At 38.3% G+C, this 144,179-nt stretch overlaps 1 protein-coding gene and 1 long non-coding RNA gene across 10 annotated transcripts; both read left to right on the top strand.

Moving 5' to 3' along the window:
- The first annotated feature begins 45,998 nt into the window (after nt 1–45,998).
- On the top strand, nt 45,999–47,864 carry LOC131536797 (uncharacterized). The gene is made up of 3 exons (XR_009270089.1): nt 45,999–47,006; nt 47,103–47,215; nt 47,421–47,864. It is a non-coding gene; the product is annotated as an uncharacterized LOC131536797 (long non-coding RNA).
- Nucleotides 47,865–50,029: 2,165 nt separating this feature from the next.
- LOC131536770 (stonustoxin subunit alpha-like) lies at nt 50,030–136,209 on the top strand. 9 transcript variants are annotated; one of them, XM_058769884.1, is made up of 9 exons: nt 50,031–50,242; nt 51,487–51,654; nt 77,225–77,278; nt 92,573–94,297; nt 125,891–126,084; nt 126,956–127,110; nt 127,823–127,926; nt 128,020–128,225; nt 132,975–136,209. In XM_058769884.1, exons 2-9 carry the CDS (start codon nt 51,621–51,623, stop codon nt 133,170–133,172), a joined length of 2,670 nt encoding a protein of 889 aa, XP_058625867.1. In that variant the 5' UTR covers nt 50,031–50,242; nt 51,487–51,620; the 3' UTR covers nt 133,173–136,209. The 9 variants fall into 9 exon arrangements, with proteins under 9 accessions (XP_058625866.1, XP_058625867.1, XP_058625862.1 ...); XM_058769879.1 differs by having other exon boundaries at nt 77,225–77,317; XM_058769883.1 differs by lacking the exon at nt 51,487–51,654 and having other exon boundaries at nt 50,030–50,133; nt 77,225–77,317.
- The last annotated feature ends 7,970 nt before the right edge of the window (nt 136,210–144,179 follow it).

Raw genomic sequence — 144,179 nt, 5'->3', positions numbered from 1 at the left:
AGTTGCAGAGACAAAAAAAAATTTAAGTGACTCTAAAAGTTCGGGCGCCAGACAGGAATAAGCCTGTCAAAAAGGAATTTAACCCAGATAGCCTTGAAAAAGCCACCGGTTACATACAATAGATACAACAGCAAGAAATAATGCAGATGAAACGATTTACAGTTCAGTGTCACTTGTATTTTTCACAAGAGAGGGGAAAAAAACAATAATAAAAAACAAACGATTTGTCACATGAATGTGTTTACACATTGCACATCCAAAAAAAAAAACTATAAATAATTGCTAGTACTGCAGCGACCGAGAGCCTCCAGTCTAAGTCCGTATTCGCAGCGGCAGTTGCGATAGTCCAGTTCTCAATTTATAATTCCAAACCGATAAGAAGAAAAAAAAAGTAAAAAATACAAACAAGATTATTTTTAGTCACTCACTTCATTATACAACTTCATAAAAGACGACAAAAAGAAAATACTCACATTAAGGGGAGTTGTACATTACAGTATGCTTGAGCGAATGTGGTGTGAGTGAACTTTGGGTGTGTGTGTGTGTGGTACGCAAGCCATGAGCCATATGACCGGCCGCTCGTTTTCGTGGGGAAACAGTTTTACAAACAGTGAAAGAAGGTGGATTTTCTCCAAGAGGAAAAACGGTATCCAGGCAGGAACACTTCCCTTCGCTCCCGAACCACACACGCGTCTGCGCTGGTCCCGCAGCTCGGACAACGATTTCCTTGAAACCCTCCGGCCAAACTCCAGCATACACAGTGCGTGTGAGTGCGCTCAGCCGAAACCAGTGCGACTTTCACCCTAATTCCTCGCAACTTCTTTGTTCAGAAAACCACACCCTTCTTTGATTCTGTTCCACTATATATAGATACCTCACTTCCTTCCCAAATTAGACTCTCGTTCCTATTCGCTGGCGGTCACTTCACGACAATTGTTTTGGTTTCACTTTCTCAGTTCCGCCTTTTACGTGCCGCCACACTCTCCCCCCCTGGAGAGAACAACCCGTGGTTGTTAAGAGAAGTGAGCTTAAAATCCTAGAAACTCTTCATCTTCACTGAGGGATTCCTGGAAGATTTCACACAATTTCTGTTTTTCTTGGGTGTCTATTTCTTCTGCAGTGGGAAAACAAGGTTTTACATTGCACACGTGGACAGTGCGGACATCTTCCCCAGTGGCCTCCACCGCTACCCTGTAGTTCAATGGGCCCAACTTTGTGATCACCCGGTAAGGACCTTTCCATTTTGGGGCTAGTTTGGCACTAAAGTGGTGGAGTGCACTTGACTGGGGAAAATTTCTTACCCATACACGGTCTCTCTCTTTAACCCCCTGGGGTCGACAAACGCATATATGCGTTTTGAGGCAGATTTTCCTGATAAGGCCAAAATAAACTTGAATTACTCTGCCATTTTTGATCGTACAGATAAGAGCAATACACCATTCGAATCTGTAAGGGGTCTACTTTTATCTGTATACACTCATAATAAAAACTAAACTTTGTGCTTTTGAAGAATAAAGAAAACAAACAGGGTGCGCTCTCTGTCTTCTCCGTCTCCGCGAACTGCTTTTTGAAACACGTCACTAAAATGAACTGTAACTCAGCAAATACTTCACACAGAGACATGAGAAATATATCTATAGAAAGCTTGACATGTCTACTGTTAAATGAAGCACGTCTTACCGAAAACAAATATTCTGTGATAAAGTAATCCGTATGAAACCAAGGACATGTCCAGTTTTTCCGTCTGCTCTCATTATCTCTAATTAGGTCACGCCCACGCGCCGCTCGCGCTATTGTTATTACAAACCTCCGCGCGAGCCACGCGGCATGTAAACGCCCACACCACCGTAAACAAAGCAGCAACGCGTTCATCTCGGATACTTTTCGGTTTTGGAAGAACACGCTGTGAGGAATAAGCCTTGTATTTACCTCAGAAACGCGCTGAGAGGAAAAAGAGTTGTATTTACCGCCAGAAGACGCGCTGAGAGGAAAAAGCTTTTGTTTACTTCACAAACAGAGCGCGAGCGCAGCTGGAGCCGCGGAGGAGGAGATACTTTATATCGAGTAAGTAATGTTTCTTATTGGCATTCCATAATGTGTTGTTGTGACAACGTTTAACGCATTTACTGGTGAACTTGTCCCAAACTATAACTCCAGAATAAAATGTGTAAAATCGAGTGCAACATTTTGAAATATGATAGGCAACCTTTCATTGCATTTAAATGTTGCAGGACGTGAGGATAGTTATATGTTCTATGCTTTATTTATTTTGAATAGTACAAATATGTAGGCCTATATATTATAATAAATATAATGTACTGTTTTTGCTGTATTTGGATCAAATAAATGCAGGCTTGGTGAGCTGAAGACACTTCTTACTGTTCTACACAAACCTTACTGTTTAAATAATTTGACTGGTAGTGTATGTATTGTCACCATGTTTGCTTTGTCTTTGTCTGTTCGTTGTGTTGCTCACATCTGTTTTGTTTTCTCATGCAGTTTCTGCTGTCTCCTGTTTTCCTGGATTCCAGTTTCCTGCCACTGTTTTAGATATTTTGGATATTGCACCCACGATGTCTTGACTCTTCTGTTGTTTATTTGTTTGTTTGTTTGTTCCTAATAAACTGTTTAACTGCACTCACAAGTGAATCTCAAGTTATTTTATGTGATAGTTATACGTATACACATTTCTTTTTTCCTCACATTCTTTCTTGTAACTCTTCTCTCTCAGTCACACACCTGACTCAATGGCTCATTATGGAGCTCATTATGCGGGCCTTTGTCTTCTCAGGTGTGAGTCACGCCCTCTCGCATAGAGCCTTTCCACTCAAAAAGTGACTTAGAAAATTTAAATCAATATATTGTTTTCTCTGAATGAGTGAGTTAGATTATTTTCAGATCATTTTGAAGCAAATATTCTAGGCTACAAGATCCAGTTCTCAAAAGTCTTGTGAACAAATGTTCTGAATGTGTTTTATGGCCTTATTTCAGTGACTTCAAAATTTTAGTTTTTCACTAGCCACGCATAAACGTTTCTTTCTCAAAAACAAAATAATGTACATAAATGCTGCTAACATATTATTGTAGCCCGGTTTGTGCTGTTTACAGTGATATAAGACTTTAGCCATTTATATGTTTATAAGCAACTGAAAAAAGCACAAATGTCAGGGCATGTCAAAACTTCTCCAGGCCCCCAAAACACCCTTAGACCCCAGAGGGTTAAATGAACTCTCTCTTCTCTTTTTGTTGTAGCTTCTAAGTTGTCTTACTTGGCTTTTTCTGCAGCACTCTTTTGCTCTTGATTGCAACTGAGCTAAATGTGCAACAGTGTCATAAGAGGGTGCGTCAGGTGAGAGATTCTGGCCGTGCAGTATTTTGTCCATTGGTCCTTGTAATTTCCTTCCCAGGTGGAGTTCTGCTGGGGACATTCCAATGGTTTCCTGTACAGCTGAATTGATGGCAAACCTTAGCTCTGGAAGATACTGGTCCCATTTTTTGTGGTTATCCTCAACATATGCTGCAATCATTTGTTTTAAGGTACGGTTTACTCGTTCTGTCATGTTGGTTTGGGGATGATATGCTGTTGTAGTTTTCTGAGTTAATTTCCATTCTGTACATATCTCCTTGAACACAGCTGAAACAAACTGGGTACCTTGGTCAGACAAAATGAAATCAGGAACCCCCCACCGGGTGAGAATTTCCTTCCTGAGAAGAGAGGCGACCGTCGGTGCAGTGGCTTTCCGTATGGGAAACAATTCAACCCATCGTGAAAAGTAGTCGACGAAAACGAGAAGATATTCCTGTTGGTGAGTGCTGCGGGGCAGAGGTCCCATGATGTCTACCCCTAGCATTTCATTTGGTCGTGAGGTGGTGACTTGTTGAAGTTTTCCAGCAGGCTTTTGATTTTCACCTTTCACTGTCTGGCACTTCACACATCTTTTGACATGCCGCTTCACATCTGTCCACATTCCTGGCCAGAAAGCGACATCGTGCAGTCTCTTGTAGGTTTTGTAGATTCCTACGTGACCACTCAAGGGATGTGAATGATAATGCTGTAGGATGGTGGGGATCAAGCTTCTGGGGAGGTACACTCGGAAATGTACTTGGCCGCTTGGCAGGTGAGTCTGGTGATATAATTTATCTTCAATTACAACAAATTGGGCTTGCAAAATGTTACCATCTCTGGCCAATTCTTGGAATATTTGTGCAATCTCAGTATCTTGGTGTTGTTCCTCCCAGATAACAGCTGCATTAACTGGAAGCTCTGGATCTTCCTTCTGGGTGGAGTAAAACTGCATTCAGGTCTGGAATGCATCCGTGAAAGAGCATCAGGTGCCAGGTTGAGTTTTCCCTTGCGGTATTCAACCACAAAATCAAATTTCTGCAGGCGAAGAGCCCATCGAACCAGTCGGCTGGTAGTCTTGGTGGAACTCATCACCCACTGTAACGCTGAATGGTCAGTAACAACGGTAAATAATCTGGGTTCAAGATAATGTTGCCATTTTTCCAATGCCCAAACTACTGCTAGACATTCCTTTTCGGTCACAGAATAATTGATTTCTGCTTTGTTTAAGGTCCTACTCCCATATGCAATTACCTCCTCTAGGCCGCTGTCTTTCCTTTGGGCCAAGATTGCACCCAGACCGGTGTCGCTGGCATCAGTATAGACCACAAACAATCGTCGCATGTCAGGATGGCCCAGGATGGGAGGAGAGATTAGACAGGCTTTCAGCTGGTCAAATGCTTTCTGACATTGCGGTGACCACTGAAAGGAGCGTCCCTTTTTCTTCAGGGCATTGATGGGCTCAGCTATTTGAGAGAAGTTGGGCACAAATCTGTGATACCATCCTGCAAGTCCCAGAAAACGCTGAACTTCTTTCAGGTTGCTGGGCACGGGGTACGATCGTATGGCTTCCACTTTACTTGGGTCTGCTGAAATTCCTTTAATGTTCACCACATGACCAAGAAATGTCAGTTCCTCAAGACAGAACTTGCTTTTTTTCAGATTGATGGTTAATCCGGTGGTTTGTAGTCTGGAGAGGACAGTTTGGAGATCCTGTAAATGCTGGTTCAGAGATGGTGAGTATATAATAATATCATCAATATATACAAAGCATATCTTTCCTCTCAATTCTCCAAGGACAGTTTCCATCAGCCTTTGAAATGTTGCAGGAGCATTTTTCAGTCCAAACGGCATTACGTTAAACTGGTACAACCCAGAGGAAGTGATGAAGGCGGTCTTAGACTTACTCTCAGGGTCCATTGTCACTTGCCAGTAACCACTGTTCAAATCAATAGTGGAAAAGATGACTGCTCCTGAGAGAGACTCTAAAATCTCTGTGATGTTGGGCAAGGGATATGCATCTCTCTCAGTGATGGCATTTACCTTACGGTAATCAACACAGAATCTTAAGCTCCCATCCTTTTTTGGGACTAAAACCACAGGTGAGGCCCAAGCAGAGTAAGATGGTTCTACTATACCATTTTCCATCATTTCCTTTAATTGTTCTCTTACAGCATCTTGTTTCTCAGGAGTCAATCGATATGGACGTTGCTTTATGGGTACTGGGTGAGTGGTGTAAATACAATGTTGGAGAACAGTTGTCCTTCCGAGCTGAAGTGTGCAGACGTTTGGGTTGGATTGTAACAGGTGCAGTAATTGTTGCTTCCCTTCCAGTGGTAAGTGAGCTTCTGTGACAGCCTTCTCTATCAAAGTTTGGTCATCCCCACAGGTTAATGGTTGCGAGACTGATGGCGAACATTGTAATGGCGGAATAGAGCTAAGTAGTGAAAGTGTCTGTTTTGAGCTTTGAGTTTGTGGTTTCCTTTTCAAATATTGGGGTCTTCCAATGGGTACGCTGGCATGTCCGGGTTGAAAAGGATACTCGTCACTGAGGTTTGACTTGAATGCATATTTTTGGTCAGACACATTTATCTGCAGACCACTGGAAAAGATGAAGTCTAGGCCCAAAACTACGGAGTAAGCCAGGGCTTTGGAGGTGAGAATGGCAGCCTGAGTGGGAAAGACTTTGTTGTGAAGGGTGATCTGAACATCTGTCCATCCTAAAGGCACTTCGGCTTCTCCATTGGCCAGATAGAGTGGACCAAGGGTCCAAGGCTGGAGGTTGGTAAGGGGATCAATTTCCTTCCACAAACTCTCATGGAGAAGGGTATAACTTGCCCCAGTATCCAAGATGGCTTTTCCTCTCCAAGCTCCAATATTAATGGGCACAATTAATTGTTGAGGTATGGAAACAAGCTTAGATGCTGACTTGTTAGATGATTTTGAAGGGTGGGTAATAGACAGAGTATTGTTGGACAGGGGTACTCCTTGCTTCTGAGGTTGGAAGTAACGTTTATTTCCCGCAGGAGGATGCTGACCAGAGGACTGGGTCAACTGCAGGGAAGAATAGCGTGGACAGTTGCCTGGGGGGTGCTGACCTTTGCATCTCCAACACTGGACTGGAGGTTTTTCAGCAGGGCGATTAGAGGTGAGTCTTTGTGGTGGTTGGGGTGGAGTTATACGTCTTTCATAGTGAAATTGTTGTACATGGTCTTTTTCCAACTGAAAACCTAGTTTCACTAACTCATCCACAGTGTTCACACGGCTGCGAAGTTGGCTGGCGAGGTAAGGTTTGATGTTCTTGAGAATCATTTTTACTAACTCGCTCTCAGTTAGAGTGGGCTTCCACCGTTTGCATAAAGCTCTGTATGTGAAGGCAAAGTCTCTAATTGATTCTTTTTCCCCCTGGGTTCTAGTTCGGACTCGCTCAGCCAGCTCATCTTCATAGTCCTCTGAGAGGAAAGCTGAGAGGAAAACAGTTTCAAAGTCGTTCCAAGTGGTAACAGAAGTTCGAGCAACTTCCCACCAATCACGTGCCGTGCCGTATAGAACAGTGCGGAAGGTAGCCAAGATGTCAGTGTCAGCCAGGGGATGTAAGGCCAAAAAATCTTGACAGCGAGTTAAATATAACAGTGGATCAGCATCGTCTGATGGTCTACCAAATGTGGGGAAAGTTAACTTCAAATGATCACTTTTAACAGCTGGTCTAGGTTGCTGGATGGATGCAGCCTCTGATGGTGGAGATGAAGATGGGTCTGTGTGGTGAACTGGTAATGGAGCTGGTAATGATTGGTCTACCCCTGCTCTTTCAAGTGATTTGCAATAATTACTAATTTCCAATTGTAAATCTTTAAAGTCGTTTCCTAGGGCATACAGTTGAGTGGTACAATGACTGATCTCTTTGGAAAGCTGTTCACCGTCCTTTTGTGAGTTTTCCTGTGTGGCCTGCATGTCTCTCTGCAATTCCCGCTGGACTTGCTCCACCATAAAGCGAACCTCTGATATTAAGGTACTCTCACTTTTTTGGAGTTCTCCCGTCACCATCACCTTCATTGCTTTAATCAGTTGATCTGTGCTTCCCTCCTCATCTCGTTTATGAGCAGCTATCGTGTCCAAGATTTGCTGATGGTTAATTTCAATTTTTGCGGCCATTGCTGCAAGCTTTGCATCATGCAGGGAAATGGATTTTGCAGATTCTTGGGTGAGTTCTCTCACAGCTTTCTCTTGCTGTTTCAGACGGTCAAATAACTGGTCCCAGTTTCCTTGTACATGTGTAGTAAGCTGATGAATTTCCTTACCAGGTGTAGGAAGGTGGCCTGGCAGGCGATGCTGTGACACTGAGGAAGGTGATGAAGTTTCAGTGGAGGTGCAAAGTTGCATAGGGTCCGGTTGGAATGAGACAACGCCCCCTGGAGGTGCGGAGGCAAAGTGCACCTGAGTCCTGGGATGGGGACTACTGAACTGAGTGGGCGTGAAGTGGAACGTGGGAACATGAGGGGGAGGAACTGGTCCTGGATGCACAAGTGGCCAGACCGGAGTTGCTATGTCTGGGGGTGCAGGTGGCCAAGAGGGAGTTGCTACGTCTAGGGGTTCAATTTCCACAGACGTTGAAGGTGAAGGAGGAGCAGTGGCCATGCTTGCAGTGTATGTAAATCTCTGTGGGCAATATAAACTGTTTGGGCAAATAAAATTAAAAAAGAAAATTCTGGAATGTATGTGTATGTTTTTGAGACAATCAGGGGCACTAGGAAAATAACAAACGAAAAAAACTACAATGTGTCCAAAAGTTACAAGAGGGTTAAACTTTTCCCAGTACAAAAATTTCAATCACCACAAAGTTTAACCCAGCAGACACTTAAATTACATCTTTTTCCTGATTAACCCTCAATTACACAACAAACAGAATTTACAACAATTTCACAAGCTCTTCAGAAAGAAAACAGTTCAGAATTCAAATAAAGATAAATTCAGGTTTTTTTTTTTCTTTTTCTTTTTTTTTCAGTTCAAGTCAAGGGTTTTTTTTTTTTTCAGTTCAAGTCAAGGGTTTTTTTTTTTCAGTTCAAGTCAAGGGTTTTTTTTTTTTTTTCAGTTCAAGTCCCTGTTCGGGCGCCACTTCTGTAACGGTGGCGGCCCCAAGTAAATAGTTGCAGAGACAAAAAAAATTTTAAGTGACTCTAAAAGTTCGGGCGCCAGACAGGAATAAGCCTGTCAAAAAGGAATTTAACCCAGATAGCCTTGAAAAAGCCACCGGTTACATACAATAGATACAACAGCAAGAAATAATGCAGATGAAACGATTTACAGTTCAGTGTCACTTGTATTTTTCACAAGAGAGGGGAAAAAAACAATAATAAAAAACAAACGATTTGTCACATGAATGTGTTTACACATTGCACATCCAAAAAAAAAACTATAAATAATCGTTAGTACTGCAGCGACCGAGAGCCTCCAGTCTAAGTCCGTATTCGCAGCGGCAGTTGCGATAGTCCAGTTCTCAATTTATAATTCCAAACCAATAAGAAGAAAAAAAAAGTTAAAAATACAAACAAGATTAATTTTAGTCACTCACTTCATTATACAACTTCATAAAAGACGACAAAAAGAAAATACTCACATTAAGGGGAGTTGTACATTACAGTATGCTTGAGCGAATGTGGTGTGAGTGAACTTTGGGTGTGTGTGTGTGTGCCATGAGCCATATGACCGGCCGCTCGTTTTCGTGGGGAAACAGTTTTACAAACAGTGAAAGAAGGTGGATTTTCTCCAAGAGGAAAAACGGTATCCAGGCAGGAACACTTCCCTTCGCTCCCGAACCACACACGCGTCTGCGCTGGTCCCGCAGCTCGGACAACGATTTCCTTGAAACCCTCCGGCCAAACTCCAGCATACACAGTGCGTGTGAGTGCGCTCAGCCGAAACCAGTGCGACTTTCACCCTAATTCCTTGCAACTTCTTTGTTCAGAAAACCACACCCTTCTTTGATTCTGTTCCACTATATATAGATACCTCACTTCCTTCCCAAATTAGACTCTCGTTCCTATTCGCTGGCGGTCACGTCACGACAATTGTTTTGGTTTCACTTTCCCAGTTCCGCCTTTTACGTGCCGCCACAGGCACTGGTGATATTTTACCAGACGCTGTAATCTAGAATATGCAGTTTTGTGCTTAACACAATATAAAGGCAGTTGATGCCTTCATTAAGGATGTGAATTTTGTCAATTTTGTTTTTGTCAAGAGAACGTCATTATTTATATTCAAGAAAACTCTTCCCCAGCCTGCTGTCACTATACTGAACTGACACAAACTAGAGTTCATAATTGTTAACCAATTCAATCACTTCCTAATTATTAACATTTTTAAATGAATTATTTGTATTATTATTTTATGTTTTTGTTTGAAATAAACAGAGAACATCCATCCTTTGGTAAAAGTAGTAGTCACAATTTAAAAATGTAGCCGACTTATTTGAGGGATATTATATTCATAAATTAGTTTCCACAAATAACCCAATTGTTCACCTTTAAGACGTTACTGTTGTGATTAGTAATTAATTGGTTGTTCTTTATTAATTGGTCATAGTTCGCAAGTAATTCTCAAAGAGGATATATTTATTTAATAATTATCACATATCTAATAAGGAACTACCTTTCTCCTAAATTTGCTACTTACTGCTTAGTTAATCTTGCTTCTCTATTAGTTAATAGTATTAAGTTAAGTGTTAATGTAGTACTACCCATTACTTCCTGCATAGTTACTTGCTAACAACGGACCATTATTCTAAAGTGTTACCAAAATGTGTTTGCCTGACCTACGCCTTTGAGTTGTTGCAATTGTTTAGATTAAAGTAGAGGTAGACTCGCTTGCTTCTTTGAGAGATGTAGAAATTTTTCCATTTGAGCCTCTGTAACCCGGGTTAAAAGTCATATCTTGGACACGGGTAGCCATAGCAACCAAGCCTCTGCTTACATAGAGTTATATGTGTTCACTATGTTTGACAAATATGGAAGTTATAAAGGAGGAGACGTGTTGCATTTATGCAAATTTTACGCAGAACTATATAATGTCATGTTTGAGGCATTTCCATGCTGCACCTCGGGTGAAGACTTTCTCGCTGTTATTTTTGATTTATTGCTTATGAGTTTATGTTTTAATAAAGCAAAACCATTTTAATGGTGATGCGTTTAAACCTCTCTTAAAACAAGACTCAGAGTAATTTAATCATTAATAACTTATAATCTGAACCTGAAGAAAACTTCTGTCGAGCCCTAAGAAGTCCGGACCTGGCTGAGCGGGTCAGGATATTGCGAAGGAATCCTGAAATCACAGACGACATCTCTTAACCTAGGAGGTAAGCATAAATCTTCTGATTTGGAATTGGATTTTTGAATAGTTGAGATTTAAGTTAGAAGATTTCTAGTTCTAAACGATATAAAACATAACAGAGTGCTTGTACTTTACTTGCGTCTTTATATTTCTGTCAACTTTCACTTTTACTCCACTACATTTCCTAATAAAAATGTATACTTTTACTCCGATACATTTCCCCTAAGCATATTCGTTACATACTACAAAATAAAGTCATAAGAACACAGAGCGCAAGCAAGCAGGTTTGACGAATCAGTGTTCTGGCGTTTGAAAGTTAGACTCCTAAAAACACCTTTGCTCATGTGCAAACAAGTGCTCACACAACTGCAGATGAATTCATTTTACACTCAGTTCGAGGCTGGGGTGCGCTGTGCGTTAAACAGAATATCGTCTGCTTTAATATGGTAAGTGTTGTTTTAATGATGTGCGATCTTACATAATCGAGTGTATCACCAAATCATACACAGAGTGTGCATGCACGTGATTTATTAGTCTTGTAGCATATTTGCTTTATGAGATGAACATAATTAATCATAACGGGTTATCAATTGTATATCCATCTTCAGGAATTAGCTGTAGTATTAATTGTGCACTAAAATGATTAGTTCGTCCGCAGTACGGACCCTTCTATTGATTCTAAGGAAAATTATTCCTCTGGCCACGACAAATAATTTCCTTACTGAAACATTGCTCCGAGCATGTAGCAAGACCGGACGTTAAAGTGACTTTGTTCTGAGAGCAGCAGACACAGACAACCAAGTGTGAATACATATGGATGTTTATTAAACTACACTACAGGGGAACATGCAACATCGAACTAGACACAGACATACACACATTAAACATGGATGCCAACGTAAGGAAGGCACGGAGAGAGAAAGAGAGAGAGAGAGAGAGGGTGAGAGAGAGAGAGAGAGAGAGGGAGCGCTCGCGCGCAAGAGAGAGTATGGCAAGATTTTAACATCAGCTAAGTACAACCTGTTAAGAACCATCAGATAATCACATCACCTTAATTAAAAGGGGTCGAAGCCTAGAAGCGCATCTAGATAGTTAACAAGCAGTTACTTGCATGGGTTTTGTGGGTGCTGAGTAAAGCATCCTGGTGCATGTATAATGCGTAGATTCCTGGTGGATTCCTTCAGGAGTGAAAGCTTCGTCATTCCTGCCATGAGTTGATTAGTCCGAAGTGAGTTGACAAAGTTACTGAACTTAAAACTGCCAGAAGATCGGACTCCCCGGAAGGGGAGCCGTGAGGTTTCCAAGGTGATAAGTGTGTCTCCAGAGCACCGAAAGTAAAGAGAAACGTAACCTTTTGGTGTGGGAGAAGTTTTATCTGTTTTCCCCATTTTGGTTAGTTTGACCAATAACAAGGCTCATAGTTTCAGCGGGAAAGTGTTTCTTTGTCCCACTTGACACCTCATTTGCATGTTTTACGACTGATCTGGAGACTGGTGTAATTTTCCCCACAGTACAGTAAAAATAGTGTGATGCATTTCACGATCACATAGCGTACATCATTGTGTGAGGAATAAAGAGCAGATCATTTTGATATCAAGAAAGATACATCTAAAAGGTATTAAACCAGAGATACATTCATACGCCTGGATATGAGTGTTTAGAGCTTACTAATACGAATAACGAGTGGTAACTAGGCTAATATAATAAGGAAACATACAAACAACACATGCATATACCAGATGCATTTATAACTGATTAATTCTGGTCTAAATAAAGAAAATGCCTCTATGTGTGTGTTATGTATCTTGTAATCGTGGGGGTAGTCCACAGGCATGGTACCGAGGGTCATTTAGTTCTCTTGGAATGTGTTTGAAGTCCGATGGAGACACAAGATAGTCGATCTGTTTAGCGTCTTTTTGACAGTGGGGGGGGACAACCCTTGGCAATTAGCACCCATATAACGGTAGAATGTGGGGCCAGGCTGTGAATTATATGCAAATGTCAAAAGGCTAAAAGGGTCTCTTAAGACATAAAGTCCCAACGACCATCAAGGATCATAAGCAGATGTTACAGTCTATTAAAATTATAGATGGCAAAAAAGTTTCTGTATGTTTTTATGTTTATATAAATTATTATAGCTACTCTATATCACACATAGAGTGCTGTTTTTAATCCAGATATCAGCATTATAACAAATGTAATAATCATTTTATACAAGTTTAATAAAGTTAGCAGACTTACATTTTAGACACAAAATTGCCTGTTTTTGCTCAATTTTGCCAAAAAAAAACAGTTCCAAACAAAGATCACAGCACTGTTTTGCGTCTCTTAGCAATGGACAGTGTTTACTTATTGAATGATTCAGCTTTTTGAACGAATCATTTAAATAAATGACTCAGTGATTCACTCAAACACAGTCAACAGTCAAATGCTTTATTCCTGAATGAATCAGCCGTTTGAATGAATTGGTTAAATCTCAGTGACTCACTCATTATTACTTGCTGCCACCTACTGGCGGTTTTAATTTACATTTAGACTTTTTTTTATATTTTAAATAATTTCAAATATCAGTATTCAACATTTTAAGTTTAAAACAAAGCATTATTTATGCAGTTGTAACTGCAGTTTAAATGCATCCATGTCCCCTCTGAGATACAGTAAACTGTGTAAATACATAAGTTTCATACTTAAGTACAATTTATATCACATACTTTTACTACCAAAGTCATTTTCTGGTAAGATATCTGTACTTTTACTTAAGTATGGCATTCAGGTACTTTATACACCACTGCTCAAGACGTACCGATATAAAAATAATAATAAAATTTAACTTTATTTGGAGTACTATTTGTGCACAATGCACATTTCTTAATATTAAACCTATAATTTGTATTAATTTATGATTATATTAATATTTATATATTAATATTTAATACTTATATTGTATTAATTAATAAATTGGTAAAGTGTGTAGAAGTGTTTATAGATGTTTGGGGGATAAATGAGGTTCTATGTACAGTTAATGAAGATGGTGATTTGTTGATTGCTTTAAAAAAAGAAATATATATTTTTAATGTTTAATTATTTGGTTTGTGTTTTTGAAAGGTTATTTCCGTGATTGAAAATATTGTGTTTTAATACTGTTTTGAGGTGCCTTTCAAATTCAATTCTCTCTCTCTCTCACACACACACACACACACACACACACACACACAGTTTGACATGCATGCTCAGGACAAGTTCTGTAATCCTGCTGTATGTGTACAGTATGTACATTGAGCACTGCTGTTCAGTTGGCATGTTTGGGGCCAAATTTTGTATTTTTGATACTTTTTAAATGTATAAAACTATTATTTTATTTGGATGAACTTGTCTGTCTTTTATTAGATTTACCAACTGTTATAACATCTCTAGTACTTTCCTTAGTTTCAGGAAGCCAAAGCTTCTTGTTACTTTCTCCACTTCTCAACTCCCGGCGGCAGCGTAACAGCTCGTCAATTCATGTTCGTGCAAAGGGATGAGACGGACAAAGTTACCGATGCATGCCATTTCTTTACTCGGTCTGGTACTGTCATGTTTACAGTGCAAAATAGCTCCCGGGTGGACTTACAACTCTCTTCCTCCATTTTAACTGCACGGCTCACAGTGAGAGCACGTCAGTCCAGCACATATTTACCGGACTACACTCACATAATGCATCTCACTCTGGACTACAACTCCTGTACATAGCTGCCTTAAGGCGGCAACTCCTCTTCAGCGCAAATTAATTTTGGGCAGTTTGTTCCTGGTGCTGTTGACTTACACACTTCTCATTCTCCCTTTTGTGATTATGGCATTGATTGTATATTTTGATCGCTATTACAGTTTTGTTGTTCTGGAATTTTACTCCTATACACATTTGCAATTTGCACTCAATCCTCAGACAGATCTCGTCGTAAACAGTTGTGTCTGCCCAAGAAGTTCCATGAAGTAGTTTTAAAATCAATTCATGATGACTCTGGTCACTTGGGGTTTGACAAAACCTATGGGTTTGTGAAAGAGAGATTTTACTGGCCCCGAATGAAGGTTGATGTGGCAAAATATTGCCAGACATGTGCCAGATGTGTCAAAAGGAAGACCCTGCCAAAGAGAGCTGCGCCTTCGTCACATTTGTCTAGTAGTGGACCGATGGATCTTGTGTGTATGGATTTTCTATCCATAGAGCCAGACTCCAAGAACATCTGTAATGTCCTTTTCATCACGGACCACTACACCAGGTATGCACAAGCGTTTCCGACTAAGGACCAGAAGGCGTCCACAGTGGCAAAAGTCCTGTGGGAGAAATACATCGTTCACTATGGACTGCCTAGACGGATGCACTCGGACCAGGGTCGGGATTTTGAGAGCAGGCTCATCCATGAGTTGTTTGACCTGTTAGGATTGGAGAAATCCCGGACAACGCCTTACCATCCCCAGGGTGATCCGCAGCCCGAACGGTTCAACCGGACACTCTTGGACATGTTGGGGACCCTGGATCCAAGGCAGAAACAGCAGTGGAGCCGTCACATTTTGACATCTTGTACATGCGTACAACCGCAGTCTAAACGAAGCAACAGGGTATTCGCCTTACTTTTTTATGTTTGGAAGGGAGGCAAGACTGCCCATCAACCTGAGTTTCGGTGTGTCAAGTGATGGTACTTCCACAAAGTCTTATCAGCGCTTCGTAAAGACTATGCAGCAAGAACTGAAGTCTGCTTATGAGCTGGCAGAAGAGAATGCTGGGAAGAAAAATGCAGGAAATAAGAGGAGAAATGATCAGAGACTGCATTACTCTCACCTGGTTCCTGGAGATAGGGTCCTGATTAGAAATCTTGGACTGCAAGGAAAGCATAAGTTGGCAGACAGATGGAGCACTCAGACACAGGAGTTGAGATGCCTCAAGAAATTGAGACCGTTGTATCTATAGAGTCTGGTTCAAGACTTCTATCAGAGAATGACTGACAATTTACAAGATGTGAGTCAAGTTTCAGATCTCTGTGATACTGTTACAAGTTCGGTGCGAGATCTAGTGAATGTAGATCAAAGTGATGCAAATCAAAATGTCTCTGATGATGTACCTGAAACTGGTAGAAGGTCCCAGAGAACAAGAACTGTGCCTAAGAGGTTTACATATGATACACTTGGGATGCCGAAAGTTGAGCCTGTCCTTGCTCAAGCAAAAGTTGTAAACCCTGTTAGATACTGTTCTACTGCATATTTGTGTTTGAATATGCCCTCAAGAAAGCTGAGTACCTGTGCAGTTACTTTAAGCCCAAGGCCGTAGTTTCGATTGAGTCTGAAGTATTCGTAGGTCGACTCATATATGCTTTTATTTTGCTCACATACCTAGAGAGATATGTATTGTGCATATGTGACTGAGTAAGACATTCGGTTATAACTGTAAAAAAAAAAAAAAAAGGGGGTTGCTGTGTTAATACACATTTCATCATTGTGACAATTGGTATGTTTTTTATTTCTGCCTCGTTATGAAGGCATAATGATTCTTGGTGGGGGGAGAATGTAGATCCCTATTAAAAGAGGGTGTTTTAAATTAATTTTGTTTTTTTAGTTTGTTATTGTTCGATTTAAAATTCATATTTGGTGTTCTATATTAAAAGAAAAAGGGTTTAAAATTTATGTGAACTTTGATGTGGATCGGGCCTGTTTGCATCACAGACGGAGGATTCGCGAGGATATTTGTGAGTGCTCATTCGCGAGAGGACGTCAGTGACGATCGGATTTGCTAATCATTTGATTGCGTTTCCTGAACTGGTACTGTGTTTGAACTTCTCTATGTCCTTGGATTTCATGAGTACTCATAATTGTTGCACATTCACGTGAGCTCCAACATTGCGCGCCAATGAGAGACTTAAATCCCAGCTGGGTAAAACTTTATTTTGGGTATTTTGATTATACTATTCTGTTGTGAATCTTTGTTTACTTTGATTATCCGTTTGAACTAAGTTTGGTTGTGTTACCAATGTGGGAATTGGGTCATAGAGGCCCTAAAGTGATTTATCTACAGAGAAAAAAAGGTAACAAAAGACAAAAGAGTCCACGTTTAATAAATGTAAAGGTTTACTGACAATCTCTTTGTCCTGTGATCTTCCTGTGAAGAAAAACTGAATAGTTAATTGTTTAATGTACAGTTGAGTTATTTCAGTGAGATTGGAATTTACATTAAGAAATAGAAACAGTACACAGCCACTTATATACGCTTTGCATATATAATTTTAAACACTTCATACTAGGGGTGGGCGATATGAGCTAAAATTCATATCACTGTATTTTCCACTGTCCAGACGATATCCATATTATATCGCGATATGAGTAAAAAAAATAAAATAAATTGGAATCACATTTTAGTATAGACCTTAGTTAAATTAGAGGCAAAATATGTATTTTAACCTTATATAACTAGGGGGAAAAAAACACGATTTCAAGATCTAAGACAAAAATAGAATGGTCTGACTTTAGATGTGTGAAATTATGCTACATAAAGGCTGGGGTATACTTCACATCAGTACCGTTTCTAGGCCAGCTGGAGGGGGCGCCAATGAGCGCACGTACTGCCGCTACATTTTAACAGGGTTGGGATCAAGAGTGGCACGGACGCCCTGAAATATGATTGCCGCCCCTACTGGATCCCCCAACATCATTGGACTAGAGTACTGTCATTCTGACGATGCCTGTATGCCATTGGATCAGAGTGCTGTTAATTGCTGCCTCTTATTGTTGCATGCAAAGTTTGCATTTGGATTTGGAGCGCTCAGAAATGCTATTAGATCAGTGGGTTATGTCCGTGTTTTGGCAAGGTAAGGCTTTTTTTTTTGCCATGCAAGTTCAAAGGCCAATTTAAAATATTGGTACATAAAAAGTGCACAAAATCAGTATTTTGTTTAGGCAGTATTTGTGGCAGTTGAGAAATCATGTTTCATGTGAAACTGGTCTAAAAGGTGTGTGTTTTTGCGCCAATGCATAGTTAAAGGTTCAGCATGTTGTGTAATATTCCCATATAAAACTTTTACAGCCAATTAAAATCAATACAATTAAGATCAATACATACTTTGTAAACCGCTTTGTCAAATTGAATGCGTCCTTACGGAAGTGTCGAAATGCTGAATCAATTAATTAGCTTCCAAAAAAAAAGAAAAAAAAAAGAATTTGTTTCCAACAGCTCTTAAAGGGAGTAGCGTCATACATATAGAGGGCAGAGCGTCACGTTATTTAAAGGGGAAGTTCATGTTACACCCTGATAAAGGAGGAAAACAGACATTAATAAATGAAGACACGAACTCGTGCTGTTGTCTCTGAGTCATTCTGTATTAGCTGTGTGATGTCTTTCTTTCATCAACAGATATTACATGAATAACAGAACTGTGAATAAATGAATACATCAGTACATTAAATCACATCAATGAGTTTGAAGCCAATAATACAAATACATCACTTCTATAACATTCATAATTTAACACCTTTCTGTCTGTCATCTTTCAACTGCAAAATGAGTTATTCCCTTGTGATGATAACAATACAGTTCTTTTGTGTTCAATATCAACTGATTCTTCAGTAACGATTCAGAATGAGAAAACGATTCAGAGTTCCCTCTCGATAAACACTATTTCAACAATCTATTATAAAACACTGAACTCATTATGAAATACACAAAAAAAACGAACTTCATTACGCATAACAATCACTTTCAATTAACATTGTACAAATAGACCCTTCTGTTCCATTTAAACTCCTGTGAGATACGTCTCTAATGTTTAGCATGTTAAGCATGCCGATTAGCATAGGTAACATTACAGTCTTTGTTTGCATCAAACACCATGCTTTCGCATATATTCATGGAAATAACCAGTCTCATGACTACTATATCGCTTTAACTCATTATGAAAATACACTTATATATTTCATACCTGATAAAGGGGGAAAATAGACATTAATAAATGAAGACACAAACTCGTGCTGTTGTCTCTGCGTCAGTCTGTATTAGCTGTGACGCACAGCACAGCTCGCGTCAGCCACAACCTGCAACCTTCGATCTAGTGAACACTCCAAAAAGTACACTCATATTGATTTTAGCTCTTTTTTTCTTTTTCTATTGTAGTTGAATCACATTGATTCCATCATTTATATGATCTTTTTAACCTCTACATTCACGCGTCAATGAGTAATAAGAGAACAAGTAGCTGCATTCTGATTACTTTTATGTCACTGATCAGGCTTTTATAGGCCTGTGTAGTTTGGGGTAACAAAGGGTTTTATAGGTTTGACTGAAATAATGTTGCAATAACTGACACAACAACAACAAAACAATTGAACAAAAACCAAATAAAGTCAAAAAGTAGCCATTGATAATATCTAAATGTATCATGTATCCAAATCCAAATGTAATAAAATTATTTTGTGTGATGACAATTTCTTAGCAACTAGGGATTGTTACATAGAGCTATATACAGGCATCCAGTGGCTATAATGGTGTAACAGATAATAAACTGTGCAAAATGTTTTATCTTAACAGTCAATTTACAAATAGGCCTAATGTGTTCTGATTTGTGGAACTCAATGTGCTGAATTTCCACAAATTGGTGTCGTTACTATGACAACCAATTTAAACGTGACAAGAAACTGATGTCTGAAAAATAAATTTTATATATATATATATATATATATATATATATATATATATATATAAAATAGATGTGGGGGTGGGGGGGCACTCATTTCGCCTAGGGCGTCAAAATGGCTAGAAACGGCCCTGCTTCACATTCCGCATTCCATTCCGTTCCGTCTTGCGCACAGCCACGTCCACACAGCTTTCAAAGTATCCTCAACCGCGGATGAGTGCGGATGGACAAGCTCGACACATGCGCAGAAGCACCGACTTGACTTGTCTCAGCATTCACCACGCACATGCGCTGATGTACACGGACCGTCCGCATGGTCTCAAAAAATTGCCTGATTCGCGGCCAGTCGCAAATGATTTTTTGTCCAAAAATCCTCTATTGTGTGGTGTCATTACGATTATTTATCTGCTCCCGATCGAGACAGAGCGTCACCGAACTCAAATCGTAAATATCAAACATGTTTGATATTTACGACTCTTGATCGGGCTGCCTCTGACGTGATACCCGCGATAGCCAATGAGAGCGAGCAAGCGTCACTCACCGGATGTTGCGTGCTTCTACAGCTGAAACCTGGCAGCCACAAACATGCCATGAAAGCAGAGAACATCACCCATATTCTTTTGTTTACTTTGTTTTTCACTGTGAAACAGAACGCATGCCAGGAGAGCCAGCTGACAACATCATTGTCCTCTATTTGTTTTTCTTCTCTAGTCACGTTTGATCTTGCAAGTCTCTGTGAGATCACGTGTGCAAAGAGTGAATTTATTTCCTTATAAAAATTAATTCTGAGGCCAAAACTCAGGAACTCTCGCAAAGACAGATGCCATGCAATAAAGCCATAAAACGTATCTGGAGAAGAGATCTTCAGAGAGAGCAAACAACACCATTCCCTTGTTCAGTCAGAAAACCCCATGCAGTGTGTGTGAGGGTCTCTGGAGCTCTGCTCCAGAACTCTCGCTGCTGTGTGTCTCTCTGTTGTCAGGTATGATTCAAAAATGTAATTGTGTTAAACACATTGTTCCTATAGAGCACACTATATAGTTGTTTGTACTACTACATGTGCACATAGGCTAGTTAATTTTATTCTCTAAAACATCTGAGTGATTTGCTATGCATTTTTGACCGTGTGTCTTGTGTTAAATTAGCATAACTATGTTAAATTTGTTCGTCTCCTGCGTAGGTGTCACAAGCCAGGCCTCTGTGGCACCCTCATCCGAGTACTAACACTCTCATGGACTCCATTACCCACACACCCCGTACCTAGGACTAATCACCAAAAGGTGTTTCCCATCAACCCCACTATATAAGCCACACTCTCACTCTCCTTCAACGTGAAGTCTTGTTTAGCCTCATCTGACAATTCCGAGCGGTTACTTTGACTGTTATTCTGTGTTTGATCCTGGACTGGCTTGACCCTTGGGATTCTCTGCCGCCTGCCCCTTTGATTGTTTGTTCTGATTCTGACCTGATCCTAGCTTACCGCCTGCCCTGACCCAAGCCTGGTACTATGTTTATGATTCTGGTTCTCTGTGATATCCTAGACGTTGTTGATCGACCCCTGCCTGCTTTTGATACTGATCTTAATAAAATACTGCAAATGGATCCAACCACCTCTGACTCATTACAGTAGGTCACTTGGCTATTTCCCATATAGCCACAGTATCTATGTACAGGAGCAGGGTTGCCACGTGGTTATCACAATTGCATTATCCTTTCTAAACTGGCTTCTAATTGTTTCATTATGTAATTGGCATGATATAACTTTACCTGACTAATAATAAATTGTTATATTTGATTTATTCTGATCTCTTCTGAAATCATTTTTTCAAGTAGATTGATGTGTAGCGGTATTTCCACAAATCTGTGTTCAGGACAGATCACACCAAAGCACTAATGGATGAACCATGGGGAGCACCATGAAGGAGACTTTGGATTTGTGACTGTCGCTGGCTTAACACGGTGTAGCTCTCGTGGTTATAGGAAAAATACACTTTTTGTTATGAGTATGCAGGCGCAGCTCACGTAAAGGTATTACAACCACTCTGCACCCTCTGATTAAGTTCAGAACTGATGAGTTTGTGTCTGTGGATTCACTAAAAAAAAACAAAAAAAAAACAGCCAAAGTTTAATTCCTATGCGATACCTGGTTCCTAATGAACGAATAATTGAAAGAATGGGATTTTCAGAATAATCAAATATCTAAATTGATATACAGTTTATATCTGTGATCAGTGTTTAATTAAGAATATTGCCTAAATTTAACGATCACTTGAAGTCAGATCAAGCATGGAGCGCAAGGTGCAAGTAAAAGACCGAACATGCATTAAACCTTCGACCAGGCCGCTGGATTCCGTTGTTTGGACTAGCGGGTGGATCCTTACACGTGTCACTGTGAAATCGTTCATACAATCTTCAAGTGTGCGGTCTCGCGGTCTGCTCGAATCATCTAGTGTGCGTGTTCAGAGGATTATAAGGCTAAAAATCAGTTGAACTGTCTTCATGTCTGTGGTCTCCCATGGTTTTAAAATCGGTTAAGATTTGACAATCGTCTAGTGTGCAGCCAGCTTTAAACGCAGCTTCAGTCAGCTTGCTTTGCTGCTTCCTCTGCATGCTGCTTTGCAATGAGATTACTCTTGTGTATGCCATTACTCACCCTATTGCCGAGCATGTCTTCCGCCACTAATGACAAAGATTCGTGGCAAGTTGAATCCATTGAAGAATCCCAGCAACATCCAAGCCAAGCAGAGGAAGCCATCCAAGACAAGAGCAACGTTTCTGTCTGTCAGAGCTCTCGCTTAGCAAGTAAATCTGTTAGTCCTCCCAGCATCTGTGATTGGCCACTGCCTAAGATACTGGAAACCTTGTTCAGAACCATATCCTGGCTCCGACTGGAGCTACTCACGAGGAACTGTTTACATTGCTCTGTGAAAACATTGACTTCTCTGCAGCAGACTTTGCCCCTCCACCTCCGTTCTCCAGCAAGAAGCATGTGAAGAACATCGATCCAGCCGCTGCGGCACCCAAAAGAGCAGGTGGTCCTGCCGGCTCAGCCCGAGCAGGCAACTCTACGGTCCAAAGCAACGATTCCGTGTTGTCAGAATTGTCCTTCATCCAGTCTTTGCTCTTCGACATGAACTCCAGAATCCAGGCTTTGGAGTTTGCTCAGCACCCAAGTCCTCTGCAAATCTCCTTTTCTCCGGCCTGCCTTCCTCCAACCCTGCAGAGGACGATGGGAAGTCCACTGGCTCTCCATTCTTTCCACCAGCGGAAACCTTGTTCAGGAACCATATCCTGGCTCCGACTGGAGCTACTCATGAGGAACTGTTTACATGACTCTGTGAAATGTAATCATAAATCATAAATCCTTCTCTGCAAAAGCTGCCATGTTCATTCAGCGATTTAATCAGAGACTAGACTGCTCTGAAGTCAATTTAACGCTCATCAGCAGACACTTTACTGGTCACCAAGCTCTCTCCTGCTCCATCTGTGGCTCTCAGGCTCACACTCGCAATCTGTGTCTCTCCAAACTAAGCATGGCCCCAGCTTTCAAGCTGGTGACTCTAAGGTGATGCCTATTGCCACTCCAATGTGTTACAGTTTCAATAAATGTTTGTAAGTTCTATAATTGTAAATATGTTCACGCTTGTAGTAACTGCGGGGAACGGTCATCCAAAGTCGGTGTATCCGAGATTAACCCGTTTTTTTAAAAAAGGAGAAAAAGAAATAAAACCATCAACCCCAGTCAATGTTTCCAACTGCTGCTTTGTCAGTTATTTAATAACAGGCCCAGGTTTTCTTGCAGGGTTGTCCTGGTTGCCTAATTGTTCTTTTGTTTGTAAAAATTTGCTTTGTGCCTCAAAGGAGCCTGAAATCGTCAATTCTTTGTTAGAAAAGGAAGTTAAAGAAGGATTCATGATTGGGCCATTTGATGAATCTCCCTTTACAAATTATCGAATTAATTCTATAGGAATCGCTACTCATAAATATTCGAGGGAAAAGCGTTTAAATATTGACACATCTGCCCCTCACAATGATACAGCTCAAAGTATCAACAGTCTCATTCCTTTAGCTCCTTTTTCTCTGTTTTATGCCACCGTCAACGACGCAATTAAATTTATTAAACAAGCAGGAAGGGGCGCATGGCTCGCAAAGGCAGACATCTCAGACGCCTTTAAAATTATGTATTTTTCAGTTAGGCTCACCTTTGGCTGTCAGAGTAGCCCAAAAATATTCGATACGCTCTCAGAGGCACTGTGTTGGATTCTTCTTTATAACTGCAAATTTCCGCACGTGCTTCATCTTCTCAACGGTTTTCTGCTAGTGGATCATACAAATGCAAAGCCGGACCGCTGCATCTCGGCACTGAAGCACACCTTCGACGATTTGGGAGTTCCTCTTTCTGAGGAGAAAACTTTAGGCCCGTTAAAGTCCTTGAATTCTTAGGCATCACCCTAGATTCGAACCTTATGCAAGCCTCATTGCCCTTTGAGAAATTAAAACGCATTAGAGACGTCATGAGAAATGCTCAGAAGTCAGCCAAAAGTCTTTCCAAAAGAGATTTGCTCTCTTTGCTAGGCCATCTTAATTTTGTGATACCTATAATTCCCAGAGCAGGTCTTTTATTTCCAGGCTGCTTGACCTCTCCAAGTCAGTTGAAAACCTTTCAATATATATGTAGTGAGGTTCGTGCCGTGTCTGAAACGTCATTGTCACTTAAACATATGGCCAATGAGGTATCGCTCTGATATGGTATATAAACCGGTTGCCTATGCCTCCTGGAGTGCGTCACGGTCAAAAGCCCGCCCCCTTTCTTTCATTGCGGTGGAAATACTGCTTAATGAATACATTATTGTAGGAGGGCAGCAGTGGAATCACTCAAAACAGGATGAGATGAAGTTGTTTTTAATTATGAATGCATCATTGTGCGTTGGATGAGTTAGGTTAAACGTAAATATTGCAAGAAATCCACTGTCATTCACTGATGTTTGTGACATAGCTGCAGGTGGAAAATTTATAAACAATTTTGCAGTGTGCCATTTTCATGAATCTTTCTTCTAGAGCATGTTTGATTTAGTTTACCCCAAAGTGTTAATTAATACATTAACTAACATGCAGGAACTAACATGTAATTAAGGTGGTGTTATTCATGCGGTAATTCATATGACTCATGTCGTAGTTAAGTTAGTTCTTCATTAGTTCTTGATTAATACATGTCTTAAAGGAACACTCCACTTTTTTTGGAAATAGGCTCATTCCCCAACTCCCCCAGAGTTAATAAATTGAGTTTTACCGTTTTTGAATCCATTCAGCCGATCTCCGGGTCTGGCGATAGCACTTTTAGCATAGCTTAGCATAGATCATTGAATCCGATTAGACCAGTAGCATCGCGTTCAAAAATGACCAAAGAGTTTCGATAGTTTTCCTATTTAAAACTTGACTCTTCTGTAGTTATATCGTGTACTAAGACCGGCGGAAAATGAAAAGTTGCGATTTTCTAGGCCGATTTGGCTAGGAACTATACTCTCATTCCGGCGTAATAATCAAGGAACTTTGCTGCCGTACCATGGCGCAGTGATATTACGCAGCGCCTGAAAGTAGTCCCCAGCTATATTATAACTAGGTACCTGGCTGGGGACTACTTTCAGGCGCTGCGCATCACTGCGCCTGCTGCGCCATGGTACGGCAGCAAAGTTCCTTGATTATTACGCCGAATGAGAGTAGTTCAATCATATCGGCCTGAAAATTGCAACTTTTCATTTTCTGCGGTCTTAGTACACGATATAACCACAGAAGAGTCAAGTTTTAAATAGGACAAATATCGAAACTCTTTGGTCATTTTGAACGCGATGCTACTGGTCTAATCGATTCAATGATCTATGCTGCTGCTAAAAGTGCTATCGCCAGATCGAGATCGACTGAATGGATTTAAAAACGGTAAAACTCAACTTATTAACTCTGGGGAAGTTGGAGAATGAGCCTATTTCCAAAAAAAGTGGAGTGTTCCTTTAACTCAACCTGATCTCACAGAATTCCGTGTAATGTTCACGGACTTAATTAACCCCCGAATCTGTGGTGGCATCACGGAATCGCCGAAAATTCCGTGATGGGCTCACAGAATGCATCAGCCGTGGTCCATGCACGGATTCACTGGTTCAACACCAGCGCTGCATCGGACCACGTAAAAAGAGTGACTTCGATGCAGTTATACTTTCACTGGAGTACCTGACCCACCCCTACCCTAAACCTACCCAGTTCTGAACAATAATGATGACGATACATTTCCCAGTATCGCGTCGGCATATTGATGCTAAGGGTTTCCGTGCGTGGAGCACGGCTGATGCCTGTCACTGACTTACATTGGTATCACTTCTGTGAGCAAATCACGGAATTTTCGGCGATTCCGTGATGCCACCACAGATTCGGAGGTTAATTAAGTCCGTGAACATTACACGGAATTCTGTGAGATCATGTTGCTTAACTCTTCATTAGTTCATAGTCAAGTAATTATTAATTAAGGTATTAGTACATGATAATTCATGTACTGTTATTGTAAAGTGTTACCGTTACAACTGTTGCTCAGTAAACACCATTCACTGCAGCTTCCCCAGTCGTCTCGGTCCTTACATCACAGTAAGATCTCACTATTCAAGTTAGAAATGTTACAGTTAAACTTGCTACTAAATGGACTAAAAGTTTACTCACTTTTGTTTGTATCTGAACGATGTTCTCCATCAGATCAACAGCGTTTGGATGTGTTTTTACGGTGTGGAGTTGGAGTTGACGTTCTCCTTTGACTTCTCTGAGGAACAAGAAACACAAACCAACTGGACAAGTTCTGTCATAAATGTAAGTTGTTCAGTATTTATTGCTTGTTTATTGAACTATTTTATTAAAGCACTATCACACTAGCAGTTGTGCTGATACTGAATATTCAGAACAACATTCTTATGATATTGTTAAAATAAAAGATTTTATGGGCAGAGATTTCAGTGTTTATTTTTAAAGTTAACCCTGAACACAACTGAAGAAATATTTAATGAAATCTGAGAGATTTCTGTCCCTCCGCTGACAGTCAACACAGAGTTCATAAAGAAACCCAGATGAATTGAGCGGTTCAGTCTGCATCTTCTGAAGAGACTCGATCGATTTATATGATGAACAGATTTAATTCAGGCTTTTATTCACAGATAAACATGAATCATCACACAGTAGTCACGGCAAACAGAAGCTCAAGCGCACTTGTGTCAGAATCAATGAGGTTCATTCTTGTGTTTCGCAGCACGTTTGAGATCCAGAAGAACCAATGAGCTTCTGTTTATGTTCGCTGATCAGTGTAAATATGAGAATAAAAGCCTAAATTAAATCTGTTCATATAAAGTGATCAAATCTCTTCAGATAATTTGGACTAAACCTCTCCATTCATATGAATTAGTTTAATTAAGTTTTTTTGAAGCATCATACTGGCTGTTAGAGGAACAGAAATCTCTCAGTATTCATTAAAATATCTTCATCTGTGTTCAGAAGACGAGTAAATGATGACACAGTGTTCATTTCTGGGTGAACTATCCCTGTAACATCACACATGCCCCATTTGAATGGCAACATTTAGACAGAAGAAACATGTCAGACCATTTCTTGCATATTAAAACTAATAACTGGTTTGTTATTCAGTGTTTCCTCAGGAATTTGTGAAACAATGGCACAACATAACATCAGCATCAATGACTCAACTGCATCAGATGATGTTTTTTTTAAATATGAAGTTCATCCAGAACTTGTATTTGTCTGTGTTCTTTCAGCCGTTGAGATTCCAGTCATGATCTTAACTCTGATCGGCTTGTGTTTCATCATCAAATCCCGGCCTGCTGCTTCAGTTTTTGTTAGTAATTTGATACTTTCAGATCTCATACAGGTCATTTTTATATTAATGGCAGCAGCAGAAACCTCATCGCTGTATTATCGGAGTGTTCCATATCTCTATTCTTTGATTGCGAGTCTGTATTTTATGGCATGTGTTGCTTTTGAACGATATCTTCTGGTTTCTCATCCTATCTGGTACAGATCTCACCAGTCACTCAAACTCTCCTGTTTTATTTCTGTGATTGTCTGGTTTGTGCCTCTGATCTTTGTATTGCTCCTTTATTTTTATTTGAGTATTATACCCCTGTGTATAGCGTTTTTAATTCCCTACCCCATCATCATTCTCTGTTTTGCTGGCACTTGTCGAGGTCTTTCTCGCTCAATATCACTGACTGCTCTTCAGCGCAAATTAATTTTGGGCAGTTTGTTCCTGGTGCTGTTGACTTACACACTTCTCATTCTGCCTTTTGTGATTATGCTATTGATTGTAGATTCTGATCCCTATTACGGTATTGTTGTGGAATTGCTCGTGTGTGTGAATCCACTTGCTGACTGTGTGCTGTATCTGTTCATGAGGCCTGATGTTCGTAATATGATGAAGTCTGTTTGTTGCTGTTGTAGACGTCAGAGTTCAAATCACAACCAGGACGAACACTCTGTAGTGAATCCACAGAACAGCTGCTGTACTGTAGTGTGCTGTATTTCAGCTCAAGAGCCTGCATCTCATTCACTGAACACCTGCAGCTCAGTTTAACCTGCTGCTAAATATAGAGCTGAAAAACACTGAGCTATATTTAATTGAAGTGAGTGTCAGTTTTTACATCGCAAGCACAATTAATAGTAACAGTTTATAATAACTTTAATTAATAAATCATTAACAAACATTATATAATGTTTAACTAATCATTGCTTAATATATATTCACATATCTAGAAATATGAGATAATGTGTTTGTTAACGTTAACTAATGAACTTATTAAACATTACCAAATGATTAACAGATCATTATTTCATGTAATTTTAAATGCTTACGAATGTCATTAAACTTTCAATTCATATGATCATGCTTTTGTTTATTTTTTTTAATCTTCAAAAGATTTTGACAGGTGGTTTACAATGATTAAAAGCTTCATATATAAATCATTAACAAACATTATATAATGATTAATGGATAATTAGTTAATGTTTACAAATGTCATTAAACTTTAAATGCTTTTAAAAACCTACAAATGATTTTAACAGAAATTACACAATGATTACAAGTTTATTTATTAATGTACTTTTGAATGCTTACAAATGTCTTTAAACTTCAGTTCACATATCAGCTAAGGCTCATTTTTACATTTACAAATGTTGTGAAAGTATATCTTAATTAGTCATTTTAAGAACAAATTATTCATGTTAATATATTAATTAACTCATAATCACAGTCTGTAAAGGTCATATATTTGGTCTTTGTTTGTTGTGTAGATTTCTACTATTTAAAGACATTTATTAATTATTTGTTAATGTTTTAGCAGTATCCAGTCTAAAGTGATAACTATTCATCAATTGTAAATGTTCATAAATTCATGAAGTCATTTTGATGGCAAAGTGTCCCAAATGATGGGAATTCACCCTATTTTCACATCTTTACAAATCATTTATGAATCATTGTTCATGTTTTTGCGTTACCCAATCTAGTTGAGACTATTCATTATTGTAATTTGGGTGCAAAACATGTTTTTATTGCCTCAACACTTATATTACTATACTATTGTGTATCATTAAACAGAATATTCCTGGAGTCATTCATCAACAGGAGGGAAACAACAACAATTCTTTAAGAAAATACTTCATTTATCATTTATCAAAACAATGCAATATAAACAGATTGAATCGTGTTCTCTTATAGTAATCAATGACCCCTTAACTAACCTTAAACCAACCCACAGCACCAAACCTGTCTGTAACCTTACACCCGTATCACACCTCAACAGCAGCTGAAGTGTTGTGCTTTAACAAAAGCTTTTAATCATTGTATAACATTTGTTAAAATCATTTGAAGATTTTCAAGATGTGCATGATCATATGAACTAGAAGTTAAATGACATTTGTAACCGTTTTAATTTACATGAAATGTTACTTATTAGGTCACGTTTAATACATTTATTAGTAAACATTAACAAGCACATTATTTCACATTTCTAGATATGTGAATATATATGAACTAATGATCTGTTAAGCATTAAATAATGTTTGTTAATGATTTATTAATGAAAGTTATTATAAAGTGTTACTCAATTAAATTCTTATTTAATGTTATATTTATGCTTGTTAGCTGATTTTCCCTATGCATGTACATTTCCCGTGTTCATTTTAGAGAAATAATTGCAATATTAAAGTTATAGTTCACTCAAAATGAAAATGTCATTTATGTCAATGATCAAAACATTTTTGGGGTGTAAATTATCCCTAAAAACCCCCGTCTCAGGTCTCTAATATCAGCTCTCCTGATGTTAAGTGCATGATTAAAGTAGAGTATATTAGAGGTCTACTAAGTGAACTTTATAAAAGTATAAATATTAAGCAGCGCTAGAAAATGACACGGCAGTCTGAAGAGTTTGATAAGCAGGTAGCTGTAATACTGTTGTATGTTTTTGTAGAAGTGTGTCGTATAGATGACTGTATTGTTTTTGTATATTAAAGAGCTTACTGTTCTCCGGCGTCTGTTTCTGCCTCGACTTATTTGACTAATAACTGTTGATGGTGAACTGAATGTGAAATAGCATTTTTAAGTTCAAGTTTATTTATAAAGCACATAATAATACAACAGTGTTACAACAATAAAACAGTTAAAAACATAACATAACAAAACAAAATCAAATAACTACAATTAAAAGATACACAAGACATCTTCTCTCAGACACTTTAGTCTTTCACCGCCAGCATTTTTGAGGATTTTCACTAAAATTTCATGGCCCTCAGAATATTTTGTTGTATGAATATCTGAATATGCAATACATCAAAATAAAGAACAGATCCTCTACTTTTTCAACAAACAAACAAAAATCTGTTTTATTCTAGCTTCAAGCATTCTTTTTTTCATAAACACTTGAATGTAGGTAGGTTTAATAAAAAAAGCAACATTTTGAGCAAAAAGCGGAGAAAATCTCATTTTTATCAAAGACTACATCTGGATGATATTTAGTATGATGATCAAAGCAAAGATGCAGTAGAGGTCTTCCATCAGTATCCCAAAGCTTGCACAGGCCTTTAACACTTTCTGGATCCACATTTCACTCTGTAACATTAGACGGTTTTCATTTATATGCTGTTTATTGTTGATGATTGCATTATTTTTCATTTGCTTACATATAAGATCGCTCATTTCTGCGTCTTCCTCGTCTAAAAGAAAGAGTTAAAGGGATAGTCCACCCAAAAATGGAAATTCTGTCATTAATTACTCGTCAAGAGTATATTTTCCCAGTAATTTTAAAAAGCTTATGTGTATGTAGCGCCCCCTGTGTGTTATTATAATTTTAGGATAGCGCACCAGGATCAATAAACTAAATGTCTACAGCAATGTTGTAGTTAGGCCCTCTGACGTCACAAAATGAAGTATTTCTCTTTAGAAAGTTACTTAAAATTTAGATCTATACTCAAACATATTTAAATTGTCAAAACAAACTTCTTTTGAAATAATAAATATCAAGATGACAGAGTTACTGAATCGATCGCAGTATCAAAAACACTCAGATTGAATTGAACAAATTAACTCAATTGGAACGAAATTAATAAAATTACTGACTTTGGGTATCGGAATATCCCTTTGAATATTCACAGTGTTTTAAGCGCACTGAATAACACAATATGAACCAATGTTAAACACTTGTGGGCCCCACACACACACACAAACCAGTCATTAACACCCACCGCGTTGCAGGCCTGGATCGTAGCTCGTGTTCGTGGTGGCCAGAGAAACTGAAAATGAGCTCCTTCACTCTCCTGAGCACAAATAAATCAACAATAATACCTCAATTTCGTGTGCGATGAAAAACCATGATCGGGGATCCTGTGTCAGGCCTCTCTCTCTCTCTCTCTCTCTCTCTGTCCTCAGCTGACGAAACGCACCTCCCACGTAGCCAGAGGAACCCCAAATAGTGCGGATACTTGGGGTGTAATGGATATTAAGGTTGTATTTTATGTCATTTATAAGCTTGCTGTGTATTGGAACCGATGGTATTTTCTTAACCTGTGACGTATAACTTTTCCCTGTAAACAGATCACTAGTGTTCAGTATCATATGCTTGTTGTGATTATTCAGAATTTAGGATATCTCAATCTATGCCTTAAACCCATTTAGGTAGATAAAATTAGTGTATGTATTCAGTATGCCAAATACGGTGTGTTTGATGTTGAATCAACGCTTGTTTTGACAGAAATAATGTGGTGAGGATGAATGTTGACTTTTAGCATCATGAGGCATGATTATAACACTTTATAGAAATCTGCTAGGATATTTCCTCCATGTGACATATTTACTAGCAGATAATATATGCACGGAAAGAGGCCGTGCGGGGCGGGGCTCCGCTCTACAGAGACAATGTGATTGGATCAAACAGTGAATGGGATGGACTGACATCAGTCCGATAAAACAGACTCCAGCTTTGCTCGCTGCTTGAAAACTTTGGCATTGCTTCCACTGATCGCGCTGCGAAGCACTCGCAGACTTAACATCAAGCTGATCATCTAAAAGAACTAAAACACTTTGTCAACTTCTCACTGAAGAAACTGTTAGAACCTGAAGCTACGCAAACAAACTCTGAGCAGAACTTCTAGTGAGCGCGTCACTTTCAACATCACAAAGAAACAGCCAACCACCAAAGGGGTTCCCCAGAACGCGTCACGAAAGGACCGCACCAGCAGCCAATCAACAGCGAGATTCCCTCAAGCCATGGATCGCTGAACGTACCAAAAGAAGGGGGACCTTTGCACACTGGCACGGTGGATTAGAAGTGGCATTATAATGCATTATAAATGTACCAAATCCTTGTTATTGTACTAAATAAAGTGTGTAAGATTGTACCTTTTACATCCTAGTCTACATTTTAATATTAGAAACAGTTAGTATTAGATGCCAGATTGAGTTTGGTCTTTTAAAAACATGCATTAAGCCATGTTAAGCATTTTCAAATGTCCCGGCATCTGGAGATGCCGCCGGAAGTGCCGCTGCTTCCTTTTACACTGAAATGCCTTCTGTTTGCACTGAAAAGTTCACGCACATCCACATATAAAATCACTTGCATATACGTATATACACAACTAAAGCATGCGTCTTTCTTATCGGAATTGTATACGTTTGTGAATTTTATTTTGTATGTTTGCGCAAGTGTTTTATGGGTGTGTGCGCGTATCGAGTTTATATGTATGTGCGAGTGTTTATAGGTGTATATGCATGGATCAAGTTTATATGTATATGCGAGTATGTATAGGTGTGTGTGCATGCAGCGAGTTTATATGTATAAGCGAGTGTCTATAGGTGTATGCATGCGTCAAGTTTATATGTATACGCAAGTTATTCACAAGTATATATGCATTCATTACTAATATAATATGTATTGGTATGGATTTCATATTAGTGTGCACGTGTATTTCATATATATATTTTGAACATCCAATAGTATACATGTATATGCGAGTAATTTATAGGTGTATATGCACGTGTTTTATGTATGTATTGATAAGCGAAGTTTGATTTAAATCCTACGTGGCGCCTCATACATTTTAACAGTCACTGTTCGCTACCTTCTGGCATAACGTAACATTTATAATCGGGGCGGCGCCAGAGAATTTTAAACACAGGTGCTCAGGGGATGCTAGATCAATGATCGCCCGCGCAATCATTTATTTATTTATTTTTTTCCTGAGGAAAGAACTTAAAATACTTATTCATTTTTGGATGTGCTTTCTGTCGTCGCATGCAGTCTCTGTGGATGGAGCGCGTCGCAACAATGAACCGGCTCACAGACATAAACTGAACTGAAACAAATCTATAGAAAGCTTGAAATGTCTACTACGAACTAATTCAAATAAAAAACAAATCTTCTCTAATTATGTAGTCCATATGAAAATGTGCATGTCCATTAGCCTACTGTGGAGATGGAGAGTCAGCGCCGGCGTTTGCACTCGACACTAACTGAGAAAGCACTAGTTTAGTAATAAATAATTAAAATGTCTTTTTTTTCCCGGTGCTTTGCAGCAAGCTTTATGCGCACGCTTGAGCGTGGAATGTAGGCTATAATACACCTAAATGCTTATTAAAAGATGGTTTAGTAGGTTATTATATTAATCTATTTAATATAAACGTTCGACTAGTTTACTAGAAAAATCCATAGTCGGGGGCTGGCCTAGCCATACTTGGCACAAGGAACCGATCCATTTTTTAAATAAAATGCTGTGACATTATGAAATGTGCGACTGCAAATCACGTCACTTAGTATTCCATTGCACGAGTTATGCATGTGTAAGTAGACAAATGTTTTTGTATTATTTAATCTTTCTTAAACTATGGTCTTTTTAGGGGTGCTGGAGCACCTGCTAGCCCCTCCCTAGCGCCGCCCATTACAATCATTTGAAGCGTAACATCAGTTCCAAAAGTCAGTTTCTCATTTTGAACGCGGCTGCCGCAACATCAGAGTCTATATCCGGACTATAAATGTTTATCCCAATACTTTCATTATAATTTAATGTTTGCAACACAGAAATGTAGCCTACTGTGTAGACTGTTTGTAAAGCTGTTTCAAACATAAAGTTTATGATGAGCGCTGCTCTCTCTGGATCAGCGGCTGCGCGAAAGCAGGTTTAAATATTCCAATGTGACTGTGATTTTTTAATGGTTTAATAGACATAGCAATAAGATTGAGTGTGTTTGAATCGAGATCGAGATCTTTTAATGAGTAATCCATATGAGCCATTTATTTTTGTGTGTCATAATTTGTACCAGACCTCAAAAGTTACCCGGGCCCAGGCCCGGGCGGCCCCCCCACTTCCGCGATCCATGCCTCAAGCGACCATCCAGAGAACGAGCCAGCCTTCAACTCAACTTAAAGCAAGTAAACAAACCAACAATCTCCATGTCTTGCTGAGCTGGTTTGAATTAATCTTTAAAAGGTAAAGATAGCAAAGTTCTCTATTTGTGACGTCCTCTTTTTACAGGACTCTTGGAAAAGAGCATTAGAACCTTAAACTTTCTTCAAATCGCAATCCTCTCGCCAGAACGTGTGTATGTGTGTATATCAGAATAGCAAATAAACTCTTGTTTCATCTATAAAGAGTGGGCTGGTGCTGTGTTTTTCAAGTTTGAAACTATTTGCCAAAGATCGTGTTACCTGTTGCTCAAAATTTACCAACCAATTCTGTATTATTATCGTGGCCACGAAATAAACAGAATTGCTAAGATATACTGGTTTAATGCTCGCTGGACGAGTCGTTAATAAAGTATAAATTATACGTTTTGATTAATATCAATTAATCAGATCAATGTCGAATCTCTACGATTCGATTTCCTAAAGCTAAAATTCAAAATAAAAGCTTAAATGATTACTGTCTTCTCACTACATCTAAAACTGTGTCCACAGAGAGGGGTTCAATAATTCATATGCTATAACGTGGATAAAAATGTTTTTTTAATGATAAAAGAGAGCTTGTTTTATCAAAAGCAACACTTAATAATATCTCATATCAAAGCAAGGTTGTTTTTCAGTGACACATGCATGTTTCATAAGGTTTCAAGTTTGTGTCCCCACTTTTTGTCAACATCGTCAGACATTCATTAAAATGTAATAAAATCAGGGAATATCAGGGGCAGCTGTCGCTCTAAAGGACCCCTCGCCACATTCATCTCTGCAGAGTACATCACTGTCAGACAGGCTCTGGTCAGTTTTACAGTTTTATAATATTTTAAATCCTAATGTTAATATTTCCTGTGTCACAACCATGATATGTCAACACCATCCTCCAGTTTCTGAGGAAATTATTTGAAATATTTAGATCATTTTATTCTCCTGAAGCAGGGTCCATTAGCATCTAGCATCAACAGAGGAAACAAAATGGCTACTACATGACCTCCATTTGTTTTGTGAAAGAAATGCCAAATTTGTCACCACCGTCAGATTTTGTGTTCACCACCATAAGTATTTTGATATATCAAAATACTTAAATGTGACTCTTGAATAAAAGCTTTAAAAACAGTAACATACTCACTGTTTGTTGTGTTTGTTTTAATACAGTAATTGATTGATTCAATTTATTTGATAGTTAAAAAGACTACAAATTCAGGTTTTTGTCACCACCATCAGATGTGTCACCTCTGTCAGAGGAATATTTTGATATTTCATTATGATATTTTATATTTGTTGAGGAATTGTTGGTCACATCCCTTACAAAAAATAACTGCAGTACATTGAAGTGCAACTGTAGATTTGCAGTATAATGAAGTACAGATACAATATAACTACAGTTCAGTGATACACTGAAATGCAGGTGAAGATTTCAGATCAAGTCTGTCTGATTAAATTTATTTTTATGAGCTTTTTTTTTTTTAAAACACTCCTACGATTAGGTTCAATAATTAAACTTTAATGTCAATGAGGTTATTTTCATTGCCATTAAAGTCTTCATGTATAGGGCCTGTACTGCAGTTATACTGTATTAATTTGTGCAACATGTAGCAAGTGCTGTGGTTACAGTAGACTTGGCAAGTGTCTTTTTTTTATTTGTATTATTTTTTTTTTTTGTAATGTAGACTTCCTATTAAATATTCGTACAAAAATATTTTTTGTACAAAAAAATAAAAAAATGTCTATGGAATATTTCACCTTCCTTCGCGCCAAAGGTCGTTGTCCTGACAACGAGTCTCGCGAGCAGCGGATTACTTGTAACGGCGTCTTTTCCGTAGTGTCTACTGCAGGATGGATATGGAAATATGTTTTAGTTTGACAACATCGTTCATATGTGAACTATCACAATTAAAGCACAAAGATATAACATTACACCCCGAGACCATTCACAAGTGCGACAAAAGAGAAGAAACGCTTTCCGGAAGAAGTTCATCAGGCGAGTTGGGGACTAGTCGACTCATCCAGTTTAGCGGTGAGTATAATGTCTAATGTCCTCATATATCTTTAGTTATAATTTTAGAGAGATGTAAAATGACTCGCGGGTCTCTGCACAGAACACACAGAACTGAAGTCTGAGAGGAAGACAACACAACTGCTTTAATGCTGTTTTACTACACTTTTACTATAATAAAACACATTATAATTACATTATAAAATGTCAAAATCTAATCTAATAAAACATCAACATCTCAATCCATCTATAATGACAAATGTGTATAGATGTATTTAAATTTGTTATAAGCAGATCTGTAGAAATGAGTCATGTCATTGTCCAGCTCAGTTCAGTTCTCAATAACATCAGTACATCATTTACAATAATGAATGAACAAAATTGCATTTAATATTCAGTGTATTTGTTTGTTTGTTTCTAGGAGAGCATCAACCCCTAATCGACACGAGGAAAAAAATCATTGAAAAGTGTTCAGCGTTTGCAACAGAGAAAGCATTAGGAAAGAGGAGAAGAGAGGAAGTGAAAAGACACTCAAAAGATGTTGGTGAGACTTTATTTCTGGAAATGCTTTAAAGGTCACTCACATTCTAGTTAGCCACAAATGTAAACCTGATTTTAGATTTTAGTCTTTAAATGAGATCCGTAACTCCAGCTACTTGTAGACCTGCAGTCCTGTATATTTCACACTAAATAGTGATGCAGCCTGAATCATAATCACACCATGTTCATTTGTTGGCCAGAGGAGAACTGATCCATAAACTAAACATACTCTCTCCCAAGGGTTTTTTTCTCCATTCTGTCACCTGACAGAGTTTGGGTTCCTTGCTGCTGTCGACTTCTGGCGTGCTTATTTGGGGACTAATAGTATTCAGCAATATTGTTGAACTGACTCCACGGACACTATTGATGAGGACTGAACTGAGCTAGATGATGACACCACTGCATCTAGATGCACTGAAATTATTTTATATTTGATGATTTTTAACACCGATCAGTCAACACTGATTTCAACTGAACAATGATACTTTTTACTGTTTAGAGCTGCTTCACAGCAGAAGTGAATTTTGTTTGCATCATTATTTTTCTTTTAATCACTGTAAAATAATTAACATATATCTGACGATATTTAGTGCTGGATATACACAAAAATAGAATAAATCAGGATTTATTTTTTCACAGCACCGTACACCAGCATTTATGTGCAGTAGTGTGACATTAATGTGTGGAAATGGACATTTTATCAGTGTGTGATTGCTATTTTCAGGAAAATGCACTGGTAACAACTAAAATAAAGAAGACCAAAACTATAATTCAACAGAGGATGATGGCTGTGGTGAAGCAAGCACTCAAATAATGGTGAGCAGTAATCTACTTTATGTAATTGATCTTTTATTAACTATTATCTTTATAGTTTATAATACATAATAGCTGCTATTGTATTTCAGGAACTAAGACCAGTGGGAGTGCTGGAGAAATCAAGTGTATAAGTCCTGTCGTCTCGGCCATGGAAGAGATCTTCAGACCAGGGGCGTAAATTTCATCTGACAGTAGGGGGGGACAATAAACGTAAAATTTCTCAAGAGCATTTTTTGAAGGGGACACAAATAATACAGCCAAAATTGTACTTGTAAGGATAGATATGTGTACACAGCATGCACATAGCATGGAGACCATGTTTAAATATGAGTTCATGGTTCACCACGCGGTCATATCGGGCCGAACGGTTTTGGTCAGGTACGGTTCCAGTTGTTTTTCCACGTGAGCCTGGTACGGCGCGGCACGATTGCAAACAGTTCTCGGCCCGGAATTCTCGACAACCGTGCTGAACCGTGCTAGTAGAGTGCATGTGCATGACGTCGCCACTCAGGATCTGTCACTTGTCTGTTGCCTGGCTGCTAGTTTTTCCGTAGCTTGCTAAGCGCGCTATTTTGAGCAATGTAAACACAAATTAGTAATCTTTCGCATTAATTCAACCGCATTAAACCCACTGATCTGCCACTTAACATCATATTGAAGGAAACCCAACACGTAGGTCTACAATATTAGCCTAATATCAGTTCACACACAGGCTTATCGCCGTGTTAGTTGTAGTGAGTGACAAGCTACGGTATTAAGCTTGTTAACCTTATAATGGCTCATAGAAAAAACATCGGATGTCATAATTTTTTTGTCATGACTAATTTATTAATGATCCAGTATCATCTGTATTAAAGAGAAAGAATCATTTCACCCGATGTTTAAAGAGAATAAAATAGCCTTGACAGCCTACTTACACATAACTAACTTGCTCTCTCTCACCGGACTCGTGTGTGTGTATCGGTAAAGAAGGAAAGCAGGCAGTGGACCAAACCACTGTGAGGAAAGGGAGGGGGGGGGGATTAAAACATTTCTGAACTTAAAACGTTCTTTTGCATTTATTTTGTTTTACTAATCACACAATTATTTTAAGTATATGTCCATTATATTATTTTCAATACACAGAGTCGCTTGTAATAATATTTTTAGGGGGGACAAGCCTCAGATAGGGGGGGTCCTGTCCCCCCTGTCCCCCCCGGGATTTACGCCTATGCTTCAGACATGAAGAGATCGAGGAGTTAAATGAAGTCAAAGAGCTAAAAGAAGATCTACAATATTAGTGCCATTTCAGCATGAAAACAGAGAGAGAGCTGAGGCAGTGGAAAGGTAAAGAAATGTAGTCATATCATCAATGTAGTCATATTATTCTCAATGCTTAACATCAGCTCTCAACAGTTTGCTTGAGGACTCTTTGATTCTCTCTGATTGACTGGAAGGTGTGCATTAAAACAATGAATGCAGATAATTTCAATCAGTTCCATCGCTATTTTAAATCAATGCGCTGCTTGTACTGTAGCACACACATACAGTCAGAAAGCTAGATCTAACGACCTGTGACCAAACAAACTCATGAAAATTTACTTAGTTTTACGCTTCCAGTCAAATTGTCTACTCCACAAACATTAAAGGGATAGTTCACCCAAAAATGAAAATTCTGTCATTAATTACTCGCCCTCATGTCATTCCAAACCCGCAAGACCTTTGTCCATCTTCAAAACACAAATTAAGATATTTTTGATGAAATCTGAGATCTTTCTGACCCCTCTCTATAGGCAGCAACGCACCTTACACATTTAAGATCCAGAACAATAGGAAAGACATTGTGAAAGTAATCCATGTGACTCCAGCAGTTTAACCTCAGTTTCGTCTTCTGTCGCATGAACACACTCTCATGCGTTGTGATGCTCTCATGAATTTTTGTAAATAAGTGGTAAATTAGTTTTTTTTTTGGACACAAACACTCGCGTCGCTTCATAAAATTGAGTTAAAACAACTGAGTTGATGAATTACTTTAACGATGTCTTTCCTACCATTCTGGAACTTGATTGTGTAAGTTGCATTGCTGTCTGTGCAGGGTTAGAAAGCTCTCTGTTTCTCTAAAAATATCTTTGTTTGTGTTCCAAAGAGGAATGAAGGTCTTACGGGTGTGAAACCACACAAGGGTGACTAATTAATGACAGAATTTTCATTTTTGGGTTAGCTATCTCTTTAAGGGCAGCTTTAACTTAACTTTTTAAACTAGCTTTAACAGGTGTGTATTACACAATTTTAATGGATTTCAGTGGAGGCAACCCGTTTCATGTCGGGTGGTTCTTTGCCTCGACCTCATACATTAAAATCATGTAATGCACACCTAGCCATGGATTACCCCGTATGTGTAGAGAGTTATAGGTTACACACAGTATTAAATGAAGGGGGCACAATAACTGTGGAACACATATATTTTATATACTGTATTCTAATATATATATATATATATATTTGTAAATTATATATATATATATATTTTCAATTATTATATATTTTTTTTAAATCTAAGGTTAGAATTTTGACCGAAAAACCAAAATGATAAAGAGAGCAAATAATTGTGGAGGACTCTGTACAGTATTTAAACATGATTGTGTCTATGCTTTTTCCCAGAAATGCATGTTATTGTGCAAGGGGTAGTTGCATGGACTATCAATGGAGGAACAGAAAGCTCTGAGATTTCATTATAAAGATCTTCATTTGTGTTCTGAAGATGAATGAAAGACTTGCGGGTTTGGAACGATATGAGGGTGAGTAATTGATGACAGAATTTTCATTTTTGGGTGAACCAACCTTTTAACTACAACACAACTACAACCTTTCATGATTCTGTCACCACTTCCTGCTAAATTCTTATTTCATCAGCCAGCATCCAGCTTCTTGTTCCTGATCTCATAATTCCTCTTTAATTATCCTCACTGGTTTCACCTGTCTCACTGACTATATAAGCCAGTCTCACTCTTACCTCTCTGCCAGATTGTCTCATCAGCTCATTGGTGAACATTCCAGTCAGTTCCTGAATCTGATCCTTGAAGCCTGTGTGAACTCGACCCTGCCTGGAACCTGGTGTTTCTCTCTCTCTGCCTGAACCCCCATCAAGTGTCAGTAAGTTTGACTCTCTTTATCTGCTGCTCTGGAAGCTGGATTGTCAGTTCCTTGTGGATCGGGATTTGGATTGTGGAATTATTGTTTTGGATTTGGGACTGGAAAAGGATAAAGGAGATTGGATTGTGTTGTCTTCAGAACTGTTTGTTCTCTATTCTGCTATTACTCCTCAGAACTGGGAGTAGTATGAATACTTTTCACAAACACCTGGTGACATCACAATTCAGGATTTATTTTAAGCATACTAAATATGCCTGTAGTGAAAAGTGTAACTGAAACTTGAGAATTTCTGAGTGTTTGTTTGTTTGTTTGTTTGTTTTTCCAGACTACATCCAAAATCGTGTTTCCACATCTGAGATGAAGGCAGTCATAAGAACCAAGCGGAACGATGAGGATAAGCTCTTCAAAACATGAAACCTGTCTGAATAATGAGGGAAGAAATGTGCATGATTGCATGATTTTGTAAATAAACACTAAATACTTTTAGTGTAACTCTCAGCCTGTTATTTTAAGTTTAAAGAGAAGTGAAATCATTTATTGTTGCATTGCTGTTTGAGACATTCACTGTTGTTTTGTACTTTAATTTATTATATTGCAGATGTGTGTAAAATAAAACTTGTTATTCTGAATATTCTGGTTGCATTTCAGTGTTACTGTACAGCATTTTATTAGTATTGCACTTGTTAGTACTGACTTGTACTTCAGTTGTATTATATATTGCAGTACTACTGCAGATTTATTGCAGTATAACTGTAGTAATACTACAGCGCTACTGCAGTTGTTTGTTAGTAATACTGCAGTTCTATTGCAGTTGTTTGTTAGTAATACTACAGCGCTACTGCAGTTGTTTGTTAGTAATACTGCAGTTCTATTGCAGTTGTTTGTTAGTAATACTACAGCGCTACTGCAGTTGTTTGTTAGTAATACTGCAGTTCTATTGCAGTTGTTTGTTAGTAATACTACAGCGCTACTGCAGTTGTTTGTTAGTAATACTGCAGTTCTATTGCAGTTGTTTGTTAGTAATACTACAGCGCTACTGCAGTTGTTTGTTAGTAATACTGCAGTTCTATTGCAGTTGTTTGTTAGTAATACTACAGCGCTACTGCAGTTGTTTGTTAGTAATACTGCAGTTCTATTGCAGTTATTTGTTAGTAATACTGCAGTTCTATTGCAGTTGTTTGTTAGTAATACTACAGCGCTACTGCAGTTGTTTGTTAGTAATACTGCAGTTCTATTGCAGTTGTTTGTTAGTAATACTACAGCGCTACTGCAGTTGTTTGTTAGTAATACTGCAGTTCTACTGCAGTTGTTTGTTAGTAATACTACAGCGCTTACTGCAGTTGTTTGTTAGTAATACTGTAGTTCTATTGCAGTTGTTTGTTAGTAATACTGCAGTTCTATTGCAGTTGTTTGTTAGTAATACTGCAGTTCTATTGCAGTTGTTTGTTAGTAATACTACAGCGCTTACTGCAGTTGTTTGTTAGTAGTACTGCAGTTCTATTGCAGTTGTTTGTTAGTAATACTGCAGCTCTATTGCAGTTGTTTGTTAGTAATACTACAGCGCTACTGCAGTTGTTTGTTAGTAATACTGCAGTTCTATTGCAGTTGTTTGTTAGTAATACTACAGCGCTACTGCAGTTGTTTGTTAGTAATACTGCAGTTCTATTGCAGTTGTTTGTTAGTAATACTACAGCGCTACTGCAGTTGTTTGTTAGTAATACTGTAGTTCTATTGCAGTTGTTTGTTAGTAATACTGCAGTTCTATTGCAGTTGTTTGTTAGTAATACTGCAGTTCTATTGCAGTTGTTTGTTAGTAATACTACAGCGCTACTGCAGTTGTTTGTTAGTAATACTGCAGTTCTATTGCAGTTGTTTGTTAGTAATACTACAGCGCTACTGCAGTTGTTTGTTAGTAATACTGCAGTTCTATTGCAGCTGTTAGTAATACTACAGCGCTACTGCAGTTGTTTGTTAGTAATACTGCAGTTCTATTGCAGTTGTTTGTTAGTAATACTACAGCGCTACTGCAGTTGTTTGTTAGTAGTACTGCAGTTCTATTGCAGTTGTTTGTTAGTAATACTGCAGCTCTATTGCAGTTGTTTGTTAGTAATACTACAGCGCTACTGCAGTTGTTTGTTAGTAATACTGCAGTTCTATTGCAGTTGTTTGTTAGTAATACTACAGCGCTACTGCAGTTGTTTGTTAGTAATACTACAGCGCTACTGCAGTTGTTTGTTAGTAATACTGCAGTTCTATTGCAGTTGTTTGTTAGTAATACTACAGCGCTACTGCAGTTGTTTGTTAGTAATACTGCAGTTCTATTGCAGTTGTTTGTTAGTAATACTACAGCGCTACTGCAGTTGTTTGTTAGTAATACTACAGCGCTACTGCAGTTGTTTGTTAGTAATACTGCAGTTCTATTGCAGTTGTTTGTTAGTAATACTACAGCTCTACTGCAGTTGTATTTCAATAGTACTTCAGATGTATTGCAGTAAAACGGCAATAATGCAGGTTTTTTTGTGTCCAAAAAACTGAGTTTTTCTACATGTAACAAACTGCAGTATTACTTTTTTAAAAACTGCAGTAATTTTTTGTAAGGGATGTGAAAGTGTAATCTGTCTGCTAACATGAGAATGTGTTTTGAAATGTTAAAAACATCTTGAATGCTGTTAAAGATAAAGTTGAAATTATATTACGCAGTCCAAGGTAAAAAGCACATTTTGTTAAGTTGGGGGGTTGTATCAAAGCATAGCTCTGTAGCTTAGTACATATATGATACATAAATGTAGTGTCATTTGTCTGAGTACAAGGTTTTATTTTTTCAATTTTGCACCCTGTTTTGTCCCACTTCTCAATGACTGCTTTGTTCATGTAAATGATCTTTGATCTCTTTCTGTACAATGAAAGTGTTATGATAAGTTGCCTAACTTGCAATGTTTTTATTCACGTTAACTCTCAATGTTAAATTTACATTAAATATAAAGGCAGTCGTATTAAAAAATATGTTATGGCATGACACCCGTATTTGTTACTTGTAATGCCATAACATATTTTTATATGAACAGACAGGTTTTTGCATAGTTAATAGACTACATTATTAGGCTACTTTGACCATCGCCCACCACAGAACAACTAACATAATCTATAAAGGTGAGAATCGAGATATTTCGTGATATAGTTAATGTGTTTGGGAATGTTTTGAATAAAAAGGAAAAAATAAATAAAACATTCGTGCCCCCTCAAAAATAATAAGTGCATGACGCCCAGACCCGGCGCCAGACACAAATTCACGGACGGGCATTTCATTTTTTCAGGGGGGCACAAATGAGATCAACCTCATTGCAATGCATAATATCATTAATTATGAATTAAATGGACAAAAAACGAGGAAGAAACCACTCCACTGACGCAATACAACAGACAGAGGAGTCGTAAAGATTGGACCTAGCCTACTGAAGCAGTCTAAACACACATCGCTGCATCGCAGGGCTCGACATCAACGCTTGTCCGCTTATCCGGGACAAGTGGATTTTTTAAAAGGCCAACTGAAAGAGAATTTTACTTGCCCAACCGGACAAGTAGCCTGATTAAAATGCCAATAACAATCACCAAAACGCGATAATGATTCTTCATAATTTAGTCTAAATGGCGATCGATAGTGCATAATGTAATGACGCTAACAAGGCTGCGCTGCCTCTCTCGAGGAGAAATAGAAACAAATGAGGTCATATCTGTAATGGTAAAGTGATTATATTTCGTTTCGTTTTTTATAAAGCTAATACAAAAATGTTTGGAGCACTTTTTGTTCGTTAAATGTAAGGTTTTTTTTTTTTTTTTTAAGTAACGACCAGGCGGCCAGCGGCAGACAGAGCTGATCATACCCAGATAGCAAGCACACTCGGGCCGATTCTGGCTGAAATGCGGCACTGTCGGCTCAGTCACGACGTCGGTGAGAAGATAATGGGCCAGAGCCGCGCCGACTCCACAAAACACTTCTGGCTGACAGACGCTTTTTCTCTCTGGGCCGGTCTCGGCTGAAAGTTGTTGTACGTGCGGCAGGTCCACACTCGGTGTAGTTGTGTGTATCTACCTCTGGCCCGAGTTGGTTTTGTCTCCGGCGGCCGCTGATAGACTGAAGATCAGCCGCTGAGAGAGAGATTTGGCGGTTAATCCTGAGGAGATTTCGGCGGACACAGTTCTCAAGAGGAATTATCTTCAGCTGCAAACTGGTAAATTGAGTTATTTAATTTATTTAATGCTCAATCTAGTGTTGTTTGATGTTTAAATGCCACGAAGAGTATAGGTTTTAGATGGTTTCTGTTAGGTTTGCGATAATAATAGCGTCAGAAAAACCGTTCTGTCCGGAGTGTTGATGAGTAACGTTAGGCCTAACTGTCAGGCGCGGTCTCTTTAGGAAAACAGTATGTATTTTTTTAATATGAAAAACCGATGAGCTGTGTCCAGTGCACGATAATGTTAGGTAATTACATTTTAATGAGTTAAATTCTGTTTTGTTTGCTAGAATTCATTCGATTAATCTTTTTCAACGAGTGATTGTTATTGAATCATAGGAGTCGGACCGCGCTGCTGGCGCCATAAACATCAATAGACCCTTTTTGCGCCGACGTCACGATTACGTCACTGCGCTAGCTGGAGGCAAAACAAAAGGAAAACTGCAGGCGGCTCATTCAAACCAGCGCAGATTCAGCTACATGAGGAGCTTAAAATATCATCTTGTTGTGATGTTGGATGCAAGAATCTATGTAGTACAGGCTCCAATTTGAAATTTCAACGCATACCTGCTGCCACTCCCAGATAAAAAACCGACGACAGCTGTGTTTAAACGAGATAAAACGAGCGGACTGGACAGAAACTATGGTCAGATATGCTCGCGTTTGCAGCGCACACTTCTTATCAGAAAAGGTTAAATAAAGTATTGTCTTTTGTTGTTATGGATTATGGTTTGTGTTACGTGTCTAAAGATTTCTTATGCATCTCACAATGAAATAATGTCTGTGTGCATGTGTGTAAAACAACAAACTGACGATTTAATCATTGTGATTGTTGTGATTGATAGTGGCTGGACTTTCTAAGAACTTAGTAAGAAATAATAATCAAATACAGAAAGTTCAAAATTAATTTCTGGAATTTTTATTTCTAGAAACTATTCACATCTTCCTTTAAATGTACTGAATGTAAAGTATTGTAAACTTAACTTACATAATTTACAGGATGTGTATACTTTAAAATAACTATTTGGCCATGATACATACATCTTCAAATAATAATATATCATCACATTGAATGTTTAACTTTTTGTATTTTGGCCCAGTTCACTCTCACGTAACGTTAGCTGTAAAAATAGCCTGCTGAAGTTGAAATGTACATCTTCATGACTAGATAGACACAGGTGAGTTTCTCTTTACTACTCGTTAGGTTTCTCTAAAGAGTCACTCAATCGGAGGTAACATTAATCCTGTCAGATCGTCCATCCATGAGCATAGGGTCGGCCAATCTGACTTTGTCCGTTAAAGTTAACTTATTTAAATAACAATCGCGGTCCTGCACAGTGAGTGACCTTACATATGCAGGTAAAATCGGATTTTCTCCAGCCATTGTTAAAAAAACAAGGTAAACAATCTTCATAGCTAGCGTTAGTGAAGCGGTCAGGGGAATCTTTCTGCCTCCAGCTAAGCCCCGCCCACAGAAAAACGTCACATTGTTTACTAACAGAAAAAGGGTCTATACGAGTGACTCTGTCTGATTCGATTCACTTAACCATTCAAATGAGTCATTTGTTTGTGAATCAAACTGAGCACGCTGTTGTAGCATTATATCTGCTAAGACAATTCAATATGTGCAATCTGAATTTAATAATAATATTTATTTTGTGGTAACACTGCCGTGTAGGAAGCTCTGACAGAGAAAAACACTATAGATACGTAAGAGGGAGCCGTAAAATGTAAGTGCATCATCTTTTGTTCTTGAATGGAGGCCTAATCTGTCTGCTGCACTTGAGCAGGTTCAGTTTTTAGAGTGAATGAAAACTTTTGAAGCGTATATATGCCGTGTGATGTGATTAAAATCATACTTATTTTACTGTGGAGGGGATTATTATGAGCAAACAAACTTGAAAGTTTAATCTGAACACTATGTAATCTGACATAATTTTTTTTTTTTTTTTTACAGAAATTCTGAGCTGCTGCATGAACATTCATCAAACTTATAAGGTGCGAAATCTGGGTCTGGTTCTAATGATTGTAAAAAAACTGTAATGCTTAAGATTTAATAATTACCTTACAATATATATTTATACTTATTTCAAGGCTGCAATTTGGAAAAAACTTTCAAGCTAATGCTGCTGAAATGGAGGTCAAGGGGACTGAAGAGGTGGCTCCAGCTGATCAAAAGAGAGGACTTCAGGAGGCAGACACACTCTGTGAGTTTAAATCTCTTTAACCTTCCACACACATGACACACTATCACATCTCTATAATTCAAATCTCTTAAAGGATCTTTATGCTGCACCAGTTCGGGTAAGCAGCAACACTTCCTATAATATCTAATGTACATGTTCATTTGTAAGAAGCATGACATCAATGCTTATATTAGTTGCTTATATACTGTCTCACCCTTATCCCTAGGTTACAGTAATCAGCTGATCCAGCCGTATCCAGACCAGATGGTGGACCAGCACCCAGAAACGACCACAACACATCCCTGACTGTCAGCGGAGACCATGTCAGCTAGATGACAGATCCCTGTGAAGACCTCATTGATGGCCCCAGCACAGATCCTCAGCAAAGACTACGAGAACAAGACAAGCCCTCTGCACAGACCCTTTTTACCAGCTTTACCTGCTAGCGTGATATTACTTCATGCAGAAGAAGTTGGATGAAATATTCTGAATGATATCAATCCACAATCTGACAGAGCCTGGAATAATCACACCACGTTCATTCATTTGGCCAGACGAGACTGTTTCTGACTGAGCCGGGTCTTGTTTGGGTTCCTTGTCACTGTTGCTTGGTTGAAGACGCCTAATATTCAGCAATATTATTGACTGCACTGACACCATTTGATAAGAACTGAACTGAATTATGACACATAATGTTTTATATATATGAAGAGTTTATTTGCAAAAACAGATAACTCAGTTTTTAAATATTTTTAAAAATCATGTTTTTTGTTATCGTGTTTTTGTTTTGTGTTAGTTAGCTAGTATTTATTAGTTATTCTTTGCCTAATCAAAATAACCTGAATGCAGTTTGATTGAGATTAATTGGAATGCACAATGAAAAAACATGATTTTTAAAAATTGTTAAAAACGAAGTTATCTGTTTCTGCAAATGAACTCTTCATTTATAAAATATACAGCAAATATAATTTAGTTGTTACTTTGTGGTTTAAAAAGTGTGAATGTTTATACTGTAGTGCATTTGTTCATATATATTTATATTAAAGCATTTGGTAATTTTATAATTAAATCCTTTTTAATGTTTTTAAATGGTTGTATTTGTGTTTCACTGCTGAATTACATTTAGCAGTTTCTGGGCCACATTCGGCCCGGGGACCAAGCCGAGTCTCAGCCAGATCTGGCTTAAAGTGTCTGGGCCAGACCTGGGCCACATAAAATAATAGAAGTAACTCTACAGTATGCGGGCCAGATCTGGGCCACGTCAATAAATAAGAGTCATTTTACAGGATGTGGGCCACATCTGGGCCAGAGGAAATTGTTTGAGTCGGTTTTCAGTGTGTGTGCCAGTTTCGGGCCGGGGACCCAGCCAGAACTGGGCCAGAAGTGAAGCAAGGTTGTGGCCCAGAGATGGGCCAGACAAATTTTGCTATCTGGGTAGCCTATGTTTGATCAATTTAGCCTTCTCTAAGCACCACAACATGTCTAAAATAAAATATATAGAAACAGTTCAAGCATCACAATGTTAGTTTAAATGTTTGAACTATATAAATGTGCGCTAGGTGCATATCTAATAGTTCGTGTGAAGAGTGGAAGCTGAAGCGCACTTTGCAGGACATGGAGGCGCCAGAGCGGCCACTTGCATTTTTTCTTGATAGTGGAAACAACTTAAAATATGCTGTAATTTTTGCTTATAAAGGTAAGAGTAATACATCATTTGGAACTGTAAAGGGTCTACTTTTATTTGTGTGCATTCACAATATCAACAAAACCTTGTGCTTTTATTAAAATAAATAGGAAAACAGATGCGCTTGCCGTCTGGTCTTGAATAGGAGCGCTTCACAATGATGAACCGAAACTGAACTTATTGAGTCACAAATATGATAAATATATCTATAGAAAGCTTTAAATTACTACTTTAAAACGAAATAATTCAAATCGAAAACAAAAACTCTTTCATTATGTAATCCGTAAAGATGCATTTCTCTCTAAAGGCATGTCCAATGAGGAGATGGCAAGTAATTTTTCATCACCATCTAAAATATAAAAATAAGGAAAAGCCTAAAACAGGCCCGATTATATTTTTTCTGATTTTTATGTTGCTCTGCTCTGAATTCCTTAAGATTTAAAGGATTTTCTGGAATGCAATTTTGTCTGATGTGTGAATTAGGCTATTTATTAGCCTATTTTTAATCCATGCAGCAAAACAGCTTTTAAAATTACTTTATTGCATTCCAGATGATTTTAAAGAACTTTTCACTATAAATTTTACAGGTAGCTTGAATGTAAAACATTGTCATGAATTCGTTGTATTCCCATTTGTAAAATAGGCTACAAATTATTTGTTGTAATCTACCCCTATCTCATGAAAGCGCGTGTAGCACGATTTTCTCTTTCTATTTGACGCAATGTTTATAAGCAGAAATTGACTTTGGCATGCAAAAGACTGATACATTCATTATTAATGGCATGGTTCAGTCGACAGAAATACGGGACACGGGCTTATAATTTACTGCTGAAATGTTTGCGGCGCAAATCTCAGGTCAGTCTGAGCGCAGGCGCCACAGTTAATCAATGCAATGCAATGCAAGGGTAAATAAATAATAACTGATGTTTGAATAGTAGCCTACAGCGTTTTCTTTACTCAGCAGGGCTGCGTTTCCCAAAAGCATCCTAAGCTTAAGTACATCGTCGACCCATTGAAACCAATGGAGCTACGATCATCTTAAGCTTACGATGCTTTTGGGAAACGCAGCCCAGGCTCGTCCAGGGCGGGCACTAGTGACTCACAGGGCGGGCCAGGCCCCCCAATGCCCGCCCATGGCGCCGGGACTGATGACGCCCCTGATACGGATCACGGACTTTACAAGGCACCTAGGTTGGGAAAGACTGGATTTATGCTGCATGCAATTTTTCTCATCGGAGGATATTCAGAGTTCCAGGTGGGTTTTTCAAACGGAGCGCAAACGCAGGTCGGGTTTCTTCTCTCAACTTTAGCTCTTCGCTTAACACGAAGTTGAGAATTCAAGATGGTTGCTCCCAACGTCAAACGTAAGAAAAAGCTATACATACTATCATTTTTTTATTATAAAGCTTCTGTTATATTCCCATGTCATTGAGTCATACACTCATTCTTGCTCAACCTCTGTCTGCAAACATGTTGCTATGGTGTATGTGTCTGCAGTTACAAGATGCAGCGCAGTGCTATGTTTACTGTCGTATATTTAAATAAATAGCCAGATCGTGAACAGATTCAATCACCCACGCAATCTTGTTCATAATTGACAGGATTCATATGTCTATTAAAGCATTAATCACACTGTGACATTCAAATCTGCGCTCGTGCTGCCGCTGATCCAGAGAGAGCAGTTTACGTACTGTATATGAAACATCTTTATCTTTAAGTATTTTGTATCATTATTTCTGTGTTAAAGACATTCAAATAATCACAGAAGTACTGGAATAAAAGTTTATAGTTTGGATAAAAACAGCTGTCTACAGAAGCGATCAAAATAGAATACGCAAGGCAAGTTTATTTATAGCACATTTAATACACAATAATTCAAAGTGCTTTACATGAAAGTAAAATAGTCATAAAAAAATCACAATAAAAATAAGGAAATTAAAAAAAAAATGTAATAATAATAAAAACAAGAAATTTTAAAACAAATATTCTCAAGCTTTGTTCAAACTCTTCCGCACTTTAGTGAAAGACAAAACCTTTTTGAAAGTGACGGTGCTTCAAATGAAGATTGTATCAGTTACACCGTAACACCAGCAGCTGGAGACCAGTGACTTAAACTGAGATTCTGAGAAAAACATTGAGTGAAGTGAAGTCTTTATGAGCAAGTCGTGAAGTTATGAGTTATGAATTCAGTTGTTTTAACTTTTTTTTTAATCAATTCGTTGAATATTGTATTTTATAAATAGACTGCAGCATTTTTTTTATAGAAACTCTAGTAAATTACATGTTATTTTGTTGTCTGTTTTTTCTGAATCATGGTGGGAGAACAGTGATATCTATTTTAAAAATAAAATATTGATACAATAAAGTTAATATAAATATGGAAAATAATACTTCTTTCTAAAGAATTTGTGAACTATATTTGCTCGGTGTTTTGAGTTTTAGCATTTTGAGTTTATGTATGAAAGTATTTTTTGCATCAATATAGCAAAACAAACTTTTTACTCTTAATTTTATTTATTTTTTTTTAAATCAGTAAATCTGTAAATATTGTCTTAAATAAAGTCTGATGATGCAAATTGTAATTTGTGGCCCTTCACATTTGATGTAGTTTAAATGCGGCCCGCTTGGCCTCTGAACTTGAGCACCTCTACAAACACCGATCGGTCTGCACGGCGCTGCTTCAAGTCGAACACACACCTGTTTTTCTGACTTCTCTAGTGGAACGAGACCCACTTGTATGTGATGTTATTCCCAGCCTCCACATCTGACTTCCGAGGTAAATCGACCGCTTGTTATTTTTGGCCTGTCTGTTAGCTTTAATACTTTAACTCCTAATGCTTCAGGTTTCTTCAGCATTAAGGGTTTATCTATAAATGTATGTGTGGTGGGGAGGTATGAAATGATCAGACTAAGTAATTGTGCAATTAGGAATTTATCATTCAGAACTAGGAATTACACAAATAAACCATCTACAATCAAGCTAATTATTAAAGTGTTACTAAGAAGAACAAATAAGAAATTAAACATTATTTAAACTTTAAACAAAATTATTGATTACACAACATTAGTTTGAACATTACTTACAGAAATATAAGAAGGTTGAATTTATTTAGTTATTTAGTGAATTTATTCAAGTTAAGTTTAGATTAAATTACAGAAAAGTAAAAAAAAATCATGAGAAAACAGTAAAAAACAACAAACTTAACAAATGACTTTTTTCCAAAGTGTAATCAGCATTAATCGATTGGATCGAGTGACTCCATGTCCATCTAGCGCTTCCCCACTCTGAGCGGGGTCTAGGGACGCCCCGTCCTGATGTAGATTCAGCGATTCCTCACTTTTAGGTGAATCCAGGCATCTTATGTTAAGGACATGTCTTTGTATATGCCAAACTCTCAGTTTCAGTGGTAGTTGGTTTACGAAGTCGTCAGGGTCGCCTGCGTAGAAATGGGTTGAGACGACATAGTCGTGCAGCCTGCTGTCGAGAAGGATGAGCTTGTCGTGTCTTTCTGACACCCCAATTATCTCCAGCTCTTCCTCCTGGATCTGCCGGTCAATAATCTGGAAAAGAATAAAAACAATTCACATGTAGGTAAAGGTTAGTGTTTTGGTAACAATGTAGTCTTAGGACACTAGTATTATCACCAGATAAAAATGGTTTAAAATCAGTTATTATTTCTGTCTTTTGCTGTAGTGTGTCAGTAGGAAATGTCACTTTACATTTCTAAATCTGTCTGGAGTGACATGAAGAAACAGAACAAACTGAGACAGACTAAAACCAGAAGAACTGTGGCAACATCTCCAAGACGCTTCAAGAAACCTACCTGCAAAGCTACAGTACTGTTAAAAGTTTTAGGCACTTGTGTAAAAATGCTGTAAAATGAGGATGCTGTCATAAATAGATTTTCTTTATCAATTATTTTCTATTAACTAAATGAAATCAACATTTGTTGTGAGCATCCTTTGTGTTTAAAGCAGCTTTTGTCCTCGGTGCACTTGAGCAGTTTCTCAGGAGCTTTGCAGGAGGTTTCTTGAAGCGTCTTGGAGACACAGTTGACGCACGTTGTTATAGAAGAATAAAACTTCATCAGCATGTGCTAGTGGTAAACAAGAAGAGCATGATAAATCACACTTTAGTAATAAGAGTAATTATTTTTTTTATCTTTCTGGTTTTTATCTTACTGATTTAACGCTTCTTTTAGACCTGATGAAATACCTGAAGAGTCACATGAGAGTTCACACTGGAAGGAAGCCGCTCAGCTTTCGATCTGAAAAAGCAACAGATAAGTCGCACTGAGGAAAAAAAGAACTTGTCAAGTGTTCACACTGCAACATGAGATAAAATCTGTAAAATCATGATTCCGCTTCCGGCTTCGCTACTGTTCTGACGCTCCTGCTTATCGCTCTGCGCTTTGCTCCCTATTTATGTACTTTTCTCAGATTTCTATAAGATTTTAACTAGCAGATCAGCACAGTGCTCAAACAACACAGTTTTATGGGGGAAAAAAAGCCTCTTTGCCTCCCACTGCCAGCAGCTTACATTCCGGAGACAGGAAAACACAGCTGTCTACATTCAAACAGACGAGAGAAAATGCCTCTTGTGGAATCTACTTGCTGCATAAACTGCCACAGACTTCTACAAAGGATTGTGGTTCTTGAAACAAAGTTATTTGCTGGACTTCCAAAACAGGCGGAACACACAGCAGACGGTCATCATGGACCCCCTCAGCATACAGCCGGTGAGTCCTGTGAATCTAGTGAATCTCAGCAGTTTATACCAAGTGTAGAGGAACAAGCTGAAACTGATTGACAGACTAATCAATGGCATAAACAGGGAGCGAGACCCAAAGGCACTCGAGACATCAGATTGTCATGAGTATCTCATATTGCTGCCGTAGCTTCCTCTACCCCAGATACGGCTATGACAAGACTTGTAAACACTGGCATCTACAACCCCCTATACACCTTGAGAACAGATTTGAAGCATTAATGAATGTGGGTGAGGAATCCCCAAATGTGACAAAACATGGATCGAATCAGCCAGCAGCTAACATCGCTACTAACAGGCGCTCGAGGTCGAGCAGCCAGCGGCACTCAGCTCAGAGCGCAGCCGAGCCCAGGACTCTGATAGTGGGTGACTCTATTATCAGAAACATCAGTAGCAGGACTACAACTACATGCTGCTTTCCTCAAGCAACCGTCTCTGATGTGAACAAGGAACTTCGGAACATTCTGATGAAGCACAAGACTGCAAATCGAATCATCATCCATGTGGGGAAGAACGATATTCGGAAAGAGCAGTCAGAACTCTTTAAGAAGGATTTCAGTGAACTCTCTGAAACATTTCAAAGACTTGAAGTTCAGTCGTTCATCAGTGGACCACTCCCAGCAAGAGGAACTAACATGTTTTCACGGCTGCTTGGGCTGAATACATGGCTACAAAGAACCTGTGGTATAAAAGGAGTCAACTTTCGGATGAGACGTTAAACCGAGGTCCTGACTCTCTGTGGTCATTAAAAATCCCATGACACTCATCGTAAAGAGTAGGGGTGTAACCCCGGTGTCCTGGCCAAATTCCCTTCACTGGCCCTTGTCAATCATGGCTTCCCAATAATCCCCATCCACTTGACTGGCTCTATGACTCTCCCTCCTCTCCACCTGTAGCTGGTGTGTGGTGAGCGCACTGGCGCCGTTGTCCTGTGGCTGCCGTCGCATCATCCAAGTGGATGCTGCACACTGGTGGTGGTTGAGGAGAGACCCCCCCCCCCCCACACACACACACATATGATTGTAAAGCGCTTTGGGTGTATTGCAATACAGATTAAAAGCGCTATATAAATGCCTCATTCATTCATTCATTCATTCAACTTCATGGACAACTTCAATATTTTCTGGGGCCATAGATAACTGTTTAAACTGGATGGCCTCCACCCAAACAAACTTGGTGCAAGAGTGCTAAAGGACAATATCTATTTTTCCCTCTGTCATCCTTCAGTAGTGTGTGCCAATCCACTCGGCCTCAATGGCACACACACACCTGGACAGAATATGAGTGACGACAGGACTTCATATCAGCTTCAGAGTCATCATGTGGTTGACACATCCAACAAGGACACTGATAACACCACGCAGCCACAACAAGCTTTCCTCACAGAAACTATCCCGGCTGAGGCCTGCCCACAGAGCTCATCACAAATAGATTGTGACGTACTGCAACAGCTCCATGACTCAGCACCCAAGGACGACTTTCTGGAAAACAGCCAGGGAAGCCAGGACAACACATCACAGCCACCGGAAACACCAGAGCCAGACACATTATCCCTCTCTCCAGCATCTCCACTTCTAAGTTTCTCACAGAAAATGGAGGAACTGGTGTATGCTGGGACCAAACTCTCCCACTCTTTCGCTGCAAGCCCCCAGATATCAACTAAAAAACGGCGGACTCCCCAACCACCAAAGACTGCAGGCCCAGCTCTCCCTCCTCCTCCTGTGAGAGCTCTCCGACCGCTGCCACAACGCCAGGGCCCAAACACTCCTCCATCGGCTGTAGGTGAACCAAAAACAACTGATAACAGTTCTCAGTGATATGTGTCGGGTCCAAGCTATATTAGCAGCAACATTCACAAATATTCACAGAACAAGCGGGAACCCAGTGTGCCTGTAGCTTTCTCTATCTCTGTTTTATCACATGATAGAAAGTCTAACTGTGCGTTCACACCAGACGCGACTTGCGCGAATAAATCGCGCTATTCGCGCGTAGTTGGACGCTTGAACATTTTGAGTTTACTCGCTTCATTCACGCGTGACATTCACTTCACAACAGACGCGAATTCGCGTCATGGGAGGGGCTTCTGCCAGGCGAACGGCTCCAGTCTCGTTGCGAAATGGCTGACATGGATAAAATACGGCGAATAAGCTCAATTTAGCTAGCTTGTAGTCTCAATATGTATATATATATATATATATATATATATATATAGCTCAAATTGTATAAAGAGCGTTTTTTACAACTTACCAGATTGTCCGACCTCCTCACTCACTTGCTTCCAAGCAAAATCCTTTTTATTCCTGTTTCTGTAAAAGTACGAAAATGTAGGCTGTCATACAGCTCTGGGTGTCCACAAACAGCGATGATTATTTTGTCCTCCATTGTTGTTTGGGATTCCCTCCGCTCGCTACGTCGTAATCACGTCACTACTAGAGCAAGCTCCTGATTGGTTAACGCGGTGCGAATTTTCGCCAAAGTTCAGATTTTTCAACTCGCGCGAATCACGCATTACGAGCGTCAAACGCCCGAAACGCTCAATTCGCACGAATCGCGCCGCAGAATGTCTATTCGCGTCTTTGCATTGACTGAACATGTAAATCACTCGCGCTTAACGCTTCATTCGCGTGTGGTGTGAACGCACCTTAAGGCCTTCTCAAGCCGTACAGCTGACCCATCTAATCTGCGGCCTATAATGCGTCAATCTAAGATTGCTGTAGAGACAAAATGTAATTTCATCAAGTTAGCATTTTTAAACATTCGCTCACTAAAAAATAAATAATTTCTGATCAATGATTTAATAACCACAAACAACCTGGATTTTATGTTTCTAAATGAAACATGGCTTGAAGACAGCTGCAGTGCAACAGTTTTGAATGAAACAGCCTTTCCTAACTTTCATTTTATAAGTGTCTGCAGGACTGTTAGGAGAGGTGGAGGTGTAGCTGCTCTATTTAAAGATGTTTATCAATGCAAGTAAATGTCATTTGGTCAGTATTTGTCTTTTGAATACCTAGGTATTGTGCTGAAAGGTGCTCCACGCATTCTGTTTATCATTATTTACAGGCCTCCAAAATACTCTCCAGCCTTTGTTGAAGAGTTCACAGAACTGTTATCAATGATTTCCTCAGAGTTTGACTGTTTTACTATTGCAGGGGATTTTAATATTCATGTAGATAATGCAGAAATCAAAACTGCAAAAGAAATTATAACTGTTTTAAACACTTTTGACCTGATTTAGCATGTGCATGGACCCACACACAATCGTGGACACACTCTAGATTTACTCATCAGTCTAAACATTTCATCCATTGTTATTAAGGATGTAGCACTATCTGATCACTTCTGTATTTTCTTTGATATATTGATCTCTGTTACCACTGAATCTAGAGCTATTTATGAAGGCTATATCTTTAACACCAAGCATTTCTGCAGACTCTGTTGATCTTCTCCTGGTTTCATTTAACTCAAAAGTTAAGAATGTTATTGATGATATTGCTCCGGCAAGGGTCTGCAAGAAGAATGGCAGACAAAAATCACCATGGAGAAAATCAACAGCAGTTCAGAGTATGAAAAGACAATGCAGAAAAGCTGAGTGGATGTGGCGGAAGACAAAACTTGAAATTCACTATAGCATCTATAAAGACAGCCTTCATGCTTTCAATGTGGAACTAGCCACAGCTAGACAGACCTTCTTCTCAAACCTCATAAACAGTAACTTAAACAACACTCGCATTATTTTTGCTACTGTGGAGAGACTGACAACCCCCCCAAGTCAAATTCCCAGTGAAATGCTCTCCAACAGCAAATGCAATGAGTTTGTTTCCTTCTTTTCTGAGAAGATCAATAATATCAGAAAGGAGATTGGCACAACTTCTAGTTTTGTAGAGGTCACACAGAATCGACCGCAATTAAAAAAAAAGGTGACTATGTCTGTTTTTGAAGCAATTGAAAGCAAATTTTTGAAAGAAATAGTACAGCACCTTACATCGTCAACATGCTATCTTGACACATTTCCCACATCCTTTTTCAAAAGTGTGCTTAACTGTTTAGAAGCAGATCTCTTAGAAGTGGGCCTCACTACTTTCTGGGACTTTTCCAAACTCCCTTAAAACTGCAGTTGTTAAGCCCCTTCTGAAAAAGCGCAATCTTGATAACACAATGTTGAGCAACTATAGACCAATATCAAATTCTGATTCTGGCAAAATATCAGTGCTGGTACTACTAGATCTTAGTGCTGCGTTTGACACTGTTGATCATAACATACTTCTAGAGAGACTGGAAAACTGGGTCGGGCTTTCTGGGATGGTACTCAAATGGTTCAGGTCATACTTAGAAGTGAGAAGTTATTATGTGAGTATAGGAGAGCATAAGTCTAAGTGGACGTCCATGACATGCGGAGTCCCACAAGGCTCAATTCTTGCACCACTCCTGTTTTGCCTGTATATGCTCCCAAGTTAAATAATGAGAGAGAACGAAATTGCCTATCACAGCTATGCTGACAATACCCAGATTTACCTAGCCTTATCTCCAAATGACTATAGCCCCATTGACTCCCTCTGCCAATGCATTGATGAAATTAACAGTTGGATGTGCCAGAACTTTCTTCAGTTAAACAAGGAGAAAACTGAAGTCATTGCATTTGGAAACAAAGATGAAGTTCTCAAGGTGAATGCATACCTTGACTCTAGGGGTCAATCAACTAAAAATCAAGTCAGAAATCTTGGGGTGATTCTGGAGACAGACCTTAGTTTTAGTAGTCATGTCAAAGCAGTAACTAAATCAGCATACTATCATCTCAAAAAAATTGCAAGAATTGGATGTTTTGTTTCCAGTCATCACCAGCAGGGTGGACTATTGTAATGGTCTCCTCACCGGCCTTCCAAAGAAGACCATTAGACAGCTGCAGCTCATCCAGAACGCTGCTGCCAGGATTCTGACTAGAACCAGAAAATTTGAGCATATCACACCAGTCCTCAGGTCCTTACACTGGCTTCCAGTTACATTTAGGATTGATTTTAAAGTACTTTTACTCATTTATAAATCTCTCAATGGCCTAGGACCTAAATACATTGCAGATATGCTCACTGAATATAAACCTAACAGACCACTCAGATCATTAGGATCGAGTCAGTTAGAAATACCAAGGGTTTACACAAAACAAGGGGAGTCCGCTTTTAGCTATTATGCCGCCCGCAGTTGAAACCAGCTTCCAGAAGAGATCAGATGTGCTAAAACATTAGCCACATTTAAATCCAGACTCAAAACTCGTCTGTTTAGCTGTGCATTTGTTAAATGAGCACTGTGCTACGTCCGAACTGATTGCACTATGTATAAGCATTTTCTATTCTTAACTGTTTTAAATTCTTTTTAAATCAATTTTATATCATTTTGTTTTTTATTGTTGTGATTATTATTATTTTTAATGACTGTTTCACTTCCTTTTATGTAAAGCACTTTTAATTACCATTGTGTATGAAATGTGCTATATAAATAAACTTGCCTTGCCTTGTATGAATGTCTGGAAACACAAGAAAGGATTCACACTAACCACATCAGAGTCTGATCAATTATCTAGTCTACGGTCACAATCACGGTAACTAGATCCTCTTCAGATCCAGCAGTGTGAGAGCAGCAGTGTGAAAGCATTTCTTCCGTAGAGATTTTGTCCTAATAGACATGACGAAGAAACATCATCCAAAGTGGTCAATCTCTCTCTGAGGCAAAAGCGTTTCAGCACAGCGGTCCAGAGACAGAAAAATTACTGTTTTTACTTGTAATTTCTTAAGTTTGTCCAAAAATTATCATTAGATCTTTTTCCAACTTAAAAGACATCCAATATTTCCATATCATAGTGTTAGCATATCTTTACAAAACTCAGTATGGGTCATTGGCCCAATGATCCTAAATATACCTTTAATATGAATTATGAGCGTTGTGGAATTTCAAATTTAAGAATCAATTTAAGATCTGTTTATCCTATGTATGGAAGAATATTCAGGACTTTTCAATGTGAGTGGGCGGGACTATACTAGTGTTTGTATTGGGAGGTGACGTCACTCACAGACGACCGTGCCGAATGCTTTGATCAATGGAGGTAATCGTTAAAGACTCCGCTAAAGGCAGCTGCCAATCAGTTCGTGCCTGTGTGAACAAACAGAAAACCTTCCTGGAACAATTAATTTTTTTATAATAATAATTATAATAATAATCTTTTTTTACCCCAAATGCAGCGGTTATACCCTGCTAACAGTGGGAGCAACAACAGTACGCACAATAGGTCAATATTCACTATTACCCAAACACTTTTTTACTGTAAGGACGTGCCTGTTTGTACCCACTTGTCCGTAAGTACTACATATTTACTGTGTATACACATTAGTAAGTACAGTAAAGTATCTAATTAGTTACCATGTACGGGCACTACCTGTAAGTGACCGTTATTACCCACATTTGTCTGTATGTACAAACTAATTACCATGCATGTACGACTGTTACGTACAGCCATGTTTCTTATTTATTACCATGTACATACACTTCAGGTAAGTACTCTGTGTTACCACTCATTTGCCTGTAGGTACAAGATATTTACCATGTATGTACCAGGGAAGTACATGTACTGTAAAATAAAGTGCTACCGGTATTTCTATCTGATACTACATACAACTCTAGTTTTGTTGTTGTAACCTAGTTCAACCAGGATTATGTAACACAAACCAAGAGAATGTTATTTCAACTTAAATCCATTACGTTAACCCAACATACAACTTCCAATAAAATAACAACTTCTGAAAAAACCCATTCAAAACATGCACACCTGCTCCATGCTGATTAGTGAATTTTGGTTCAATGAGAAATTATGATTTGAAGTTATTATATATTTTAAGTTGCAGCAAAGTGAAAATTACAATTGACAGCGCTACTCTTCAGCACAATGGTAACCACTGTAAAAAAACAAAAAAAAACTTAAAAATATAAATAAAATGTCACATGACTGGCAGCAAGAAAACATTAAACACTAACAGATCTCCCCCTCACTTATTACAATCCAGTCTGACATTATATTGAGAATTAGCTGAGGTTTAGATGTTGATGTTTTATTAAAAATAATCACGTTTGACGTCACCGTTGTGGGGATAAGTGTTAGCGTTAACTGAGCTCTTGATCCTTGAATATGTAACATGAGTTTTTCTCTTACTGCTGCAACGGTGTGTTTTTAAAGCACATTTGTTATAGCAACAGTTGTGAGAAAAACTCTGATCAGATGATCTTGATTGATCACTGATGATAACTCAGTCATGATGTAGTGGTTAGATACACAGATCATATGAGGAGTCTGATGTCTGAGAATGTTAACTGTTAATCTAGTGATGTTATGACAGTCAAAAATGATCGTTTTCTCTTTCATTATATAGGAAGTATTTTGAGCTGTGTCTTTTTGACTCACACAAAGATCAAGAATCAGCACATGAATCTCAACAATGGTGACAATCAATGCAAACCTTTTTTGTGACTTTAGTAGCTTGTTTTGTGATGTTCAGAGTTGACTGTCACCATTATTGAGGTTCATACGCAGATTCATGATGTCTGTGAGTCTGTGTAATCCAGTCCCAATTTCTGCGTAATGATTTAAAAACTTTCAAAATTTCAAGGCAAGACGTTTCAAAATGTGAAACTAGTAAATCTAAACAATACACTCCTGATGTGATTTGTGATCCCTAGTTGACAATAGAATCATTATCTCACTAGATTTTCTCAAGCACTTTCAGCTACATCAAACATACTTTAGAAACACACAGTTACAGCAACAAGAGAAAAACTAATGTTAAAAAGTCAAGGATCAAGAGCCCAACTAAAGCAAACACTAAACCTCTGTTAATTCTTAATAAGAAGTTTTGTATGAAAGAAACTCAGACTGGTTTGTAATAAGTGAAGATGCTGAGATCTAGAGAGATCTGTTAGTGTTTAATGTTCTGTTGGGATTTAAAGGGTTTCTGTTGTCTGTGTTTTGAGGGTTACCATTGTGTTGAACAGTAGAGTGTGTGCTTCAGTTCAGGAGAACACCAAGAAACATTGACGTTATGCTGCATGTTGCTTTATTTAAAGGCAGTAGCTGTACTGTTGCTGATGCAGTGATAGTTACATTAGTTCAAGCATGTGTGCTGTTGCTAGCTAATGGTTAACTGCAAGAGATTTATATTTTACAGAGAATGTTTCACAGTGATAATGCAGGAATGTTGTTTCCAGTAACAGTAAATGTTTAGCACTCTGTGCTGCCATGTGTTTTGCCTTTTTTTCCCCATCATTTAAAATAAAAATATTATATGAAACTCAAGCTTTTTCCATTTACGTCGCCTTGCAAGAGTTAAAACTTTTCTTTCCCTTAAGAAATTTGAAATAGTGATTCATGCATTTATCACCACACGTCTTGACTACTGTAATTCACTTTATTAAGGAGTTACTAGTTCATCTATTGGGCGTTTACAACTTGTTCAAAGTGCTGCTGCGTGGCTGTTGACCGGTAACAAAAAATTTGATTGCATCACTCCCATCTTGATATCTCTGCGCTGGCTACCAGTTAAATTTAGAATAGAGTTTAAAATCTTAGTCTTTGTTTATAAATCTTTACATGGCTTAGCTCCAGGCTACCTTTCAGTCTTGGTACTCCCTCATAATCCAACTCGGTCACTTAGGTCTGGGGATCTTGGACTACTCTCTGTGTGCAGGACTAAGCTAAAACATAGAGGGGACAGAGCCTTTGCAAGGGTTGGCCCTAAACTATGGAACAGCTTACCACTGTCAATTCGAACGGTATCTTCACTTTCTATGTTTAAATCTAAGCTTAAATCTTATGTTCTATCTATGGCATTTAACAACATATGAATTTTTACAGTATGTATTTTACTTTGTTGATTGTAATTCTTTATTTTATGGATTGTTTCTAATGTTCTGTACAGCACTTTGGTCAACCTTTAGGTTGTTTTTAAATGTGCTTTATAACTTATTAACTTATTAAGTAATAAGTAACTGGAGAAATCAAGTTACGTCTTCTAACAGTTATGCTTCAGTAACCTTAAATCATTTGTTTCATTTAAACAAAACCAGTTATTTTAGATGTTACCAGTTGACGTACAATTTCTAATTTTTTATCAGTGTAAGGCTTTAGCCTATAGATTTATGACATTCTTAGTGAATTACAGTCGGCCATACCTCCAACAAAATAGCCTTGAGGATTGAAACAGCAGTTTTGTTTCCGTTTCTCTAACCAGACACTCCAGCTTTGCAAAAAATACAAATTACATTTGAACACAATAGAAAAACATATATATGCTATATGTGACCCTGGATCACAAAACCAGTCATAAGGGTCCATTTTCTAAAATTGAGATTTATACATCATCTGAAAGCTGAATAAATAAGCTTTCCATTGAAGTATGGTTTGTTAGCATAGGACAATATTTGAAAATCTTCAATCAAAAAAAATCTAAATATTGAGAAAATTGCCTGTAAAGTTGTCCAAATGAAGTCCTAAGCAATGCATATTACTAATCAAAAATGAAGTTTCTATATATTTACAGTAGGAAATTTACAATATATCTTCATGGAACATGATCTTTACTTAATATCCTAATGATTTTGGATGGGATAATGGATAATGGATCACTTTTACCCATACAGTGTATATTTTGGCTATTGCAACAAATATACCTGTGCTACTTATGACTGCTTTTGTGCTCCAGGGTCACATATACAGTACTGTCATCACAGATCACAGATCTGCATGTGCTGGTCACGCGGTGCATCTCTTTGGCCATTAATCTTGATTACTTGCCCCAAACTTGACGATCTCCTTCCTGCGTTGGACTTATCAATAAGTATACTTTTGTCTTAATGTTGCAAGCTGTCCTGTGAAAAAGGCTTGTTAGTTAGGCTTTCTTCAGACTAGTTGGAGCTAGGAATCTGATTTATGACATCCTGTTTTCTTGGGGCCTCTCAGGAATTTCAGCTCCTCATGTTTCGATGTTCTGATTGAATCTTAAATTGTCTGATTCGTTCTGATCCTACAAAAGAATTCTTTATAAATGAAACAGTTTATTTGCTAATCTACGATAAAATACTAAACAAAAACACACACACACACCTACAAACGTTCAGGAAATGAGTTATTGCGATTTGAAGAAAGTTTAAGTCTAGCACCCTTTTGCTATTTCGTAAATTCAACTGGAGATCACAAGCAGAGACTTATCTTGACTGCATACAGATCAATTCACCAGTTTCCAACAAAATTATGGAGATAGTTTGTTTACTTGCACTGAGTTGAGTTGACAGCTGATCGCCGGTTGCGTTTCCCTTTCCTGCTTGGGAAACCTCTGAGGCTGCTGATTGGCTGCTGAAGTCGTCGTCGCGTGACGCGTTTCTACGAAAGCCCTTCCTTGATAGGTTGGTTTCTTTGTGACATGATGAGTAATGATGCCTTTAAGTTGTTTAGAGTTTCTTGCGGCTTCAGGTTCTAATAGCTTCTTCAGTAAGAAGTTTTTACGAAGTGTTTGAGTTTGGATGATCAGCCGGGTGTTAAGTCAGTGAGCGCTTCGCAGCGCGATCAGTGAGATGAAGCCAAAGTTTTGCAAGCAGCGAGCAAAGCCTTTGTGTCACAGAGTTTTACCAGGCTGAATTCTGTCGACCCACGACGAGTGATCCAATCAAATAGTCCCTGCAGGCGGAGCCCCGCCCATACTTTTGGACACAAAAGTTAACTTAAAGGGCATATTCCAGGTTAGAGACTCCAGTGAGTCTATGTATAGAAAAATAATGTAGGAACTAGATTTTCTTTAAAATAAACTTTAAAATACGCTATTAAGGCTTCTGGAGTCGTTTTTGTGAGAGAATTTTACTTCCGCATCTGAAAACCGCCAGAACCGGAAGTGATGCATCAAAAGGGAGAGCGGTCCATTTAAACCATAGGAAAGCAATGGATGTCAATGACAGTTCGGACGCTGAGGAAATTGTAAATGTTTATTTACACTCCTATGATGGACCACAGCCATACAATTATGAGCCTGCTATGCAGCCAAGAGAGCAGGGACAGGCCAGGATTAGACAGAACAACGGTCAGAGGAGACAGATTGAGTTGTGGTGCGAGGAGAACCAGTGGAGAACAGGGCAGGTGTCTTGGTGAGACACATATCGTTACACCTTAGCTAACGATATGTAATCAGGCAATAGCAAAGCTAGTATTGGTCATCTATAAGTATGGATACTTACCAGTAACAGAAACTAATAAGCGTTGATCAGGCGTGTCATGCTCGTTAATATCCGGCACTAACGTTACGTGACTCTGCACCCAGGCTTTGAGGCTTGCTGTCTGAACCCATATGTGCTACAGATAGCCTATATGCACTTCAGACAGGAGCATGGACCTCTCCAGGCCAGCAGACACGAGTATGTTTAGGGCAGATTATTTATTACTCTGAGCTAAATACTTGCATGTATAAATAAATCGTAAATTAAAGATTTGAATATTAAAACAAACTGAATGATTTTGTTTCTCAATTACAAGTTGCCTATATTTAGGTCATGACTACCTATAAGTCGCACTTTCTGATGCCATTAGTATAAGAATCATTATTGATATTTTGTCCCTATCTCCAGACAATACCGCTACACAGCATACAGGCAAGTTGTCCGCTGGGCCTATGGCATTCTGGGCAGGCACATCAGGAAGCCCTTACCTGCATGTGTTGTGTCAGCCATTAGAAGACAGTTTCCAGAGGAAGGAGGACTTTATAAAGGTTTTGAATGGCCCCATTTTGGTGCCAATCAATAAAAAAAACTAAATAAATAAATCACAATCACAAATTGTCTTACTGTGTAAGAACTTATTTATGAAGTTTAGATCAGATATATAAAGCAGTTCTGCATTTATGGTTAATTCAATTCAATGTTATTTATACTCTTAAATATACACTATATACACTAAATTACAACAAAAGTTTTCATAGCACTGTTAATACCTCACTCAAAATACAACATTGCAACTGTTAAAATATACACGTGGATGTACCAAACATATACGACCAAAAGAAAAATATACAATCTGACCCAATTAAAAACCTTTCAGAAACTAATGTGTTTTTAACGTGTGTTAAATCGTGAATGCTGTGCTAGATATATGCCAACAGCTTCATCCGTGTTGATCCTCTGGAGGGATCTGGAGAGAGGAGCAGGTGTAGAGGAAGACAAGACAGTGCTGCGTTCTCGTAGAGCCTGTGGTGTCCTGCAGTATTCCTCTCTCAGAGACTCCATGAGGCCTGATGCATATGCTGGGAGAAGGAAGCTTAGATCACATTCACTGCCGACTCATAGTCTGACTGACTTAATGATATTTAGGAACCGACTGAAACTGCTAACCGTATGATGGCTTTTCCTTAACAGGACGGACTACCCAGCCACCTTTGCGGAACCTTGGGTAGCGAACCGCATAACACACCTCACCATCACTGGTTCGAGCAACCTCTCTGCTGCCATTGTGGTTGAAATGCAGGGCTGCCAAGAGAAGTCTGTAGAAAAAGTATAATTGTTACCCATTACAAGTTGTGCATATGTGAATAAACCCAGAAGTAAAAACAACATATAGAAAATAAAAAAAAAATTAAAAAAAACTATTTTCTCTTGTATAGTGAGTGAAGGCGACATTGCCCCTCTGTGACTAAAAAGTGCCATTACTCATCGACAGTACAGAATATTCTTTTACCATCACATACTTACCTGCTGTACATCCCAAGGTAGGAGAACCCAGTGTGTTTTGGTGCAAAGTGCAGTTTAACTGCTACAGTTGATCCTGCGTAAACACACATTCTTTTCTTAAGATGAGGCATGATTGTACAATCACAGTGAGGTGGGATTTGTATCACATCTTGTTCATTTTCAACCACATAATGAACACAGTATGTTGTACCTGGTTCCAGCCACTCCTTGTTCCTTGCTGCCCCCTCCAGAGGTGGATGTGCACAGCAGGGAAACGTAGGAGTGCCATGTTCGTGAATGTCTTGAACATGGTTGACCATGCTTGTCCACTTGGCCTCCATCACATCTGCATCTCCATTAGGAGTGGAAGCTGCAGTCCAGTAGAGGTGGTTAATAACAGCTGGCCTCCACAACTTCAGATCTTCACACTCCCTCTCCTTTGCAGCAGCATCCAAAGCTTTTCCTAGACCTGTTTCAGAGCAGAAACACAAAACGTTAAAAAGGAAAATGTAATTATAGGCAACCTAAACAAAACTACCTTCATCAAGATACATACTTTTGCCAATATGCCAGATGTCAAAGAAATGGCTTGTTCCTTTTGGACACAACTCCTCCCGCACCCACTTGGCAACCTAAAACGTGGGACACAACACATTGATAAGAACATTTGATTGTAGTTGTAAATATAGTCAGCAGCTAGATTTATTTTTGTGTACATGTGCGTGTCTTTACCTGCCGGTTTCTGTCTGTGATAAGGGCTGACACTTGCATATGTTGCTCAGTCAGAAACCTTATGCTGCGCTTTAGACCCTCTAGCTCACACCAGGAGCTACTTGGGACCTCTGAGCTCTGTAAAAAAAAAAACATTCGGTCATGTCACTGTGTAACATTACACAGGTGATAGGTGTTTGAGATAACATTAACTTACCTGGACAAGTTGAATATCTAAAACCTTGTTGATTCTGTCCTCAATCAAAGAGTATGTGCCATATTTTGCACAATGGCCAGGAGAATCTGACCTATGAAAGTCAAAAATGGTTTAATTGAGACGTTTAAGCACAAAAACTAATACATTAAACTATATAATATCATACAGTTTTGACTTTTATATTTTAATGATACACGCTGAAGTGTGCTACCTGCAGTCACCAGACAAGATCAGTCCACCCCTCATCTCATTCAGATCTCTAATGACCCCTGCCTGCTCGTTCTGCCATGCCTGCACGATGGTAGGAATCGTGTACAAGCGCTGATGACGGAAGAAGGTGCCGACACTGATGCTCTGAAGCCCAAACAGCTTCAACATCCTGATAGTCTGGGTAGCCATGCAACCTGAAAAGTGGATGGCCCCACTCAGTAAAAGGTTGCAGGCTGGCATATTCCGATGCAGAATTGGCTGGTTCTGCCAAAAACGCTGATACCCACATGCTGCACAGACCTGAGAGATGTATGTGAAATGCATACCATAAAAACAACAAAGTATATAAATAAAACAAAAAATAGTTATGGTACAACTTCATTTTTCTACCAGAAATCACAAATAGCCTCTTACTTGCTTTATTTTTACAAAAGTTCCCTCCTGCTTCTCAACCTTTCCTTGGGTTTCCTCACAACAGGCTGGGCAAATTGTAAAGAGAGACATCAGCTGGCTTCGGCACACAATGAACTTGTCAGCAGCACTGAAAATAAGATAAACATTACTTTTGACTTGACACAATTTGGTCATACACAATCTAAAACTAAAAGAATGTCTTACTTGAGGTCATGGTGAGATTCCTGCAGTGGTTCCTCATCAGATAAATCGCTTCCCATTTCCTCCTCTGGGGTCCATGACACATCACCAGGTTTGTCCATGAAAACGGAGGATGATTCATCATCGCTGTGCACAGGACTGGACAGTGGAGTTGATGTTTGTTTCTCAAACCTTTCTGTCTGAGTCCCCACACTGACCATCTTGGGCTGTGCCTGAACAGCTAGAATAAAAATAGGTCCACCTTTGTATAATTGTGCTTAGGTACCCCGTCCAACCTACTGCAATACTAAACAAATACTGTCACAAAATCTAAATGTGTAAATTCAATTGTGTGTTAAAAATGGAGGTCAAAGATAGTGTTGGAGTTGTACAGAAAGATTTTACTAATTATTTGCCCTCGTACATTATGTAAACAGATGTTAATCTACCTGATGAACGTTGTGAAGGTCTGAGGTTACACTGTGAGCCAAAGTGAAGCACAGATGATTGAGGGGGCCAGTGGAAAGAAAGCCTCCTGCTCTGGGTCAGTAAGCACTGCAGCACTGGCTGTAGTAGATTCATCCCCCCCTTCATTCCTTGCACTGTCTCCCAAAGCCTTACAAGCACACCACATGACAATAAATTACCAATTAGTTGTGCCCAGACAGCAAGCAGTGTCGGCCCAGATCCGGCCCACATCTGGCCCGCATGGATTTCACACGGGCCAGATGTGGGCGAATCTGGGCCAAAACTATGTTGCTGTTATACCTTCTCATATGGTAACATTTTTTCACAGTTTTATTAAATATATAGCTAATGCTTACAAACTAGCTGCGGTTCTTCACAAAAACAACCAACAACAAAAAAAACTTATAACAGTTAACTTTACACATCAAGTTGCTTCTCATTATTTAAATCATTATGTTCACTGATTTGGTATTTATCAGATGTTAAAAAACAAGACTTACGGTGCACAGTTCACGTTTTCGTCGAGCTGCATCTCTGACTGATCCGTGAGCATCAAGTTTCCCGCCGGCGGCCGAACCACAGGTTGATGGCGGACCCGATAAAACTGCTGTGTGCACCGAAGGAACCGCACCAGCTCTCAGTCTCACTCACTTCTTGCTTCGGCAGCCCATGTTGAACTGCATCATATCGCCGGGATGATAATCATCCGGTGTAAAGTGAACGTTACACACCACCGCGTTTTTCGAAGCAGATGCAGAAGTGAAGTCCCATCTCTGCAGCTGCACAAAACGCACCCAGGCCCGGAAGATAGCACCATCCTTTTTCTTGTTAGGAAACCCGTGGACTCGATGTCCTGACAGGCTGGAGTTTGTGCAACCTCCACAAACACAATAATTTACCATGATGATAAATTGAAATACAAAAACTTCCGAAAACACACTGACACACGACCGCTCTTACTGAATACCAACCTACTCTGCACTGAGCCAAAGCAGAACGCGCCAAACGACTCCCTTTTGTGACGTAATATGACGCGATGTTAAAAAAAAGCGGTTTTCGAGAACAATCAAGGAAACTGTCACTTTTTCTTCAAAATTTGTGCCCTCATGTCTTGTAAAAACATGTTAAATCCTGCATTAACGTTTCATATGGTATTTGCCTACAAGGTTATATATTCATTCTGAAATTTTTTTTAACCTGCAATAAGCACTTTAATCTGTGATCTTCCATGCGGGGAATGTCTTTGGAGTTTTAATAACTTCTCAAAAAAGTATTATCATCATTCGTATAATGCTGAAAATTGACATATAATTCACAGAGAATTGTTGCATTCATCATGACCATTCATATGAAACCAAACTCAACATATTTCACACACGTTAATAGCTTTTCCTGCTAAAACGAAAAGGTTTACAAATTAAAGATTAAAAATAAAACATCACGCATAAAAGGGCATAGAACACAATTATTAGTAAGCATATGGCTCCAATACTTTAAATGATTGTACTTTTGAGAAATCTTCATGCAAGTTTGAATTTTTTTGTTCATTAAAAGAAAAGTTGAAGACCGAGATGAACACGCAGGAGTCATGAGCCGGTCATGTTACAGATCTCATGTTTTTGCGGGCCTGAGGGCAGTCAGTTAATTTAATCGTCCTTTTCCTGTTGGACAGACTATAGGTTCCATACATTGGGATCACGGAACACGAGGCTTCCACGGGTTGCGAGAAAGACTCTTGCAGTCCTGGATACAAAAGATCTTTGTGGTTTTCTTGATTAAGTTAGTCATTATCACCATTCTGAGTAGAGAAGCTAAGGCGCTGGCAGGAAACTACTCAGAATATTGACGTCAGTGGTAGTGGTAATTAACTTAGCACTCGTGATGGTTCAGAGAAGGGGAAGATTTTAGATTCTTCTTAGAATGAGTTTATTTGATAGCTCATTGTGGGATAGTCTTGATATATGAAATTCCTACATCTATGACATTAGCGATATAATTTACACTACTTACTTTTATGAGTTTTAATGAGAAGCCATGAGAAACAGGTGAATAAAGACTGGCAATCGATGTTTAATGCACAGAAATTATTATTTCAAGAAATGTAAAGCATTTTTGACTCGTTTGTGCGCTGGTGTTCATTGAGAGCTGTGTGTGGAGGGAGGGGAGTGTATGTCTGTGTTTTTCTGAATGTGTTTCTTCATATATTTGCCCACATTGTTTTGAACAAGCATGTTTGCAATGCGTTCGTTGTCAAACTCCAAAATTAGATTATTTTTAATTCTTAAAAAAAAACACCATTATTTTATTTGAAAATGTTAATTAATTTATTTTATTGACATAATATTTTAGTTTGACGTGTATATTTTTTTCATTAGATCAGATTTATCAGACATTTTAAGCTGTGATATATGGTCATGTTACGACGTTACAATGTACCCCACTTACGGTGTTACGGAAGTACACCCGGACACAAGAGGAAGGTTGAGGGTAATTTATTCAAACACTTCAAATATTCAGGCGATTGCAGGTGAGTACTTGAGTCAATGAATCCTTGGAGGTATATCTAAAGAGAGTGGTACTTGGGATTTGCTTTGCAGGAGATGGAGGAGAATCAGCATCGGAGATCCAGGACTTGGAGGACCAGGAGACGGGGGAGGACGCAGACGAGGAGAACACTTCTAGGGAGGAACACAGGAGGTAAGTAAAAGGGTCGATGATATTCAGCAGATCACAAAGTACAGGTAGGAGTCCTATATGCATTAACGAGACCGGACACTGAAGTGAGGTGCTGAGGGTGCTTAAGTAGTGCGTGTGGTGATTGAGTAAATGGATTGCAGGTGTGTGCTCAGTAATCAGGTGATGAAGTGCGCTGGTATTGGCTGGGATGTGATTCCGGTTGTTCTGTGTCAGTACCCCCTTCACGGCCCGTTCCTGAGGGCCGAGGACCCCGATGTCGTGGTGGTCGGCCTCGTCCTTGGGGTGCGGGGCGTCCAGGATGTAATGCATGGAAGGTATCTAATAGGCTGGGATCAAGGATATCATTTCTGGGTACCCAGGAATGTTCTTCAGGGCCATATCCCTCCCAGTCCACCAAGTATTCTAGGATACCACCACGGCGTCGGGAGTCCAATATGTCCTTGACCTTGTAGGGCGTTCCGTCTTCCAGGATCAGTGGAAGGGGGGGTTCCTCAGCCTGGTCTGGATCTGTGGATACAGGGATGGAAGGATAGTGAGGTTTGAGGAGTGACACATGAAAGTTGGGGTGAATCCTATAGTGAGGAGGTAGTTCCAGTTGGTAAGTGACCGGGTTGATCTGCTTCGTGATGGTAAAGGGGCCAATGTATCTGGGACTAAGGTTTTTACAGGGCGTGCACATTCGGATGTCCCTTGTTGACAGCCAGACCTTTTGACCAGGTTGGTAGGGAGGAGCGGTGGATCTTCCACGGTCAGCTGTCAACTTGCGTTGCCGCAACGCTCTCTGTAGCTGATGGTGGGCTGCGTCCCAGACCCTCTTGCTCTTCCGGAACCAGTAGTTGACTGATGGTACGTCGGATGGTTCGCCAGACCATGGGAAGAGAGGGGGCTGGTAGCCGAGTACGCACTGAAAAGGGGTGAGTCCAGTAGATGGTTGACGAAGGGAATTTTGGGCGTACTCGGCCCAGCCCAGGAACTGGTTCCAGGATTTCTGGTGGCCATGACAGAAGGTTCTCAAGAAGCGACCAATTTCCTGGATCTTTCTCTCCGTCTGCCCGTTTGACTGTGGGTGGTATCCTGAGGGGAGACTGACTGACACACCTAGGAGGGTGAAGAATGCTTTCCACACTCGGAAGATAAATTGAGGTCCTCGGTCCGAGACAATGTCCTCTGGGATACCGTAATGTCTGAATACTTGGTTGAATAAGAGTTCTGCTGTTTCCATAGCTGTGGGAAGTCCTTTGAGGGGAATGAGACGACAGAGACGCTTTTGAAAATCGGTCCACTATGACCAGAATGCATGTGTTATTGTCAGAGGGTGGAAGATCAGTGATGAAGTCCACTCCTAGGTGTGACCGGGGGCGATTAGGAACTGGCAGCGGGAAGAGCTTGCCAGATGGTGGATGGCATGGGCTCTTGGAAATGGCGCAATCTGTACATCCCTGGACAAACCTTCGTACGTCTCGGGCCATGTTGGGCCACCAGAAGCGGTCTTTTAATAGCGAGAGAGTTGCATTGGCCCCTGGGTGGCCAGTGCCCAATGATGTGTGGACTGAAAGAATGAGGGGAGTACGTTGTGTTCTGGTGACGAACTGCAGACCTGGGGGACAGCCCGGCGGATTGTTGTTGGAGACATTGGAGGAGGTTACAGAGTCAGGTGACCATTGGATGGGACTTACAATCATCGTCTGAGGTAGAATCGTTTCTGGTTGATCATTATTTTTTTCTGGGGCGTGAATACGTGATAGGGAATCTGCTTTGACATTCTTGGATCCTGGACGGTATGTGATGGAGAAGTGGAAGCGGGTGAAGAACAGAGCCCACCTGGCTTGGTGTGGGTTAAACACCCGTAACAGAGTTTGTTATCTTTGACATAGGCCTTTCTGTCCTTCAAAGACCTTTCCATGAATTTCGGGCACTTCTGAAGTTGATGATTGTCATCTTGACACAACATGCACTGTGCTTTTAACTGTTCTTTAACTGCTGTTTGTTTGTCATTGTTTACACTTGTTTGAGTCTTAAATACAGTTGCTTTGTTTCTTTTGATTTCCTTTGAGATTCCTTTATCTTGAGGTGACTCACGAGAATGAAGAGCATATAAAGAAGTGATGGGATTACACATGATTTCTGTCTCTGTTGACATGAAATTGACAAAGTCATGAAAACTTGGAAACTCCTTTCCATCCATGAGGGCTGTTGTGACCTGACGGTTCCATCTGGAAGCTGCCCAGTCAGGAAGTTTCTGTACCAGCTTTTGGTTCTCTTCACAGTCGTTTAATATTTCCAGACATTTAACATGAGGTATAGCTTGCAAGCAGGCATTTAAAAAGTCTGAAAATGTTCTCAGTCCTTCTGCATCTTGTATTGTATCTTAGGCCACTTAGACAGCTTTTCACGAAACGCTCTTTGAATGACAAAGGGCTGGCCGTATCTTTGGTTAAGCTTGTCCCAAGCGTCTTTGTAGGCTTCTTCATCATTTCGATAAAAGGTGCCCTCAAGATATTTGTGCGCTGAGCCACTCACATACGTTTTTAAATAATAGAGTTTATCAGCTACTGGGATGCCCTTTCTATCTATTAATGACATAAATGATGCTTTCCAGTCTACAAACTGAATAGGGTCTCCGTTGAACACTGTAGGCTCAGGTACAGGTAACCTGTTAATGGCTATACTGTCCTGAACTGCTTGAGCAAGACGAGACACTTCACTGAGAGGTGTTGACTGGACAACACTGCATTGCTGACGTGACATTTCGTATCTCTGCTCTTCATGTTCATTCTGTGTCGACTGACTTCTTGTCTCTTGTTTTATTTCTTCATCATAGGATTTTACTCTGGCACGAGCAACCTCTATATAATTTTCTACCTGCAGCCGTTCTAGTTCAAACTTTTCATTTTCTAGCTCTCTTCTGAGTTGCTCTTCTAAGGTTCTTAGTTTTTCCTTTTGTTGCCTTTCCGTTTGCATCATTTTGTATTCAGCCTCTTTCGCAGCCAGCTCTGCCACAGCATCTGCACGTTTGCTTGCTGAACAAGAAGATCCAGAATGGCTGCTGACGCTCATTTTTGAAGCACTGGAACCATATATAGAGTGAGCATAACTGTGTGCTAAACGTTCACGTAGACGGCCCCTTTCTCTTTCTGTATCAAACTCGCCATCTACTGTTGTCATTCTGTCATACACAATTTTGACGATATCATTGGTCACAGCTTCACATGCATCTATTTTACGTCTTAAATCAGCAGCAGGTGTAACATGTTCCCTTATGTTACTGAAGAGTTTCAGAATACAGTTATTTTTGTCCTCAAGAGAGTGAGCAATTTCAGCCAGCTGCTTATCAGTTATGTCTGTTTTTAAGTTCTGTCTTGCTTTACGAGCATCTAACTTCCATTGCTTATACAAAGTTGTTAACCTTTTTTCTTTCTTACAGCATTCATCTTTCTGATAAGCAAGCATTTTCTCCGTAGGCATATGTGGACGTTCTGAACATCGAGGGAGTTCTGTACTGTCCTGTACATGACACTGAAGTTCTGGAGTGTTTTTATCTTTATGTTTAACTGCTCCGTTTATATCCTTTTCCCCTTCTGTTTCTGTCTGGAGCAGGCTTTCAGATTCGTGTCCGTCCGTATCCTTTTCCATAATGAACTCGCTGACTACAGCGTCTCAGCTCCGTAGACCATCACACCGATTCTGACGTACTGCAATCCATTTCCCTTCATCACGTTGAAGCTGTCAGTCATCACGTGCAGCGAGGATCGGAACCAGCAAAGGTGAAGCTCTTACTTTAGCAGACCCCGTCCGAATGATGGCCAACACTTTACTGATGTATCTTGAAGTTTTATTAGCGTTCCTTTTTACTCCAGAAATCACCGTAAGAGCTGAATGAAGCGATATAAAAATATACATTAACATTACTAGACATGTTCAGCGATTTTTATGAAACACTTGCTTTTAACTAACAGTATACAAATACACAAACCTTATGCCTTTTCGTTCGCTCTTCATACCATTTCTACTGTTCTCTTAGCCGTCTCTAAGCAGTTTCCGTTTCAAAATAAAAGTCCCCCGTAACTAACGGAAATAATATGATCCTTAAACAATGTTTAACATACAAAATAGTTCAAAGGCAACACAAAACAAGTAGAGAAATTAAAGATAACTCTTATTAAAGTCTGTTACAAGCTGTATGAAAAGAAGAGTTCATTAAAAACGAATGGTCAATCCAGTGGCGACAGTGGACAGAGGAAGTATTTTGGAGTATTTTCTGGTTTTTCAAGCCCTGTTTACACCTGGTCAATCAGATCACAATCGGACGACGCTAAACACAGGGTGTAAAACGTTTTGAGCTTGTCCACTTTCAACCACTTGTTCATGGTGTAGACCAGGCATCCTCAAATCTGGCCCACTCCTGCAGAGTTTAGCTCTAACCCTAATCAAACACACCTGAGCATGCTAATCAGAGCCTGCAAGATCATTAGAAAATCACAGGTAGGTGAGTTTGATCAGGGTTGGAGCTAAACTCTGCAGCAGATTGGCCCTCCAGGGAAAGATCTGAGGAACACTGGTGTAGATGCTCATGTGGTTGAATGTGTTCAAACAGCCACAAAAGTCCGCCTATAGATATAACGCGTAAACATTATGGAAAGGGCGCAAGCCAGACAGGATTTCAACATTTTCAGCTAAGAGATAAAAATTTGTTTGGAAAGTATAAACCAGGGGTGTCCAAACTCGGTCCTCAGGACCGAGTTTGGACAGCCCTGGGATAAACTTACCAAGCGCCACGTTCTCTCACCATTCTGGGTTTCTAACACACATTGCAGAAATGAAAACCGCTGCTGTCAGTATGTTTTTCTGCCGTCTCCGGTCACATTTATATGTCAATTGTATGCGCCCATTCATTTGCTCACCCATAAATCCTCTCCTCCAAGAAATCAGGACAGAAGTGGTTGAAAGTGGACAAAAGAGACAGCAGGTGTTAAAGTTAAGTTAAAGTTAAGTCGTGACGTATTGTCAAGTATGGTGACCCATACTCGAAATGGTGCTCTGCATTTAACCCATCCAAGTGCACACACACAGCAGTGATTAGTGAACAAGTGCACACACACACACACAGTGAACACACACCCGGAGCAGTGGGCAGCCTTGCTCCAGCGCCCGGGGAGCAATTAGGGGTTCGGTGCCTTGCTCAAGGGCACCTAAGTCATGGTATCGAAGGTGGTATCGAAGTGCTGTTTATTCACAATCCCCACCGGCGCGAGAATCGAACCAGCAACCAGCAACCTTCAGGTTACAAGTTCCCTAACCATTAGGCCACGACTTCCCCTTAAAGGCAGGGTAAGCGATTTCTGGAAGCCAATGTTGATATTTGAAATCACCAAAATAAAACCCGCCCCTACCCCAAAAGGGTCTCGCCCCTATTTTGATAGATCCGCCCCACACATACGTAGCCTACGCAACCCAGGCAACGATTAGTTCTGTGATACATAAGCCGCTTTTCCACTAAAATTACCTGGAACATTATGTCCCAGGAGCTTTTTTCCCCCAGACCTGTTGCTGTCTGCGTTTCCATCATGGTCTAAAGTACTGAGAACAGGGGCAGATTCAAAATTTATTAGGTAAAAGAAATATCTGAAGACTAATCAGATGCAAATGTCACGTAGAAATCTTTAAATGGATGGAGTTACTGCATTCAGTGAAAGAAAGAGTTATGACTTTATTTGTTTTTATTGGATTTGTAAACAGAATTAGATTACATTGGACACCATTTTGTGAACTTTGTGAAACAGTGTGTGAACTAATAATCATATTTTTTGTATACTTGTTAGACTTTTAACTACCTTTTTAGAAAACTTGACTAACAAGTTTTTAACAAGAATTTTAGAATGATAAAATTATTATATAATTATTATTATATCATTGTTCTTGCTGTTTTTATGTTCACTACAGACATGGCATCAGAACCCATTGAACTGGCAGCCCTAGGAAGACCTCTGTTTCCTGGTATGCTGTATGACTGCCGCAGTGATTCCTTCATTCCAGGTGTTTTACCTACTTAAAAAATAAGCTTTTTGTTTCCCTTTTTCAACTAATTATGAATCCACAAAAAAGTATGGAAATGTTATAATACTTTTCATTAATAGTTATATTAATTCAAGATAATGCTTAACAGCTCATTAGTTAATATATATTCAAATACTTACAGGTATGAGATAATGTGCTACATAATGATGAACAAATCATTAGTTCATGTAAATTAAAATGCTTAAAAATATTATTATACTTTTAATTCATTTATGATTATGCACTTCACAAAAAAAAAAAAATTGTCAGCCAAACCCCTTTGGCCTAAATTATTTTCTTGAAGTACCCCCTGAGATTTTAAGTAAATATTTCAATGATTTAATGACACATTGGGAATGGACAGCGAGTCAGGACTCGAACTTTGGTCGCCCAAAGCGCAACTGTGCTATATGTAGGCGTACTGCCCACAAGTCTATTGGCACAGACATATCACAGTACTGTTAAAATGTGCTGGAAATGTTCAGAAAGTAGTCATACACACAATAAAATATTTTTACCAAGTTTTATATAAAAAAACAACAGATTTTAAACAAAACAAAAAATGGCTGGGTGACAACAACAGAACATTTTCAAATGTTCAAGTTTTGACAAAAAATAAATAAATAAATTGGTTGAGATTTTTATAATGCACATTTGCTTATTTTCCATTTACCAGTTAAGATTACAACAAAAATTTGGTCCAATTTGTAGCATATCAGAAAGAATTAGACAAGATTCTATCAGAACAGTGTTGAAACAACAAAAACAGCCAAATTCCACAAAGAGGCCAAGGATAACAAGACAACGTCATAAACCTATCCAGGATTCTGGCACAATGAGTCTGAAGCAAGTCTAGCTACAGTAGGTATTCAACCAAAATGCCTATTACCGCTGCGTGTACCGCTACCGGGAGACCACGGCGTTAAACAAAACCCAGTCACATGTGAAACTCGTTCGCAAAATCACCACCAGGTGGCGCAAAGGGATAGTTGACACCATTGCTCAATAACGCAGGAATTGTGACTCTTTTTTTTCCGACTGCATCTTGGAGGGGTGAGGTGTCCAAATTGCAACATCTAGCTTTTGGCGTGCCTCAGGGCTCAGTTCTTGGACCACCTCTCTTCTCTGTCTACATGGCATCACTAGCTTCTGTCATTCAGAAACATGGCTTTTCATATAAATTCTAAGCTGATGACACTCAACTCTACCTCTCATTCCATCCTGATGATCCGACGATAACTGCTCACATCTCAGCATGTCTAACAGACATTTCTTGCTGGATGAAGGACCATCACCTTCAACTCAACCTTGCCAAGACAGAACTGCTTATGGTTTCAACAAACCCATCACTTCACTTCACCATCCAGTTAGGCACATCAACCATAACTCCTTCAAAAACAGCCAGAAACCTTGGAGTTGTGATTAATGATCAGCTGAATTTCTCTGACCACATTGCTAAAACTGCCCGGTCCTGCAGATTTGACTTATACAACATTAGGAAGATCAGGCCCTTTCTTTTGGAACATGCAACACAACTCCTTGTTCAAGCTCTTGCTCTGTCCAGACTGGACTATCGCAATGCTCTCTTGGCAGGTTTTCCAGCCAGTTCTATCAAACCTCTACAATTAATCCAAAATGTGGCTGCAAGATTAATCTTTAATGATCCGAAAAGAATGCACATCACACCACTGTTCATCAATTTGCACTGGCTACCAATAGCTGCTCACATAAAATTCAAGGCATTGATGTTTGCGTACAAAACACTTACCTAAATTCACTACTTCAGACTTACTGTATGTGCCCTCTAGAAGCTTGCGTTCTGCAAGTGAATGGCGCATTATTGTGCCATCCCAAAAAGGCACATAATCCTTTTCACAGACTTTTACATTAACTGTTCCCTCCTGGCAGAATGACCTTCCCAACTCAATTCGAGCAACAGTTCTTAGCCATCTTCAAGATGGCTTTTTTTTTAATAAAAAAAAAAAAAACTTGACCCTCTAACACTTGCACTCTCCATTCATTTTCTAACGGCTTGTTTTCTTTTCTTTTTTTTAAAGGCCTCTAACATTAGCTTTCTCTATTGTTTTCCTATTCTATCTTCTTGTTTTCTTTTTATTGTATGTATATGAAGAATGCATATATATTAGGGGTGGAATGGTACACAGATGTCATGGTTCGGTACGTACCTCGGTTCGGGGGTCACGGTTCGATACGATTTCAGTACAACAGGAAAAAAAAAAAAATCTACTATGCTTGGTTTCTTTTTAATTTATTTTGAACAGAAAGTAGTGCAAATTACAATTTTTTCCACCTAGATGTGAAGATACTAAATATTATTACATTATGTTATATATATAAAATCTGTTTTGTTTTCATTGCGAGTGTACACAAATAAAAGCAGACTTTTATATAGTGATGCGTTATTAATAAGACGATAAGTGTTTAAAGTTGATTCTGCTGGTATAAGGAAACAGTTGAAGTGATCGTGCCGGAGCGCACAAACACACACACACGCACACATGCACGCACACGCACACACACACAAAACATATCAGTTCCAGCATTGCTAACTTGACAGCGCAGTTGGTACTTTATCAAAATAAAAAAACAGTGAACCAAACATCAGCGCGCCCGCCTCTGTGTCACCGTTGGAACACGACTGAAGTACAAAGCCTATAGTTTACATAATAAATAATGGTTTATCATTCAGATGCGGTACATCGCAAATATGGAAATATTATGGAATATTTGGATTTGTGCCGAATGAGAGAAGTAGGATACACGAGCACAAAGCCCCATTTCGCAAACAGTTGAGCGTGCAAGCCTTTAATGTATACTCCTTTGTCAGTCTATGTGAGAGACGCGTTCAGAATCAGCACATGGTCACTGTCTGGTGGGCTTTGTTTTCAAGTGCGCAACTCATGGCATTCGCTGTTCTTCTGCTGGCGGTTATCAAACAGCATTGGATTACTGTGGGCGCCCCCATCTGGATTTGGGGTGAATTGCCTGTATTCGTTGTAAGGCTTCTTGCATCGAACCGAGATGTCCGTACTGTGACGGTTCGGTACGAATACATGTATCGTTCCACCCCTAATATATATATATTAGGGCTGTCAGTCGATTAAAATTTTTCATCTAATTAATTACATGATGTTTCGATTAATTCATCTAATTAATCACAATTAATCGCAAAATAAATTTGACTGTGAAAATACCCACAAAAGATTATTTAAACAGCTAATTTTGTGTTAAATGAGAAAGTCAAGTAGACATTACAAATTGTAGCTTTAGAAATATTTTATTTGATTCAACATAACATTTATTACACACAAACATTTAGGCTACAGCGGCCTAGACTATAGAACATAAAAGAAGATAATTTGAGAAACATCTCAGTATTTTTTGTTCATACAATGAAAGTCATTGGTAACCAAAACAGCTTTGTTATCAACAGTCTTCAAAATACCTTCTTCTATGTTCCACAGAAGAAAGTAGGTCATTGAGGTTTGAGTAAATGATGACAGAATTAAATTTTTTGGGGTGAACTATCCCTTTAATGTTTTATTATTAGTATTATTTAATTAAATGATTACATTTAATTAAATTATACTCTAAATAAGAAACTAAATATGCCAGCAGGTGGCGGTAAATGTCTTTATGAATCATTCATTCGAACGGGTGATTCATTCAGGAATTAAGTAAACGGCTCTTTTTATGAAAGGTTTTTGAATCATCGGTTCACACGATTCGTTCAAAACGTGGATTCATTCAGAAACTAAACACCACTGTGTTGCTTGGAGACACACAACAGTTCTGCTGTGGCTTTAAAGGTAGTTATGTTCTCTGCAAAATTGAGCAAAAACACATAATATCCTGTTTAAAATATAACACTTTAATTTGAACTTCTTATTTACTGAACTGTAGCAAATTGGCTTAAAAGGGAATTGTATATAAATAATTACAATTATTTATATCGGCTGACAGTGATAACTGTAGCAGAATTAAATTGCCATCAACTGATCTGGTCATCCAGCGACCATTCAGTGCAAGTTCAAATCATCTCTAAGAAAGGATATTTTCGTGGCCACAGAAAATACTTTCTTAAGTATTAATGCATTAGAGCATGTAGCAAGGGTCAGAATCGTAAAGGGACATTAATTTGCAAGGCAGAACCAGAAACTCATGTAATTTGTGCACACAACTTTTATTAACTAAACGCTAACACACATAACTAATCTAAACAAACAAACATACATACACTCACGCGTATATACAAAAGGGAAGCTAAAGTGGATGAATGAAGCCATTAGAGAAAACAGAATGCAGTTATGGAAAGAGTCGGTTAACCACCCGAGTAAAACCATCAGCGCCGTTCATAACGGAGTCTATAACTTATACTAAATCTCTGTTTAGTTTAGTTAGATGTACCATACTTGCACTTCCACGTGTGTCTGGAATGCAGTCTCGGAGGAAAAGTCTTGGTTTCAAGTCTTGGACTCGCGATCACGTTCTTCCGGGTTGAAGAGTGATGAATTCCAAAGAGGTTATTCTTGTTCTGAGGTCCGTGTAGCTTTGGTTGAATGGTAGGTCAAGGCCGCAAAGCCTGGCGCAAAACTTAAGTGTCCCGAAGAGTTCTAGCTCACATCCTTTTAGAATCTAACAGAACCGCAAAACTGGGATATGTTGGAGCCCACTGGGCACGCCGGCACCGGCTCAGGCTCTCCACACGGGCAGTAGTCCGGGATTCTTAGCAGAAGAGAGTGCGCAGAAGAAGCCCGGACGGAACTGTGCGTGAGCCCTTTAAGGTGAGAAAGGTCACGCCTCTCAGGATGGGCTTGACTAATGAGAAAGGCTGAATTTCCAATACTGGGGACTTTATGACTCTTTGTCTGAGAGCATGTTAATTTGCAAAGGGGTTGGATTAATAGTTGTTATACAAACCATTAAAGATTCTTAGGACATTAATATGTTGCATAGGTATCAACATGTAATATTCACTCTCACATAGATCATCCGAAGACGAATTGATAGAGACCAAACATGTTACAGTTAGAGTGATATTAACTAGTGATCTATTATAAGCATGCATAAAACAGTATACAATACACAAAAACATATACAAAAACAGTAATAATATACACAATGTCCTAATGATATGTGTGCTCATTCAAAGAAAGGTTTTTCTATGAATTAATTAGAGAAGAGTCCATTTTATGGCATAATGTCTTTTTCCTATATGAAGTGAGTGTTGCTCGGCCATTTGCATTCCTTTGAGCAATAAAACTAGTGTTATCTGATGGGTTGCCATGGCACCGGGGGGGGGCCTGGAGGCGTCCACAGACATAGGGGCACCTAAGGATGTGTATTGGGTGAGGGGTCTGTGATTGTTTGTTAATCTAATAACTAATTTCATTTGTTAAATCAAATGAAAATTGTGTGTCTGATTGGTCCAAATGCTACAGAACTGTTGTATAAAATCACATTTGCACTCGTGCAAATCAGGACAAAAGCGCCACTCATGTGATATTATGGCAAGCCGTTTTGACTTTTATTCCTTCTCAGGATATGAATTCTTGATATCAACAATTTAATTTTTACTAGTTAAAATGTTAATTCTTGAAATCAGGAATTAGATTTCTACTAGTAACAATGTCTATTTTTGATATCAGCAATTGCATTTCCACTAGTAAAAATGTTAATTTTTGATATCAACAATTCAGTTTTCACTAGTTAAAATGATAATTCTTGATATCAAGAATTAAATTGTTGATATCTGTAATTGTATTTTCACTAGTTAAATGTCACCATAGGCTGCCATTCAAAATCAATTGTTGATATCAAGAATTAATTTCTTATTAGTTGAAATTCCAATTTCACATATCAGAAAAATAATTCTTACAATTTAATTCTTGATATCAATAATTATTTTGTTGATATCAGAAAAACATTTTCAGATATCAGAAATGAACATTGTCACTAGTGACAATTAAATTGTTGATATCAAGAATTAAATTGTTGCTATCAAAAATACACATTTTTACTAGTAAAAATAACATTTTTACTAGTAATAAATTACATTTTACTAGTAAAAATGTAATTATTGATATCAACTTATATTTCTACTAGTAAGAATTGTATTTCTGATATGTGAAATTATAATTTCAACTAGTAAGAAATTAATTCTTGATATCAACAGTTAAATTTGAATGGCAGCCTATGGTGACATTTAACTAGTGAAAATACAATTACAGATATCAAAAATTGCCATTGATACTAGTAGAAATCTAATTCCTGATATCAAGAATTATCATTTTAACTAGTGAAAATTGAATTGTTGATATCAAGAATTAACATTGTTACTAGTGGAAATGTAATTGCTGATATCAAAAATAGCCATTGTTACTAGTAGAAATCCAATTCCTGATATCAAGAATTAGTATTTTAACTAGTGAAAATTGAATTGTTGATATCAAGAATTCATATCCTGAGAAGGAATAAAGGTCAAAATGGCTTGCCATAGTGATATTGCTCTCGCTGCTCGTGATATCGCTGATATGATATAAATTTGAGACAAAAAGTTATGAGAGATATGAGACATACAGGGGCATTTTTTGCCTCAATATCTTGAATTTTAGGGCATAACTGCACTTATGTAGTTGTTGTTGCCCTGCATCATATGTGTCAACAGTCAACTGTCTGAAATGTAAGATGATGTACAGGTCTGGGGGCGGGGCCAGTGCGTTAACTGCGTAAAAATATTTTAATTGCGCTATTTTTTTCATAATTAATTAATCAAGTTAACGCGTTAACTTGATTAATTTGTGTCAAAATTAGTGTGTTAACGCAGGGATGGGGCCTAGGGTTGGCCACCCCACTCATAACTGCTGTTTCTGTCTGTTTTTTCTTGACAAGAAGTGCATTTAATCAGTTGCAGAACGTCTTTACGAGCACATAAAACAGGAGATGTTTCAGACACGTGCTTCAACTTCACTTCAGCGTCAGGCATGAGCAGGGCCGGAGTGGGACTCATTTTCAGCCCTGGAGTTTCATGCCTTAGACCAGCCCACTTTGTTTTTTGTTTGTTTGTTTGTTTTCTGTACTGGCCTTTTCAGTGCCACCTTTGCGCTTTCTATTATACTTTTTTTTTTTATATATATATATATAATTTTTTTACTCGCATATCTCCAACAATGAATTTTTTTTTTTTTTTTTTTTGAGTAAGGTGCCGCTGTCAGGGGAGTCAAAAGATAATTATGTCATTATTAGGGTTGCCAATTAACTTCAGAAATGGAAAAAGGGACAATTTTGATTCTTTATCGTATTCTTTAAGGAAATACTGTTTATTCTTATATTCTTGTAGAAAATAAGTGTTTATTCTTTAAGAAAATAAGGGACAGAATAAGGGATTCCAAATATTTGTAAAGTACCATAATGTAGGCCAGGTCTATTCAATTAACTTCATTTGAGGGCCGGATTATCAAATTGAACATTTGAAGGGGGCCAAGGGGGTGGGGGGCCCTCCTGATCTTTTTCTGGGGGGCCTATAAAATTGGAAATTAAATTTAAATGCATATTCAGCAGTAACATTAACTAATCTTAGCCACAGTAACATCTATAAAAGGTTAACATTAGTGCTGTCTGCCATTCAATTAAATAATCACACATTTTCTTTCTGTAATTAATTTTAAAAAATGTGACTAAATGCATATTAATATATTTGTGTTGTCATATGTTCACACTGAACTTCCAAAGTAGTATAGAAACAACATAAAGATGGTATATTTTATATATGTGTTTAATGGCATCTTTTTACTAGCCTATTATTAATGAAGAATCATTGATACAAACAATGTTTCTGTTGTTTCTATTAAATCCATTTTTTCCTTTAATTTTAGCCATTATAGCCATTTAATATTACAGGATAATTTAAATGTTATGATATTATTGTTAACATTTAATAGACTTTGAAAAATATAACAACTTTTTATAAGTGAACTTAAAACAATCTTCACAAACTATAAATTGTATGCATAAGCTATATTGACTATTCGTTATTCAAGCTACAAAAGTTAATCAGCGAGCAGAGCAGTAAGTGATTTCTCTTTTTCTTTAGTTCTTTGATTTACATCAGTCACAGACTGCAGCAGGTTTCACTTTAAAAGCAACGCTGGATGTGACACATATCCAATTTTCTCCCAACTCTTTACAGTTATGTAGGATTTTATAACTGATTTAAGACTGTGTTTATGAGGTAACTCGCCAATACCACGTATTTTTACATCATTGTGTGTGGTTTTGTCCATTGAAGCGCTGGCTCGCTTGTCTGAAGCGGCTCAGCTTACGAGTAACGTTACAGCCAAACACGCAGATTTTCAAACTATACTTCCTGCTTTGATAAAAATCTTTGTCCAGTGTCAGCTCTATTTCTTGCCAGAAGTTATGACCGATAACACTGTCTTTAAACTTGTTTAAACTAACGTTAGAATTGTGGATCTCTCATAACTCCCTCACATAAGCGCTTGTCAATGCTGCCATCTATTCATGTTGCGGTGTCCGGTAGATTGTTGTTATTGCGTCTCTCCCTTTTCTTTTTGGCTGGCCCGGGCCGTGTTGCCACCTTGTGGACAAACTAACTAAGAATTCAAAACTAACAATTCAAGGCGAATATGCAACCTGCGTACTCTTCCTCGGGCCAGATGAAGATGATTGGCGGGCCACCAATTGAATAGCCCTGATATAAACGATGAAGTGCTATGCACAGGATATTTAAAATGCACAAAAGTATATTGGCTACAACCAGGGTTTAAATTGGGCCGGGGCCGTCCGGGGCTGAGCCCTGGCACATAGACTCCAGGGCTCGACATTAACGCTTCATTAATGCCAGACAAGTAACATGATTAAAACATCACTAACCAAAAATAACTATGTAAACACCAAAACGCAAGTATTATTCTGATTGTATTATATTTAGAGTAAGTGGCGAATAGTTGATATAGCTACTGTATATAATGCATCTATTGACAGTAGAAGGTTGCGCTGCTGAGGCGAGGTTCACGCAGCCTCTCCAGGAGAAATAAAAACGTGCAACACTAAGAAACTCAGCATACTGAGGTAACAATTCAAAATGGAAAGTTTTTATATTTAAAATAGCCTACAGTTAGTTAGGCAACATCACTCAACGTTTTCACCATTACGACTGTTTAATAGTTCTATAAACAGTTCAGTGAGCAAATACAATGATATAAGGTCACTTAGCTACATTTTTGGTGGAATCACAGCGCATCTCACAGCAACCATCCGATTTATTGCTGAATGATTCAGTGTTTTGAACGAATAGGTTGAGTCAAAGTTTCATTAGCTCATGCATAAACATCTGATGAATCTGCCGTTTGAACGAATCGTTTGAATGAACGACTCAATGACTCACACATTAAACACTCACTGCTGGCGTTTTAATTTCGTTGAAAAGTATAATTTCCACCATCATTTCTTGTTTGTATATTCAATTTTTTTTTAAAGAATCTCATAATTTAATGTAGTTGTATTTTTCAGTGTAAAAAATTTAATTTGATAACGTATAGATAATAACAATCACATTATTATAATTGAATTTATAGATCAAATGTCAGAATTTGAAACGAGATTAGTGGGAAAATGCCCTCTATAAAGGTAAAAAAAAAAATGCCCTTGGATAAAATATAAAAAAACATGCAGATTTATAGCCTATGTCACAGCTGATAGAAAAGCGATGAGAATATTGCATTAGAATATCATATTTGCAAACGTTTAATGAGAGTACCATGGTGCATGTGTGTGGTGCTGCTGACGTAGAACACGCATATGTTGCGCCTTGTTAGCGAGCAAAAGGAAAGCACACGCATGCGTTGTAATACTTAGAAGAGTTATTTTAGTTTACTTTGCAAAAAATATCCTTGTAGCTTCGTAAAATTACGGTTGAACCACTGATGTCACATGGACTATTTTAACGATGTCCTTACTACCTTACTGGTCTGTAAGGATCCACCCGCTAGTCCAAACAACAGAATCCAGCGGCCTGGTCGAAGGTTTAATGCATGTTCGGTCTTTTACTTGCGCCTCTGAGTTTATCTAGATTTAGTTTAAATTTTAGTCTAGCTCCGTGCTTGATCTGACTCCAGTTTCAAGTGATCATTAAATTTAGACAATATTCATAATTAAACACTGATCACAGACATAGATTGTGTTAATTTACATATTTGATTATTCTGAAAATCCCATACTTTCAGTTCTTCGTTCATTAGGGACCAGGTATCGCTTAGCAATTCACTCGGCCAACAGTGAACGCACGACACAAACTCGTCAGTTCTGAACTTACTCAGAGTGCAGAGTGTTATAATACCTTTAAGTGAGCTGCGCCTGCATACTCATAACAAAAAGTGTATTTTTTCCTATAACCACGAGAGCTACACCGTGTTAAGCCAGTGACAGTCAGAAATCCAAAGTCTCCCTCATGGTGTTCCCCATGGTTCATCCATTAGTGCTTGGTATGATCTGTCCTGAGCGCAGATTTGCAGAAATACCGCTACACATTAATCTACTTGAAAAATTATTTCAGAAGAGATCAGAATAAATCGAATATAACAATTTATTATTAGTCAGGTAAAGTTGTATCATGCCAATTACATAATGAAACAATAAGAAGCCAATTCAAAAATAAGAAAATACATAATATCAGTCGTTCAAAGATGAATCTAAGAATAAAATGTTTACCTGAATTCAAGAAGAAGATACATAGTATGGAACATATTAAATACCCTCCACACTACGGGCTGATCTGACTGCAGAATCGCCCCGACTGATTTGCAACTTACCCTTAAATACTACCAGAACAAAAGGCCCATAAACAATTATTATCTGCCCCAAAACAGATTACATCTGTGTATAAGGGATGAGAAACCTCAGTAGGAGCTGTTCTCGTGCCCCAAATGGTCACACCTGTAGAGCAATGTTTATCAGGTTTTGAAAGGAGACCGCCCACAACAGAAGCACAGAGTTAACTTAAGTTTCCAATATTTCCCATAATATAAGTGACTACTGTGAAATTGAGACCATTTTACCAATCACACAGAGACCTTTAAAATGATACCAAACATGAAGGGGGAAAACAACGGCTTCACAAGATATATGATAGGTATATAGCTATTCTCAATGAACTTTGAGTGAAGCTTTTTTGGGGGAAAAGAGAGAGAGGTAGAGAGGGCAGGGGAGAATGGGGTCGTAAATGATCAACGAGATAAGTTTGGTCAGGGTGGTGTTTGTTCTCTTTGAAGATCTTTTGTTCTCTTTGGAGATCTTTCATTGTCTTTGGAGATATCTTCTCCAGGTTAGTTTCATGGCTTTATTGCATGGCATCTGTCTTTGGGAGAGTTCCTGAGTTTAGCCTCAGAATTAATTTTATAAGGAAATAAATTTGCTCCCTACAGGGCCTTGACCGTGTTAGTACCCTTGCTGTCTATGGAGGGTCAGAGAGCTCTCGGGTTTCATCAAAAATATCTTAATTTTTGTGCCGAAGATTAACAAAGGTCTTACAGGTTTGGAACGACATGAGAGTGAGTAATTAATGACAGAATTTTCATTTTTGATGAACTATCCCTTTAAGCATATTTTGCCCAAGCTGTCAAACTGACGTCATCAGAGAAGGAATGCAATTCCAGAGCGGAAGCAAATTATCAGATTTTGATTAAAGATTTCTTAGACAATTATTTTTCAGTGGATTAACTTGCACAGAATAATTGTTCACTTTAGGACTAGCAGTTTGTGCTAATAAAATGAATATTTTACATTCTGATTTCATGCAGACTTTAAGCAATAAGGTTTACGTGAGAGACAGCCATGCTGTTCCTTAACCAAACAGGTGTATCTTACTCTACTACCTACCTACCAGTGGCGGCTGCTGGTCTTTCAAAGAGGGTAAGCTCATTTTTGGCCTACATCATAAAAATTGTCCATTTATTTAGACGTAAATCCTGCCTTACGTTCCTTTTCAAGAAAATGCTCTGTGACCCTGGCGTACCAACTAGGCGTCTTTTCCAGTGATGCTAGTCTAGCCTACTGTATGAATGAATGAATGAATGAACAAACAATCTAAAAAAAAAAAGATATTAAACTCGACGGAGGAAATGTGGGAATTAGGTTAAACTGAAACAAGCAATGTGGTGTATAATAGGGTTGTCATGATACCATAAAAATGTCTTACGATACTATACCAGCTTAATTTATAATTCAATTCTACAAAATGAATCAAAATTTAATAAATAAATAGATGTAAGTGAAAACAGACAATATTATTCTCTGAATACTTAATTAATGTGAATGAATGACTGGCTATTGTTATCCATGAAATGATCTAAACAAAACTCATCTTAGCACTGCACAGAAGCTGCATGAAGTGACATTTAGATGTGGCATTTATTCATTTAGACCGTATTTATAATTTCATAAATAATGTTATGAGATTAATGTTTTAAATACTAAATTCTGAATATAGAAATATGTTGGAAAATAATGTAATATGCCTCTTTTAGACGGGAAACTTAAAAACGGCCAGCAGGTGGCAGAAGTTCGTGATTGAATCACTGAGTCATTCAAACGATTCTTTCAAAACGGCTGAATCCTTCAGGAGCGAATCAAATCACTGTTTTTATGAACGGCTCAGTGAATCAGTGATTCGCCCAAGACAACGCGGATTTGGATCGAACACAAATGAAACAAAAACAGCACTCTTGCTCGTGTCGTATTGCCTAAGTGTCAGGAGCATTTTTTGTAATTATAAATGAACAAAAAAAAAATATAATGATTGATAAGAACCAAGTGCAAAGCCGCGATGGGACTGAGCTCGAATAGCTTCAGCGTCAGCGACTTTTTTTAGTACAAAATCGCTGTCAATCAAAAGGAGATGCAGTCTTTCGACAGACCCTCCAATCATCACGCAGAAGCCCGGAGTCCAGGCCAGCCCACTCCTCCATTCACCCCCAGAGACGCTGAGCGCAGGGCCGTCGCCAGAAAATCTTCAATGGGGGGCATTTCGTTTTCATAGGGGGGCACACTTTTTTATGATCTTAGAAACAGACATTCACCAAAACAATAACAACCTGTATTATTACTTAAATTGATCAAGTTCTATATTAAAACATATTTAAAAAGATAGTCTGTCGACTTTTGTGTTATATGTTATATTATGACTTGTATGTAGGCTATGTTAGAATCACCGCTCAAATCGCCAGAGTTTAGTTCTGCACGCTCGCGAATCTTCTCTTTATAACACTATGTAAATAGAGATTTACTGCACAGTGTAGAGAGAGATTTGTTGATTATAACTTTGTGAAATCGTGATGAACTAGATGGGTGACAGCTTTTTAATTGCTATAAAGGGAGCTTTCTGTCATATATTATCCATTCAGAATTTGAATATAAGTTTTGTTTATCATGCTACTAAGAGAACCAAATGCCATGTACACTCTTCCTATTCGGAGTAACATCCACAAATGAAAGATTTAGCTATAGGCTACTCTCGAAACTGCAATAGCCTATGTAATAACCATATCAATGGATCGGACAAAACGTGTCAAAAATATAGTCTGTGCATTAAGGACATGACTCGCAATTAAAGCTTTTTTATTTTTAAATTTCCAACAACACAATAATAATAAAACAATAACAATATAAAATTTGATTCACAATCGCATGTGCAGCTGAGCAAAGGGAGATTTTTGTAAGGGATTTAAGGGTTTTAGGCTATGTTTTAAAGTTAAGACACTATCTTATATGATTTATCTATACATCATGCTACACTATATGTTACGCTAAAACAATTTTTTTTTTTTTTTTTTGCTGTCTGTAGGCTTATAACAGTGAATTTGTATTTTAAAATGGGAATACAACGAATTTATGACAATGTTTTATACATTTTACATTGTTTAAACAAGTTAATAGTGAAAAGTTCTTTAAAAGCACCTGTAATGCAAAAAAAGTATTTTTGCTTTTTTTATTTTTTTTTATTTATTTATTTTTTTTTTTTTCGAGCCATTTTTAAAACTTTTGCTGCATGGATTAACAAATAAAAATAAAAATCTGCTATAGCCTAGACTCGTATCAGACAAAATTACATGGAGAGAAAAAACAGAAGTTGTCAACAAATCATTTAAATGTTATAGTATTCAGAACAAAGGCACATAAAAATCTGAAAAATTTTGAATGAGGTGACGGTGTGAATCCTTATGTGCTGCTGTTTGCGCGCCCCACACTGTGTGCCCGTCCGCTACGCCACTGTGTTCCCGTCCGCTACGCCACTGTGTTATTAGCTTCCTAATAATTTACCGTTGTAGAGATTAGTGGTTCTTTGAACTAAATGCTGTTGAATACATGATTTCCCCCCCGCAATATTCATAGACTAGATCAGTAAAATAAACGTTTTTCGTTCTCAATATTAAGTTCACTCGTGATCATGTAAGCAGGGGGGCACGTTGAGTCATTTGGGGGGGGCACTGCCCCCTAATGCCCCCCCTTGGCAACGGGCCTGGCTGAGCGTCCGTGGGCGGGACATAATCGCAGCATTTATCCAATGACCGTCTAGTTTCGAAGCACTGAAAAAAAACTGTTCAAAGCAGCCCCATTGAAGTCAATGGACGCTAGGCTTCAACAGAGAAATACACTGACGCTACGGGAATGTATGAGAAGGAAATCGAGTCAGCGACCTGCTATATGTAGCTGATTCTGAACGAACTCGACTTCGAGATAAACGTGTTCTAACGCATTTTTAGTCAATAAAATGTTAACACAATAGTACATATTTGACCATTCATTTTTTGACATTATAGGGGAAGCCGAGCTTCCCTTGCAGTCTTAAAGAAATCCCCACTGCTACCTACGTATTATCCCCAAACGGAAAACAGCCTATAGGGCCCCCTAGAGCACAAAAACACACAAAAAAACATAGTAACCGTACTGTGGTCGGTTACAAGCTATATGACTATACATTAACTAATGATCTGTTAAGCATTATATAATGTTTGTTAATAACTTATTAATGAAAGTTATAAAGTATTACTAAAAATATTTATATAACCAATTTGAGACACAATAAAATGAAGCACACAAATATTAGTTTAAAATTGTCTTACAGATACAGGATGCATTTTTACTTCAGTTGTACATTGTTTCCTCATATGTAACTGTTAAAACCATTTCTCATTTCAGGTGTTACTCTGTGGGATAAGAAATCGCTGAGGGAAGATTTGGACAGTCGTCCGCAGCCCATGACAGATGTGAAGTTCAGTAGCTCTGACTCTCTCTCTAGTAAGTCCAGTCTTCTAGATGTAAGCGCTTCCCTGAAGGCCAGCTTTTTGGGGGGGCTGGTGGTGGTGAGAGGATCTGCCAGGTACCTGCGTAACACCAAATCCTCCAACCAACAGTCCAGAGTAACAATGGATTACAGCGAAAACTCAAGATTCGATCAACTCACTATGACTCAGCTGGGCAAGATCACCTACCCTGAGGTGTTTGAGAAGAAAACTGCAACTCATGTGGTCACGGCTGTGCTGTACGGAGCGCAAGCCTTCATGGTATTTGAACGCTCATTTGCAGAAGATGAAAACAAGCAGGACATTGAGGGAGAACTGAATGTCATGGTCAAGAAGATCCCTGGATTTTCCATTGAGGGAGAAGGAGCTGTAAAAATGACAGATGAAGATAATAAAAAGGCTGAGAATATCACCTGCACATTTCACGGTGACTTCCATCTTGAGCAGAATCCCACCACGTACCTGGAGGCACTAGAGGTGTACAAGAACCTCCCCAAACAGCTGAAGGCCAATCCACAGAATGCAGTGCCAATAAAAGTCTGGCTCTATCCTCTATCTTTACTGGATACAAACGCAGCTCGGTTGGTGAGAGAAATCAGCACACGTTTGATTTCCAACACTGAAGATATGATGGAGGACCTGGCGGAGGTAGAGAGGACATGCAATGACCTGTCCAGTAGAACAGAGGAAAATGTTTTCAGTGACATTAAAGCAAGGTTGCACTCATTTCAGGATTCATTTATCAATTACAAGATGGTGCTCCAGAAAGCATTGGCCAGGGTCTTGCCTGCCATTCGAGGAGGAGGTATGGAGGAACAATCCCTGGAAAACATCCTGAAGATACACAGCAGCTCCCCTTTTAAAGCTGACTTGCTTAACCAATGGTTAGATGATGCAAAGTCTGAGCTTTACTTATTGAATAATCACAGCAAGACGCTGAATGAGATCAACACTGAAGATTCAGACAGGCTCAACGGCATCCTTCTTGATCCAGATATTCATGTCATAGTGTGCTTGACCTTCACATCTCTAAAATATAATGACCCATATCTTTCAACCCTGAAAGAGTTTCAAAAATCTGACAAGTTTAAAGAGCTAGATGAAAAAATAAACTTGCCTTCTGTGACATCAAACATCAGAAAGTGGTTCAAAGATCCTGAAGTCATTGCAAAGATGAGAGAGAACTTATTGGTCTTCAAGAAATTTTCAGAGGCCAATAAAAATGAGAAGAATATCCGATTCATTATTTCTGCCATCTCCAATCCCTCCATTCCAGGCTCCTCCATCTATCTGTATGAAAATGGGAAACTGACAGACACAAAGTTCCAGCCCATGTCCAAGCCGCCCACACCAACAGTAAAGAATGTCCTGGAACATACTGTGTCCCTGAAACTGCAGAAGTCCCCAACTGGACAAACAGTGAAGTACAGAGTGGAGTACCAGCAGGTGAATGCAGATTCTGGAGCTGAGGAACGGTGGCTTGTCATAGACGCAGCTTATGAAGACTTCAAGCTGACTGGATTGGAGCCTGGAAAGCAGTACCTGATCCGCTACAGGATAGTGGGTAAAGTGGGAGTCAGTGAAGCCAGTGATACTGTCAGCCCAGAGACACTCTCTTCATGTAAGTGTCATTTGCACATTTTTATGGATACTGTCTTTCCTCTAAACAACAATCAGCATTTAGAATTATGTTTGTGACTGTATTGCATGTTTTAATTTCTTATGCTGTGGAGTATCTTCTCTGAATCTGTATGGACATTGACTTTTGAATTGAATTTTTGTTCCACTGTTCTCACCACCAGCACTTTACAATCTAACAGAGGCTCAACTGCCTGACACTAGTATAAATGAGTTCCCTCTCTCTGGTTCTTTCCTAGCTGACACGTTTATCAACAGGGTTCCATATAATAACACAGACGTTAAGCAGCTTTGTTGTTTTACCTCAGTTTACCTCAGTTTTATTTTTACCCAAGTAGGGTGCAGCTAAACTGATGGGAGATGCTCATATCTCTGTTTCTGTGATTTACTGAACCGCTACATGAAAATATGTGACACAACGAGATGAACGTGAGCAGTTTGGCTCTCCTATTGTTTTAAATGACAGGCAACTTAGTCGTCCAGAGGGGTATTCCATGCATTGCAAAATAATATTGTATTAGTATTTGTCTTGTTCTATAAATATCTAAATCTAAATTCTTGAATCAAGATGCATTTACTTGAGAAGCAAAATGACTAAAGATAGCGTCTTGTTTTCTGAAAATGTTATTGACATTTAGTTAGGTTTTTAAAAAAAGAACAATTATCTGTCAAAAGGATAAAAAATAAAAATAAAAATTCAAAGGCAAAACAAGTCTTTTCTTAAATAAGAGTTAAAACGTATCAGATGAAAAAACACATATACACACACACCTATATATCATAAAATAACATGTTATTATAGACCGATTTGGAGTAGACATCACAGTTACGTCACTTGCAGCTGCACGTGCATTGTGGTGGCAGAAAAACCCTGGTAACAAGTGGAGGGAAACAGTAAAATTCCATGGAATAAAAGAAAAACATGTATTGTTGTGCCTTTGGATGTCAGAATTGAAATGCAAATCATTTTTATAGAATACTAAACGTAGAATAAGCTTTTATAGAAGCTACACGCAGACATTTAAATGGACAGACTAATGGATGAAACCTGCTACGATTCCTCTACTTTGAAAGCATTAATTTGATTTAAACAATAGGTCTACATAATATTCACATATGCAGATAATAATAATAATAATAATTCTTAATTACATTTATATAGTTACAGCATGAAATACTATTTAAACTTAGAACATTTTACATTTACCTATTTTATGTCACAATTCTGACCATTTTTCTCGCAAATGCAAGTTTATCTCGTATTTCGGACTTTATAACTTGATTTAACTCAACAATAGCAAGTCTGTCAATTCTGAGAAAAAAAAAAGCCAGAAGTGTGGGACATAAGCTCATGATTCTGAGTCGAGGGGAAAATAGAGAATGACAAGTTGATTTTTCTTATCAGAATTATGAGAGATAATCTTGGAATTGTGAGAATAAAGTCAGATTTATTTATGGGGAAGTCGTGCCCTAATGGTTAGAGAGTCGGACTTGTAACCCTTGTACGAGTTCGAGTCTCATGCCGGCAGGAATTGTAGGTGGGGGGAGTGAATGTACAGCGCTCTCTCCACCCTCAATACCACGAATGAGGTGCCCTTGAGCAAGGCACCGAACCCCCAACTGCTCCCCGGGCGCCGCAGCATAATTGGCTGCCCACTGCTCTGTGTCTGTGTGTGTGTGTGTGTGTGTTTACAGCTGTGTGTTTGCACTTTGGATGGGTTAAACGCAGAGCGAGTTCCGAGTATGGGTCACGTCACTTTCACTTCACTTTCAGATTTTTGAAATTTTAAACTCAAATTTACCTCTTTTTTTTATTTCATGGCTTCCATAGACTGCCACATGAATTTGCTACCGGATAGGCTCCGCCCACAAAACATCATCACTGTTTGCAAACACTGAATTGGTCTATTTAGATAATATAACATTTATTTAAATTATTATATTATTATCATAATTACATTTTTTGCAAACAACACAGAAGACACTAGCATTACTTCTGGCATCTTGTCTGTAGCTCCTATATCATTGCATGTTATTTGCTTTCTATAATAATGTTTGGATTATTAGACAATAGTGATGCACAGTTCATGATTTTTCGTGGCCGATTCTCATTTTTTACAAGCCAATTTGTAGGTTCTGATACTGATTTTTTTTCTGTTTAAGAAAATTTATTAGTTGTTAATATGCACTATAACATGCAAACTAAATATTCGGAATTAGAGGCAACCAGTTTACTTGTCTTTATATTCTTTATTTATCAACCACTTTTCCCAGTCCATTTTTTCATCTTTAGCGTGTTGGCACTTGTTTGCTTTTGATCTTAGGTGTTATAAAGAAGCGAATAAGGCACTTCCAGGAAAACTCCATTTGTGAGCTAGTGGTACTTTGATGTATTATCCACATATCACACCAATCTGTTTCTGGTATTTCAGTCTTTAATTCTTTATCCCATTTCAATTTTATATATAGTGTGGAAGAAGGGCAGCAACACATTAACACCTCATATAGGGAAGAAATTATTCTGGGTAGAGTATGATTATAGGCATCCATCATCATTTTAGTAAGGGAATGGATATCATTTGCTCTAATTTTCCTTTTTTTAATTGTAGAAATCCCTTAATTGGAAATATCTAAATAAGTCCTGATTTCTAAGTACAAAATCATCCTTTAAGTCCTGGAAACTTTTCATTTCACCCTTTGTAAATACACTACACAATGCTGTTATTCCCCTCTCCTTCCATTGTAGAAATATTGGATCTTCCCTTCCTGGTTTAAATTCTTCATCATGCGTAATCCACCTAAGTATTCCAATCTCTTTCTCCAGTTTGAAGTGTTTGACAATAGAATGCCAGATCTTTAATGAAAATGTCAAAATTGGGCCCATTTTGTCTTTACTATGTACAAGAATTTCACTCTCCCCTATAAAGGGCTGAACTTGAAGATCCTGTATATTTGTTTCTATGTCTTTCCATGTGGCTATGTAACTAGAAGTACACCAGTAAAAAAATGGGACGCATTTGTGCTGCATAGAAATAATTTTTAAGATATGGAAGAGCCATACCACCTTTTTCTTTAGGTAGTTAGAGTGTTGAATAGCGCACTCAGGGTCTTTTACCACCCCATAGTGGGATTTCCACTGGGAGTGATTGAAACAGGATAAGAGGAGTAAAAATGAATATTTTACATCTATCACTGATGCTCATGGGGTATGTGGACCACCTCTCAATATCGCTCTTTATATTACCGTATTGACCCGAATATAAGACGATGTTTTTTTCTTGGAAATACATCTGAAAAAACGCGGTCGTCTTATATTCAGGGTCTAGACTTTGACATGTCAGTAATACATCCACGACAATAGGTGGCGCCAAAAACGCATAAAACGAGTGTGCCATGAAATATGTAATGTAATGTGTGTTGTAAAGATCGCGAGTGAAAACAAAAGAAAAAGAAAAGCTTACAGGGGCATGAGTCGTGACTGTCATGTTAGTCTGATGAGACCAAACTTCCTCCGTAAGTGATTTTAAAACATAAGACAGTACCCAGATTTGAAGACTACAATAAGATTTCACTTCTACTGATAATAAAATTTTGGTAGGCTACTATGAGATTGATAGCCTAAATGTCATATAATTCAGATGGGCTACCTGTTATTTTTATGGTATATTAAAAAGTGTATATTTTTCAGTGTCATTGTTGGTACATTTTACCAGTATTTACCATACTTTCAAAACAAAAATTAAAATAGGAAAAATAAACAATTTGAAAATAACTTAAGACAAAATGTGTTTTACAGAGAGAGAAAAAACAAAACAAAAACAAGATTTGGTTTTCAAAAAGCCTTTTTCCAAAATGTACATCTGGAAAAAGGGGGGTCGTCTTATAATCAGGGTCATCTTATATTCGGGACAATACGGTATTAGTAATTAGATCTTAATCGGCCCTATACAATTTTGTTAAATCTTTAGTTACATTTACACCTATTATACCTTAAATACCTTTAGGTATTTTAGACATTTTGCGTCCCATTTAATGTCATAAGTTTGTTTGAGTTCTGTGTTTGGTTTACAATTAATGTAATGTATAATGTACAACTTTATTGTCCACCTGAGTGGAAAATTGTCTTTGGCTCACCAACACAACAAAATTAATAACAACATACAAATAAAATAAAATCACAATAACTAGTCACGTTACACACACAACACAAAGAAAAAATGGATACAATTCAAGGCTTACACACTGCTTAATTAAAAAGTTGCTGAATTAATGATTCTAATTGCATTGGGGATAAAGGACCTCTTATACACATTTTTATTTGCTAGGGGAACTCTATAACGTCTACCTGACTTCAAGAGCTCAAACTGGCTAAAAAGAGGATGAGAGCCATCTGCAAGAATAACTCTCGCCTTCTTCTTTGTCCTTTCTACGTAAAGTTGTGTTAATTGATTCTGAGGCCTGCCAATTATTTTATTTGCCAAGGATACAATTCTGGAAAGTTTGTTCTTGAGTCTGCAATTTAGATGCTCGTACCAGACAGAAAGATGAAACGTTAAAACACTTTCAACAATGGATATATACACAAGTTCCAAGATGTGCTTACTAACACCAAGACCACTGAGCTGTCTGAGAAGAAAGAGTCGCTGAGAGCATCTTTTAAAAATATACTCTGAATTATCAGCAAAACTCAACTGAGAATCCAAAATTGATCCGAGATACTTAAAATGTTCCACAATTTCAACTTGTTGACTCCCAAGTGAAATCAGCTCACATATCACATCTCGTTTTGTACACATAATTAATTCTTTAGTCTTGGCAACATTAATTTCTAATTGGCTAGAGCAACACCAAGTTTCAAGAGCCTTAATGTGCGTCAGGTAGGCCAGATCATATGCATGATTTGTTTTGTCCAACAGGCCAACCAGGGCCATATCATCAGCGTATTTAAATAGTCTGAAATTTTCCTCATTAATTGTAAATTCATTAGTAAAAATAGAAAACAGCACAGGGGAGAGAACACAACCTTGTGGGCAACCATTACTCACAGTGAGCACATCAGACATCACCCCTCTAACACAAACTCTTTGTGGACGACAAGAGAGAAAATTTCTAATCCAGAGGATGAGCCCTTGATTAATATTAAGATCCACTAACCTTTTTAAAAGAAGATTTGTCTTCATTGAATTAAAAGCTGAACTAAAATCTACAAATAAAATCATAGCGTATCCTTTAGGATTTGTAAGATGTTTAGTAACTGTATTAAGAAGAGTCAGTACAGCATCGTCTGTGCCTCTATTTCTCTTATATGCAAACTGAAGTGGATCTTGCTTAGAGGCCACACTTGAAGTTAGATAACTAGTTAAAACTCGCTCCATAGTTTTGCATAATATAGAAGTTATTGCAATGGGCCGGTAATCATTTGGCATACTTGCACCTGTTTTTTTAGCCACAGGTTGAATCACTGAGTATTTCCATAGTTTTGGCACTGCACTTTTGTCCAAGAGAAATTGAAATAGCCTTGTAAAAACTCCCTTTAATTGAGGAGCACAGTCTTTAAGAAGACAGGCTTTAAGACCATCCGGGCCAGTGGTCTTATTTGACTTTAGTTTTCTAAGACTTGCAATAACATCTGTCTCCTTAATAACTATAGATTCCTCTACACTAAGATTTTTGCATATCTCATTGCATTCTGTCAGACCTTCCACTGTGTCGAATCTACAATAAAAATTATTCAAATCTTTAATAAAGGTTTGACAATTTCTGACCAAACTATTATCTTTTTTTATTTGACCTGCCCATTAATGCATTTAGTCCCTTCCAAGCCTGTCTGACATTGTTAAAAAATTACTCTCAATTTTCGTTTTAAAATCAAATTTTGCTTTGAGAATTTCCTTTTCACACACAGTAATTCTGTATTTCCTGAGCAAAAAGCAACCTTCCTTTCATTAAGACACATTTTCAGCTGTCTAGATACCCAAGGCTTGTTATTAGGAAAAATTTTCACAGTTTTAGTTTCAGATACAGAATCTTCACAAAATTTGATATACGACGTAATAGTGTCTGTGAGTTCATCGGCATCCTGACATGACTGAAAAAAAATGTCCCAATTAGTCTCTTCAAAACAGTCCTTTAGTCGCTCTTTACACCTGTCAGACCACACATGTATCTGCTTAATAACAGGCTTCGCTCTCTTCACAGCAGCCCTATACTTGGGCAAGAGATGTATTACATTGTGGTCGGATTTCCCGAGGGGAGGTCTGCAAACCGCTTTATAAGCATTGGTGATATTTCCATAGCAGCGATCAATAGTTCGATTTAAGCGGGTAGGGCAGTCCACATACTGTTGAAGTGTAGGCAGGTATTCAGATAAGTCACAAGAATTAAAATCCCCAATAATTAAAACAGGTTGGTCTGCAGACCGGGCAAGCGCATCGTTAAAACTTTCCGCTATTCTCTACCCAGCAGCACCAACATTTGGTCCGGGTACATAAGTGAATATAACAGTAATCTGGCCAAACTCCCGCGGGAGATAAAATGGTCTAAAAGAGATCGTTAAAATCTCAAAGTCCGGCGTGCATACTTTTTCCCGTACACAGTACTGTGTGGCCCAGCTGTTATCGACAAACACGCACAGCCCTCCTCCTATAGATTTAAATGAGCTGCGCTCGTCTCTGTCGGCTCGTATTGTTGTATACCCTGTTAAACACGGGGTTGTATGATGATCTTTAAGCCAGGTTTCCGTGAGGCAAACAAGGTTGCTTTGTCTGAATTCACGGTCATATCTAGCTCTTATCTTAAGTTCATCAAGTTTATTGCTTACCGAACGCACATTTGACAGGGTAATGACGGGCAAGGGAAATCTGCTCCGACGTTTCCAGAGTCGATGTCTTACACCTCCTCTTGAACCACGCTTTTTCCGCTCTTTCTTTCGTCTCTCCGGACATCTGTCACGCCGCCTGATAGCATAACAATCCTCTGAAAAATTTATAGATGAGGACCCGGCAGCAGAATGAAGAGACAGCAAATCCTCACGCGTGTAGATGAGAGCGTCTTTTTGGTTTGGCCAGCAATAGTACCCAGGTGCGAGTGCCATGAAGGAGAGTAATATCCATAATGGTGCAAAATTCATAACGGCAATAAATAAATTTAAATAAATAAGACTTTAAATCACAAACAAAATACAGGAGGTGAGCACAGGGTCAGCAGCAAAGCCGCGCCCCCGGAAATTAAGATCCGAAGTGAATTTGGGTTTTTATTACATTTAATTTATATCCGGCATATTCATTAAATTTCTCTAACACTTGCATAAGGTTTGTGAAATGTTTCTTGGGTTCAGCTAAATAAATCATAACATCATCTGCAAACAGACTGATTTTGTTCTATACCATTGATTTCCACCCCTGGTATCAACAAATGCTGTCTGATTAATTGAGCCAGTGGTTCTATATAGATGGCGAAGAGAGAAGGACTAAGACAGCAACCCTGCCTAGCTCCTCTTTCCAGGCGAAATCTTTCAGCTAGAGACCCATTTACTCTCACTCTAGCAGTTGGGTTTTGATATATTGACTTTATACACTGAATAGATGTATCGTTAAAACCCAGCTTTTCTAGTGATAAGTAAAGAAACTCCCTGTCGGAGGCCTTCTCAGCATCAAGACTGATTAGGGCAACAGGTAGTTTATTTCGATGAGCCCTATCTATTATATGGAGAGTTCTTCTAATATTTTCATATGCTTGTCGACCTTTAACCAAATTTTTTGGTCCTCATCTATCAAATCATCTATCTGGTAAGAACAACTGTATTCTGGATGCTAAAATAGAACTATACATTTTATAATCTGTATTAAGGAGTGATATAGGTCTATAATTTTGACAGTGTTCCCGTTTTTTTTTCCCCTTTGGGATTACGGAAATTATAGCCTCTTTCCATGACGGAGGAATTTTTCCTCCTTTTATGACCCAGTTGAAGGTGTCCATTAGCAATGGCATCAGTTCTTTATTAAAAATTCTGTACCACTCTGACGGGAATCCATCACTCCCTGGTGCTTTGCCTGACTTTAGTTTACTCATGGCTTGTTGTAACTCCTCAGTGGTTATTTCTGCAGTTAAACATTTATTTTGTAAATCACCAACAGAGGGCAGATCTAATGTATTAAGGAATTCTGGAACTTTTGTCCTATCCATTACAGAGGTCTGTTTGAATAGTTTTTCATAATAATTCTTAAAAATACTTTAAATATCTTTTGGATCGTATTTAATCTGATTTGTTTTGGGATCGCATAATTTAGAGATTAAATTATTAATTTGTTGCTTTCGCATTCGCCTTGCCAATGATTTAACTGCTCTTGGTCCTGCTTCATAATAAGTTTGTTTTAAAAATCTTGCCTTTTTTGTAATAGGCCGTTAATTTCCTTTCTCAATTCTCCAATTTGAGCCATCACCTCTTTGTTCACATTATGTTTATGTTTAAGCTCAAATTGTTTTAATTCTGAAGTAAGGTTTTCATAATGAGCTACCCTTTCGTTTTTAAAAGTGCTTGTAATAGATAATAATTTTCCTCGAATCACTGCCTTAAGTGCATCCCATAATATGGAGGGGTTCACCTCACCTTTGTTATTTTCCGCTAAATATCTTTTTATTTCCATCCAAATTTGTTCAATTATTATTTTATTATTTAATATTCCTAGATTTAATTTCCACAGCGTGTTTCTTTTTTTTCACCCAGAGAGATCCTCACATACAGGTGCATCTCAATAAATTAGAATGTTGTGGAAAAGTTCATTTATTTCAGTAATTCAACTCAAATTGTGAAACTCGTGTATTAAATAAATTCAATGCACACAGACTGAAGTAGTTTAAGTCTTTGGTTCTTTTAATTGTCACATTTAACAAAAACCCACCAATTCACTCAACAAATCTCAACAAATTAGAATATGGTGACATGCCAATCAGCTAATCAACTCAAAACACCTGCAAAGGTTTCCTGAGCCTTCAAAATGGTGTCTCAGTTTGGTTCACTAGGCTACACAATCATGGGGAAGACTGCTGATCTGACAGTTGTCCAGAAGACAATCATTGACACCCTTCACAAGGAGAGTAAGCCACAATCATTCATTGCCAAAGAAGCTGGCTGTTCACAGAGTGCTGTATCCAAGCATGTTAACAGAAAGTTGAGTGGAAGAAAAAGTGTGGAAGAAAAAGATGCACAACCAACCGAGAGAACCGCAGCCTTATGAGGATTGTCAAGCAAAATCCATTCAAGAATGTGGGTGAACTTCACAAGGAATGGACTGAGGCTGGGGTCAAGGCATCAAGAGCCACCACACACAGACGTGTCAAGGAATTTGGCTACAGTTGTCCTCTCCTGAACGTCAGAGGCGTCTTACCTGGGCTAAGGAGAAGAAGAACTGGACTGTTGCCCAGTGGTCCAAAGTCCTCTTTTCAGACGAGAGCAAGTTTTGTATTTCATTTGGAAACCAAGGTCCTAGAGTCTGGAGGAAGGGTGGAGAAGCTCATAGCCCAAGTTGCTTGAAGTCCAGTGTTAAGTTTCCACAGTCTGTGATGATTTGGGGTGCAATGTCATCTGCTGGTGTTGGTCCATTGTGTTTTTTGAAAACCAAAGTCACTGCACCCGTATACCAAGAAATTTTGGAGCACTTCATGCTTCCTTCTGCTGACCAGCTTTTTAAAGATGCTGATTTCATTTTCCAGCAGGATTTGGCACCTGCCCACACTGCCAAAAGCACCAAAAGTTGGTTAAATGACCATGGTGTTGGTGTGCTTGACTGGCCAGCAAACTCACCAGACCTGAACGTATTGTCAAGAGGAAAATGAGAAACAAGAGACCAAAAAATGCAGATGAGCTGAAGGCCACTGTCAAAGAAACCTGGGCTTCCATACCACCTCAGCAGTGCCACAAACCACCTCCATGCCACACCGAATTGAGGCGATAATTAAAGCAAAAGGAGCCCCTACCAAGTATTGAGTACATATACAGTAAATGAACATACTTTCCAGAAGGCCAACAATTCACTAAAAATGTTTTTTTTATTGGTCTTATGAAGTATTCTAATTTGTGGAGAGGTTTTTGTTAAATGTGAGCCAAAATCATCACAATTAAAAGAACCAAAGACTTAAACTACTTCAGTCTGTGAGCATTGAATTTATTTAATACACGAGTTTCACAATTTGAGTTGAATTACTGAAATAAATGAACTTTTCCACGACATTCTAATTTATTGAGATGCACCTGTAGATAGCACTATGATCTGATACATCAGCTACCCCAATTCAACATTGCTGTATCCTGTGTCTGTTTTCCTCTTGTAAGAGAAAGTAATCTATTCTAGAGTATACAGAATGCGTGGCAGAGTAGTGACTATAGTCCTTCTCTAATGGGTGTAGTTCCCTCCAGGCATCTATAAGTCCCATTTCTGTACATATGTGATTCATGAATTTTGTTATGTTTTTTGTTTCTTTTATGGCTTGTAGTATCCAAATCATGGTTTAGCACAATGTTTATGTTTCCTCCACATATACAAACCCTCTCCATTTCCTTAGCTACAATATCAAATAATAATTTGAAATGTTGTTTATTACTTTCCGGTGGGGTATAAACATTCACAAGGGTTACTGTGTTATTATTAATTGTTCCTTTAACAATAACATATCTCCCTTCTTTATCCTTTATTTCTTTCTGATACTCAAAATTAACACCTTTTGAAATTAAAATAATTACCCCCCTCCTACGACGGTTTGGGCATGAACTATAAAAGACATTAAAAACAATTTTTTTTTGTTTTTCCATGTTCCTCATTTGACAAGTGTGTTTCTTGCAACAAGAAGATATGCTTCTTTTCCTTTTTCAATTTAGCTATTACTTTAGACCTTTTGGCTGGGTTCCCCAATCCGTTAACATTCAGAGACATTATCTCAATGTCCCTCTCCTGCATTTATTTCTCTCAACAACAATCCTCTCTGAATGATAACCCCATTGGCTAACATTTGAACAAGTATGAACAACTAAACAACTTTTACATAAATCTAAACAATTTAAATGAACTGAAAGGATATCAACTGACCTCCATTTGGGAATGTTCACCCACAACTTAGGGTTTTGAGTCACTGTCTCCATAGAGGGGGAAAGCCTCAGCTGAACGGAGGGCCCTCTTCTAGATATAAGGTGTGGCCTATTATAGGTTATTGCACCCATACCCATATATACTGTACTTTCTTCGATGTCCGTATCTCCCATTAAGTCAAGCATATACATAAAAGCCCCTAACTATGTTATTTGAATTATTTTACAAGGTGAATTTCGATCGTCACTCACGTTCATTGCCCCATATGTGCACACAGCATGTGCATAATAGTCCTCAGAGCAGGTTGTAGCCTGACAAGAGCCTGTACAACCTTGTCGACCTAATTTTTTTTTTTTTTTTTCTCTGCGACACTTTTTCCTATTGTGTTGTAAATGTTAAACGAATTGTATCTTGACAAGACGAATAAAAATACTTTTTTTCCTACTGTGTTGGCAGCAAAATGTTAAACAAATTTTATGTCTTAAGACGCAAAACACTTTTAACATTTTGCTGTCAATAACTTCAAGACTCTTGACAAGACGAATAAAATAACAAATACAATTTTGTGCAGACTACACGTTTATTTGTTAGCCTATCTCTCTTTCTTTTAGTAGAGGAAATTTAAATGTGAGATTTTGGAAACGAGATCTAAATTTGGCGGGAACGGTCGGGTCGGGAAGAAAATTATTCAAAGCGGACAGCGGGTGAACAAAGAGTGAATATATCACGGAAGTGGGTGGGTGCGGAATAAAACCTCGCGGGAGTGCGACTAAAAAAACAGTCCCGCGCAGACCTCTATTTTCAGGTATATAGTTTAACCAGAAATTAATTTTTAGATTTTTTTTTTTTCATAACTCAAAAATGAGTACAATTTTTCTTAATGTGACAAATACGTCACATAAAAATTCCACCTACTTTTATAAGGTTAATAGCCCGATGTGACATATGTCACCACAATATCTTTCCAACTTGTTTTATATCAATTTGCTCAAGAAACGTATTAAAATCAGGTTAAGAGTAATCTAAGATATGTTATTACAGTTTTTCTCGATTGCTAACACACTATAACTGATTCATTTGGCCCAATTTTCCAAACCATTCATACAGTTCTCGAAACAAAGACACATTTCTCAAAACTTTTAACTCATTTCACCTGTTTGCACACACGTTCCACTTTGCTCAATGTTTTCTGCAAAACTCTACACAAAAACAGCATCATTTTGCACAGGTTTAACCATGTTCTCAGTCAGAAAACACAAACACACAATATAATTAACTCAAGCATCACAAAATGAACTCAAACAGCACACATTTATCCATGTGTGAACATTAAGTAGCAAAACTGATGACACACAGGTCAGAATCTTAGGATGATATAAACAATAGCACAAGTGATTATGTGTTTTGGAAAATGAATCCTGGTAGTGGGAGACAAAGAGGAATTGGAGGAGAAAATAAAAATGAAGGGGATGAGGTCAAAGGTCATTTGTTCCTGATGAAGTATAAAGCACTATAGTTGAGCATGTTCTTGTGCATGGAATGAGCATAAGAAATGCTGCCTGCAGGCTCATCTACACATTACAATTATAGTACATAGCAGCAGTTCTTCAGATGAGAGAACTTTCACTATTCTTTGTACTGTAAATACTGTAGCACACAGCCTCAAACTCGTAACTGATGAATTGATTTGTAGCTAAGTACTTTTTACATGTATGTGTGCAGAACTGAGAGTCGACTGTCTAGGGGAGGCAGAGAAAGTCTTTTCTCAGAAGACTAAGAAACTTTACAGTAGTGTAATGAAAGTAAACTTTTCTTAAAGTTTATTGGTGAATTTTTCTGTATCTGCACAACTCTATTTACGCTGCATACTGTAACAGACATTGACTTGCAAGATGTTTCCTGTTTCCCAAAATGAGGTTTTTGTAACAGTGTTTTGAATTGATCTCACTAGTGTTCTCTAGTCAGGAAAATAGTCTGTGTATTTGACAGCTTTGTGTGTCATCTGAGGCCAAAGTTTGAGTCTGACAAAAGAGAACATGTTTTTGACTAAACTATTTGATTTTGACCTGGAAGTTTGAAGTCTGCACAAGTTGGTGTGTAGTTTTGAGATTGTGTTTATAGTTGTGAGAAAATGGTGAATTGTTTCATGAATTGTGTGTTAGCAATCAAGAAAAACTGTAAAACATTAGAATTGTTGCATGGGTTGAAACATACCTTTTGTAACAAAAACAAACGTTTTAAAAAATTGCTGACACTGCAACATGTGCTAACCAGACAGGACACCATTTTGGAAATGTTGCCATGGCAACAAAAAATGCACACTTTGTCACATGACTGAACCTGGGTGTTCATTATAAGTCACTTAGGGACTTCCTGAGTTGAAAGTGAGGGATAATGCTTTAAAAAGACCTTTCCAGATAATCACCAGTGTTTGTGACACCCGTGTTACCATGGGTTCTTATGGGTTTCCTGATCGCCATCTTCTACTCCTTGCATGTTGAGTCTTTGCCTTGCTTTTCAAGGTTTCTTTTAGCTTTAGATTTTGTCCCTCCGCTCATCTCTCAGCACACATAAATTACCAATGAGTATAAATCGAGTTTAGCAGAGTTTTAAAACTGGCTTAAGGGAGCTCGCAGCTTAACCTGCCATGTTGCTTCACTGCCCAACCGGAAGTCACATGTAGCCATTTTTAAAGCATTATCTATTGATTCTACCACTTATTTATATTACATATGATCTGTATATATTAATATTAATTTCAATAAATGCTTTATAATAATTGTTAAACTAAAAGTGCTTGTGTGTAATGGACTAATAATAATATGAATCATATTATAATTATATAAATCATATGTAAATTGTAATTATCATTAAAGCCAGATAATTTTGTTGTATTCTTTTAATTTTTTTTTTTATGGTAGTTCATAGTGACCTTTCAAACTCAAACCAAATGACTACCCTAGTAAAAAAAAAGTAATATATTTAAAATACATTTATATTATACAAAGTGTAGTTCAAATCTATTAACATATTTACTGACAGATAATTTTAATGAAACTTTATTTGGAGTATTACTTGTGCACAATGCACATTTCTTATTAATAAGCCTAAAATGTGTTTTAAAACAGTTTAACATAAGGCTGCAACATAACAAAACATGAAAAAAGGGGTTTCAATACTTTTGCATGGCACTGTATAATGAATTTGTGTTATTTGTCAATTATTTAAATATGTACACTATAAGGCCTCTAACACTAGCTTGCTCTATTCTTTTTCTATTCTGTTTTCTTTTTATTTATTATATAATTTAGAGGAAAAAAAAACCCTTGCTATGTGTACTGTGTTAAGCTAACTGAGACTTGTTATAGCACTTGCATATCATTGCTCTTTTGTTGATTTTGATTGCTTCCATTGTCCTCATTTGTAAGTCGCTTTGGATAAAAGTGTCTGCTTATTGACTGTCATTGTCACAGAAATCAAATTTTAGTGCAACATTTGCATGTAGATAAAAAAAAACAAAAAAAAAACACAAGGGGCGTCGCCGCTTTGTGCGGGTAGCCTCAGTAGGTGAGGCCGCGGTCTCGGGGCTCGGCTTCAGCAGCAGACAGAGGCCTCGTAGCTTCTCAGTAGTCACTGGCGAAAGCTGATGTTTGTACACACTGACAATTTCCAGAAGGCCCTGGCCATCATAGATTCTGAGTGTTTATCTGATGATTTTGTGGTAAAGTGAGACGAGGAGACGAGACTAACAGACATAAAAACACTGTCTTTAGGACCCGGAGTAGCCTCTGCGTCTGACCGCGTCGCCATCTTGGTTCGAAACTTAAATTTAAGTTTTCTCATTATAATCAACAAAGTGCACACACGATGTAAAAAAGAGCTTCATTAATTGACAGCCTTCTTTACTCACTTTCATACAATCCATTTATGATTTGCTACATTTAAATACAGGAGTGTAGCCTATCAGTTAAATTTGTAGGGTTTATACATAGATATAATTTAATTTAGCTCAAAGGGAATCATTTATGATTTTATAGGGAATTTGAACAGAATCACTGTTTTGCGGCTGATCACTGAGTCGGCAGCGATTCACTGAACGAGCCGTATAACATTACTTCTGCACTGGATATTAAAATCCAAAATATAGTGAAAACACTATTAATAAGCACAGTAACAAGATCGGCAGATTAAGACATTAACTTGTAAGCACAAAACACAAGATACTTCTCTTTTCAATATAAATAAGACTTTATTTATATAAACCTAAGACATAAACTAATCTAACACATGGACACACGCATTCACACATTCACACGTTGCAGAAAGAGAGAAAGGATGAGTTTAGAGAATGAGAAAGTGAAATCCCAAGTTTATAGCAATATGTGCTATCGCATAGACCTGAACAACCATCAATCACTTAATTAACCCTCGCATTGAGTTTCTCAATGAGGCTAAAATTTATATTAAATGCACCAGTTCAGTTAGACCTGAAGGTTACTTGCTTGCGTTGCCTTTGTGTTACAGGGATTCCCTTTTGTCGTTGTCGGTGTTGCAGGAAAAGGGGTTTCCCAAGTTGCCGATTGGCTGGAAGTTCAGTAGTCGTTGAAGTGATGTCTTGGGCGTTGGCTGAGGATGCAGAGTTGGTCTGGTTGAAGTTTTGAGGCGGTCACAGGCTCGAGTTGAACTCGGAGACAAGGCGTGGCGGCAAAACTTAAACTGAGAACACGAAACTCGCAACGGAAAATAAACTAAAATAAAAGAAAGAAAGGGTGTAACGAGACTAGGTGGTTTTTCTTCTCATCGTGGTGTTAAGTAGCAACTGGCCTGTAGGCCAGAGCACGCTCAAAGAGCGCTAAAACAGCGTCAAAACGCGGTGGCGAGAAGAGAGAAGGGCAGAAGAGAAGAAGGGAAGATTTGATGGTGTCCTGAGTTTTTAAACTCGGCTTTTGGAACACCTCCCAACTGGTGTGTTGACCAATTAGATAGGCTATTATCTTAGCTAGGGGTGTTCCTCCCATCATAAATCAGTTTGTTATCTGGTCACATGGTCCGAATTTTACACGCTCTTGTAAAGTATAATTTTGGACATGATTTCTATAACCAGAATATGATACATTTGACACAGAATTCATTGAAAGAAATGTTTCAAGCTAGAATTGTCAAACTCATACATACCAAACACGACTAACCCTTAAAGTCGTTCAATAGTTATTAGAAAGACATACATAATATGTGCTTAAAACATGATAGTCTAATGTGTGGTTACATACATAATATAGTGTTATGCCTAGCAATGTCCTTTTAGGATGATTTTATATGCATATGAAAAAGAAAGTCTCTGTGTAATTCTATGTAGGACATAGGGACATGTTCGGTGAAGACCAGAGAGAGGTTAAAATGTCTCCTAAAGAATTCCAGTCTCAGTCTTTGTCTTGTATGGGTGGGGGAAAAGTCAATCTAAGGAAGCTCGTGATTTCGCTCGTGGAACACATGTGATGGCCATCTCTTTGACCATTAATCTTGATTATTTGCCCCAAATTTGACGATCTCCTTCCTGCATTGGACTTATCGATAAGTGTTCTTTTGTCTTAATGTTGCGAGCTGTTCTGTGAAAGAGGCTTGTTGGTTAGGCTTGCTCCAGACTCATGGCACCAGAGTACCACGGACAGATTTATGATGTCCTGTTGGGCTTCTCGGGAATTTCAGCTCCTCATGTTTCGATGTTCTGATCGAATCTTAGTTTTGTCTGACTCGTTCTGATCCTACAATTATCACTCACGAAATTTGAGATGATTGACTGATAACCTTGTCAACAAAAATAAATGTACATATAAATATAAAACATAAATAAATTTAAAACACATCATTAAAACATAAATGCATATCTCTGTATTGTAAGGATGCTGCATTCATTATATAAATGACTAAAACTAGTATATTTTTTTTAAAATAATATTCATATTTTTAAGAAGAATAATGAAACTAAAAATGATTACATTAAGTCTTGAGACAGTTTCTTATTACTGCTATATATTTTTACATTTTTACTTAAAGATAACAATGAGTTAACAATATTGAGAAGCGGTTCTTCTGCTACAGGTAACAACTCTTTCAGTAGTTTAGTGGGTACAGGCAGGGGTTAAATTGGGATTTGCTATGTGGGGGGGCTCTATGGTATCGAGCTTATATATATATATATATATATTTATTTTTTTAGTAATTTAGCAGACACTTTTATCCAAAGCGACTTATAAATGAGGACAATGGAAATATATATGTATTATGTATGTGTGTGTGTGTGTTTTGTTTTTTTGCAAAGATGATTTATTCTAATGCAATATTCTAATCGGTTTTCTATCAGCTGTGACATAGGCTAAAAATCTGCATGTTTTTTACATTTTATCCAAGGTATTTTTTTTTCTTTACCTTTATAGAGGGCATTTTCCCACTAATCTCATTAACTTTCATTTCAAATTCTTACATTTGATCTATAAATTCAATTATAATAATGTGATTGTTATCTATACGTTATCAAATTAAATCATTTACACTGAAAAATACAACTACATTAAATTATGAGATTCTTTAAAAAAAAAAAGTTTAAATATACAAACAAGAAATGGTGGAAATTATACTTTTAAACTAAATTAAAACGCCAGTAGGTGCCAGTAGTGAGCGTTTAATGAGTGAGTCATTGAGACGTTCATTCAAACGATTCGTTCAAACGGCAGATTCATCAGATGTTTATGCATGAGCTAATGAAACTTTGACTCAACCGATTCGTTCAAACAACAGATTCATCAGATGTTTATGCATGGGCTAATGAAACTTTGACTCAACCGATTCGTTCAAAACACTGAATCATTCAGCAATGAATCAGATGGTTGCTTTGAGATGCGCTGTGGTTCCGCCAAAAATGTAAGTGACCTAATATTATTGTATTTGCTCACTGAACTGTTTATAGAACTATTAAACAGTCGTAATGGTGAGTGATGTTGCCTAACTAACTGTATTTTAAATATAAAAACTTTCCATTTTGAATTTTTACCTCAGTATGCTGAGTTTCTTAGTGTTGCGCGTTTTCATTTCTCCTCGAGAGGCTGCGTGAACCTCGCCTCAGCAGCGCAACCTTCTACTGTCAATAGATGCATTATATACAGTAGCTATATCCACTATTCGCCACTTACTCTAAATGTAATAAAATCAGAATAATACTTGCGTTTTGGTGTTTACATAGTTATTTTTGGTTATTGATGTTTTAATCATGTTACTTGTCTGGCATTAATGAAGCGTTAATGTCGAGCCCTGGAGTCTATGTGCCGGGGCTCAGCCCTGGACGGCCCCAGCCCAATTTAAACCCTGGGTACAGGATCTAATAAACATGTTGGTTTAGATGCAGTGATAAGTTTATTTAGATTTTCCTGTCCTATAGTTGTAAAGCACTGCAGTTTTTCTTTGGGTGCAATGAATGAAACTGAATTACAAGACTGAATTACAATTACTGAATGTCAATTCTACATTTGTTATTGTATTTCTGATGCGATCTATTTTAGCAGATCTAACTCTGTTAGATTTAGCTATCTAACAGATTGTAAAAAAAAAAAAAAAAAAATCTAGTGTACGATGAGTGGGTCTGGTTATGTTTTGCTTGACTCCAAAAGAGTTTATTAAGTCTGTAAACGCAAGTCCTAACGCACTGTTTATATTATCAACATGAATGTTAAAGTTTCAGACAATTAGCACTTTATCAACGTTAACCAATAGGTCTGAGAGGAAATCTGCAAATTCTTTTAGGAAATCTGTATACGGCCCTGGCGGTCTATACACAGTAGCCAGAGCAAGAGATAGGAGAGATTTCTTTTGCATATCTGACAGTGTAAAATTAAGCATAAGTATTTCGAATGAGTTAAACCTGTATCCTGTTTCCTGAGTAACATTGAGAATATCACTATATATTGTTGTGTAGCATCAGAACGAGTCAGACAAAACTAAGATTCCATCAGAACATCGAAACATGAGGAGCTGAAATTCCAGGAGAACAGGACAGCGTCATAAAGATGCCTATCTCCGACCTCTGGAGCAAGCCTAACCAACAAGCCTCTTTCACAGAACAGCTTGCAACATTAAGACAAAAGAACACTTATTGATAAGTACAATATGCCGGAAGGAGATCGTCAAATTTGGGACAAATAATCAAGATTAATGGTCAAAGAGATGGCCATCACGTGTTCCACAAGAGAAATCACAAGCTTCTTTAGATTGACTTTTCCCCCACACATAGAAGACAAAGAACCAGACTGAAATTCCTCTGTCCAAAGAACATGTCTTTTGGCCTACATAGAATTACACAGAGACTTTCTTTTTCATATGCATATAAAATCATCCTAAACGGACATTTTCTAGGCATAACACTATATTATGTATGTAACCACACATTAGACTATCATGTTTTAAGCACATATTATGTATGTCTTTTTAATAACTATTGAATGACTTAAGGTTTAGTCGTGTTTGGTATGTATGAGTTTGACAATTCTAGCTTGAAACGTTTCTTCCAATTGATTCTTTGTCAAATGTATCATATTCTGGTTATAGAAATCACATCCAAAAGTATACTTTGCAAGAGTGTGTAAAATTCAGACCATGTGACCAGATAACAAACTGATTTATGATGGAAGGAACAACCCTAGCTAAGATAATAGCCTATCTAATTGGTCAAGACACCAGATGGGATGTGTCCAAAGCCGAGTTTAAAACCTCAGGACACCATCAAATCTTTCTCTCTCGTCCTCTCTTCTTCTCGCCACCGCGTTTTGACGCTGTTTTAGCGCTCTTTGAGCGTGCTCTGGCCTACAGGCCAGTTGCTACTTAACACCACGATGAGAAGAAAAACCACCTAGTCTCGTTACTCATTTTATTCTTTTACTTTAGTTTCTTTTCTTTCCGTTGAGTCTCGTGTTCAAAAGTTAAGTTTGCCGCAAAGTCCAGCTCCGACTGGACCCGCTTCAAACTTCAACCAGCAACTGACTCCGCGACCATCCTCAGCCAACGCCCAACCATTGGCTTCCCAAGACATCACTTCAAAGACTACTGAACTTCCAGCCAATCACCAACTCGGGAAAACCCCTTTCCTGCAACGACGACGACAGAAGGGAATCCCTGTAACACAAGGCAACGCAAGTAAAACAACTCCAGATTCTAACTGAACTGGTGCATTTAATATAAATTTTAGCCTCATTGAGAAACTCAGTGCGAGGGTTAATTAAGTGATTGATGGTTGTTCAGGTCTATGTGATAGCACATATTGCTATAAACTTGGGATTTCACTTTCTCATTCTCTAAACTCATCCTTTCTCTTTTTCTGCAACGTGTGAATGTGTGAATGCGTGTGTTCATGTTAGATTAGGTTTATATAAATAAACTCGTATTTATATTGAAAAGAGAAGTATCTTGTGTTTTGTGCTTACAAGTTAATGTCTTAATCTGCCGATCTTGTTACTGTGCTTATTAATAGTGTTTTCACTATATTTTGGATTTTAATATCCAGTGCAGAATTAATGTTATACGGCTCGTTCAGTGAATCGCTGCCGACTCAGTGATCAGCCGCAAAACAGTGATTCTGTTCAAATTCCCTATAAAATCATAAAAGATTCCCTTTGAGCTAAATTAAATTATATTTATGTACAAACCCTACAGTTGCAACGCCATGACCAATCTGACATTTCAGGCTCTGAAACATTTTCTGATTTCTGATGTTTAGGAGCCCAAGCTTTAAAAATGGTTTTTGTTTATTTATTATGCATTTTTCTGGTTTAATCACAATCAGATTTTTTCTAGATCCTGCATTAAATCTATATTTGACCTCACTATTCGGGGAACAGACACAGTTTTTATAGATTGGACAACGCAAGTACTTCTATCATTTCAGTGGGTAGAACAAAAGTCATCATAGTGTCAGTCCTATGTCTTGTGTTTTGTTCCCCATGTTCTCTCCTTGACCCAGTTTCTCCCGTGTTTGTGCCCATATTTTGTTTTCCTGTTCCTGTTCCCGTTTGAGTTCTATTTGTTTCAGCTGTGTCCTATTAATCTCCTCGTTTACTCCCTAGTACTTAAGCCCTGTGTTTTCCAATATCCAGGGTCCGGTATTGTATGTCTGCCCCTCGTGCTAAGTTTGTGTTCCTGCCTGTTCCATATGCTTCTTTATTTGGATGAATAAAGACTGTAGATGTGAATCCCCTTCGTTTCCGCGCTCCTTCGTCTGCTCGTCTCCTCTACAGTAGGTGAACGTGACAGAATACCGGACCTAAACAATAGTGTTAGCGGTGCCCCTTCTCCCAGTTTTCGTGTTTTGAAAGTCTTTTGTTTTCCTGTTTCTCCCCGTGGCCATGGAAATAGCTGCTCGGTTCTCCATTCGAGCCTGCAGGAATCTCTCTTTCCTTGAGTATGCCTGGGCTGATTGATGGTGGCGTCGTCCAATATATACAGTATATAAATATATTAGGGGTGACCCCGAATAGTCGACGATTCGATGCTTCGATTCGAGGAGCCTGATTCGACTCCCAATCTCACAATTGAATATTCGCAGGTTGTTATGATCATGCCATTTTGGCTATATGGGGGTGCTCAATGTCTGATTTCACATACAGCCTATTATGATAATGCTGTAAATAAGAATCTGAAAAGAAAAAGCTTTAAATAAATATTTTAACGGGCGTGAATAAATCCAACCACCCCTATTATAGATTTAAGTTTCATTTTCCATAATCCGTGACCGACAGAGGAACATCTTGGCGGCAAGGATTTAAAACTTTAACAAGACTCAAACTGACGCAGAGTGAAAGACTGGATTTTTTTAGATCAGGCAGGATACAAGTGATTTCAAAACATTTCAGCCAGTTTATACATATCATGTATATATTATTTATCTCGTATAAGATGCATTTGGTTGAGTCGCTGCAGTAAAGTGCTTCATTGTAGGTGATGATCTCTTCAGCACGCAGGACAAACAACTATGCAGAATATTAATGACTATGACTGGGACTGTCATATACACATAACATTATAATGAGAACACTATTATAATAAAACGCTGTTTAGTTCCCGTGTTTCTGCACGTTGTTGCGTGAAGAACGCATCCTCAAAAGGAGTTAATTCAGTCAGAGCCGCGCAGACACGTTCATGCATCGGGGCGTTTTGTGCAGATAGCCTTTGATATATTAACATTATGTTGAATAAATAATGAAGCGTATTCTATATGAGATAAATGAGTTAAATCCCATTGATTAAAAACCTGCTATCAAATGCTTCATTCTACTGGTCATTCAGCACGCGCAGCTCAAAACAGAAATGCAGAACATTAATTACTATCATATACATAACGTTATAATGAGAGCACTATTGTAAAAAATGTTGTGAATTCTTAGGGTTTCGTTGACGTTTAATGTTAACTATCTTTTAATCAAAACATAAAACATTATTCACTCCGTTTGTATCTGCGAGGCGTCCATTACACATGAAGAGTTTGGTTCCAAAACGCTATAAATCCATTTTGATTAATTTGAGTAAAAATGTGGGTTTTTTTACCAAGAAAGTGGCAAGATGAAAACGTCTCTAGGTTACGTATGTAACCCTAGTTCCTCGAGGGAACGTCCGAGAACGCTAGGGGAACGCCTTCAGCATGACCGGCTCTGAATACAAGTGTAATCTGTCCAATGGATGGGCGAGACGTCACGGGCGGGTGACGTAATGGCCAGGAAGCATAAAAGCACGTGCGGTGGAACCGGCGTCAGCTTCTAGGAATGAAGCAAGCGCTGGCAGGGATGCCGGAAGTGTGGCCTCGAGACTCAGCGTCTCGTTGCCTCGAGGAACTAGGGTTACATACGTGACCTAGAGACGTTCCTGCATCCGAGAACGCTAGGGGAACGAGATGCCCACGCCGCCAGACTGACAAATCCCTGCCTAGTGTGGATGGAGCACAGCTAGGGTGAGAGAAAAAAGGCCACATAGTGGCTAAAGTGGGTGGGGCTTGCATCCCGAAGGCCAACTTCTGAGAAGTGAGTCTTGATCCCCAGGAAAGGAGAGAGCAGAGGACTCAAGGCTATGGAATAGCATCCTGATCCACCACATAGCATAAGCTCTCTGGCCGGAGGCCTCAGCCTCTGGAGGAAACTTGTAACTAGCGGGTGTCTACCCACTGATTGCCCACCAAGAAAGGTGTGGTAGGCCGAATTGCCACCACGTAAACCTTCAAGGTGGAGTGGGTTAACCCTGCGGAGGAACCGGCCTGCACGAACTCCAGAACTGTACCAATCGGGCAGTTGACTGGGTCGAGCTGACGGTCTCCACACCATGAAGTGAAAAGTTTCCACTTCAAGGCATACAGTTTCCTCGTTGAGGGAGCTCTGGATTGGAGGATGGTCTCAACAACCTCGGTTGAGAGACCGGAAGCTATGAGCTGTGCCCCTTCAGGGGCCACACCCACAACGTCAACATCTCCGGGCGGGGGTGATAGACCCCTGCTTGTGAGAGGAGATCCCTCCTGACGGGAATCCCCCATGGAGAGCCGTCGAGGGGAGAAATCAAGTCCGAGAACCATACTCGGCCCGGCCAGAACGGTGCTACCAGAAGTAGACTGACCTCGTCCCGGCGCACTCTCGCCAGAACTCCCAGGAGCAGAGCGATCGGGGGAAGAACGTACAGACGAAGCCTTGGCCACGTCTGTACCATGGCATCCAGCCCCAGTGGAGCTGGATGAGTCAGAGAGTAGCAGAGGGGACATTGTGCTGTCTCCTGAGTAGCGAAGAGGTCCACCTGTGCCTGGCCAAACACTCTCCAGATCTGCTTCACCACCTCGGTGTGAAGCAACCATTCCCCGGGCCTCGGCCCTTGCCTCGACAGGATGTCTGCTTTTCACATTGAGATGCCCAGGGAAGTAAACTGCTCTCAGCGAGAGGAGTTTGCCTTGGGGACCACACAAGGATCTGGTGTGCCAGCCTGTACAGGGGGCGCGACCATAGACCTGCTTGGTGGTTGATGTAAGAGACCAGCTCTTCATTCTTGTGAGTGTTTACATTCCTCCGCAAGCGCACATGAGCTCAGCTTTACAGAAACTCGCTGATCAGATCACAAAGACTGAGCAACAACACCCAGACTCTGTTTTAATAATTCTCGGGGACTTTAATAAAGCAAATCTCTCCCGCGAACTGCCAAAATACACACAGCACATCACATGTCCCACCAGAGACAGTAATTTATTGTATCACTGTTACACAGCGATAAAGGATGCATATCACTCTGTCCCACGGGCAGCTTTAGGACTCTCTGATCACTGTTTAGTTCATCTCATACCGACCTACAGGCAGAAACTTAAATCTGCTAAACTTGTATTAAGAACTGTTAAAAGATGGACTAATGAAATCGAGTGGGTTTTACAAGTCTGTTTCTCTCTCACTGATTGGACTGTTTTCGAAGCTGCTGCAAACGATCTGGACGAGCTCACAGAGACTGTTACATCTTATATCAATTTCTGTGAGGATATGTGCATTCCTACCAGGACTCATTTAACCTATATCAATGGTCTGCACATTTAAGATACATTTCTGATTGGGTTGTTCTCGATAATTCTTCCACTTGGTTGGACCTTGAACATTCATTGTCGAAACTTCCCCTTGTGGATCTGTTGTTTCTAAAAAATAAAATCCTTATTGGAGAACTGTGATAACCCTGTAACTGTAAATACACTTAAGGCATGGAGGGCTGTTTGTCGCTATGAGGGAAGAACTAAAGTAACCTCTGCACTTATGCCAACTGTGAATAACCCGGACATCCCTCCAGGCAGATTTGATGGGAGGTTTAAATTTTGGCGCAATCAAGGCATTAATCGGCTTAAGGACATGTTTGATGAAGAAGGCATAATGTCCTTTGCGGATCTGAGACAGAAATACCAATTATTAAGGACTTTTTTTTTTTCGTTTTTTACAGATTAGAAACTATATTTTGAAGGACACTTTGTTATGTACTAATAGAAGTCTGTCTCCTACAGAAAAAAAAAAAAAAACTTTTCAAACACCTGGAAAGAAGTCAGTGAGTTTGTTATATAAGGTTCTCAATATAAAGCTTTGCTTTAAATCAAAAATCAAATGAAAAGAGACTTTACAATCTTCTCACATTCACAGCCAGGAAAAATATATTTATGGGATAAGTGATAAGACTCCAACTAAATCTTGATGGCACAAGATTTCAATGGAACTAATCATACTGGAATATTTAACATGTTTAGTTAATGGTCAGCCAGGTCAGTTTTATAATGTCTGGAAGCCTTATATCAGTAGGGAATGATTTGTCAACTATTCTGTGGAAGAGTTTTGCTTTTCATGTACCCCAAGTGAGTGCATAAGATTTAGAACTTGTGTTGTACTACCGGATAAATTCAAAATTTCATAAACATTATTTTAAACGAGTCTTCCCCCCAAGATTACTGTTATAAACATGAGCTGCGTCCAAAAGGTAAAGGGGGAGGTGTAGCTACAATTTATAGCAATATTTTCAGTATTTCTCAGAGGGCGGGCTTCAAGTATAACTCGTTTGAAGTAATGGTGCTTCATATAACATTATTTAGAGAAACAAGTGTTAATGATAAATCCCCTGTGATGTTTGTACTGGCTACTGTATACAGGCCACCAGGGCACCATACAGACTTTATTAAAGAATTTGCTGATTTTCTATCAGAGTTAGTGCTGGCTGCAGATAGAGTCTTAATTGTTGGTGATTTTAATATCCATGTTGATAATGAAAAAGATGCACTGGGATCAGAATTTCTAGACATTCTGTTCTCTGTTGGGGTTAGACAACATGTGTCAGGTCCTACTCATTGTCGAAATCATACTCTAGATTTAATACTGTCACATGGAATCAAAAATTAGTAAAATTAGTAAAAGTTTTGATAAATTTACGGTAGGAAATTTACAAAATATCTTCATGGAACATGGTCTTTACTTAATATCCTAATGATTTTGGATGGAAAAATGAATAATTTTGATCCATACAGTGTATATTTTGGCTATTGCTACAAATATACCTGTGCTACTTGTGACTGCTTTTGTGGGGTCACATATACAGTACTGTGCAGAAGTCTCACAGGCATGTAGGTTTTAAGCCACTTATTTATATATTTTGCTGTAATGTGTCTGTAGGAAATGTAAGTTTGCATTTATAATATTATAAAACACTTCATATTCATTAAAACTTTATTTTTTAGGATTTAAAATGACTTTTTATATTTAATGAAAGTCACACTGAAGAAAGTAAAAAAATGGAGAATTATTAGAAAATTCTTGGGAGGACTTCTGGTGCTATGCAAATTTAAGGCGGGGCTATAGCCCCAGCAGGCCCTGCCCTATAGTGCCACTACTGTATATTAGGCTGGTGCAGTTTGCTGGAGGACAGCTGGAAAAGGACACTGAAAACACGATAGGTGAGTAGTGACTATTAGTACACTATTGTCAGTCATTGTCCAAATTGATATACTTTATTTGTTATTATTAAAAGTGTAACCATCAGAAAACCAATTGTGCATTACTACTATCAAACAAAACCCTCCCTGCAACGTCCTGGAAGGGTTTGTTAAGACTAAAAAACAAGTCATTAGGCAAAAGAAACCTTATAATTAGTGATCAAATTGCATATAAAATGTATAAATTATTAAAAACTTTACCTGAGTAGATTTGCTATGTACTAAGACTGATGTAGGGGAGCGCGGGGCACAAACTTAATGGGGTTAGTTTTAACGTGTGTGGTTTAAATATTTCCACACATGCTAGCATAACCAAATTTACGGCATTTACTAGTTACCATATCAAGATTATATAGAGAAAAAGAGTGCACCAAAATTCAAAAATCTTTTGAAGATATCGCTGAATATTTATTTTGCCATAATTAAAGTAAATTCCTGGCTGAAGTAAATTTTTCAACTCATATTTTAGTGTTAATTTAAAATGAGACAAATCTGCTATTATTTTAATCTCTAATCTGTTATTTATCAGTTTAGATGCTTCGCTAACAAGCAGAAGACACTAACCAGTTTTTAATTCCAGTTGTGCAGATGGGGAACGTTTTAACACTGCGTTACAATGTGCCCCGCTATTATTAAACTATGTTATTCTATGACATTAGCGATATAATTTACATTATTTACTGATATGAGTTTTAAAGAGAAGCCACGAGAAACAGGTGAATAAAGACTGACAATCGATGTTTAATGTTCAGAAATTATTATTTCAAGAAATGTAAAGCATTTTGGCTCGTGTGTGTGTCTGGTGTTCTGTGAGAGCTGTGTGTGGAGGGAGGGGAGTGTATGTCTGTGTTTTCTGAATGTGTTTCTTCATGTGTTGCGATCAGGGCCGTCTCAAGCATGGTTGCAATGTGTTCGTTGTCAAACTACAAAATTAGATTATTTTTAATTCTTAAAAAAAAAACACATCATTATTTTATTTGAGAGGTTAATTATTTTATTTTATTGACATAATATTTTAGTTTAATGCATTTATTGTTTCTCTGTGTATTTTTATTTTTATTGTTTATTATAATTTAAATGTATGTCTCAGGGGCTCTCCGCTGACGATCAGGGCTGTAGACATCATCTCTTGGTGCTGATCCACCATCTGATCGGATACGGACTGAGAAACAGAATAGGAAAGAAACAGACAAATATTAGCGTAGATGCCATTCATCTTACGATGTAAAGATGTAAAGATTGCTATCAAACAGCACACCTAGGTTCCTGACTGATGAAGAAGAATTGACAGAGCAGCCATCAAGTGTTAGATAGTGTTCTAGGTTATTACATGTGGGGTTTTTAGGTTCGATAGCATTAATAGCAAATAGCATTGAGACTACTTAACTACTGCAGAACTCGGTTCTCTCCACCGGACTCGTGTGTGTGTGTGTGTCGGTGAGGTAAAGGGGGAAAGCAAGCAGCGTGAAACCAAACCACTGTGAGGCAAGGGAGGAGGAACTGTACGCTTTTTTGCGTTTAGATTCTTTTACTACTTACACAATTATTTTAAGTATATGTCCATTATATTATTTACAATACACATAGTTGTTGTAATGATATTTTTAGGGGGGACAGCCCTCAGATAGGGGGGTTCCTGGTCTTTGTTTGTTGTGTGGACTTCTACTATTTACACATCTAAAATGATTTATTAATTATTTGTTAATGTTTTTGCAGTACCCAATCTAAAGTGGAAACTATTCATTATTGGTAACTGTTTATAAACATTTATTAATCATTAGTACCTTTATTAGCGGTCATTTTGATGGCAAAAACTGTCCCAAATGACTGGAATTTGCCCTATTTTCACATCTATACAAATCATTTATTAATCATTTGTTCATGCTTGTGCAGTACCCAATCTAAAGTTGAGACTATTCATCATTTGTAAATGTTCATAAACATTTACTAATTTTTTGTATCTTTATTGCCACTGGACTTTTATCTGGCACTTTTCGGTACTGTAACAATGCTTGTATAAAGGGTGGTTACAAGTTTAGCTAAATGCTTGCTAAAGACAACATATTGCAATTTGGGTGCAAAACATGTTTTTATTAACTCAACACCTAGATTACTATAGTATTGTGTATCACTAAAGAGAATATTCCTCAAGAAAATACTTTTATCATTTATCAAAACAATGTAATATAAACAGACTGAATCGTGTTCCCTTATAGTAATCAAATTGACCCCTGTACACTGTTGACCTGTTAACTAACCTTAAACCAACCCATAGCACCAAACCTGTTCCTGACCTTATACCCGTATCACACCTCAACACCAGCTGAAGTGTTGTGCTTTAACAAAAGCTTTTAATCATTGTATAATTGTATAACATCTCTTAAAATTATTTGTAGATTTTCAAGATGTGCATGATTATATTAATAAATTAGAAGTTTAATGACATTTGTAAGCATTTTTATTTACATGAAACGTAATTGTTAGGTAATGTTTAATACATTTATTAGTAAAAAAATTAACAAGCACATTATTTCATGTTTCTAGATATGTGAATATATATTAACTAATGATCCGTGAACTAATGAACATAATGTTTGTTGATGATTTATTAATGAAAGTTTTTATAAAGTGTCACCGAGTCATCTTCTAATTCTAAAATGTAGTGACTCCCCACACTATAGGATTCTTTCAGTATTTTTACAGAAGACTGCGCTAGGTAATAAACCTGAGTATGTGATACGTGTCCTTTGCAACAACGGGTTTTAATGACTGCATCTAATATGTTTCTTAAAGGTTTGTGTTCCCAATATAAACATGAATTTAACATTATTTGGCATGTTTTAAACTTTATCTCACAAATCATAATGCATTTCAAAGCAGCTGTATGAAAAGAAGAGTTCATTAAAAACGAATGGTCAATCCAGTGGCGACAGAGGAAGTATTTTGGAGTATTTTCAGGTTTTTGAAGCCCTGTTTACACCTGGTCAGTCAGATCACAAGTGGACGACGCTAAACACAGGGTGTAAAACGTTTTGAGCTTGTCCACTTTCAACCACTTCCAGAGGTAGTCGAAAACGCATTCGACGGGATTGTATTCAGGGTCTAGGGCAGGGCTATTCAATTAACTTCATTTGAGGGCCGGATTATCGAATTGAACATTTGAAGGGGGCCAAGGATGTGGGGGCCGTCCCGATCTTTTTCTGGGGGGCCTATAAAATTGGACATTAAATTTAAATGCATATTCAGCTGTAAAATTAACTAATATTACCAACAGTAACATAAAAGGTTAACATTAGTGCTGTCTGCCATTCAATAAAAAAATAAATAAAAAAAATTCACACATTTTTTCTATAATTAATTCAAATAATGTGACTAAACGCATATTAATATATTTGTATTGTCATATTTTCACACTGAACTTTCAAATGAATATAGAAACAACAAAGATGGTATATTTTAAATATGTGTTTAATGGCATCTTTTTACTAGCCTATTGTTAATGAAGAATCATTGATACAAACAATGTTTCTGTTGTCTCTATTAAATCCATTTTTTCCCTTTAAATTTAGACATTAATTATAGCCATTTAATATTACAGTATAATTGAAATGTTATATTATTTTTAATGAAAAATATATCTTTTTATAAGTGAACTTAAAACAATTTTCACATAAACTATAAATTGTATGCATAAGCTATATTGACTATTCTTTATTCAAGCTACAAAAGTTAATCAGCGAGCAGAGCTCAAGTGATTTCTCTTTTTCTTTTTTTCTTTGATTTACATCAATCACAGACTGCAGCAGGCTTCGCTTTAAAAGCAGTGCTGTTTCTTTAATAAAACCCTCCCAACAATTTTCCCAACTCTTTACAGTCATTGAGGATTTTATAACTGATTTAAGACTGTGTTTATGAGTAACAGCCAAACACGCAGATTTTCAAACTATACTTCCTGCTTTGATAAAAATCTTCGTCCAGTGTTGCCGCTATTTCTCGCCAGAAGTTATGACCGATAACACTGTCTTTAAACTTGTTTAAACTAACGTTACAATTGTGGATCTCATAACTCACATAAGCGCTTGTCAACGCTGCCATCTATTGATTGTTAGATTGTTGCAGTCTCCGGCAGATTGTTGTTATTGCGTCTTTCTTTTTGGCTGGCCCGGGCCAGTGCTGCCACCTTGTGGACAAACTAATTAGTGCAAGAACAATTCAAGGTGAATGTGCGACCTGTGCACTCTTCCTCGGACCGGATGAAGATGAATGGCAGGCCGGATTGGGCCCGCGGGCCGCCAATTGAATAGCCCTGGTGTAGACGCTCATGTGGTCGAATGTGTTCAAATAGCCACAAAAGTCCGCCTACAGATATAACGCGTAAACATTATGGAAAGTGCCCAAGCCAGACAGGATTTCAACATTTTCAGCTAAGAGATAAAAGTTCTCTCACCATTCCGGATTTCTAACACATTGCAGAAATGAAAACCGCTGCTGTCAGTATGTTTTTCTGCCGTCTCCGGTCATGTTTATATGTAAATTGCATGCACCCATTCATTTGCTCACCATGAATCCTCTCCTTCAATCAGGACAGAAGTGGTTGAAAGTGGACAAAAGAGACAGCAGGTGTTAACACGTATGTGTCTCCTTCGTCCACCTGTGATCTGATTGACCAAAATGCATCTTAATAACAGGCGTAACCAGGGCCTTGGAAATAGGGTGAGTTTTAAAATGTTATGACAGTGGTTGGGTAAACGCATGGCTGGGTAAATATTGGACAAAACACACATTGGATTATAAATGTAAGCTATGCTGGGTTGCTGTTACCCAGCCATGGATTGAAAACAACTCAACATTTTTTAGAGTGTATTGATTTAATTAAAACAAGTTCAAACCAAAATAGCCTTTTATTTGTACAGTATACTTTTTCATCCATTAGCTACTGAATGCCAAAGCTTGTTAACCATCACAAATGTTTGAAATATTTCAGTGATTGTCGATGACAACTCTACATTGAGAGCGGATTTCATTCAGGAGCTTCTTCCATCTGCGGAGCGAACGGCTCTCCTTTATCACCTGGCTTTCCTGAGTCTGGGAGGATTCCCAAAGCTGGAGCGTCTGATCAGAGATCAAGCTATTGAAACACAACTGCTGTTCAGATCCTCTGAAGCCCTTCTGCTGAAGGTATGAGGCCTAATTCATCATAACATCAATGTCAGCTATCAGCCCTCTGATTTAAATGTTTCTTCTAAAAGAGTCTTTCCCGCTTTAACACTTCAGCTATGAGGCTGGACAGTGGATTGTGTGGATGCTGTGATTAACTTTCAAAAGGTGCTCTCTGTCACTGTCTTTAATCATTTCTGAGCATGACTGTATGGAGGAGCCGATCCAAGTCTGCCGCCATTTTAAATTAACAATTTAAAGGGGACTGAGGCGATCACGAATTTGTGTATAGTTTATGGAGTTAATCACAAATTTTTAGGGGGAGCTGAGTAGAAAGCCCTCCTAGTGACGCCCATGCTCTGGACCGAGAGGAGTCAAAGATTCATCAAAATCAGCAAAGACTGGATTCACAGATAGAGCTTGCTTCAGGCCATCACAGGAAGGAAAGTGCAGAGAAGGCAAAGCTAGAATACCACACAGCATCAGCAGAGGAGGCGAGCCATAGAATTGGGTGGAAAACATTGAGAAGCAGTCTAAAAACAATGTGATCCATGCATGAAGATAATAATAATCCAACTGTTGAACTTAAACATGACAGCTTTATATCACAAGACAACACAGCAATGCACAGCTAACAGAAGAACTAAGCAGCACAGGTACACCGGACAATATTTGGACTCAAACTTGTCACAACGAGCTAGAACAGGAAGAGAAAACTAGAAAATAAGAAATGACCACAATTAGTCATGACAGCGTCACATAACTTCAGAAGTTACTATACTGTTATGATTCGCTGATGTTTTTAACTGTGTACGGTTGTGTAGTCACTGTGAATCGTCATGATTTACTAGTCTATCACATGATTAACTTGGTGATCGATGTTTTCTCGTAGTGTGTCGGCACGATTTCCAACCTGCTCACCTCCCTGTTTCCAATACTGAAACAAGCTGTGGAGAAGAACAAACCTGTTTTGGCGGTGAGGTACCTGATGGAAGCCAAAGAGTTGATCAAAGACATCGTAGCACAAGTGGATGACACAGTGAAGAGGTGAAAATATTAGTAATATCTTATAGGAACAAATATGTGCCAACTTAATTCAAAGGGGAAACACATGGGTGATTTTATAATTGCAGCTAAATTTGATGTCCAGAGTCGTCTTTTTTTGTTGTTGTTGTTGTTGTCTTGTTTGTTCAGATGGTGATTATTTTTAAGTATTCAAATAATTTGCTATTCAGGGTCATGGATCACAAGATGTTTTGGGTCATAACAATAATATATTTTTTGTAAAAAGTGTCAATGTATATAGGTATAGATCATATAGAAATGATATGTGTAAAGTTAGTGTTTGAGCATGAAAAAAGAGAAGAAAGGAAGGTCTTCTCTACATTAGTAAGCACTCTTCTTTTTGATTCATTTAGAAATCAAACGCTGCTGTATTGATCAGAGATGCACAACACTTCCTGTAGAACTGTTTTAGACCCTACTCTGAAGTAGTTCCCCAAACAGCGTTCCTACAACTGAAACCGTTCCTAGTTCCTGCGGTGTGAGCACGCCAAAAACTGGGAACTAACGCCAATAGTTCTAGGAACTATGAAAACGTTCATCCAGTGTGAAAGTGCCTATCGAACTGTTGTATAGAATTACATTTGTGCATAATAATACGTCCTCTTTAAGAAAATTGTTCAGTGTCTTGTGCAAATAAAATCCGGACCACATCGCTGTATTCAATTATTTATTTGAAATGCACTGTATTATTCAGGTATGATCAACACAGAAAAAGTGTGCAAACATGCACCAGTGACGTGTATCGAGAACAAAAAGAGACTGAAGAAAAAAAAGCGGAAAAATCTAATGAGATGAAGGGTGAGAATCTCTCTATGATTACAGTGAATGCATCTGCATGCATGTTATGCTCTTGACATGTTCTTCACAACGATCTCTCATAAATCATTCCAGGTGAGATCCCTGATCCTGAGCATCTGAAGGAAGTCCAGGTGTGTCTTTCTCAGATCCAACAAATTCTGATTACTCTTGAAATGTTTTGGGAGAAGGTGGATTCTATTCTGAACATGCTGAAAGAAAAAACCTTTGCTGGGGAGGAACTCGTTGACATGGAGGACATGAAGGATGAGTTTCTGAGCTCCATTGACGATGCAGGAAAGGTAAGTTAGACGTCGAGCAAATGTTCCTGATGTAATTTGATTATGCTTTTCATGAGCTCTCTGAGTTCTCACTTTCATTTCCTATGTTGTTTTTTGTTTATTCATAATATACTCTGATTAATAGTGTACAGCTGATGCTATATTTTCTAGAATCCAAAGCAAAGAGTTTTGTAATCTGAAGCAAGATACTAGTGTCTGATCATTGAAAGTTATTACCATCTTAACTAGAATCAGACGAGGATGCCGTGCGACTTTAAATTAAAAAGATAAAAATAAATAAATAAATGCACAGTTGTGCATAGCATGTTTGTTATTCTAGACAAATCAAAAAACAGAGTTTTTTTAACAAGGAGCCCTTACTGTTTGTCTCCTCTGTCATTTCTGACGCTACTTTACTTTTTACTTTAAAGTGGCGTCTGGTTCAGGTCAGAAATGACCGAGGAGACAAACAGTATGGTAGTGTTGTAACATTATCCACTTTTATGATTTTATTTTATTTACATGTTTATTTCTCCTCTTTGCTATTAATGTGCATGTGCAAATGAGCATATTTATATAACCTCAAGACTGTGAAAATCTACACTTCTGTAAATTAAATACAAGACAAACTGTAGGAATTTGTCATGTATTGGGTCAGATTCAAATCAAGTCAGATCAAGTCATGTTGTGGCAGTAGTGCCCAGTACATGGCTATAATGTCCTTTTTAGGCACCTGTTTTGTGTTACTTCTACATTTTATCACAAGTTATGCACTTTAATATTCATTTAGATTTTACACTTTATTTTGACTAGTGGCCTAGTAACTGAATAGCTTTGTTCTGGAAATCATTTTCTGCAGTAATGCCACTTTATGGCCCATTATTGCTAGAGGCTTTAGAACTAATGACTGACGGATTGTCTAATTTCTCTGACATGACGCTTTCTGTGTTTGTATTGCCAAAAATAGATTTCTTTAATCTCTATTTAAAATCATTCGCACTCTTTCCTTTTCAACTTCTTCTTTAAAAGTCCCTTGATCTAGGTCAACTTCAAATCGTTTAGAGACAAGATCACATATCTCTGTAGTTAGTGTATTACAAGCATCCATTTTTTGCACAACGTCTAAGGTATTAAGAGAATTGCGTTGAAGAACTTCATGAGTTTGATTTACACAATCATATCCACCTTGAACAGTTTCATTTATATTATCGAGGTCATCTTTCACACAAAATCCCATAAGTCTTATCCTAGCTACTCTCACTACCTTCTTGCAGGATTCATAAGCTCTCAAAAATGCCTTTAAATGTTTTTTTGCTTCCTGTTCACGCATCTGTTTACCTTTCTCTGTAAGCTGACGTTCACGAGAACTTTGCGATGTTTTCAAACAGCATCTTTATTCCGTACACCTTGAAGCGACTCACAACACCCCACAGCATGTGTTTTAACACATACAAATGACAAGATTCATAATTCAAGCATAGACTCGTAAACATGTTGAATTGCATAAATAAACATCACAATCGATTACAGTACACAACAAACGTTCAAGTATTTCTTTAATTACAATCAACATACCTCACTACGCTCACCAAGGAATGCAAATCAAATATGATAATCCTTTCGTCATCATCAGACATGCGTCGAATTCATTTCAAAATGATACGAAGTATAAAATCCACATTAAAACAATATAGGCTCAAACGATCAGCTTCTCACATTCACATCCACCCGCCATCTTATTAAGCTTATTAGTCCACCCGATCACTACGGTGTCCAAGAAGGACAATTTCAGCACAAATGTTCATGATTTTCGGTAGGGATGTGCGCTACGACTAATTTAAACGGAAGTTTTGTATCCAACTAGTCGACTAGTCTAAAAGTTAGAAACCCCCCAAAAATGGCAAAAGAAAAAAAACTGTGCGTGTATAACAGCCTACACTTGAAATACTTAATCTTTGCATCACACTGTCAATGAAATCTGCTAAAAATAGGTCACGATTATGCCGTATGCTTGCCTCATGTTATCATCATTTAATTTTAGGTGGCCGTTAAACAGAAAAAAAGGAAGAGCATAACTCAACATAAACCAGTGCATAGTTTATTTATTCAGATCAGCTGGAGCAACGCAGAAATGGAGAATAGACTGACAGAATTCTTCATTTTCATATAACGGTAGCCAACATATTAAAACACAAGTCAAAAACAATAGGAAAGTTTATCAAGGAATAGCATTAAAACGGCTTTTAAAAATGTACTTCATGTTGGCTATATTGTCTAAAAACAAAACAATGCTCGTTTTACTTATTCAGACCATGCGCATTTGTTCAGTGAATTTAACATGTTAATGTGGTCTGGCGAAAGACGGGACTAGAGGCGATTCTGCTCTTGAAAAAAAAACGCACTCGGCAGGAACTGAAGTCACAGGCACGCAGAGAGATAACTACAAGCAAGCAGACAGTTTCGAAAAGAGCATGGAAATCCCGCACCACCACCGAAGTGGGTCTTCGAGGAATAGATGGCGCGGATGGGATCGAGGACCGCAGCAGCGGGTTGTAGTGCATGACATTGACATTGCTGGCTTTGGCTAGCCTCCAAGCTAACGCATACGTGCCTGTATTGAATATGATTATCGCTCCAGTAGAGTTATTGTAAGCCAATTAGACATTACACAGTTTACACAAAACTTTTCCGTTTCCTTCTAATTCAACATAATCCCACACCTTGCTGGATCTTCGCTGGTCATTTCGAGCTCGCCGCAACTGACATGAAGAAAAGGCATGCGAGGTCTGAGGTAAAAATATAGTTTCCGCCCAGATACGCTTTTAAAAATATTTATATATTGAAATATTTTGATATTTATTATTTTTCAAAAGTTTTATTTTAGCTCGTTGTTAAAATGTTTTAAATGTAACGTTAAAATTATGGTATTTTTTTTTTTCTCGTGTAATCGACTATTGATTTCAGTGTCGACTAGCAGGAGCTGTACCGTTTAGTCGACTAGACCCGCACATCCCTAATTTCCGGTTTCAATATGTAAACACACTCAGGGTGCAAAAACATTCAAGATACATAAAATCTGTCAAATCGCAAATTAAATTAAACAAACATCTTCAATATTTCATAACACAATTCATCCATACTTCGTATACTAGGAACATAATTACAATATTTAAAATGGTCCCTTACACACGATCTTATAAAAGATTCTGCTACATAAAAACTAGAGTAAGCATCTACACATTTATCAGTTTAAAAAACCATATTGGGAGAGATTGCTGAAATATGATGAGAAAAAAATAACATGACTTCAAAAAGGTGACAATAATGCCCAGTAGATGGATTCTGTGCAGTCACCTGTTATTTGTTGAATCTAGATATTATCACATTTAATACATTTAGAATTGATTCAATTATTACATTATTTCTGTAACATACTCAAAATTGAAGAAAAACGTATATGTTAAGATGTTTCATTGATCGTGTGTGTTTTCAAAAGCAATTAATGTAAAATGTTTCTGTTGTTGTGCTTCAATAATATATACTGATACAATGATGTCTCATATTTAGCCAATGAGGACATTCTCCCTGTTTGAGAGACAGACCGCCATCGACCAATCAGGGTTCCTCGTTGTTGTTTATACATGCAAACAAGGGTCGTTTGGGTTTAACCTCTTAACTGTCACCGTCCCCTCTGTGGGACGCCTACGTTTACTTCACTATTTTACAATTAAATCCTAATCTAATCATGACAAACTATATATCGTTGGAAAGGTCTAAGACTCCTAAATAGGTATTTTACCACTTTTTCTGTTAAAAAATTATGTAGGAAAAGTAATAGATTAATTTATGACAAGAGTGCACCTGAAAAAAATCTACATCATAACAGGAATTCTGACCTGTCACAGAAAGTCTTCTTAGTTGCCTCACGAATTAGAAATCAGAAGAAATTATTTATCAGTAGAAAACTTTGAAACCCATTTTAAAATCAGACATTGCATTACCATGGAAATGGTACATTAAAATCATGTTACAAAATGTTTTCATTCATGAATTATACAAATTTAAGTTTGGATAGTGCACTATAATGTCTGTGTTCAAAACTGTGAGTGACAGTTAAGGGGTTAAAAGAGACTCAATACAACAAATTCATTTGGGAAGTATTTTTATTTCATAATGTGAAGTACAGTTCAAAGGTTTCCTTCGTTTTATTGTGGTTGCCTTGTCTTTCTTTACGTTGATTGCGTGTAATAAATCATTTTTATTACTCTAAGATAAACGTTCTGGGATGTATTAAGGTTTTACAGGCTAACTGTACATTTTGGAGGCACCGGCATAGACATTTCTACTGCTTTGAGTTATTTAGTAACAGAAACCACAGGTGAATTTCCAGCCTAATTCTCAATCTATCAGCCGCGGGACGTCAGGCTCCTGTGCGCCAACTGAATAAACAAATACCAACAGGACGGGTTATTTTCCATCGAAAAAGGCATTCACATTGCTTCATAAAATTGAGGTTAAATCTTTGGAGACACATGGATGACTTTAATGATATCTTTTCAACCATTCTTGGCTTTGAAAGGTGTAGTTTACATTGAACTAACCCTTTAAAATCATCATGAAAAAATGTAGGATTTTTTAGTTTTTTTTTATTATTATTATTTATCAGTGCAGCCCATTATTGAAGTTGAAACTAGTTCAATTATGACCACATATTTAATCAAATATATTTTAGTACATGTGATTAATGGTGGCATGTGTTTTATCTTTCAGCACTGGGAGATATTTGGTTTGTGCTGTCAGAGAGTTCAAGGTGCCTTCAGCGTTCAGTCTAAAGATGCATATAAATTCCTGGAGATCAATCCGTCTTCGCTCTCTGAGGAGGAGAGGAAAAGGCAGTATGTGTCTATCACGGAGAAGCTGAAGAAAATCAATCCAGATCCGCCAGCACTGTGTGACACCCAGAACTGATGCTTCCTGAATGCTGCTTACACAAATCAATGCATACAGCTTCTCTTGTCATTTTCATAATGCTTTGTAATCTTTACAACTGCTCTTGAACATGTTCAATTACAGTTCTGCATATACATGTTCTTTAAGTTGATGTTAACCATAAACTGATCTAAATAATATTCCTATCTCTTTCAAAATCGCTTTGCATTTTTATTATGCTACATACAGATCTTGTGGTCTGGTCACATGATTAATGTCTATGTCACACAATAAAGAAAAAAGACATGAAACACTTCAATGTAGCCAAATCCTTAAAAAAGCCATTTCTAATGCTTCGGTGTACAATAGTTCTGCTTCCATCCATAAATCATGTTAATAGCGGAGACAATATATGTTGATACCTTCTCTAGAACACAAAAGAAAATGAAAATGCAGAAGAAATTGTGGAATTATTTTTAACTGTAATGCAATATAAACATAACCCTTGTCTAAACGAATTTACTACATTTAGTGTTAATCAGAAAGTTAAAGCCATTTTGTAATAAACCAAGAATTATTTGGAGATGCAAGGAAATGCAGTGAAAGCACATTTGAAGTACTGTATTACATACCGATTTAAAAAAAAAAAAAAAAAAATGTATAGGCTGAATGCACTGTAAGTCGCTTTGGATAAAAGCGTCTGCTAAATGCATGAATGAATGTAAATGTAGCTCACATGCTATGCTAATTAGGCTCTGTGGTGTTACGAACCAATTAGTGTTGAAGACGCCACAAATGATGGTTTATAAAAAATAGTAAAAAAAAAACAAACAATTAAAATCATTTGAATGCAAAACTAGGAGCATGAAGTTTGTTTATTGTCTATCAGCTAATGAGATTAAGAAATACAACTGAATAATATTCTCCATAATAGCCCTGTCAAGGCTGTAGGCTGTCCTGAATATTTGTGTGTAGCCTACTTGTGTGTGTGTGTGTGTGTGTGTGTGTGTGTGTGTGAATTTTGCAGTGGTAAATTCATTATTTTAAGAGTTCAACCTTAAATAATTGACCAGTTTAACAGTATTAGCTCTCTATCATCCAGTTCCAGCTCCAAGTTACCTATAATAGATTATTAGTATTATATATTAATATTACTATTAATTCTGCAATACCTGTGCCAGCTTCAATTATATTGTATCAAGATTGATGCTTGATAGTGAACTGTTCCAAACTCACAATTACTGTAATAAAGATAAGATTAAACATTCAAATACAAAAATATTATACTATATTATTAAGTTGGCTTGAGAAAGCCAACTTACTGAAATGCTATTTAAACTTATTAGTGGTGCTTGCCAAAGGCAAGGCATCACTATTATTCTCTTGCATACTTATTAAGTTGGCTTGAGAAAGCCAACTTACTGATATTGTACTTAAACTTCTTATTATTCTTTTTCTGAGACTAAAATTTCTGACTGCTACTCCTCCTAGAGCTTTAACTCTACAAACTCCAAACTCAGCCCAAGTCTTGAGACTGATCTGACTTAGCGTGCTATATCTTTTCTAACTAATCCGACTTACGGTTTTCATAAAAATAAAGATTAAATATCATAAAAAATCCCATAGACTTACATTGAATAGTCTTGGCTCATCTGAACATTCCGTCAAACTCCAACTGTCAAAATTTAAATCTAAACACACTGAAGCCCATTAGACTCAATCAGACTTCCCTTCTATGTACTATTTCTAACCCAATCAAACTCATCTATCTCTATCTATCTATCTATCTATCTATCTATCTATCAGACTTCCCTTCTATGTACTATTTCTAACCCAATCAAACTCATCTATCTATCTATCTATCTATCTAAAGGACATTCACTCTCCATTCATTCTTTATCTAACACACACGCACGCACACACACACACACACACACACACACACACACACACACACACACACAAACAAACATACCTTCCCTATTTAACACACACAAACACACGCACACAAGAAATAAACAGAAAATGTGAAGATTGAAAGAGTAATTGTAAAACATTTATAAATTTTTAATCATACAAATCATATATCTTTTTTTGTTGTTTACTTCTCATCTATACATTAATGCTGTGTTTTGGGAGATATGAAGTACTTTTGTACCTGTTTACCACAAAAATCCTCAACTACACCATTAGCTTGCATGTGAAATATTACATTTTTATGAGTAAATCTCTTAAATGATGATCTAAATTTAATTTAAACTGTTTCTGGATATTGATCTAGGTGTTAGGTGTACAATACTGCCATCTGGTGGTTAGAGAAAAACTTGTAGAAATCACAGTTTTTGAAAGAATAGTGTAATGACCATATATATCCAGCAGAGGCCCATAGAGAGCCATTCATTTTTCTGGAAGTGGTCAACTGCTCCTCTCACAACTTTTCTGATATATATTTGGTAATTATATATTTAAACATTATAAAATACACAACTTTTCATGATATATATATTTTGTAATTATATATTTAAACATTATAAAATACATTAAAAACAGTATAAGTGCTCGCTTTTGCAATAATGCCACATAAATTTGCAGAAATGCCACACAAGTTGTCACTGAAACTTGATTGCAGGTACATATTTATTTCAATCCAAAAAGTAAAATAAATGTTTTTTTTTTTTTTGACAAATGTAAATAAAATCACAATGAAAAAAAAAAACTAAACTAAAAAACAACTGCAATAAGCAGATATGAATGGCGGGTATGTGTGTAAGAGAGTGTGTGTGTACGTACGTGAGTGAGTATGCTCGTTCCACATTGCATTTGTGCTCTAGTATCAGGCTTTAATTTTGTTGTGTGGACATTTTCAGATTTATGCAGAATTTATTGATTTTATTTGCCAATTTCTATAAAAATGCTCTTTGTTGCAGTCACACATGTGTGTTTTTGTATGTGTGTGCGCGTCTTTTCTACATTGCATTTGTGATCTAGTACCAGGCCTTCATTTCTGTGTGAAAATTTTCAGACCTATGCTGGATTTATTATTATTTTTTGACAAATTAAAAAAAATATATATACATTTTTTCGTATTTCCCATTCATTTTCAAATGGGGTCATATTGACCCCAAAGACCATATTAGTAAAAAAAAATAAAAAATACATACCTTCAGAACAACCGAATCAAGCCCTTTTTTTTTATGTGGATACAGATAGAAAATGTTGAAAAGTCACAAAATCTTATTCCACTGAGATGAAGGGAAACATTTTTTAACTAAAGAAAGTTGACTGAGGTCATACTGACCTCAATACTATTTCTAATCCATTCAAACTCATCTATCTAATGTTTCTTATCTATCTATCTATAATCTGACTTCATCTATCTATCTATCTATCTATCTATCTATAATCTGACTTTATCTATCTATCTATCTATCTATCTATGTCAGACTGTATTGCCTTAAGTTTGTAAAACTACTTTAAACTTCAAACTATTTCATACTGAAAACCATCAAACTTAAAACTTTTTTAAACTTTTTCAAACTTTCTGCTCCGTCTTTCTCAAGCCAACTTAAAGTTTGTCTCGACGAACTTTTTTATCTAGTTAGTGGTGCTTGCCAAAGGCAAGGCATCACTATTGTTATCTTGCATACTTATTATTCTTCTGCTTCTTCTTATTCTTCTTCTGGACAAAACTTCGATTCGCTACTCCTCCTGCACCGTTTGTCACAGACCCATGAATGAGGCGTCAAATCGACCGGCTCATTGAGGAGATGTGGGCTATATCTTTTCTAAGCGATCGGACCTACGATGTTCACACAGCGGACGAAAAAGCGGGCAAAAAAGTCCCATTGACTTACATTGGCGGAATGTTCGTGAATTTGAATCTCAACTGTCACTTTCTCACACACACACACACACGCAGGCCCTTAGAGCCCCTTCTCTCTCTCTCTCTCTGTAACTCACACACACTCATTTGACTCATCTTTTAAGTAACTAATAAGTAATGACCTATGATCTTCATAGCCACACCCTAGCAACCACTTACAGCACCCTAGCAACCACCCCATAGACCTCCATTGAAAACAGATCAAAAAGGATATCTCTGGATAAAAGTGTCATATAAACATGCAGGTTTTGCTCTTTTGACTCGTGATCGCAAACAGGACTTTCCTCATGCATGCTACACATACTAGCAGTGAATAGCTACATGCTAATAGTGATTAGCTAAGTGTTAAATCAGGCTAAGAACATACAAATAACTCTATAAAACTACATAGTAATGATGTGTGACAACTACCAACCGCTTAGCAACACGCTTAGTAACCTCCCAGTTATAGAGGTGTGCTATATCTTTTATAAGTAATTGAGTGTACGATGTTCGTCTGGTGGATGAAACAATTTGGGCGAAAAAGTCCCATAGACTTAACATTGGCACAAAATTTGTGAGATTATATCTTTGGATCAGGAGGTCACAGAGATTTGGGGGAGGGCTCTTTTGACTCGGCCTATCAAGCAGCCAATAAGTATTAACATGACAACCTCATAACTATGCCCTAGCAACCACTTACAGCACCCTAGCAACCGTAAAAGGACATTAACAAACAATTTTTCAGCACCATAACATTGTAGAAACATGGGGTTGGGCTCTGTTGATTCAGACTGTCAAATAGTCTTTAAATACCATCACATAAACTGTATAGCCACACCATAGCAACCATTTAGAGTACCTTAGCAACTGAACAAACACATGAATAAGCAATTTGTCAGCACCAGAAAGTGGTATAGATATGGGGGTGGCCTCTTTTGTTTGGGCTGAAAAACCAGTCTGTAAGTATGACCATGGTAACTGTGTAGCTACACCCTAGCAACCATATAGAGAACCCTAGCAACCGTATAGCAATGTAAAGAAGCCATATCTCAGCTCCACAACATCGTACAGACATGGGAGTTGGCTCTCTACAATCGCGCAGAACACTGTAGTATCTGCCCAGCGCCGAGTTTTGCCACGGCAAGCACCACTCACATTTTCTTCAGGAAATGTACATTCTAGTTAGTGGTGCTTGCCAAAGGCAAGGCATCACTATTGTTATCTTGCATACTTATTATTATTCTGCTTCTTCTTCTTCTTATTCTTCTTCTGGACAAAACTTCGATTCGCTACTCCTCCTGCACCGTTTGTCACAGAGCCATGAAAGAGGCGTCAAATCGACCGGCTCATTGAGGAGATGTGGGCTATATCTTTTCTAAGCGATCGGACCTACGATGTTCACACAGTGGACGAAAAAGCGGGCAAAAAAGTCCCATTGACTTACATTGGCGGAATGTTCGTGAATTTGAATCTCAACTGTCACTTTCTCACACACACACACACACACGCAGGCCCTTAAGAACCCTTTCTGTCTCTCTCTCTGTAACTCACACACACTCATTTGACTCCTCTTTTAAGTAACCAATAAGTAATGACCTATGACCTTCATAGCCACACCGTAGCAACCACTTACAGCACCCTAGCAACCAGCCCATAGACCTCCATTGAAAACAGATCAAAAAGGATATCTTTGGATAAAAGTGTCATATAAACATGCAGGTTTTGCTCTTTTGACTCGTGATCGCAAACAGGACTTTCCTCATGCATGCTACACATGCTAGCAGTGAATAGCTACATGCTAATAGTGATTAGCTAAGTGTTAAATCAGGCTAAGAACATACGAATAACTCTAAAAAACTACATAGTAATGATGTGTGACATCTACCAACCGCTTAACAACACGATAGTAACCACCCAGTTATAGAGGTGTGCTACATCTTTATAAGTAATTGAGTGTACGATGTTCGTCTGGTGGACGAAAAAATTTGGGCGAAAAAGTCCCATACACTTAACATTGGCACAGAATTAGTGAGATTATATCTTTGGATCAGGAGGTCACAGAGACTTGGGGGAGGGCTTATTTGACTCGGCCTATCAAGCAGCCAATAAGTACTGACATGACAACTTCATAGCTATGCCCTAGCAACCACTTACAGCACCCTAGCAACCGTAAAAGGACATTAACAAACCATTTTTCAGCACCAAAACACTGTAGAAACATGGGGTTGGGCTCTGTTGATTCAGACTGTCAAATAGTCTTTAAATATCATTCCATAAACTGTATAGCACACCATAGCAACCATTTAAAGTACCTTAGCAACTGAACAAACACATGAATAATCAATTTCTCAGCACCAGAAAGTGGTATAGATATGGGGGTGGCCTCTTTTGTTTGGGCTGAAAAACCAGTCTGTAAGTATCACCATGACGACTGTGCAGCTACACCCTAGCAACCACATAGAGAACCCTAGCAACCGTATAGCAACATAAAGAAGCCATATCTCAGCTCCACAACATCATACAGACATGGGAGTTGGCTCTCTACAATCGTGCAGAACACTGTAGTATCTGTCCAGCGCCGAGTTTTGCCACGGCAAGCACCACTCACATTTTCTTCAGGAAATGTACATTCTAGTATTATTATTACTATTCGCCCTGACAAAACTTCGGCGCGCTACTCCTCCTGCACCGTTTGTCGTAGACCCATGAATGAGGTGCCAAATTGACCGGCTCATTGAGGAGAGGTGTGCTATATCTTTTCTAAGTGATCGAGCGTACGATGATCGTACAGCATGCGAAAAATTTGGGCAAAAAAATCCCATAGACTTAACATTGGCATAAAATTTGTGAGATCATATCTTTGGATCAGAAAGTCACAGAGGCTTGTGGGTGGGTTCATTTGACTTGGTCTATCAAGCAGCCAATAAGAAGTGACATAACAACTTCATCACTACACCCTAGCAACCACTTACAGCACCCTAGCAACAGCATAACAACATTACCTACGCCATATCTCAGCACCAGAAGACTATAGAAACATGGGGGTTGGGTTCTTTTAATTAGGACTTCTAAATAGTCTTTAAATATATTCCCATAGGCTGCATTTCCATACCTTAGCAACCATTTACAGTACCCTAGCAACCTTACAAACACATGAATAAGCCATATCTCAGCACCAGAACATCATACAGAGATGGGGTGGGCTCCTTGTTGTTAGGTGACAAAACAGTCTGCCAATATCACCATGTTAACTGTGTGACCACACCCTAGCAACCATTTAGAGAACCCTAGCAACCATATAGCAACATACAGTAACCATATCTGGACTCCACAACATCACACGGACATCATGGATGGCTACAGTGCCGAGTTTTGCCACGGCAAGCACCACTCACATTTTCTTCAGGAAATGTACATTCTAGTTAGTGGTGCTTGCCAAAGGCAAGGCATCACTATTGTTATCTTGCATACTTATTATTATTCTGCTTCTTCTTCTTCTGGACAAAAACTTCGATTCGCTACTCCTCCTGCACCGTTTGTCACAGACCCATGAAAGAGGTGTCAAATCGACCGGCTCATTGAGGAGATGTGGGCTATATCTTTTTTAAGCGATCGGACCTACGATGTTCACACAGCGGACGAAAAAGCGGGCAAAAAATCCCATTGACTTACAATGGTGGAATGTTCGTGAATTTGAATCTCAACTGTCACTTTCTCACACACACACACACACACACACACACACGCAGGCCCTTAGGAACCCCTTCTCTCTCTCTCTCTGTAACTCACACACACACACACACACACGCAGGCCCTTAGAGCCCCTTCTCTCTCTCTCTCTGTAACTCACACACACACACACACACACACACACGCAGGCCCTTAGAGCCCCTCTCTCTCTCTCTGTAACTCACACACACACACACACACACACACACACACACAGGCCCTTAGAGCCCCTTCTCTCTCTCTCTCTGTAACTCACACACTCACACACACACACACACACACACACACACACACGCAGGCCCTTAGAGCCCCTTCTCTCTCTCACTCTGTAACTCACACACACACACACACACACACAGGCCCTTAGAGCCCCTTCTCTCAATTAAATTAAATTCAATTCAGCTTTATTAGCATGACTGTGTAGCACAATGTTGCCAAAGCATTAACATATATATATATAACAACAACATAGATAATAATAAATAAAATCCATCTAAATAAATGAAAAGATAAAGTAAGTCAGTTAATCATGTTTATCATCTAACATTGTGAATGGTTAATGCATATTTAGCAGTGAGTGCAGCTGTGTTATCATCTTCTCCGAGTAAGAAGGGCATTTTCTCAGCATCACTACGTTCAGTAAATGATGGGATCAGGGCTTCAAATCTGGGGAGAAATGTTTCCCTCACATTGTGATATTTAGGACACATCAGGAGAAAGTGTTTCTCGTTCTCTATCTGCTGTAGATCACAGTGTCTACAGATCCTCTGCTCTCGCTCCATGTTTGTCTATGTGTTCCTCTCTCTATTTCTAAATCATGGTTACTTAATCTGTATTTGGAGAGGATTTGTCTTTCTTTGAATGGTCTAATCAATAAATAATTGGCAAATCTAGTGGTTAATGCTAGCAGTGAATAGCTACATGCTAATAGTGATTAGCTAAGTGTTAAATCAGACTAAGAACATACGAATAACTCTATAAATCTACATAGTAATGATGTGTGACAACTACCAACCGCTTAGCAATACGCTTAGTACGCTTAGCAGCCAATAAGTACTGACATGACAACTTCATACCTATGCCCTAGCAACCACTTACAGCACCCTAGCAACCGTAAAAGGACATTAACACACAATTTTCCAGCACCAAAACATTGTAGAAACATGGCGTTGGGCTCTGTGGATTCAGACTGTCAAATAGTCTTTAAATATCATGCCATAAACTGTATGGTCACACCATAGCTACCATTTAGAGTACCTTAGCAACTGAACAAACTCATGAATAAGCAATTTCTCAGCTCCAGAAAGTGGTATAGATATGGGGGTAGCTTTTGTTTGGGCTGAAAAACCAGTCTGTAAGTATCACCATGGCGACTGTGCAGCGACACCCTAGCAACCACATACAAAACCCTAGCAACTGTATAGCAACATAAAGAAGCCATATCTCAGCTCCACAACATCATACAGACATGGGAGTCGGCTCTCTACAATCGCGCAGAACACTGTAGTATCTGCCCAGCGCCGAGTTTTGCCCCGGCAAGCACCACTCACATTTTCTTCAGGAAATGTACATTCTAGTTATTATTATTCTGCTTCTTCTTCTTATTCTTCTTCTGGACAAAACTTCGGTTCGCTACTCCTCCTGCACCGTTTGTCACAGACCCATGAATGAGGTGTCAAATCGATCGGCTCATTGAGGAGATGTGGGCTATATCTTTTCTAAGCGATCGGACCTACGATGTTTGCGCAGCGGACGAAAAAGCGGGCAAAAAAGTCTCATTGACTTACATTGGCGGAATGTTCGTGAATTTGAATCTCAACTGTCACTTTCTCACACACACACACGCAGGCCCTTAGAGCCCCCTCTCTCTCTCTCTCTGTAACTCACACACACTCATTTGACTCCTCTTTTAAGTAACCAATAAGTAATGACCTATGACCTTCATAGCCACACCCTAGCAACCACCCCATAGACCTCCATTGAAAACAGATCAAAAAGGATATCTTTGGATAAAAGTGTCATATAAACATGCAGATTTTGCTCTTTTGACTCGTGATCGCAAACAGGACTTTCCTTATGAATGCTACACATACTAGCAGTGAATAGCTACATGCTAATAGTGATTAGCTAAGTGTTAAATCAGACTAAGAACATACGAATAACTCCAACTACCAACCGCTTAGCAATACGCTTAGTAACCTCCCAGTTATAGAGGTGTGCTATATGTTTTATAAGTAATTGAGTGTACGATGTTCGTCTGATGGATGAAAAAATTTGGGCGAAAAAGTCCCATAGACTTAACATTGGCACAAAATTTGTGAGATCATATCTTTGGATCAGGAGGTCACAGAGACTTGGGGGATGGCTCTTTTGACTCGGCCTATCAAGCAGCCAATAAGTACTGACTTGACAACTTCATAGTTATGCACTAGCAACCACTTACAGCACCCTAGCAACCGTAAAAGGACATTAACAAACAATTTTTCAGCACCAAAACATTGTAGAAACATGGGGTTGGGCTATGTTGATTCAGACTGTCAAATAGTCTTTAAATACCATTCCATAAACTGTATAGTCACACCATAGCAACCAATTAGAGTACCTTAGCAACTGAATAAACTCATGAATAAGCAATTTCTCAGCACCAGAAAGTGGTATAGATATGGGGGTGGCCTCTTTTGTTTGGGCTGAAAAACCAGTCTGTAAGTATCACCATGACGACTGTGCAGCTACACCCTAGCAACCACATAGAGAACCCTAGCAACCGTATAGCAACATAAAGAAGCCATATCTCAGCTCCACAACATCATACAGACATGGGAGTTGGTTTCTACAATCGCGCAGAACACTGTAGTATCTGTCCAGCGCCGAGTTTTGCCACGGCAAGCACCACTCACATTTTCTTCAGGAAATGTACATTCTAGTATTATTATTACTATTCGCCCAGACAAAACTTCGCTACTCCTCCTGCACCGTTTGTCGTAGACCCATGAATGAGGTGCCAAATTGACCGGCTCATTGAGGAGAGGTGTGCTATATCTTTTCTAAGTGATCGAGCGTACGATGATCGTACAGCATCTGAAAAATTTGGGCAAAAAAATCCCATAGACTTAACATTGGCATAAAATTTGTGAGATCATATCTTTGGATCAGAAAGTCACAGAGGCTTGTGGGTGGGTTCATTTGACTTGGTCTATCAAGCAGCCAATAAGAAGTGACATAACAACTTCATCACTACACCCTAGCAACCACTTACAGCACCCTAGCAACAGCATAACAACATTACCTACGCCATATCTCAGCACCAGAAGACTATAGAAACATGGGGGTTGGGTTCTTTTAATTAGGACTTCTAAATAGTCTTTAAATATATTCCCATAGGCTGCATTTCCATACCTTAGCAACCATTTACAGTACCCTAGCAACCTTACAAACACATGAATAAGCCATAT

The sequence above is a fragment of the Onychostoma macrolepis genome, chromosome 03 (genome assembly GCF_012432095.1).
Source record: "Onychostoma macrolepis isolate SWU-2019 chromosome 03, ASM1243209v1, whole genome shotgun sequence".
Taxonomy (NCBI): domain Eukaryota; kingdom Metazoa; phylum Chordata; class Actinopteri; order Cypriniformes; family Cyprinidae; genus Onychostoma; species Onychostoma macrolepis.
This window is presented reverse-complemented; position numbering and strand designations above follow the sequence as displayed.

Excerpts from the sequence above, each read along its gene's own strand:
- LOC131536770 (XM_058769879.1), top strand. The coding sequence starts at position 51,621 with ATGTTATTCCCAGCCTCCACATCTGACTTCCGAG. Across the intron at positions 127,927-128,019 it reads AAAATCTAATGAGATGAAGG|GTGAGATCCCTGATCCTGAG; the intron begins GTGAGAATCTCT and ends AAATCATTCCAG. Across the intron at positions 128,226-132,974 it reads CCATTGACGATGCAGGAAAG|CACTGGGAGATATTTGGTTT; the intron begins GTAAGTTAGACG and ends TTTATCTTTCAG.